The sequence below is a fragment of the Photinus pyralis genome, unplaced genomic scaffold (genome assembly GCF_008802855.1).
Source record: "Photinus pyralis isolate 1611_PpyrPB1 unplaced genomic scaffold, Ppyr1.3 Ppyr1.4_LG10, whole genome shotgun sequence".
In the NCBI taxonomy this organism is placed as follows: Eukaryota; Metazoa; Arthropoda; class Insecta; order Coleoptera; family Lampyridae; genus Photinus; species Photinus pyralis.
Window position 1 is genome coordinate 17,935,589 of NW_022170250.1, and position 141,200 is coordinate 18,076,788.

At 40.7% G+C, this 141,200-nt stretch overlaps 10 protein-coding genes across 15 annotated transcripts; 7 read left to right on the forward strand and 3 right to left on the reverse strand.

Annotated features, from left to right (window-relative positions):
• Nucleotides 1-4,525: 4,525 nt before the first annotated feature.
• LOC116160868 (GTPase-activating protein CdGAPr) lies at nt 4,526-36,862 on the forward strand. 4 transcript variants are annotated; one of them, XM_031474004.1, is made up of 13 exons: nt 4,526-4,615; nt 20,962-21,151; nt 21,204-21,391; nt 21,442-21,630; nt 26,361-26,545; nt 26,595-26,840; nt 26,891-27,022; nt 27,072-27,227; nt 27,271-27,844; nt 27,888-28,045; nt 28,092-28,266; nt 32,489-35,214; nt 36,001-36,862. In XM_031474004.1, exons 1-13 carry the CDS (start codon nt 4,541-4,543, stop codon nt 36,071-36,073), a joined length of 5,067 nt encoding a protein of 1,688 aa, XP_031329864.1. In that variant the 5' UTR covers nt 4,526-4,540; the 3' UTR covers nt 36,074-36,862. The 4 variants fall into 4 exon arrangements, with proteins under 4 accessions (XP_031329864.1, XP_031329865.1, XP_031329866.1 ...); XM_031474005.1 differs by having other exon boundaries at nt 27,891-28,045; XM_031474006.1 differs by lacking the exon at nt 4,526-4,615 and adding an exon at nt 13,019-13,557.
• A 7,975-nt stretch (nt 36,863-44,837) lies between these two features.
• Nucleotides 44,838-52,081, forward strand: LOC116161257 (probable D-xylulose reductase A). Its single transcript, XM_031474553.1, has 5 exons — nt 44,838-45,051; nt 50,841-50,968; nt 51,019-51,185; nt 51,236-51,620; nt 51,673-52,081. The coding sequence occupies exons 1-5, from the start codon at nt 44,902-44,904 to the stop codon at nt 51,890-51,892; spliced, it is 1,050 nt and encodes a 349-aa protein (XP_031330413.1). The 5' UTR covers nt 44,838-44,901; the 3' UTR covers nt 51,893-52,081.
• Nucleotides 52,082-59,057: 6,976 nt separating this feature from the next.
• Nucleotides 59,058-65,645, forward strand: LOC116162043 (vesicle-associated membrane protein 2). Of its 2 annotated transcripts, XM_031475565.1 has the most exons (6): nt 59,058-59,343; nt 59,675-59,874; nt 59,930-60,009; nt 60,063-60,114; nt 60,195-60,244; nt 64,897-65,031. In XM_031475565.1, coding segments are annotated over exons 1-5 (348 nt in total). In that variant the 5' UTR covers nt 59,058-59,341; the 3' UTR covers nt 60,209-60,244; nt 64,897-65,031. The 2 variants fall into 2 exon arrangements, with proteins under 2 accessions (XP_031331425.1, XP_031331424.1); XM_031475564.1 differs by lacking the exon at nt 60,195-60,244 and having other exon boundaries at nt 59,060-59,343; nt 64,897-65,645.
• A 2,662-nt stretch (nt 65,646-68,307) lies between these two features.
• Nucleotides 68,308-69,790, reverse strand: LOC116162431 (aminomethyltransferase, mitochondrial). Its single transcript, XM_031476049.1, has 4 exons — nt 69,425-69,790; nt 69,169-69,377; nt 68,791-69,119; nt 68,308-68,744 (listed from the first exon to the last, which is right to left on the reverse strand). The coding sequence occupies exons 1-4, from the start codon at nt 69,666-69,668 to the stop codon at nt 68,324-68,326; spliced, it is 1,203 nt and encodes a 400-aa protein (XP_031331909.1). The 5' UTR covers nt 69,669-69,790; the 3' UTR covers nt 68,308-68,323.
• A 4,540-nt stretch (nt 69,791-74,330) lies between these two features.
• Nucleotides 74,331-81,632, reverse strand: LOC116161555 (cullin-2). Its single transcript, XM_031474944.1, has 10 exons — nt 81,440-81,632; nt 81,228-81,387; nt 80,901-81,178; nt 77,181-77,569; nt 75,923-76,114; nt 75,455-75,864; nt 75,178-75,409; nt 74,864-75,130; nt 74,600-74,815; nt 74,331-74,554 (listed from the first exon to the last, which is right to left on the reverse strand). The coding sequence occupies exons 2-10, from the start codon at nt 81,344-81,346 to the stop codon at nt 74,423-74,425; spliced, it is 2,235 nt and encodes a 744-aa protein (XP_031330804.1). The 5' UTR covers nt 81,347-81,387; nt 81,440-81,632; the 3' UTR covers nt 74,331-74,422.
• Nucleotides 81,633-81,956: 324 nt separating this feature from the next.
• On the reverse strand, nt 81,957-83,154 carry LOC116161610 (cytochrome b reductase 1). Its single transcript, XM_031475011.1, has 4 exons — nt 83,019-83,154; nt 82,748-82,968; nt 82,337-82,700; nt 81,957-82,288 (listed from the first exon to the last, which is right to left on the reverse strand). The coding sequence occupies exons 1-4, from the start codon at nt 83,081-83,083 to the stop codon at nt 82,123-82,125; spliced, it is 816 nt and encodes a 271-aa protein (XP_031330871.1). The 5' UTR covers nt 83,084-83,154; the 3' UTR covers nt 81,957-82,122.
• A 113-nt stretch (nt 83,155-83,267) lies between these two features.
• Nucleotides 83,268-88,701, forward strand: LOC116161609 (serine/threonine-protein kinase 16). The gene is made up of 4 exons (XM_031475010.1): nt 83,268-83,410; nt 86,799-87,393; nt 88,271-88,405; nt 88,463-88,701. Exons 1-4 carry the CDS (start codon nt 83,301-83,303, stop codon nt 88,577-88,579), a joined length of 957 nt encoding a protein of 318 aa, XP_031330870.1. The 5' UTR covers nt 83,268-83,300; the 3' UTR covers nt 88,580-88,701.
• Nucleotides 88,702-97,866: 9,165 nt separating this feature from the next.
• On the forward strand, nt 97,867-100,074 carry LOC116162134 (facilitated trehalose transporter Tret1-2 homolog). 2 transcript variants are annotated; one of them, XM_031475673.1, is made up of 7 exons: nt 97,867-97,962; nt 98,150-98,267; nt 98,316-98,460; nt 98,505-98,690; nt 98,737-99,038; nt 99,083-99,304; nt 99,351-100,074. In XM_031475673.1, exons 2-7 carry the CDS (start codon nt 98,160-98,162, stop codon nt 99,951-99,953), a joined length of 1,566 nt encoding a protein of 521 aa, XP_031331533.1. In that variant the 5' UTR covers nt 97,867-97,962; nt 98,150-98,159; the 3' UTR covers nt 99,954-100,074. The 2 variants fall into 2 exon arrangements, with proteins under 2 accessions (XP_031331533.1, XP_031331532.1); XM_031475672.1 differs by lacking the exon at nt 97,867-97,962 and having other exon boundaries at nt 98,073-98,267.
• Nucleotides 100,075-106,498: 6,424 nt separating this feature from the next.
• LOC116161809 (facilitated trehalose transporter Tret1-like) lies at nt 106,499-108,651 on the forward strand. The gene is made up of 6 exons (XM_031475276.1): nt 106,499-106,875; nt 106,924-107,068; nt 107,113-107,298; nt 107,345-107,646; nt 107,691-107,912; nt 107,959-108,651. Exons 1-6 carry the CDS (start codon nt 106,789-106,791, stop codon nt 108,559-108,561), a joined length of 1,545 nt encoding a protein of 514 aa, XP_031331136.1. The 5' UTR covers nt 106,499-106,788; the 3' UTR covers nt 108,562-108,651.
• A 4,997-nt stretch (nt 108,652-113,648) lies between these two features.
• Nucleotides 113,649-115,704, forward strand: LOC116161792 (facilitated trehalose transporter Tret1-like). The gene is made up of 7 exons (XM_031475260.1): nt 113,649-113,815; nt 113,860-114,010; nt 114,059-114,244; nt 114,294-114,392; nt 114,440-114,642; nt 114,691-115,099; nt 115,145-115,704. The coding sequence occupies exons 1-7, from the start codon at nt 113,699-113,701 to the stop codon at nt 115,567-115,569; spliced, it is 1,590 nt and encodes a 529-aa protein (XP_031331120.1). The 5' UTR covers nt 113,649-113,698; the 3' UTR covers nt 115,570-115,704.
• Nucleotides 115,705-141,200: the final 25,496 nt, after the last annotated feature.

Below are 141,200 nucleotides of genomic sequence, written 5' to 3' on the forward strand. Positions count from 1 at the left end.
GCGGAATTAATGCGGTTGTTGGTGTCGCTACCAACGGGAAAACACATTGAGAGCTTTACCGAGCTGATGAGGACCAATCTTTCCATTTCGTTAGATGTTGAGTCCACGATGATGATTCAAATGTTATCGTTTGTCTCTGACGACGTACCAATGAAAGAGCTCAAACGGCCAATGCTTGGAAATTGTGATCCGTACAACCTAACAAAAAGCTGGTATGCCGATAAAAGTTTCGCATTCGGCATGCTTCTCAAGACATTGCAATCTGTTGAATTGAGACTGCAAGTACCCCCACCACCTTATTTTGTTGACACTAAACTAATACCGACTGTCATGAATGTATTTGCGAGTCACAGATGTTTTTACTTGATTGATAGTTTGGACGTGATTATTGATAGGCTGACTGAAAGTGGATTGTACGACAAGTTGGATCGAGATAGAAAGTTCTACGCAGAGATGAAGAAGAGCAAGTTCATGTCTGAAAAGGAGGTGGTGGCTCTTTCTTTTGAGCAGCTCAGTGGCGTCTTTGTGCTATTCATTTGTGGTTTGTTATTATCTACCACGGCGTTTTTTGGAGAGTTAATTGTGCACCGTTTTACGAAGTGATCAATTGTGCAATGCATTTAGATTGTGGTTTCTGTTCACTTAACACTAAATTTTACTTAGAAAGATGTATTTGCAGGTAAAGGTTACAAATTATTTAGTAACAATTATACAGAAAGTACAGCCCCCCTCCCCTTTCCCAACCCCACTATTACGCTCTTTCCAATACTTCTACTACATCTCTAGGGATTTTTCGTTTTCCTGGTATTGGCAGATATATTATGCGTTAGAAACAGAATAATTAATTAATAGTTTAATAGAGTGGAGGTGCGGACTGCTTAAATAAGTGGAGGGGGGCTGCTCGTGTGATTTTTGAAAGCGTGCGTAACTCATCTCACGTGAAAATTTTATACGCTGTTTGTGAGTACCCACTTTTTATTTTGTGAGATCTCTTGAATTCATTTATTCGTTTCGATATGTCCGCTCTGTGAACGGGCTGTGTACAAAAAAGGCTTGTCGCCTTTTTTTGGAAATGTGTTACTTGTGATTTGATAATAAATGTTTGTAATCTCAGGTTGTCATTGTCATTATGTCTCAATTTGAAGTGCAAATCCAAGTTCATTTCCATTCAAGTACTATGTCAGATGTTTCTTTTAAGACTGATCTGTTTCAAAATTGATGTAGAGTGTCCGTTTGAATTTAGGGAATTTAATTGCGGCATTTTATTTTAGTCTGAGTGTGTGAGGTTAACGTCTGGATTTCTCTTTGTGCCGCGACCCAGCGGTACCCTGAGTTTGGTTTTGAAATTGAGAATTATGGTAATTGTGAGCTACAGCTCTTTGTTTCATTCGCATTTTTTAGTTGCATTGATAATGGCTTTAATGGTGCATATCGAACTTGTGCATTAAGTGACGTGAAAGTCGACTATCTAATTAAAGTAATGGGCGTAGATGAAGTATAACATTACACTCACATGTTATGACTCGGTTCACTCGCTCGCGTCGCAAACGTCAACCTCGTGAATACGTCATAACATGCTCGTATAATTTACTGTTAATTGCTCTTAAGGAGTTCATAACTCTAAAACCCATTAAATTGACTATTGACCCATAAAGAAGACTCTCGGGGACTTTTTCAGGTTCTCTGGGAGCTCTCAATTGCTTGCTCTTAATGATTATGAATAATGTAATTACACATTTTTTAAACTTATAAAGAATCTTCCGACGAACTTTCCAAGCGAACTCGCTCCGGAACGGTGGTTTCGGTTCTACTTTGTCCGAAAAATGTCACATTACTGACGAGGAAATACTGAAGTGCGAGTTCACTTAGGGGCCGAGTACTTTAATTTCCGAGTTAAGTAATGTCCTTTTTCTGACGAGTTTTGTATTAAATTTTACCAGAAATCGTACTAGAATTTTTGATTAATGTCAATCTGTCAGTGATGACAGGTGTCATTATAGATGAAGGTTTCAGGACGATTTTAGGTAAAAAAATATATTTACGTGTAAAAGCACAAATTACTAATAAATGAAAATTTAAAGATTCCAAATTATTTAATAGCAGTTAAACAGAAGGACTGTTGACTGAAAAATCAATTACGTTTAGGAAATATCACCGTATTGCTGTGTATACAGAGTGGCCCAACGAGAAGTATACAGAGGGTATTTAATTTAGAAATTTCGAAAAATCCTCTAACACGTCAATTTTGTATTCGCGGCCTTTAAAGATTAAAATAACTCTTCTAACTCTTAAAAGAACCATGACTCTTTTAAATACAATAACACAGTCTGTACAGTTTGGCCAAAGAAGAATGCGAGTTACTGTATCTGGGAACCTGTCCATCGTAGAGGCTTGCGGTAAAAAAAGTTATTACTAAAACGGCCACGAGAAAAACCTGGAAAATATTTTTAAGTTTCTGAAATGGCCGCTAGGGGGCGTAACTGCAATCTGGAATCTAAAAAAGTGATTTTTCTGTGAATTCCGCCATATTAACCTAACAAAAAAATGTCCGGTCTTTGAAGACGACGATAATCTGAACCTTTTTTGTTTGACAATTTTTCCTGTATCTCTAAAAATGAAGTGGTGGAGGGTATTCAAAGGTTTCCGTAAAGAACACCCTGTATCTTTGAAACGACTAAGCCGATTTAAACAAACTGGGGTTCATCAGCTACAAATATAATATTTGAAGTTTTGTTAGTTTCACATATCGCCGCTTGAGGGTTTTTTTCGACATTCCGACAGAAATGGTTAATTTTCTCAAAAAAATTAAATTCGTTGGTTTGATTTTGTTTCATGAAAAAGTAGCTAAACGATGCCTAAACAAGCTCGCGAAAACCGCATCTCGATATCTTGTTCCTAACCTAAAATATATGCCAAGGAAAATTTTATACCCTCAAAATTTTATTTTTTTTAAGCTAATTTTTCCGGAATTATTTGTATTATATAATTTGTGGCCCTAAGGTGGATCGATTTAAAAAAGGAAGCTTTTAATGCCGACGTAAATGCTCGAAATGCTGGCCATCGCGATATATATATATATCAAGATATCGAGATTCTGTTTTCGCGAGCTTGTTTAGGCGTCATTTAGCTACTTTTTCATGAAAACAAAATCGAACCAATGCATTTAATTTTTTTAACCATTTCTGTCGGAATGTCGAGAAAAGCCCTCATGCGGTGATATGTGAAACTAACAAAACTTCAAATAGTATAATATTTTTGGCTGAAGAATAGCTCTTTTGAACTAACCCGAGTTTGTTTAAATCGGCTCAGCCGTTTCGAAGATACAGGGTGTTCTTTACGGAAACCTTTGAATACCCCCACCACTTCATTTTTAGAGATACAGGAAAAATTGTCAAACAAAAATTGTTCAGATTATCGTCTTCTTCAAAGACCGGACATTTTTTTGTTAGGTTAATATAGCGGAATTCACAGAAACATCACTTTTTTAAATTCCAAATTGCAGTTACGCCCCCTTGCGGCCATTGCAGAAACTTAAAAATATTTTCCAGGTTTTTCTCGTGGCCGTTTTAGTAATAAATTTTTTTACCGCAAGCCTCTACGATGGACAGGTTCCCAGATACAGTACCTCGCATTCTTAGTTGGCCACCCTGTACATTACAAAAAAAAACATTCTTATTAAAGAAAAACCTTTTTTCACAAAATAATACGACTGTATACAAACAATGTAGCTAGTTTTGACAGATGACACCACTAGAAAAAAAAAATTATATTGGAAAACTAAGTGGTGTTTAATTTGCCGCTTTTTTGCCGTTAAAAAAAGGTTTTAATTAGTTACAGAGGATAGTGGGATCATTCCTAGATTTTTTGGAGAGGCATTCGTTCCTGAGCTACGAGATCGTTTTAGTACGTGGTCCAAGAGAGTGGTTTTCTTTCGAGTAATTAATTCGGATCTAGGATACCAGATTAGCATTACGTAATGAAAAGTAAATGCGTTTTCAGAGAGTGGTTATTGTGCGTATTTTTATCGGAACGGAAATCTAAACGCGAATGCGTCTACTACTAACGTCGTGGAGAGAATTTATTATAACGTGACGATATCAATACACGCTAAAGAAAAGGAAACTTTATCGGCGGTTTATAGTATTTATATTCATACGCGGTCGAGGACAAATTGATTAAATGTGCGATTGTAATATTTTTACGCCGAAAGAGGTTTCGATGTTAAGCTACGTTTTCGCTGAACCAGCGAACAAGAACGTTCAAAACCTTTGAAAAATTGTTCTTACTCTGTTTGTGGTAGTAAAATCCATTAATAAAAGGGCCAATCGTTCAGAAGGCGTTTCCCGCCGGGAAAGTTTCAATCTGCAGCTCCAAAATGGTCAACGTACCACACTATTTGATGTACTAGATTTTAGAGTCCCATTAAAGAAAGTGTCCATTCAAGACTCTTTTTTTGCCCATTTGATGAGTTTAACGACTTTTTCGTTTCGTATCTGTCTTTTTGTATTTCTTACATTATTGTGCGTATGTTCTTTATATAATGATCATGTCTGCACAACAATATATTATTATCATTATTGTTTCAGGTCTACTGGGAGGACATTCTTTTTACGAGGTACTGTGGCAATCTTTTATTTATGTCGAATTAAGGGTTGATTATGTTTAAGACAAATCGTCATAAATTACAATTAATGCAAATCAAGTAAAGAGTGTATTAGGAGCACAGAAATGCAAAGGGTCGGGTGCTAATTTTCCTACGTATTCCTTTTAGTGGAAATGAATTGTATGCATTAGGAGCGCGGAAGTGTAAAATAGAACGCTGAAACACGATGTCCTCCGGGTACCACAAATGGCAAAAAAGAGGTTAGGAGCACAGAAATGCTAAATGTTGAGTGCTAATTTGCATACGTGTTCCTTTTACTGCAAATGAATTGCATGTGTGTCAGGAGCGCGGATTTAGAAAATAGAACGCTAACATATTATGCCCTCTCGGTCCCAAAAATTCGTTAAAAACAATCGTATGTGTTAGGAGTACAGAAATGTAAATGGTTCAGTGCTAATTTCCTTACCTATTTTAGGTAGATTTCTTCCACCCATTGTAATGGTCAAAGGAACACTCTCAGTTTCGTAATTATGCGCCGATTCCGACCAAACTTTAAGGGTTGGTGTAACTCATAAATATGACGTTCAAGTTCGCGAATGGGTCAAACAAAATGGCGGCCACTTCTATATGCTAAATGGCTTTAACTTTTCCTTTTTATAGCGTGTATTAGGAGCACATCAGGAACGCAAACAAAGGATTGAGTGCTAATTTGCCTACGTATTCCTTTTACTGCAAATTAAATGCTTGTATCAGGAGCGCCGAAGTGTAGAATAGAAGGATAACACATATTGCGGTCTTCTGATGGTACCAAATATTCATTAAAAACAATCACGTGTATTAGAGTCGAGCACAGAAATGCAGAGTTCAGTGCTAATGTGCGTACGTATTTTTTTTTACTGAAATTTATTTTATGTATCAGGATCACGTCCTTGGTAACAAAAATTCGTTAAAAAGTAACGCGCGGGGATTAGGAGCACATAAAATGCAAAAGGTCGAGTGCTAATTTGCCTACGTATTCCCTTTTCTGCAACTGAATGGCAAGTATCAGGAGCGCGCAGAAGTGTAAAATAGAAGGCTAACATATATTATGTTTTCCTGATACTAAATACTCATTAAAAAGAATCGCGTGTATTATCAGCACAGAAATACTAAGGGTTTGCATACGTACTACTTTTACTGCAAATGAATTTTATGTATTAGGAGCACGGAAATCTAGAAGGCTAACCCAGATTAATGTTCTCGTGGTAACAAAAATTCGTTAAAAAGAATCGCGGGTATTAGGAGAACATAAAATGCAAAGGGTCGAGTTCTAATTTGCTTACGTATTCCCTTTTCTGCAACTAAATTGCATGTATCAGGAGCGCGGAAGTGTAAAATAGAATGCTAACACATATTATGTTCTCTTGATACCAAATACAGGTTAAAATGAATCGCGTGTATTGGGAGCACAGAAATGCTAAGGGTTCGCATACGCATTCCTTTTACTGCAAATGAATTTTATGTATTAGGAGCACGGAAGTCTAGAAGGCTAACCGAAATTAATGTTCTCTTGATAACAAAAATTCGTTGAGAAGAATGTCGGGTATTAGGAGAACATAAAATGCAAAGGGTCGAGTGCTAATTTTCTTACGTATTCCCTTTTCTGCAACTAAATTGCATGTATCAGGAGCGCGGAAGTGTAAAATAGTAGTGTAACACATATTATGTTCTCCTGCTACCAAAAACTCTTTAAAAAGAATCGCGTGTATTAGAAGCGCAGAAATGCAAAGAGCTCGCATGTGCCTACGTACCCCTTTTACATGAAATGAATTGCACGTATCAGGAGCGCGCGGAAGTGTAAAATAGAAGGCTGAAACACGATGTCCTCCTGGTACCACAAAATGTTAAAAAAGAGATTAGGAGCACAGAAATGCTAAATATTGAGTGCTAATTTACCTATGTATAATTTTTACTGCCCCTGATGCATACCAGAGCGCGGAAGTGTAACACAAAGGGCTGTAACATTATGTCCACCTGGTATCAAAAATTCAGAAAATACAAGCGCGTGTATTAGGAGCATAGAAATGCAAAGGATTGAGTGATTTTCCTACGTATTCCTTATGCTGGAAATGAATTGTTGGTATCAGGAGCGCAGGTGGAAAACAGAATGGTGACACATTATATATGATGCAGATCAAAATTGAGAAAGATTGAGGGGATCTACAGGATTAAAAAGATTAAGATTCAAGAATAGCGTGAAGAAGATAAGGAGGATGATCAATGACCGAGAGGATCAACAAGATAATTGAAATGCCGATCAAGAGAAAGATCTAGAGGATTGAGGCATCGACGGGATCGAGGTCTCAGGAGAGCCAGAAGGGCTAAGACAATCTACGTCAAGAAGGCTAGGGGGATCGAAATGATCGAGAGTGCCAATAGGATCAACAGCTCGTAAGTCGTATCAGGAGATTAAAAAGGATCAGAGGTAATTAAAAGGGTTCAAACTATCAAGAGTATTAGCAGAACCAAGAGGAGTGTATCAAGAAAATTATGAAATGAAAAGAGGCAACATATAGAAAAATGTTCTAGAGACTTTTCAGATTTATGAGGTCTCAAGAATTCTAACATTTTTAGATTTCGAAGGATCTTTCTAGGAAGATATTTCTATTTTTTGAATTTTGATATCGAGAATACTCTGTTTGGTCTGGATATTTGAAGCTTCTCGCACCTCTGTGCTCCTGATCATGTCAGAATTTTCCACCTCCTGCTCTTCTGGTTGCTTTTGAGAGGAACTGTGTCGAGAGGCAGTGCAGGTATTTGGTAATTGATTAACCTACTGTCCTGCTGATTAAATTAGACTACGTGCAGGCTGATTTGTTCTTGGAATTCTTCGTCTCTGTGCTCCTGGTATTAGTAGTCGCGTGAGACGAGGGGTTACGATCGCTTTTTTGCGTCTCAAGGCGCAATTTGTTGATACTTTTTTTGCTCCTGGTCTTTATTTTCAGATAGACTTGTATTAGGGGAACATGAATCTAAGTCAGAATTTTCCACCTCCTGCTCTTCTGGTTGCTTTTGAGAGGAACTGCGTCAAGAGGCAGTGCAGGTATTTGGTAATTGATTAACCTACTGTCCTGCTGATTAAATTAGACTACGTGCAGGCAGATTCGTTCTTGGAATTGTTCGTCTCTGTGCTCCTGGTATTAGTAGTCGCGTGAGACGAGGGGTTACGATCGCTTTTTTTGCGCCTGGAGGCGCAATTTGTTGATACTTTTTTGCTCCTGATCTTTATTTTCAGACAGACTTGTATTAGGAGAACATGAATTTAAAAGGTTTTTTTTATTAGGATGGCATAAGACGAGTTCGACACCGTTTTTATAAAACAACTGATTCTTATATGAGGTACTACGCTTGTATTATCACGTTAAATCTTCAAAACGATTGTATTAGGAGAACAGAACATCGACAAATAAGAACAATTGTACCCTGGTTGGCAATTTTAGGCATAACGTTTGCCTTCTGCAAGCATAAAAGGAAACTCAATCGGCGATCGATTCTAAAACGGCAAGGACTTCGACTAATTAAGGTCGCCCTGATCCACAAATGGCGATGCCTAAAATAAAATTATCTCGCCGCTTCGCGATTGATGAATCGTGCTCAATGAGTGCAACTGGTTTGCGTCGAAACAATGAGCAATTGGCCGCCAACATTCATCATTTCGTTAAATTGTCCCGCCAACGCCGCCGCCGTCGACATCTGCTTTCGCTTTGCTCGTAGAAGGAAAAAAAAGGTCGAAGGAAGAGAAGAACATTTCCGGGATACGACTAAACCTGGAACTCATCCAAGTGCAACCGCTTTTTTATCCGTTACAGTTACAATTTGTAAAACGCATCGAGCAGCGCGGCATAAATTCAATTTTCCAGTTTATGGTTTGTGGCATTGCGTACGCCATTAAGTTTGCTCCTAATGGCTGGTATCTGCACTGTTTTTCAGTAAATTGATGTTGACGCATTTATGATCGTAATGCGTGCACTTTTTATTACCCGTTTCTGCGATTAATTAGTGACTACGCAAAGGAAATGGCGTCTTATTAAGAATGTATCGCGCGTCTATTAAAAACTCGTTGGGAATTTCTCTGTTCATTCAACTTCTTTCTAAATTAAGTGCCCTGTCAACATTGTCGAGGTCGAGGCCTTTTTCGACTGGGAATTGGTTTTTCACGCGAAGATTAAGTGGTAGAGCAGCTGCTTTGATTGATGTATTGGACTGTGGTTGACGGACGGATTGTATTTTGAGACAATTTGGGAAATCAATTACAAATTTTATCGCATTGTGGGCTCCCAGAACTCAGAAGGAGAGATTGGACAATTTTTAGCAAGGGTGCCGATTTTCCAAAAGCCGATAATTTCAAGCCAAGTCGCATGAAATTCAAATGATCGATTTGCCACTTTGCTCCCAAATTTTTGGGACATTTTGGGATCCATGATGCAGACTGATGTTTCTTTATAAATTGATTCATGAGCTCCTCGAACTGGCAAAAAGCGATTTGAAGGTTTAAGATACGGAAGGGGAATTCTTTAAAGTTAATTATTTCGTTCCAATTTGGCTATGCGGTTCTGGGGACACTTTGGGATCCATACCGCAAAATTTTAGATCTTTATCAATTGGATAATAAGCTCCCAGAACTGAAAAAAAATGATTAGAAGATTCATACCACGGAAACGAAATTATTAAAAGTTGATTATTCCGTGCCAACTCGCTGCGACATGTTTGGGACATTTTGGGATTCATATCGCAATCTTCTGGGTCTTCATCAATTGGATTATCAGTTCGCAGAACTGGGAAAAAGTGAGTTGAAGGTCCATGCCACGGAAACTGAATTATTAAAAGTCGATTATTACGTGTGAACTCCATACTAGATGTTTGGGATACGTTGGGATCCATGTTGTAGACTTGTGCGTCTTTAAAATGGGAACATGAACTCCCCCGAGCTGGGAAAAAGTGATTTGAAGATTTCTGTCGCGAAAGCGTAATTCTCAGAAGCCGATTATTACGTACCATGTTGCCCGAAATGTTTGGGAGACTTTGGGGTAGATATCATAAATTTGAGGTTTCTTAAAAATTCGATTGTGATCTCCCCGAACTGGGGAAAAGTGATTTGAGGGTTTCTCCTGAGGGAACGGATTTATTTCAAGTTAATTATTTCGTACCATTTCGCTATGTGATGCTCGAGACACTTTGGAATCCATATCGTAAACTTGTGGGTCCCTATAAATTTGATTATGGCCTTCTCGACCGGGGGAAAAGTGATTTGGAGGTCTCTGCCACGGAAACGAAAATCGTGAAAGTTATCTTCCCTGCTAACCCACTGCGAGATGTTTGGGACATTTTGGGATCCATATCACAAACTTGGAGTTCTTTATAAATTTGATTATGATCTCTCCGAACTAGGAAAAGGTGAATTGAAGATTTCTAGCTTGGAAGCGCAATTTTTGGGACATTTTGGGATCCATGTCATAAAGTTGGGGTTCTTTATAAATATCTCCCCGAAGGGATAAAAATAGATTTGAATATTTCTGCCACGTAAATCAAATTCTTAAAAGTTGATTATTCTGTGCCAACTCACTGCGAGATGTTTGGGACATTTTGGGATCCATATCGCAAATTTGTGGATCTTTATCAATTGGATTATGGGCCCCTCGAACTGAAAAAAGTGCAAGAAAAATTTGAAGATATTTGCCACGGAAACGAAACTCTTAAAAGTTGATTACTTATTGCAAAATCACTGCGAGATGTTTGGGATATTTTGGGATCCATATCGCAAACTTGTGGTTCCATATAAATTATGGGCTTCTCGACCTGGTAAAAAGTAATTTGAAGGTGTCTGCCACGGAAAGGAAATTCTTAAAAGTTTATTATTCTCTTCCAACTCACTGTGAGATGTTTGGGACATTTTGGGATCCATATCGCAAATTTGTGGATTTTTATCAATTGGATTATGGGCCCCTCGACCTGAGAAAAAGTGATTTGAAAGTCTCTGCCACGGAAACGAAATTTTTAAAAGTTGATTATTCGGTACCAACTCGCCGCGAGATGTTTGGGACATTTTGGGTCCAAATTGCAATATTATGGGTCTTTATAAATTCGATTATGAGCTCCCCGAACTAGGAAAAAGCGAATTGAAGATTTCTAACTTAGAAGCGCAATTTTAGAAAGCGACTATTTCGTGCCATTTCGCTATGAGATGCTTGGGACACTTTGGGATCCATATCACAAACTTGGGTTTCTTTAAAAATTCGATTGTGATCTCCCCAAACTGGGAAAAAGTGATTTGAAGAGACTCAGAAGCCGATTATTCCGTGCCAATTTGCGCCCAAATATTTGGGATCCATGATGCAGACTGATGTTTCTTAATAAATTGAATCATGAGCTCCCAGAACTTGGCTAAAAGTGATTTTACGAAAAGGCGCATTATTCCGTGCAAACGTCATGCGATGTGCTTGGACATTTTGGGATCCATGTTGCAGACGTGTGCTTCTTTATAAATGGAATCATGAGCTCCCAGGGCAGGGAAAAAATGAAGATTTCTGTCGCGAACGCGCAATTTTGAGAAGTCGATTATTTCGTCCCAATTTTCTGCGAGACGTTTGGGGCATTTTGGGATCCATATCGCAACCTTGGAGTTATTTATAAGTTGGATCATGAGCTGCTTTATCTGGAAAATTGAAGATTTCTGCGACGGAAGCGGAATTCTTTAAAGTAAATTATACCGTGCCATTTCGCTATATGATGCTTGGGGCACTTTGGGATCTACATCACAAAGTCAAAGCTTTTATATAGATCCCCGAACTAGGAAAAAGTGAGTTGCAGATTTCTAGCTTGGAAGCGCAATTTTTAGAAGACTATTTCGGGATGCTTGGGACATTTTGGGATCCATGTCACAAAGTTCGGGTTCTTTATAAATTCCCCGAAGTGGTAAAAATTGGTTTGAAGGCTCTTGAAGATTCTGAAGTTGATTATTGCATGCAAACCCCGTGCGACATGCTCGCGACATTTTGGGATCCATGTGAGAGACTTGCGCTTTTTCCTCGGCTTCTTCATAAATGGCATCATGAGTTCCCCGAGCTGGGAGAAAGTGGTTGAAACCACTTCCTGCCGCGAAAGCGTAATTCTTAGAAGCCGATTATACTGTGTCAATTTGTTTGGAAATGTTTGGGACATTTTGGGACCCAACCCGCAAATTTGTGTGTCTTTATAATTTGCATTAAAGACCTCTCGATTTGAATGGGTCTGCCACGGAAACGGAATCCTTAAAAGATGGTCATTCTGCGCCAACTCGTTGCGAGATATTTGGACCACTTTGGGATCCATAGTGTAAATCTTTATAAATGGGATTATGAGCTCCCAGAACTAGAAAAGAGTATCACGTCACGGAAACGAAAAAGTGAGAAGAATGTCTCTGCATCGAAAACGAAATTCTTAAAAGTTAGTTATGGCGTTCCAACACTGCGAGATGTTTGGGACATTTTGGGACCCATACTGCAAACTTGTGGTTAAATTGGATTATGAGCTCCCAGAAATGGGAAAAAATGAAGTGAAGGTCTGTGTCACGGAAACGAAATTCTTAAAAGCCGATTATTCCGTGCCAACTCACTGCGAGATGTTTGGGATATTTTGGGATCCATATGGCCAACTTGCGAGTCTTTATAAATTGACGTCGGAACTAAGAAAAACTAATTTGAAAATTTCGACCACGGATGCGGAATTCTTTAGAGTCAATGACTTCGTGCCATTTCTGTGTGTAATTTTTGGGATACTTTGGGATCCATTTCACAAACTTGGGAGTTCTTTATTAATTCGATTATGAGCGCCCTGATGTGGGAGAAAGTGACTTGAAGATTTCTGCCACGGAAGTTGAATTATTTACAGTTAATTATTTCGACCCATTTTGCTATTTGACGCTTGGGATACTTTGGGATCCATATCACAAACTTGGGAGTTCTTTATAAATTCGATTATGAGCGCCCCGGTGTGGGAGAAAGTGACTTGAAGATTTCTGCCACAGAAGTTGAATTCTTTACAGTTAATGATTTCGACCCATTTTGCTATTTGACGCTTGGGATACTTTGGGATCCAGTTGTGCTAATTTTTAAATGAGATTTTGACCTGCACGGGTTTGCCGATGGGAGATGTATTCCAAGAAGGTGTCGCTCGACCATTCGGCTGTGGCAAAAAATGTAACGATTGGCTAATGTTGCGCCACTTTTCGATTATTTGCGCTGTAGGTGTATTTCAATAGCACCGTATCCCGCCGATTTCCAAAATCGTCGATTGTAATTCGACTAAATTGAGCGGAAAATTGAGTGTATTTTTCCATTGAAAATATCCGCACACGCGCAAAATTTTGGCAACGGTCACTCGCGACGACATAAATTGCGATGCCTCGCACTTGTCTCGTCTTGTCTAGCGAAGACAGACGGACACCGTTAGTTTAATTGCGATTTTACGTCGCCAGTGGGTGTAATGACCGTGCGAATGAAAAAGAAAAAAAAACTATCCGACTCGAAGGACCGATTTGATTAATCAAGCGCGAAAATCGTGTCGCGTGACGGAAGATCGCCCGTCCTTGACGGGCGTCTTTTCGCGATGCAATTTGGATTGTTTCGTCGAATCGATATGGAAAATGGGGATGTGGACGGAATATCCTCTTTAAAGCTTGATTCTGCCCAGTTTTCGCCTTTTCCTTCCGTCTGCGCCAGCACATAACCTACATTTTTTGGGGTGTGTTCCTTCGCTTTATTGCCGCTTTTTTAATTTCGACAATGCATACGTGATTTTGTCGCGAAGGCTTGAATACATTTTTCAATTGAGGGGATGGTCACATGATGCTGTGCACCCGCAATAAAGGGCGCTTTTAGATGTGCGTGCCGGCGATGAGGAGGGTTTTGAGCGGCTTTGCTGGATCGCTTGTTTGCACTGTAAGTTTTATGTGTCGCTTTTGTCCCGACTAATTTGCATGCGGGTTAACGTCCTTAGAGGTTTCGATTCAAAATAGAAAATAATTGGCAGTGCTAGCGTTTCTATTAAACACGGAAACCATACCATACTCCACAGGTACCAAATTATGCGGGGTGCTCGCAACCTAACCTTACATTTGCATGTACAGGGGATATGCGCCGTTCTACTGAAAATATTGATCAGCGTGACGAGTAATCGAGCCACCTGTTGACTTTTTAACTTGACAACGTGACCAATATTGTATAAATGACCTGTTTCCCATAACTGCGCAAAAAAAGCGCCTAATTGTAGCTCAAGACAATAGTTCTGTGCTAATTGCTTTGTTTTTTATGTCAATTTTTTGCTAAACCATATCAGCGCAAAAAAGCAGTTTCACTTAAGGCGCATAATTGTCTCACGGCACAAGTGCTAGACTTCGGTGCAAACCTGATCCCTATAACGGCTCAAGAAGCAGTTTTACTGGTAGCGCATAATGCACCCTAAGACTTCTATGTTAATTTTTTGTAAAACCTGATCCTAATGGAAGCGTACAATAGTCGCACAAGACAGAATTTGTGAAATCTGATCTCTACAACGGCGCAAAACATTTTTTACTGGAAGCGCATAATAGTAGCACACGACAATAGTTTGGTGCTAAGCCGAGTGCTAAGCAGTTCGTCTTAGTTGCGAATCTTTTGTCAAACATAATCCTTATAACGGCGCAAAATGAGGTTTTACTAGAAGCGCATAATGGGCGCACATCAAACCTGATCCCAATAACGGTAACAAAACCACTTTCATTGGGCAAGAGTTTGAGTTCATTTTTAATGTAAATTTTTGGTCAAACCTGAGCCGTATAACGGCGCAAAATCAAGTTTTACTAGAAGCGCATAATAGTCTTGCGCAAAAAATAATGTCAACGGCGCCTAATTGCTACTGAAGTGGAAATATGCGCACAAGTTCACACACGGGAAGTTTTTTGCGCCTTGGAATTTTTTTGTTCCTTCGTGTTGGAGGCGCACAAGATCTTTGGCTCCGCAGCGCATAATTGGCGCACAAGGAAAGAGAATGGCGACGAATTCGTTGTTTTGTCTTACGCAAAAAAAGTGTCAACGGCGCCTAAATGCTACTGAAGTGGAAATATGCGCACAAGTTCACGCACGGGAAGTTTCTTGCGCCTTGGAAATTTTGTTGTCCCTTCGGGTTGGAGGCGCACAAGATGTGTGGCTCCGCAGCGCATAATTGGCGCACAAGGAAAGAGAATGGCGACGAGTTCGTTGTTTTGTCAACGGCGCCTAATTGCTACCGAAGTTTAAATATGCGCACAAGTTTACGCACGGGAAGTTTCTTGCGCCTTGGAAATTTTGTTGTCCCTTCGGGTTGGAGGCGCACAAGATCTTTGGCTCCGCAGCGCATAATTGGCGCACAAGGAAAGAGAATGGCGACGAATTCGTTGTTTTGTCTTACGCAAAAAATAATGTCAACGGCGCCTAATTGCTACTGAAGTGGAAATATGCGCACAAGTTCACGCACGTGAAGTTTCTTGCGCCTTGGAAATTTTTTTGTCCCTTCGGGTTAGAGGCGCACAAGATCTTTGACGCCGCAGCGCATAATTGGCGCACAAGGAAAGAGAATGGCGACGAATTCGTTGTTTTGTCTTACGCAAAAAAAAGTGTCAACGGCGCCTAAATGCTACCGAAGTAGAAATATGCGCACAAGTTTACACACGTGAAGTTTCTTGCGCCTTGGAAATTTTTTTGTCCCTTCGGGTTAGAGGCGCACAAGATTTTTGGCTCCGCAGCGCATAATTGGCGCACAAGGAAACAGAATGGCGACGAGTTCGCTGTTTTGTCTTACGCAAAAAATGTCAACGGCGCCTAAATGCTATTGAAGTAGAAATATGCGCACAAGTTCACGCACGGGAAGTTTCTTGCGCCTTGGAAATTTTTTTGTCCCTTCGGCTTGGAGGCGCACAAGATTTTTGGCTCCGCAGCGCATAATTGGCGCACAAGGAAACAGAATGGCGACGAGTTCGGCGACGAATTCGTTGTTTTGTCTTACGCAAAAAAAAGTGTCAACGGCGCCTAAATGCTACTGAAGTGGAAATATGCGCACAAGTTCACGCACGGGAAGTTTCTTGCGCCTTGGAAATTTTGTTGTTCCTTCGGGTTGGAGGCGCACAAGATGTGTGGCTCCGCAGCGCATAATTGGCGCACAAGGAAACAGAATGGCGACGAGTTCGCTGTTTTGTCTTACGCAAAAAATGTCAACGGCGCCTAAATGCTATTGAAGTAGAAATATGCGCACAAGTTCACGCACGGGAAGTTTCTTGCGCCTTGGAAATTTTTTTGTCCCTTCGGCTTGGAGGCGCACAAGATTTTTGGCTCCGCAGCGCATAATTGGCGCACAAGGAAACAGAATGGCGACGAGTTCGCTGTTTTGTCTTACGCAAAAAATGTCAACGGCGCCTAAATGCTATTGAAGTAGAAATATGCGCACAAGTTCACGCACGGGAAGTTTCTTGCGCCTTGGAAATTTTTTTGTCCCTTCGGCTTGGAGGCGCACAAGATTTTTGGCTCCGCAGCGCAGTTCGTTGTTTTGTCTTACGCAAAAAATAATGTCAAAGGCGCCTAATTGCTACTGAAGTGGAAATATGCGCGCAAGTTCACGCACGGGAAGTTTCTTGCGCCTGGGAAATTTTTTAGTCGCTGCGAGTTGGAGGCGCACAAGATGTTTGGCTTCGCAGCGCATAATTGGCGCACAAGGAAAGAGAATGGCGACGAGTTCGTTGTTTTGTCTTACGCAAAAAATAATGTCAAAGGCGCCTAATTGCTACTGAAGTGGAAATATGCGCGCAAGTTCACGCACGGGAAGTTTCTTGCGCCTGGGAAATTTTTTAGTCGCTGCGAGTTGGAGGCGCACAAGATGTTTGGCTTCGCAGCGCATAATTGGCGCACAAGGAAAGAGAATGGCGAAGAGTTCGTTGTTTTGTCTTACGCAAAAAATAATGGCAACGGCGCCTAATTCCTACTGAAGCAGAAATATGCGCACAAGTTCACGCACGGGAAGTTTCTTGCGCCTTGGAAATTTTGTTGTTCCTTCGGCTTGGAAGCGCACAAGATGTTTGGCTTCGCAGCGCATAATTGGCGCACAAGGAAACAGAATGGCGACGAGTTCGTTGTTTTGTCTTACGCAAAAAATGTCAGCGGCGCCTAATTGCTACCGAAGCAGAAATATGCGCACAAGTTCACGCACGGGAAGTTTCTTGCGCCTTGGAAATTTTGTTGTTCCTTCGGCTTGGAAGCGCACAAGATGTTTGGCTTCGCAGCGCATAATTGGCGCACAAGGAAACAGAATGGCGACGAGTTCGTTGTTTTGTCTTACGCAAAAAATGTCAGCGGCGCCTAATTGCTACCGAAGCAGAAATATGCGCACAAGTTCACGCACGGGAAGTTTCTTGCGCCTTGGAAATTTTGTTGTCCCTTCGGCTTGGAGGCGCACAAGATGTTTGGCTCCGCTGCGCATAATTGGCGCACAAGGAAACAAAATGGCGACGAGTTCGTTGTTTTGTCTTACGCAAAAAATATTATCAACGGCGCTTAATTGTTACTGAAGTGGAAATATGCGCACAAGTTCATTCACGGGAAGTTTCTTGCGTCTTGGAAATTTTGTTGTCCCTTCGGGTTGGAGGCGCACAAGATGTTTGGCTCCGCAGCGCATAATTGGCGCACAAGGAAAGAGAATGGCGACGAGTTCGTTGTTTTGTCTTACGCAAAAAATAATGTCAAAGGCGCCTAATTGCTACTGAAGTGGAAATATGCGCACAAGTTCACGCACGGGAAGTTTCTTGCGTCTTGGAAATTTTGTTGTCCCTTCGGGTTGGAGGCGCACAAGATGTTTGGCTTCGCAGCGCATAATTGGCGCACAAGGAAAGAGAATGGCGAAGAGTTCGTTGTTTTGTCTTACGCAAAAAATAATGGCAACGGCGCCTAATTCCTACTGAAGTGGAAATATGCGCACAAGTTCACGCACGGGAAGTTTCTTGCGCCTTGGAAATTTGTTTGTCGCTGCTGGTTGGAGGCGCACAAGATGTTTGGCTCCGCAGCGCATAATCGGCGCATAAGGAAAGAGAATGGCGAAGAGTTCGTTGTTTTGTCTTATGCAAAAAATAATGGCAACGGCGCCTAATTGCTACCGAAGCAGAAATATGCGCACAAGTTCACGCACGGGAAGTTTCTTGCGCCTTGGAAATTTGTTTGTCGCTGCTGGTTGGAGGCGCACAAGATGTTTGGCTCCGCAGCGCATAATCGGCGCATAAGGAAAGAGAATGGCGAAGAGTTCGTTGTTTTGTCTTATGCAAAAAATAATGGCAACGGCGCCTAATTGCTACCGAAGCAGAAATATGCGCACAAGTTCACACACGGGAAGTTTCTTGCGCTTTGGAAATTTTTTTGTCCCTTCGGCTTGGAGGCGCACAAGATGTTTGGCTCCGCAGCGCATAATTGGCGCACAAGGAAAGAGAATGGCGACGAGTTCGTTGTTGTGTCTTACGCAAAAAATATTATCAACGGCGCTTAATTGTTACTGAAGTGGAAATATGCGCACAAGTTCATTCACGGGAAGTTTCTTGCGTCTTGGAAATTTTGTTGTCCCTTCGGGTTGGAGGCGCACAAGATGTTTGGCTCCGCAGCGCATAATTGGCGCACAAGGAAAGAGAATGGCGACGAGTTCGTTGTTTTGTCTTACGCAAAAAATAATGTCAACGGCGCCTAATTGCTACTGAAGTGGAAATATGCGCGCAAGTTCACGCACGGGAAGTTTCTTGCGCCTTGGAAATTTTTTAGTCGCTGCGAGTTGGAGGCGCACAAGATGTTTGGACACGCAGCGCATAATTGGCGCACAAGGAAAGAGAATGGCGACGAGTTCGTTGTTTTGTCTTACGCAAAAAATAATGGCAACGGCGCCTAATTGCTACCGAAGTAGAAATATGCGCACAAGTTCACGCACGGGAAGTTTCTTGCGCCTTGGAAATTTTTTAGTCGCTGCGAGTTGGAGGCGCACACGATGTTTGACTCCGCAGCGCATAATTGGCGCACAAGGAAAGAGAATGGCGACGAGTTCGTTGTTTTGTCTTACGCAAAAAATAATGTCAACGGCGCCTAATTGCTACCGAAGTGGAAATATGCGCACCAGATCACGCACAGGAAGTTTCTTGCGCCTTGGAAATTTGTTTGTCGCTGCGGGTTGGAGGCGCACAAGATGTTTTGCTCCGCAGCGCATAATTGGCGCACAAGGAAAGAGAATTGCGATGTGTGTTTGATCAAATGTTACAGCTGATTATTGCGCAAAAGAATTTCAATGGCGCAATAATTGATACCAAAATAAAAACATGCGCACTGGAAGTGAAAATTTTTTTGTGGCTGCGGGTTGGAGGCGCAAAAGAGGTTCGGCGCCGCAGCGCATAATTGGCGCTCAAGGAAAGAGGATGACTATGAGTTTGTTGTCGATGTGAGTGTTTGAACCAAATTTTATCACCGATTATTGCGCTAAGAATAATCTCAATAGCGCCTAATTCCTACGGAAGGAGAAATGTGCGCACAATTTTGAGCGTGAGGAGCACGCGATTTCTAGTTCAGTGGCGCATAATTGGCGCACAAGAAAAAAGTTTGAGAATCAAGACTCCGCCGTCAATAGGAACATTTGGCGAAAGTTGATCACCGATTTTGGAACGAAAAAATAATCTCAACTGCGTAATTGCTACCTAAGGAATAATTTGCGCATAAGTTCACGCACGGAGGGTGTCCTGCGCTTTTACGCTCGATGTTTAGGTCAGCGGCGCACCACACAAAAGTTGGGGCATCAAGGCTGTCAATGTGAATGTGCGGCCACAATTGATCCCCCATTAGGGCGCAAAAAAATGTCAACTACGCTTAATTACTACGACACGAGAAATTTGCGCACAAGTTCATGCATCGTTGGATTTCGTTGTGTCTCTTGAGACAGGAGGTGGAGAAGATCTTTGGTTCAGCGGCGCATAATAAGCGCACAATACAAAAAATAGGAATTTATGTTAATCTACGTACGTATAATGAGTGGAATTTCGATCAGCACGCGGGCATGGCAAGTCTCAAATTGCGCATGCGTAGGGTAAATTTTAAGGGTTTCGATTTATCAAGTGTTTCTGATTAAAATGCACCAAACGTTCAGCTGTGCGCATGTTGCTATTTTCTAAAAATATTGACAGTAATTCTTCACTGAACTGCGGATGAAAGTAATTAGAATGCGCATGACAGTAAATACGATCGCGCATGCGCAGAGCACTTTCTTTTGTTTCCGCCTTCTAGAAATATTTTCCACAAAAATTGAACAAATAGATTAATCATGCCATCTAATGGACTGCGCATGACAGTATAAACACGATCGCGCATGCGCATAGGAGTTTTATTTATTTCTGAAACTATTTTCTAGAAATATTGACAGTAGATCTCAACAAAAATGTAGCAATAGAATGATCATGTCATCGGCGAATATAAGTAATTCGAATGCGCATGACAGTAAAGAGGATCGCGCATGCGCAGAGTTTTTTTTTTGTTTCTCAGCATATTTTCTACAAATGTTGTCAGCAAGCCTTATAGAACGTTCATTAGAATATGAACCGAACGTGCATCGGAAAAACTCGCACATGCGTAGAGAAAAGTTGAGTTGCGCATGCGCAGAGCTACTTTGTCGATACTGTTACACATTCCAAACATGTGGGTGCTCCAAAAACGGCAATACGCGCATAACAGTATTGAAATTCTCCATAAGAAAAGTCGATTGGCGCATGCGCAGTACAACTTTTTTATGCTTCTGCGACCATTAGAGGTCTAAAAGTTGAGATTTGTTAAAGAAAAGAAACTTATGGCGAAGATATCGAATTTAATGCTCAACAATGGGGCGACATACTGAAAGTACGTCTCTTAATAAAAGATTCTTTGTCATTACCATCTCTGCAGGCATACCAGATGTCTATAATAATTTCATTTTTTTTCCTTCTTAATTATCATCGTCTTGCTAAGAATCTGGTGGCATTAATCTCGAAGTGCCAGTGGACTTTCTAAGTGGCTAATTGAAAGTAAGTGAAATTATCGCGCTCAGTTTTTCGTTCGCGATCCCAGAGAGCCGTGCAATTAGCGCAAAATTATGACGAATATTAATAATAATTGCATTTGCATTGCGATTTGGTTTGCGTCTCGGAACTGGTTATGAAACATCTGCCGTTCGACGCGTGATTTTTTGTGATCGTCGTCGCTTGAATTGTATTTACATCACGTGTTAGTTTCATAATAAACATGTGCGTGATGTGTCCGCTGGAGGGGTTCTAACGTTTTTCGATTTTTTTGCAGGCACTATGCACTGAGGTGTACGACATGCAGATTTCGGAGGCTGCGGGCGGCGTCCCGGTGACAGGAGTCGAGCCGTGTCGATTTCCGAAGCTGGAGGAGTGCGCGCACTTTCACTATGAAAGGGTGCAATTGTCCCAGGTCGCCGTCACCCTACAGACGAATATGGACCAATCGTTGCACTCGCAGCACAGTAAGTTCGTAAGGGGTGGTGCAACTTGCGTTATTGACATCCGTTTTTTTAGCGAACGACGACGAGGGCGTCGATTGGCACATGGTGCAGGTGACCTCGGCGGACGAGTGCTGGCTGGTGCAGAGGAGTTACGAAAATTTCAAAATGCTCGACGCCCAACTTCACCAATGCATTTACGATAGGAAGTTTTCGCAACTGCCCGACCTTTCTAGTCATCCCTCGTACGGCGAGGACGTCGAGGTATAGACTTTCGGCGCGGTTCCCCCACGTTGTCATCTCTCGCATTTCAGACCCTCCTCACGGAGTACCTGGTGCGATTTTCGGAGATCGCCGACAACTCGATTAATTGCGGACCGGTGCTGAACTGGTTCCAAATGGACAATAAGGGCAATCGGCTGTTGGTGCCCAGCGAGGAGAGCCGTTCGATAAACACGCCGGCCGTCGCCGCCGCCTATAGCGTTCGTAGATATGTTTCACAGGTAGTTATTGGCCGGTTTACTTTTTCCTAGAAAGCGATGGAGGTTGAGCCTCCCATCGGCGCTTGCGCATAATCGAAAATTATGCGCCCTAATACAGCAGGTCACTTATGCGCCAGAATTTTGCACCAATAGATGTGCCTTGATAGTCGGCTGGCGCATAGTCAGTGAAATTATTACTTTTTTTTACCAGAAGTTGTTACGCAATTTATCCATAGAAGAAAATAGCGGCGCATAATCGGTTTTTTGTCGCCATAGAATGAAAGTTTTTTGCCAGAAAGCGCTGCAACATTATGCTCAAGATTTATTCGTTGCTGGAATCAAATTTTGCGCTTAAACCCCAAAACCTTCTCACGGCGCATAATCCGTTTTGGAGTGGAATCATGAATTTTGACCAGAATGTCACAGCGGCGGGTAATTGGCGCATTATGCTTTGATGGTATACACATTTGCGCTTGAATTGCAAAACGTTCTAACGGCGCATAATCGTGTTTGGAATCCAATTATAAATTTTTGCCGGAATGTATTTACAACCGCACGTTATTGGCGCATCGTTTATGAGTTGATGGAATAAAAATTTGCGCTGAAATCGCGTAACATTTTTACGGCGCAAAATGAATTTTGTGTAGACTGAGGGAAGCTGACATAATTATAATCTTTTTGCCAGAATGCATTTACAGTGGCGCAACAATTATGCGTTTATGAAATACAAATGTGCGCTTAAATTGGAGCATAATCGGCTGTGTCGCCGCCACCATTAGCCCAGATTTGTTCCATTGGTTAGTTTTAGCGGCGCTTGCGCATAATCGTGAATTTTGCGCCCCATATCACTTATGCGCAAGAATTTTGAGCCTTGATAGCGTTGCGCGATATTCGACTGGACTGGCGCATAATCACTGAAATTATTACTTTTTTCCCAGAAGTTACTAAGTGCGCAATTTATCGATAAAACAAAGTAGCTGCGCATAATCGGTTTTGTAATTTGTGTCGCCTTAGACATGCTAATGGAAGTATTTTTTTGGGATGCATAACTTATGCCCAAGAATCATTTGTTGATCGAATTTTGCACTTAAACCGCCAAACATTCTAACAGCGCATAATCGATGTTGGAATGGAATTACAAATTTTCACCAAAATGTAACGGAGTTGATGGAATAAAATCTTGAGCTTAAATCGTAAAGCATTCTAACGGCGCATAATTGATTTTGCAGGCCGATGGAATTATAACTTTTTTGGCGCAATGTAGTTACAGCGACGCATCATTTATGCGTCGGCGAATTAAAAATGTGCGTTTAAATCGTAAAGCATCGAACAGCGCATAATTGGTTTTGTGCAGACACATGGGATTATGACTTTTGCCCTTGTAGTTATAGCGGGGCATCATTATGCGCTTAAATGGCGCACTATCGATTTTGTGCCAACTGAGGGAGGCCGATGGAATTATAACTTTTTTGGCGCAATGTAGTTACAGCAAAGCATCATTTATGCGCAAAAATTAGGCGTTGATGGAACAAAAACATTTGCGCTTAAATCGCAAAACATGCCAACGGCGTGTAACCGGTTTTGTGCCCAATGGAATTTTTTACCAAAAAGTAATTTCAGAAGAGCGTAACAAAAATTATGCGTTGGTCCAATAACATTTTTCTCTTATATTTGCACAGCATTCTAACGGCGCATAATCAGTTTTGGTCCACTTAGGCAGACCGCTGGAATTATAACATTTCTTTGTCAGAATGTATATAACGGTGCGTAATTGGCGCGTCACACAGGAATTGTGCGTTAATGGAATAAAATTTTGCGCCTAAATCGCAAATGGCGCATAATAGGTTTTATATGTCGACATAGGCAGGCTAATGGAATTATGAATTTTTTACTAGAATGTAGTGACGCATCATTTAGGCGTAAGAATTATCCGTTGGCGAATATGGCGCTTAATTCGCAAAACATCTATCGGCGCATAATTGATTTTGTGTTGACTTATACAAACAGATGGAATTATAACTTTTGCCGTTGTAGTTATAGCGGCGCAACATTACTCGTTGATGGAATAAAAATTTACGCCTAAAAATTATGCGCTGATGGAATACAAATTTGATCGCAAAATGTTCCAATGGCGCATAATCGATGTTGTGTGAAGGTAACTTATGGAATTATACATTTTTTGCCAGAATGTTGTTACAGCGGTTCCCATTTATGCGCATTGATGGAATACAAATTTGCGCTTCATCCAACGCCGGATAATCGATTTTGGAATGGAATTTATAAATGTAAAATATGGTACAGCGGCGTGTAATTGGCGCATCACTGATGCCCAAAGATGAAATAAAATTTTGCGCTTAAATAGCAAACCATTGTAGTAGCGCATAATCGGTTTTGTGTTCACTTAGGCAGATCGATGGAATTATAACCTTTTTTGCCAGAATATGCTTAGTTACATTGGCGCATCACTGTCCAAAGTCGGAATAAAATTTTGCGCCTAAATAGCAAAACATTTTAATGGCGCATAATCGGTTTTTTGTCCACTTAGGCAAACCCATGGATTTATAACTTGTCACCATGTCTAAAGATATGATCCATGTCACTGATGCCTAAAGATGGAATAACATTTTGGGCTTAAATAGCAAAACATTTTAACGGCGCATAATCGGTTTTTTAACGGAGGTTTTTTGCGGAACGTAATTGGCGCATCACTTATGCACAAAAATGTTGTGTCTGTTCTGTTTTACTGCATATTTGGTACCACAGTTTTATGCGCAGGAATTATGCGTCACAATATGATGACAAATAATTTTTTTATGTGCCTATAGAATGAAAACTTTTTTGCATGAAATTTGGTGCTCTCTTCGAATGCAAGTGTTTCGCTCACTTTATTTATTACATCAGATTCGGTCATAGTGTGCGCTGTTAGAATAAAGTTGTTCGCCCCAATGGGATTGTGTTGTGCGCTTGATGCGATATCAACGAAGCTAAGTTCTTCCGATTAAAACCTTGCAATTCCTTAATATAACATAAATAGTTAAAAATTACCGCAATATGCGCCTGTTTCTTGCGCCGGAAATCAATTGTGTATCATGCGCGGTTTGACAAAAAAACTTGCGCCGTCACTTGAACAGTTAGAGCAGCAGTTTCATGGACATTTGTTTCTTAGGCAATTTGCGTGAAATTTTGCGCTTCAATGGCAATTATGCGCTTCAATGGCAATTATGCGCTCTTTTGCGCCAAACGTTAATGACGCACGCATGAACAAAACAATTTACGCCGTGAATTGGACAGCTAAGGCTGCTACTTCTTCTTATGCGCACATCAAAAAAATAAAAGTTATGCGCCTATTTTGCTCCGTTACAATAACATTTTGCACTAGACGATAGTGTCATATGATGTTTTTGCTACTGCGACTCGAAATATGTAAGAGGCGCACATTTAGTATCTAACGATGAAGCGCAAAAATGTTTTCTGTCGGCGCATAATTGGCGTGCGATGGTTTGTGTATTCGTTTGCTGTTCCAAATGGCGTAACTGCGTAATGCGATGTTTTTAAGTTGTACAGGGTCCTGGAAAATTTGGTGACAAGATATTTTTTATATGTAGAGGGTGGCCAAATAAGAATGCGAGGTACTGTATCTGGGAACCTGCCCATCGTAGAGACTTGAGGTAAAAAAATTTACTACTAAAACGGCCACGAGAAAAACCTGGAAAATATTTTTAAGTTCCTGCAATGGCCGCTAGGGGGCGTAACTGCAATCTGGAATCTAAAGAAGTGATTTTTCTGTGAATTCCGCTATATTAACCTAACAAAAAAATGTCCGGTCTTTGAAGTTGACGATAATCTGAACCTTTTTTGTTTGACAATTTTTCCCGTATCTCTAAAAATGAAGTGGTGGGGGGTATTCAAAGGTTTCCGTAAAGAACACCCTGTATCTTAGAAACGACTGAGCCGATTTTAACAAACTCAGGTTAATTGAAAAGATTTATTCTTCGGCTACAAATATTATAATATTTGAAGTTTTGTTAGTTTCGCATATCGCCGCTTGAGGGCTTTTTTCGACATTCCGACAGAAATGGTTAATTTTCTCAAAAAAATTAAATGCGTTGGTTTGATTTTTTTTCCATGAAAAAGTAGCTAAATGATGCCTAAACAAGCTCGCGAAAACCGCGAGTTTGTTTAAATCGGCTCATTCGTTTCGAAGATACAGGGTGTTATTTACGGAAACCTTTGAATACCCCCCACCACTTCATTTTTAGAGATACTGGAAAAATTGTCAAACAAAAAAGGTTCAGATTAGACTTCAAATACCGGAAATTTTTTTGTTAGGTTATTATAGCGGAATTCACAGAAAAATCACTTTTTTAGATCCAGATTGCAGTTACGCCCCCTAGCGGAAATTCCAGAAACTTGAAAATATTTTCCAGGTTTTTCTCGTGGCCGTTTTAGTAATAAAATTTTTTACCGCAAGCCTCTACGATGGACAGGTTACCAGATACAGTACCTCGCATTCTTATTTGGCCACCCTGTACATGTAATAGTAAAAATACCAAATTGTGTTTTTGATTGTTTAGTAAATAGATCAAAGTTACCATTGAAACTTGGCACTTGCTATCGCGCGACAACCTTGGCATTCCGTACGATAATGTAAATACAGGCGGAAGTTGACACCAGGAATTTATGTAGGCGCTTATTAATCAACGCTCCGATTTGTTAATTGGTAGTAATTAAGCTCCCTTTTTTGGTGACAGGCCCGAGATGAGCTGAGCCTGGAGGTCGGCGATATGATCTCGGTAATCGACATGGCCAGTCCGGCCGAATCGATCTGGTGGAAGGGCAAGCGGGGATTTCAGGTCGGATTCTTCCCCCAACACTGCGTGCACATAATCGGCGATAAGGTGCCGCGAAACATGCCGCTTCCGCCGCCCGTCGTCGGGTAAATATCTCGTCGAGACGCGCCCTTATCACTCTCCCGCCGATTACAGGTCGCTGGCGATCACCCCCGTGAAGCCCGTACTGAGAAAGCACGGCAAGCTGATCGCGTTTTTTCGTAGCTTTATTTTGAATAGGCCGTCTAGACGTCGCCTGAAACAGTCCGGGATTCTCAAGGAGCGGGTTTTTGGCTGCGATTTGGGCGAGCACTTGCTTAATTCGGGACATACGATTCCTACAGTGTTGAAGTGCTGTACGGAGTTCATTGAGAAGCACGGAATTGTGGATGGTATCTATAGGTAGGTGTAGACCAATTTAAAAAAAATTTCAAAAATTCAAAAATCCGTAGATTGTCGGGCGTTACGTCAAACATACAGAAGTTGCGGAATGCCTTTGACGAAGACCGTATCCCCGACCTGTATACAGAAGATATTTTGCAAGATATTCATTCTGTCGCATCGTTATTGAAAATGTATTTTCGGTGCGTATGTCGCGATACGGTGGCGGTTTTTTGAATTCCCTTTTTGCAGCGAACTGCCGAATCCACTTTGCACCTACCAACTTTATCAAAGTTTCGTGTCTGCAGTTCAGGGTTGCAACAGCATAAACCGCAATTCGTTTACCGATCACGATCGGTTGCTAAAGATGCGCGAGGCCGTTCAGAAACTACCGCCCCCTCACTATCGGTAAGCGAATTTTTCCTCGACCAATATTCAAGGGGTCTTTTAGAACGCTGGAGTATCTGATGAAGCATCTGTCTCGAGTCGCCCAGCACGGATCCAGCACTGGCATGACGACCCGTAACATCGCGATCGTTTGGGCGCCCAACCTCCTCCGCTGCGCAGAGTTGGAGATTGGCGGCGTCGCCGCGCTGCAAGGGGTCGGGGTTCAGGCCGTGGTGACCGAGTTTCTCATTTGCTACGCCGATCTGATATTTTGCGACCATCTGCCCAACCTGAACAGCACCTGCCTCGACATGGAGGACTCCCCGAAGAGAAGCCGACCGAAGAGCTTGGCGATTTCGACGCCTACGAAGCTGATAACGCTCGAGGAGGCGCGCACGAAGCACCTGCTCAACAAGGCGGACGATAACGGATACATCGAAGTCGGCGGCGGGCCTAACAATTTGCCGAAAAAGTACCACACCATCATCGAACTGCCCTCGGGCCATCGAAAGCGCGGCCTACCCAAGCGGTCGCCGTCCGGTTGGCGGTCGTTCTTCTCGAAATCGCGCGGCAACTCGCGCTCGCAGGGAAGCCTGACGAAGGGCCGAAAGGCGTCGACGCCGGGCAACGTCGTTGTGGTAAGTTCGCGGTTTCCCGCTGTTGTATAGCTTGCGTCTTCAGGAGAAGTCGGTGACAGAAACGGATCTGACGGAGATGAAGCGAAAATTGCGACCAGTTAAGTCGGCCGAAAGTCTAACTTCCGGTCACTCCGAGCCGGCTAGCACGGAGGACGTTTTGGGACCGTTGCACTGTCTTAACAAGCCTCCAGGTCACAACAGGTAAACCGTTTTGTCACATCGACGCCCTTTTACTTGAATTCTTTAGATCCGTGTCACACGACTCTTACTTTGACACTTTGCAAAGCTCGCAGCACAACTCGGAGGGTTCCCTTTACGATCTGAGCGAGATACAGATCAATTTCGAGTTGGAGGAGTCGGAAATGCGGATCTTCTCCGAGGATGAAAGTCTCGTCAGTTCGCCTCGTCTCCAAAAAGATATTGTGAGTAGCTTCTCTTGCGTCTGTGGTATGCCAAAAGCTAGTAATTTTTGTGATCAATCAATACACTTTGCAAGAGTCTCTGTAGGCGATTTTCTAACTCCGATTATCAAGAATGCAGGTGACAAAAGGTAGCGGATATGCATCTGTTCCTGGAACGGGCACTTTTCTAATACGTAGTAGAAGTGTTTTACAAAGTGCCAACTGTAAATATGTTTTAGCTGGTTAAGGGCTTAAAAAAAGGATTTTGGGTATCTGCAAAGTTTATCCTGTACTTCTGTGACAAAAGGAAATGAATATGCGTCCTTTCAGAACATTTCTTTTGCAGTTGTGGGTAACCAAATCCTGGATTCCTGAAGTGTTGACAGCCATTAAAATACTTGAGGTGCTTGCTTGAAGTATATCGAACTTGACTAATGCTTGTCTAACATACCATTGACAAATGGAGAAGGATAGGCGTCATTTTTAATGGTCAGTTCCGGACAATATTCTTATTCTTTTAGAAATAAAGAGTGTAACCAACCACAATATTTTTTTCTACAAACTTATATTTGCAAAAAGGATACAAGACTGAAGCTTAATTTTTATTGACAGTTTTTTTTTACATTAACTCGATAATTTACAATTCTGACTTGTTTTTCTTGTAAAAAATTCCACGAGTCCTCTTTTATAGCACAAGCCTGTGCTCAATTCTGGAAAACTATCCAGGAATTTTTAAAAAATTCCCACAAGCAGCATTTTTTGAATTTTCAGAAATCCGTTCGTCTGTGCCGTAAGTACTACCACAGATCCACACGTTAATAATAATAATAATAATAATTTATTACCCAACAGCTAATGCCAATTACAGAGTAATGTTACATAAGATATATTTTCTAGGTTAAATAGTATAGTTACATTATTTATATTATACATTACACATTATGCATTTTTTGGGAAACAAATTTAGGTATACTTAAAAGCGCCCTCTATTGCGGAGCAGTACAAACATGTACCGTTTAAAACTGTAATATGACGCTTATGGATTGATCCATTAGATGTCGCTGCAAAAAATGTAAAGCGGTAGAGTGTGCATAATTCGAATTCGTTATTCGTTATTTTTGGCATTTGATGTTTGTAATCGGTGAATTTATTTTGTGATTTGTTTACAGACGAATTCAAGAGATCATATATGTATACCTACATACGTATTCCAAATCTTATTGGCGTGGTAAAGAGTGTAACGTTAATTATGGCAGAGATATACATAGTTTTTAAGTATACCTTTGCGATTAGCAATCTGTCAAGACCTTTAAAGTTGCAAATAATTTCCGCCAACTTAAAAAAACCTTCACGATTCTTTAAGAACCTGCCCTATGTTCATGTGTATCTGTGACCACAGGTACCCGCTTTTAATATCTCCGTTATGACGAATGAGTAGCTCCAGTGTTAAATTAAACAATTATGGCTCAGCGTACCTCCTATCGTATTATGTCACTGTAATAATACTATGATGTACCCAGGCCAGTCCCGAGAGACTGCGCAACTCAAGATTTAAAATTCAAAACTTTCCCTCCCAAACTAAGTGAACCCCATGGCACGTGATCGTCTAGATAAAGCTACCTAACCTGAATAACTGAATAACAGGACCACTTACTACGTTGTGTTTTTAAGAGTCGCTACAAGATATGTGTTGCTTGTCGGAGTGAGGATCAAGTAAGGAATACAAATAAAACAAGTACATGCTTTAAAAACGGAGATTTAATCCAAATAATTCTCATTGCAAGATTAAATTTAGAAAATGGTAGTTCACCGAGTACAAATATAAAAATAGGCTGGGAAAAAAAGAACTGACCAAGAAAAAACCCAGCCAACAAATTAATATTGAATTTTATAGTAAAATTAGTTATCTGTAATGGCATGAATGCATATTATGATGGTTGTCAAGTAAATCAATACGATGTTGAATCACAGGCTCCGCTGGAATGCCTAAAGAATCAATATTTCACACACATAACATAAAAACAATCATTAAAACAGTACAATAAATTCACATAATAAGTTTGGATATTGGGTGATCGGTCCAAATCCCACACCGAGTAGTCTTTAGTTGCTCTGGTCATGACATGTCAACATTGTATGAAATCGCCAGGAGTTGGCCTCTCATAAGAGCATTTCACACAGGAAGGATACCCCAATGGATACAAAAAAAAAACAAAGGGCACAACGGGAACACGCCGTACGCTTTTAGCAGATCCCTGCGCAAGTGAGGCCGAGACTTGCCTGCCCCCTCATGTACGACTAAGCGGGACCCCAACTCTTTCATTCACACATCTCTAGGGCCAGTCCAACCCACTAGTCTTAAAATGAGTACTGACAATAACCGATCAAAAGACAAAGCATGACATAACATAAATAACAGAGCAGCCATCGGCAAACTCGCACGCATACATAATTATAAACAAAATATACACAATTTATGTAGGCGTTGACAGTTGACATATTGGCACTGGCATAACAAAAACTGACACAAAACCAATATTCGGTCCCTACATGTCAGGGATCGACTAATCGGATTGATTAGCAATATCGGCAAGAAGGCTCTTTTCAAAGACACAACAAAAAAAACAGTACATAAAAGATATCTATCTCTGCGTATGTCAGTTCTGAACTTTAGCCAGCCTCTGCTACGTCAAATCGAGATATAATACCGGTATCAAATATAGCACAGTAAATATTCCAAACAAGTCACCCCGCCAAATATTAATAATCATAATCACCCGGTTCAAATAAATAGTAGAAGCATAACTTTTAGTACTGTCACATTACAACAATACAAAGGAACATGTCGTGGCAAACATTGGTATCAAGTAATTAATTCACAATGCCAAGTGCAATATGTAACAATCAACCACCTAACGTACGTCACTCGCCCCCAGATGAGGCACCCTGTAAATAAACAGTAACATATTCATGCAAACAATAGCGAGATGCGCTGCAATAAATTCAATTATAAATTAAAATGTAGTTCTGCAAACTTGTATAGAATATAGCCCCTAAGGGAACATACAGTATCTAAATATAAATAAAAACACGTAAATCGGTCAGTAATTCACAGTAGAACCAGTATAATTAAAAGTACAATTTGTATCTAGAATGTGTTATAAATGGCGATAATCATGCGTTACGAAAATAACATTAAATTGGCAAATAATCGAACACGATCATATCGTTATTAGAGGGATGCAATAGACGTAGAGATAAAAGAAAACGAGTACATCACCTTTGTAATTGTCGCAGCTGCACGCACTATTCGCAACGTAAAGATTTACCTCTGGTCTCAACAAAAGCACAAATACTTCTACCGCATTCTCCCCCCTTTTTTTTAAACAAATCCTAGACGAAAATTGAACGTGCTCCGAGACGAGTCGATACGGATCATTAAGTTTCCTCGCGTAGCTCGCATAGCGTAATATTTGACACTTTTATTGTAAATTATGGCCCATTTCAATGTAGAGCAGAGAAGAAAAAAAAACACGTGTTCCACGAAAACGAAACAAAGCGCAATCTTGACCTTTTTCGTCGCGCCAGGCTCGGATTCGGGAATATTTAAATCGAATTTGAGCGGGCTAATTCGGTTCCATCACAATACGAATATTAAGGAATTGGAATTGTGCAAACTTTAGCGCTTTAATTAAAGTCACTAAATATAGAAAGTACCGCAATCCATTGGGCTCGTGTGTTAGAGAGAGAACGCATGATTTTTGCCCAAAAATGGCGGAAGTTACCAGATTCTAGTAACTTTAATGTTAGGGATTGTTCCACCTGTTTGGAGATATCTGTACATATTTTTATAAAACATGACAGTACTATGAAGTTAGGTTATAACAAAATACAGCTATTCAGATTTTATTTGTCAATTTTTTTAAGTTGGCAGCAAATTTGCCCAAAAATGGCGGATGATTGCGGTACTTTCTATATCTAGTGACTTTAGCTTTAATTTTGTTTTAGCGACATCTAACGCATAAATCCATAAGCGTCATATTACAGTTTTAAACGGTACATGTTTGTACTGCTCCGCAATAGAGGGCGCTTTTAAGTATACCTAAATTTGTTTCCCAAAAAATGCATAAGGTTAGCAATCTGTGTATATGTAGATCTGTGGTACTACTCATCTTTGGCATACCACAAATATCTGTACTGTAATAGATGACCTTGATAATGCATTGTGTTATTCTAAATTTAGATTCATCGGCGAATATTAACGCGTGCGCGCCCCGAAGATTTCAACAGTACGAACAACTCGAATAATCCGTCACCCAAGAAGCAGGCGCGGGTGGTGGCGTCCCCCGATTCGTCATCGCGCAAGCGCACCCGTCTCGAAGATCAGCTCTCCGACATCCAGTACATCGACTGCAACACGCCCGATAACGTTTGCGTGATTTCGACGACGGCCGTCGTGCATCCTCAACCGGAAACGACGTTCGTCGAGTCCTACCAACCGAAGAACAAATCGCCGCGAAGCTCCGACGTCGACAGCAAGCGCCAGTCGCTCAACTTGGAAAAGCCGAGGAGTCCGAGCGCCATTCCGAAGTCGCTCACCGAGATCAACATCCATAAGAAGCTCGCGATCCCCTCGAATCAGTCGAGCTCGTTTACGTCGCCGCAATCGCCGAACTACAAGCAGCTGGAGGACTCGAGCACGAATACGACCCCCGATTACAGTCCGTCGGCCGACGTGTCCTACCATAACCTCAACCCCCACTCCAGCGATGAGAACGAGGTCCGGGCCTACGAGAACGTGCTTAGTCCTGTTAGTAAAAAGTCTAGTCCTACCTACGAGAACGTATTAACGACTATTAGTATTACCTATCGATCTCCGAGTAAAAGTCCGAAGTCTTCCACCACGATTATAAACACGCCCGTAGAGGACGACGCCGTCTACGAAGACGTGCACATCTTAAACCCCGAGCAGGCCGTCGTGCCGACGTCTACGGCCTCCTTGCCTCTTCAGCAGGCGAGCCAGCCCAGCTTCCAAGAGGTTATCCACAAAGACAACAGCTTGACGTCACTGCCGGGGAAGTTGACCGTGCCCGACAAGAAAATCGGCGATCAACGGCCTAAAAGTCTAAGCGCCCTCGAGGACATGAAGGAAAACGGCGACGGTTTCATTTCGAAGAACCCCAGCGCCGCGACGGCCGACCATCTCAGTTTGACCGACCTAACCTTAAGCGAAGTAGTTCACAATTCGACCGAAAGTCAATCTTCCATCAGCTTCCCGCTAAGTCCCAGCAAGAATTCGCTAAGCCCGAACGTTAGCCCGATGCTGTTCTGCGACGGCCAGAAGACGCTCTCGCAGGATATACTGACGTCGCTAAGTCCGAGCGTCGCGAGCCTCCTGGAGTCGAAGACGCGCAGCGACAGCAGCCTGGCGGAGAACAGCGAGGAGACGCACCTGGTTTCGCTGCGCAGCGACGTCAGGCAGGGCAATCCGGAGTACCTGAAGCTCACCGATAACAATATCAGCTCGAACGAGGAGGACGTCAGCCCCGTGAGGTGTCTCAAGCCGAACGATCTCTACATAACCTCAATTAATATCGAAGAAAACCCGCCTCTTTCGGAGAGTGACGCGCGCCCCGTTAGTGTCAACCTAATCGAGTTCAGCCCGTGTGATCCTCCGCCCGACTTAACCAAGTTGAGCAATGATAAGCGAAAGTCGAGCGAAACCGAGTCGCTCGACGACGAAAACAGTATTTATCAACAGGTCAAGTACTTCCGTAGGTCGATTCACGAAATTAACGCCCTTTTGGACCTGAACGCGAAGGGCGAAAGCACGACATGCGAAGAGGAGGTCTCGGAGACCGAAAATTACGACTCGCTAGAGATCGACAACGTGCACGTTTACGAGAACGTCGAGGTTAAAACCGAGGCGGAGGTAGCCGAGCCGGTGGACAAACCGAACGTGCGCAGCCTGACGAGTCGGTTCGAGGTAATGGACCAGAAGCCTCCGGTTTCGAGGCGAAACGATTACGATAACGTGTCATTTCGTGGGCAAAAACCGCCGATTGTTTTCGCGGCCGCGAAGCACGAGGAGGTCGCGTGCCCGAAGGCGGAGGTACCGAAACTTGTCGCGTACGATCGGGGCAGTTTGCCGCCGTGCCTGCGCGCGCGTTACGTCAAGAACGCGATTAAAACGCGCTCGCTTGACGAAGAGGCGTTCGCCAAAGAGTTCGCGCAACCGCTCGAGCGGCGGAAGTCGGTCGACGAAAATTTCGGCTCGAAACTCCCGACGCTGCCCAAAGTTTTAAATCAACCGAAACCGATACCCGTCGACGGCGAAAAACCCGACCTACACCTCGCCCACAGCGTCGACAACGTCGCCGCCGTTCCCGAGCAGAAGCTAAACCGCGAGCGCATTGAAAAGTACAAGGAGGAAAGGCGCAAGTTCCTGCACGACAAATACCGATCTGAATCCTTCAAGGAAGACAAAGACGTGCTGTTGTCCCGCTTGAAGCAGAAGACCGTGAAAGCCCGAACCGGCGAGGGCGAGACGAAGTGCTGCAGCGACCCCGGACCGCCCTCCGAACTGTCCAAGTTGGGCGCGAGGCGCAAATCGGAGAACGACGACACGGAGTGCTCAAAGGACAGCCTTGAATGCGATAGTAGCGTTAACAAGCGCAACTACGTCAACGCGAAGGAAAACCGCGAAAGTATTAAGTACAAAACCGCCCTCTTCGAGAACCAAGCTAAGGTTAAAGACGCGAAAGTGAACTCGATCAGGAAAGGGGCGCCGGAGGAGGACCGCGTGCTGGACACCGCCCTTTTGGGTAACGATTTTCTGCGAAATCGGCGAAGAGAGGACGATGCGGGCAAGAACGAGAGGCGGAGACATACCTACGAGTCGAGGGAGCGAGAGAAAGAGCTCGACGGCGATGGGATTCGAAGAATTAGTTTGGAGAATCGTAGTCCGAGGTAATTGCTTTTTTTACAATTTCCTTTATGCAAAATCCTTTGCGAATTTCGAATCTGATTCCGACTCTGATTATGATTTATACATTTTTTGTCATTGTGATTCCGACTACGGTTCAACCTGATTCTGATCCTTCAAACTCTGATGCTTTTAATCCGATTCCAAGTATGATTTTGATTCAGACCGTTTTCGGCTGTCCCTGGGTGCGAGTCTGATTGTGAGGCCAACGCGCGTTAAATAAACTCTGTCATTTACTTTCAAACAATTGGTAATGCATCGCGCTCGGTTAAATGTCAAAAATGGATACCGGGGGCAGATGACATTAACGCGCCTGAAAAGGATAGCGAGCGTTAAATAAACAGTTTTGAATTACACGGCGGCACTCTCTGTCCTTTACTTTCAAACAATTGGTATCGCATCGTGCTCGGTTAAATTTCAAAAATTGATATCGGAGGCAGATGACAATAACACGCCTGAAAAGGATAGCGAACACTAAATAAACGGTTTTGAGTTACACGGCGGCACTCTCTGCCCTTTACCTCCAAAAATTTGGTAACGCTTCTTGCTCTTAACTTTCACTTTGTAGAATTTCGTATGTTGACGTTGTGCCAATGGGAGTCAAATTAATCTTAAGTGAGAAAAGTGGCAACACTGCATGGATAAAGGGGCGGAGTTATTCCTTTGGATGATAGTCTCAGGCCAGTGATGAAGTGTGCATGTTGGATACTCGTTTAACTTTGAATGAAAGTTGCTTAGTTTCCAAACTCATAGTTTTTACCTCTTTACAGGAAGGAAACCAAGTCGCCGTCGTACTGCATCAAAGACATGAAAGCAATTTTCGAATCTAAGTCGCAACAATAATCTTGTGGTATTTAAAAACATTTAGCTAGCAATTTGTAAAATAGTTATCGACCAAAATTGCGTGCACTTTTTGGGACCAAACGCGCGCGCGAAAATTTGAATGTCGCTTCGTTACCATATCATTACTCGTTTTCTTTCTCGTTTGTCTGTAAAAGCGTCGACAGAAAGTGCACCCCAATTGTTTCTATTGTAAAGAAGAAATTATTTTTGTAGGCCTTAGAGTTCTTTTTGCAATTCTGAATAAGACGATGAGCGTCGTTTCAAAAAACGGCCACGTTTGCAATTGACTTTTAGCTTTTAAAGCCCAATCGTAGACTTAAGAATACTTTTAAGAGAGTGACAGCTTTATATTACAATTTTGACAGCTTCCTGGTGTTGATTCGGTGACTATTAGTTTATTGTAGCGTTCACTCTTATTTTTTCGTTAATTGGCTTTAAGACTGATGTGGTTTATGTATTTGTTTTAAAGGCGAACGCAAGAACTGCGCTAGTTAAGTTTAATTTTTTTTTTGTATTTGAGATGAATGTCCGAGTGGGTGAGTTGAGCACTAATCCAACAGGTTAGACAATAATGATTCTTTTAATTCTGTATTTTTGAAATTCGGAAGAACACCCACGAGATTTATCTTTCTTGAAAGCCGATTTCGTAGTGTGTCTTTCGAGGGTATTAATTGAGAATGTTTTGCTGTATTTTGTTATTTATTTTCTAGACAGTGTTGTACATATTTTATGCTTTAAGATAGCAACATGTTTCAGACTTTGTTAATAAATTATACTATATTTAGGAAACATTGTTAGTAGGGATCGCCGAAGCATTCGATTTCTACTTCCAAGTACATCTACAGTCCAGAACATCGAATGGGCATGACTCTGCTCCAGCATCAGGTACTATTAGGTAATTTAACATGAAAATTGCGCAGGTGCGAATGCAAGTAAGTACCCAAGGTAAAGTTAATCTACCACTCAGACAAACCCACATAATAATCAAAAGATAAGTTAATTAGAGGGTCCCCTTCTTGTATTGCTTACGCCAGGGACAAGATCTGTGGTCAGCACGAGATCAGGAGCAGATAAGGCGAAGAATGAGGTGCTTTCTCCACTATATAAACGGTTAGTAGAATCATACAGGGCAATACACAACAGATAATCTCCTCTCGCATGAATACATAAATAAATACTTTATAAAATAATATAAAGGTGCGAAAAGTTAAAGCCATTTAACGTGTAGAAGTGGCCGCCATTTTGTTTGACCGATTCACGAACTCGAATCGAATTGGTTCATAATTACAAAACTTAGAACTCTTGGAAGTGATATATAAATATACTGGTACCATTACAACGGGTAGAAGAATTCTACCTAAAATAATAATAAAAGGAACACGTATGCAAATTAGCACTCAACATTTAGCATTTCTTTGCTCCTAATACACGCGATTATTTTTAACAATTTTGTGGTAAGTACAGGGAGGACATCATGTTTCAGCCTTCTATTTTACACTTCGGCGCTCCTAATGCATACAATGCATTTGCACCAACAAGAATACGTAGACAAATTAGCACTGAACCCTTTGCATTTCTGTGCTCTTAATACACGCAATTCTTTTTAATAAATTTTTGGCACTAGGACAACAAAATCTGTGCTAGTCTTCTATTTTACAGTTCCGCGCTCCCGATAGATGCAATTCATTTCCAGTAAAAGGAATATGTAAGTAAATTAGCACCCGACCCTTTGCATTTTTGTGCTCGTAATACACGAGATTCTTTTTAATGAGTATTTGGTATCAGGAGAACATAATATGTGTTAGCCTTCTATTTTACACTTCCGCGCTCCTGATACTTGCCATGCTGTTGCAGAAAAGGGAATCGTAGGCAAATTAGCACTCGACCCTTTGAATTTTATGTGCTCCTAATACATGCGTTCCCTTTTAACGCATTTTTGTTACCAGGGACGTGATCCTGATACATAAAATTAATTAGGCACATTAGCACTGAACTCTTTGCCTTTCTGTGCTCGCCTTTAATGCACGTGATTGTTTTTAATTAATATTTGGTACTATTAGAAGACCGCAATATGTGTTATCCTTCTATTCTATACTTCCGCGCTCCTGATACACGCATTTAATTTGCAGTAAAAGGAATACGTAGACAAATTAGCATTCAACCCTTTGCTTGCGTTCCTGATGTGCTCCTAATACACGCGATTTTGTTTAACAAGTTTTTGGAGTACCTCATTTGCTCCTAATACATACGATTTTGTTTAACTAATTTTTGGAGTACATTATGTGCCGGGCTTCTATTTCACATTCTTACGCGCTCGTGGCACATACAATTAATTTCCAGTACTACAAAAAATACGTAGGCACATTAGCACTCAACTCTGCATTTCTGTGACTCAATGAATTTTTGGTACCACGCGAACATTAACCTGGGTTAGCCTTCTACACTTCCGTGCTCCTAATACATTCATTTGCAGTAAAAGGAGTACGTATGCAAACCCTTAGCATTTCTGTGCTCCTAATACACGCGATCCTTTTTAATGAGTATTTAGTATCAGGAGAACATATTGGCCCGTTTGATTAAAAGTAAGCAAATGCTTATTCTTGCAAAATTCAAAGTAAATACTCGTAAGTGCCCAGTGCGAAGGAGCACTTACGAGTATTTACTTTGAATTTTGCAAGTATAAACATTTGCTTACTTTTATTCATACGGGCCAATATGTGTTAGCCTTCTATTTTACATTTCCGCACTCCTGATACATGCAATTTAGTTGCAGAAAAGGGAATATCCAGGGGAATATGTAGGCAAATTAGCCCTCGACTCTTTGCATTTTATGTTCTCCTAATACCCGCGATTCTTTTTAACGAATTTGTTTTACCACGGGAACATTAATCTGGGTTAGACTTCCGTGCTCCTAACACGTAAAATTCATTTGCCGTAAAAGGAATACGTATGCAAACCCTTAGCATTTCTGTGCTCCTAATATACGCGATTCTTTTTAATGAGTATTTGGCATCAAGAGAACATAAGATGTGTTAGCCTTCTATTTTACATTTCCGCGCTCCTGATACATGCAATTTAGTTGCATAAAAGGGGATACGTAGGCAAATTAGCACTCGACCCTTTGCATTTTATGTTCTCCTAATACCCGACATTCTTCTCAACGAATTTTTGTTATCACGAGAACAATAATTTCGATTAGGCCTCTAGACTTCCGTGCTCCTAATAAATAAAATTCATTTGCAGTAAAAGGAATATGTATGCAAACCCTTAGCATTTCTGTGCTCCTAATACATGCGATTCATTTTAATCTGTATTTGGTATCAAGAGAACATAATATGTGTTAGCCTTCTATTTTACACTTCCGCGCTTCTGATACATACAATTCATTTCCAGTGAAATGAATTCGTAGACAAATTAGCACTTGCATTTCTGTGCTCCTAATTTCTGAGACTAGGAGAATATGCTTGATTTTTTACACATATCACAGATAAAAAAGTGTTGCTTACACTTCTATGTTTCTGGTACATTCAATTTAGTGGCAGTAAAAGACAGAGACAAACTAGCACTCGACTTTTACGCTACACGGTTCTCTTTCTAATTCTAGAAATTTCTTTTTAGTGAATTTTTGATACCAGACAAACGTACTAGGTGTGAGTCTGCTGTTGTTCAACTCTGTGCTCCAGCCACGTGCGGCCCATTTGGGGAAAAATAAATACGTAGGTAACTTTTGCGTTCCTGCTCCAAGTAATGTGATTAATCCTTGTATTTGGTACAAGGAGAACATAATAGGTGTCACCCAACTATCTTGCACTTCTGGTGCATTTAATTGTGTACAGTAAAAGTAGTAGGTGGCAAATTAGTACGTGTCCCTTTGAATTCCTGTGCTCCTCATACATGCAAATTTTTAGCGAGTTTATGGTAACAGGTGAAGCGTGCTGCTTTGCAGTGCTCCTGATACATTCAATCCATTTACGCTTTCTTCTGCGCTTTGTAATCCAACCAATTCTTATTAGAAAGTTTTTGGTGGTAGGAAACCATAACAGGTACCTATCTCTATACTCACTTCTGTGCTCCTGGTACCTACATTGAATTTATGTGCAGTAAAAGGAGTAAGGTCGGGAAATCGGAGCCCACCCCTTTGCATTCCTGTGTTCCTGATACACGTAAGTTTGTTTAGTGAGTTTTTGATGCCAAGAGCACACAGTAGCCTGCAGTTTTGCATCTCTCTGCGCCTGGTCTATTCAATTCATTTGCAGTAAAAGGAATATGAGTTAGTGCAATCAATTTTTATTAGAGTATTAGGGGAAATGTAGCTATCTGTCAGTCTGCTATGACTGCTGCACTCCTGGGTAGATTCAAATTACTTAATTCGCAAGTAGAGAGGTAAATTAGTATACAGCCCTTTGCATTTCTATTTTGAAGCACGCAATTTTTTTGGTGATATCAGCAGAATATAGTAGTATTGCTCCTCTGTGCTCCTGATACACTGACATAGAAATTTTGCGTTTTGTGATGAAACCAACAACACCAATAGGAACTGTTTTTTGTGAGTTTTTGACACTAGGAGAACAAAGGTAGGTGTTAGCCTCTTTTCTTGTAGTTCTGTGCTCCTGGTACATCAGTGTCTTCATTTGCAGTAAAATGATTATTGAATTTCTGTGTTTTTTCATGACATTCAGTAGGTAGGTACAAATTGTAGGTAAATTCCAATGTCTACCTATTACATTACGCAAAATATTCCCGCACTAAAAATGTAAACACACAAACAACCTCATTACAGGAAATAACATCCATTTAGTCACTTAACTGATCACAAGGTGAGAGCATGCCAAATTTTATGACAATACTTCAATTAAGATGTTATTCAACGCTTCAGCTGTCAAGTGAATATGAGGGTCCCTGCCAAAAAGAGGTCGATGGAAAAATACCGGCGCCTTAATTGGATGAGATGGCACGACACTGTAAATTGATAGTAATAGAGCATAGGATGTGCAATAAAAATTGTTCTAACCGGTCATTGCGGATTGCAAGTAAGTCAACGGACTTAAAGCGCACTTGCAAATAATTTGCATAACTTGGTTTGTCCCACCTGAAAAGTGTCGTCCCGTGTGAAACAAAAAATTCCGTTCTGAAACTTTCGAGTTTTCTCATTTTCAGGTTCGTAAATTTTCGTAGAAACTCAAACAGGATTTGGTTTGGGGATCCTGCTTCTAATGCGTTGTCAGGAAGATCAGCAATAAAATCTCTAGCGGACGATTCTGCTGACTTAAAAATATGAAACGGGACAACACACTCAGAATTAATGAGGTTTTTTTTGCTTTTACTCTTTTGATCTGAAACCTTGAGAAGGGTAATCTGGCTACATACAGCAAATTCATGTCGCTGGGAAGAAATTCAGCAACATAGAAAGATTCACTTTTTGGCATGAATATGTGGCGACTTAAAATTTGGAGCAGAATTATATTAATATTGGAAGATGAGTTGTTGCTGGGAGATCAGCAACATTTCAAACATTCATATTTCTCTAACGCGGATGGTTTTGTGGGGGCAGGATTATCTGGATAGTTAGCAATACAAGCAAAATCACATTACTAGAAAGGAATTCAGCAACATAACTTGAACGATTCACTTTTTGGCATGAATATGTGGCAATACCGGCAGGATAGAGTTTTGGAGGATCCTGTTTCCACTATTTTGCTGAAGAGACAGCAGGAAGGTGCCGATTTAAAATTTGGAGCAGAATTATGGTAATATTAGAAGACGAGTTGTTGCTGGGAAATCAGCAACATTTCAAAAATTCGTTTTTCTCTAACGCGGATGGTATTGTTCAGGCAGGATTATCTGGATAGTTCGCAATATAAGTAAAATCACATTACTAGAAAGGAATTCAGCAACATAGCTTGAAAGATTCACTTTTTGGCATGAATATGTGGCAATACCGGCAGGATTGAGTTTTGGAGGATCCTGTTTCCACTATTTCGCCGAGAAGACAGCAGAAAGATGTTGTCGATTTAAAATTTGGAGCAGAATTATGGTAATATTAGAAGATGTCGCTGGGAAATCAGCAACATTTCAAAAAATCATTTTTCTCTAACGCGGATAGTTTTGTGGGGGCAGGATTATTTGGATAGTTAGCAATACAAGAAAAATCACATTACTAGAAAGGAATTCAGCAACATAACTTGAAAGATTCACTTTTTGGCATGAATATGTGGCAATACCAGCAGGATGGAGTTTTGGAGGATCCTGTTTCCACTATATTGCTGAGAAGATAGCAGGAAAAAAGGTGCCGACTTAAAATTTGGAGCAAAATTATGGTAAATATTAGAAGATATGTTGTTGCTGGGAAATCAGCAACATTTCAAAAATTCTTTCTCTCTAACGCGGACGGTTTTGTTGGGGCAGGATTATCTGGATAGTTAGCAATACAAGCAAAATCACATTACTAGAAAGGAATTCAGCAACATAACTTGAAAGATTCACTTTTTGGCGTGAATATGTGGCTAATACCGTCAGGTGGAGTTTTGGAGGACCCTGTTTCCACTATTTCGCCGAGAAGACAGCAGAAAGATGTTGTCGATTTAAAATTTGGAGCAGAATTATGGTAATATTAGAAGATGAGTTGTCGCTGGGAAATCAGCAACATTTCAAAAAATCATTTTTCTCTAACGCGGATAGTTTTGTGGGGGCAGGATTATTTGGATAGTTAGCAATACAAGCAAAATCACATTACTAGAAAGGAATTCAGCAACATAACTTGAAAGATTCACTTTTTGGCATGAATATGTTGCAATATCGTCAGGGTTTTGGAGGATCCTGTTTCCACTATTTTGCTGAGAAGATAGCAGGAAAAAAGGTGCCGACTTAAAATTTGGAGCAGAATTATGGTAATATTAGAAGATGAGTTGTTGGTGGGAAATCAGCAACATTTCAAACATTCATTTTTCTCTAACGCGGATGGTATTATTGGGGCAGGATTATCTGGACAGTTAGCAATACCAGCAAAATCACATTACTAGAAAGGAATTCAGCAACATAACTTGAAAGATTCACTTTTTGGCATGAACATGTGGCAATACCGTCAGAATGGAGTTTTGGAGGATCCCGTTTCCACTATTTTGCTGAGAAGATAGCAGAAAGATGTTGCCCACTTCAAATTTGGAGCAGAATTATGGTAATATTAGCAGATGAGTTGTTGGTGGGAAATCAGCAACATTTCAAAAATTCATTTTTCTATATCGCGGGCTGTATTGTTGGGGCAGGATTATCTGGATAGTTAGCAATACAAGCAAAATCGCATTACTAGAAAGGAATTCAGCAACATAACTTGAAAGATTCACTTTTTGGCATGAACATGTGGCAATACCGTCAGAATGGAGTTTTGGAGGATCCCGTTTCCACTATTTTGCTGAGAAGATAGCAGAAAGATGTTGCCCACTTCAAATTTGGAGCAGAATTATGGTAATATTAGCAGATGAGTTGTTGGTGGGAAATCAGCAACATTTCAAAAATTCATTTTTCTATATCGCGGGCTGTATTGTTGGGGCAGGATTATCTGGATAGTTAGCAATACAAGCAAAATCGCATTACTAGAAAGGAATTCAGCAACATAACTTGAAAGATTCACTTTTTGGCATGAACATGTGGCAATACCGGCAGGATGGAGTTTTGGAGGATCCTGTTTCCACTTATTTTGCTGAGAAGACAGCAGGAAGATGTTGCCGACTTAAAATTTGGAGCAGAATTATGGTAATATTAGATGAGTTGTTGCTGGAAAATCAGCAACATTTCAAAAATCATTTTTCTCCAACGCGGGTGGTATTGTTGGGGCAGGATTATCCGGATAGCTGGAAATACAAGCAAAATCATATTACTAGAAAGGAATTCAGCAACATAACTTGAACGATTCACTTTTTGGCGTGAATATGTGGCAATACCAGCAGGATAGAGGTTTGGAGGATCCTGTTCCCACTATTTTGCTGAGAAGACAGCAGGACGGTGTTGCCGACTTAAAATTTGGAGCAGAATTATGGCAATATCAGAAGATGAGTTGTTGCTGGGAAATCAGCAACATTTCAAAAATTCATCTCTCTCTAACGCGGATGGTTTTATTGTGGCAGGATTATCTGGATAGTTAGCAATACAAGCTAAATCACATTAGGTACTAGAAAGGAATTCAGCAACATAACTTGAAAGATTCACTTTTTGGCATGAATATGTGGCAATACCGGCAGGATGGAGTTTAGGAGGATCCTGTTTCCACTATCTTGCTGAGAAAATATTGCCAACTTAAAATTTGGAGCAGTAAGATGAGTTGTTGCTGAGAATTCAGCAACATTTCTCTAACTGTTGCTGATGTGAATTTTGGACGATAGCACTCGGAGGTTATGCTCGAGTGATCTCCTTGGTGCAAACATCGGGCTTGCGCTGAATAACCCCATTAACAGTGCCCTAGGCGAGTTCGACATATAAGCTACGATCCCTAATTGAGGATGGTTTCTTCTATCACCCTTTTACTTTTGCGGTGTACGAGGGGAAATTAAGTTTTACACAATCGCCAATTAGCCTTCCAGTAACTGCGCGTTCTTAGCAAACCGCCCCCGTACCAATACGAACCCGCAGGTCTTTTATTAACGAAGCGTGAGCTCTGCATGCGACCTATCGCAACTAGGAACGTGTTCACTACGTGATAGTGTTTTTCTTTCAATCCGGCGAAACTTTCCCCCTCGACGACGGCGACGACTCACCGCCGCGCGCGTTTCATATAAACAAAACAATCGAAATAACTGGACTGGAAGCAGTTACGTTCGAACTTTTACGCGGTCAAGATGGGTAAAATGGAAGCCGTCGAGTTTTCGCTCAAAGAAAAATCTCTGAACCTGGTGATCAGGCCGTTACCGAAGATCGAGGATCCGAATCAGGTTTTAATTAAAGTCGCCTACGCGGGCGTCTGCGGTACCGATCTGCACATTACTGAGGTAAGTTGATTTTTTTCGATTTCTCCCTCCGTTTTTTTGAATGTCAACAACAATTAAAAACTGCATTTACCGGTATTAATCCTTCCATTGTTTGTAAACAATTTTTTGTAATTAGCGGAGAATTTTTTTTTTAAATTGCGCGTCCTTAATCGCACATTCCAGCTTCAAGGATTGTTTACCGCTCGGTTTTTTTCCACTCGCACATTTCGGTTGCGCCTGCGAAGGTATCGCGCCGTGATTCAATATCGCGACGACGGAATTTTCCACTAGCTCTCCGCCTGCAAGGAAGGGGAAAATCGACCGTAAAGACTCGCGCGTTAAGGGAGAAATCGCGCGCCTACTCGATTTCAAATTAATGCGGAAACTGTAAATTGTTTTCTAATTTTAAATGGCAATCACCGGAAATTGGCCTATTTAGCTGAGGTACAGGGTCACCCGTTATTTTTTTGTGTCGGGCCGTGGGCGGCATTCCGCCAAAGTCGGGTGGAAAAAAACCGATTCGAAAATAGTTCGATAGGCGAAAGTAAACACATCATTCATCGCACTTATCAACATTTATTAAGTTGTTTACCGCAAGTGACCAACTATCACAACAACGTTAGTTATTGCTGTCTTGCGATACGGAATTCCAAATTAACGCCTAAGCGTTTTCTTAATTTGACCGCAAAATAACAAATTTTCATTAATGACTGACGTAACGTCGTCGGTCTGCACCAAACAGCGACGCCCTACTTTTACGTTTCCCTTAAATTTGCAATTACGCATTCTCTAGAACGCAATTTGAGGTGCACGTAGTCACGGTTAGGTCATTTAAAGGTGTGTAATTGCAATTACGCTTCTGGGAAATAAGAATTTTTCCTGCTTCGCGTAAACACAAAATCATAGGTCAGGGATTCGGATTCACGTAAATGAAGTGCGCTTGAGATAATAGGGTCACATCAATATGTCTCTTTTATTTGGCGATATTCGAAAAAATACTCAAATATAATTTTGTATATGCGACGTCACGATTGGCATATTGAAATGGTCGGTATTACTTCCGGATAAACCGGAAACCGATGCAACTTTTGTTTTTCAAATGCAATGCGTATGTTTTTAGCGCATTTTTTAAGAATTAAGAACAAGTAGAAATTGTGCACAACCCTTAATTGTGCAGGTGCGCATTCTTTTTAAACACCCCTACGAAATTTCTTCCATAAATAAGAAAGTTGGCAGTGCGCATGCGCAAAACAAAATTTTGAAAATGGCGCATGGTTATATTTCTTCCAAACGTCCCAATCGCCCTTTGTATTGTAGGTACTTTCCTTTGACAATTCACTCTTAAGATATAAGGAATTATAACCAATCACGACAAGGGATCGAGGAGGAAGACTATGGTTAGTATAAATTAATTCCTATCCTTGAGACCTTTCATTAGAGTACCATGGAGGATAAAACTGGTCCCCCCCCCCCTCCACTCCGTACTTTGATAAGAGGACAGAAAGAAGGGCAGTAGAAAACTGTTCCTTTCGTTAAAACCTTTAATTAGAATATAATGAAAGATCAAATTAATTTGTAACCCCCCCTCTGGCCCCGTCGCTCACTGATCTCGAAAAAAAGTCGCACGGGAACGTTATAGTTTGTACAAACCAATTTATTTTGATGAGACCTTTCATTAGAATACCATGAAGGGTAGAACATGTGTTAACCCCCCTCCCCCACTTCTACCGTTTCGAACTACTTCTAGGGGAATGGTCCTAATGTCCTAGAATTTTTTGCAGTAGGTAGCCTATACCTTTAAGGTGTGCCAGATGGCCATCTAATTTCGCTGTCTAAAAGGGGCCCCCCCCCCCACGAATTATTTCCTTAGATGCTGTGTTTGAAAGTAAAACTTTTACATACGACAACAAATTGGTCTCAGATTGTGCATACGCATGAGTGGTGGCAAGTTAAATTGGGGGGGGGGGGGGCACATGCTCCACCCTTCATGGTATTCTAACGAAAGGCCTCATCGAAATAAATGGGGGGGGGGTACAAATTAATTTTATCTCTCATTGTATTATAATTAAAGGGCTCAACGAAAGGAACCGTTTTCTACAAACTACTGCCCTTCTTTCTGTACTCTTATCAAAGTACGGGGAGAGGGGGGGGGGGGGAACTAGTTTTATCCTTCATGGTATTCTAATGAAAGGTTTCAACGAAAGGAATTAATTTCTACCAACCATAGCCCTCCTCCTCGACCTCTTATCGTGATCGGGTATATTTCCTTATACCTGAAGAACGGATTGTCGGAAGACGGTACTCACAAAGGGCGATTCAGACTCCTGCAAGGAATATATCCATTGGTGATGATTAAACAAAAGCTATTTCTGTTAAAAAAAATGCGGTTTATCTGCAGAAGAGTTGTGCACAATTTACACGTGTTTTAGGATCTTTGACGAGAGCAATCAGTATGCATATGATTGATTTACAAAAAAATGACTCCACAGTTAGAAAACTTATGAAATGCATACCGTGTGCTGTCAGGATGCGCAGTGTCTCCTGTTACACGGGGGGCGATCGTATCGAGGAAAAATAAGTCTTCAAAACGGAACATTGAACAAAATTGATGTAGGTCTACAGACACCCCGCATCACGACAGCACACGGCATGCTTTTCATAAGTTTTTTACTCGGTTTTTTAAGAATTAATCAAAATGTGCTATTGTTTGCGTTTTGGTCGCCCGTCCGTCCGTCCGGACCCACTTCTGTGCCAGACGGGCATCAAATTTCACTGTCTAAAAGGCCCCCCCCCCCCCACGAATTATTTCTTAAGATGCTGTTTTGTTTTTGAAAGTAAAACATGCATAACTTTCACATACGACCTCAGATTTTTCATACGCATGCCTTTAGTGGTGTGGAACTAGTTTTATCCTTCATGGTACTCTAATGAAAGGTCTCAACGAAAGGAATTAATTTCTACCAACCATAGCCCGCCTCCTCGACCTATTATCGTGATCGGGTGTATTCCCTTATACCTCAAGAACGGATTGTCGGAAGAGGGTACTCACAAAGGGCGATTGAGACGTCTGCAATAAATATATCCATTGGTGATATCAAAACAAAAGCTATTTCGGTTAAAAAAATGCGCTTTATCTGCACAAGAGTTGTGTACAATTTATACTTGTTTTATTTATTTCGGAATATTACAATTTCCAGATTTACGAAATTTTCACAAAGCACAAATTTCTAAACCGGGAAAGTTTAGAAATTTGTCATATTTTGTAATGGTTGATATTTTGGAACTTGTCGCTGGGATTTTGTAGCCTTTGACGAAAAGTAATCGAATCTTTGTCCTCAAAATTTTTGCACTTTTTTTATTTCGCTTATAACTCGAAAAGTACTTTTCCTACAGAAAATTTTACTCTCTTCTTTTCTAAAGAGCATTTAATTCTGCGTCGAATCATTGAAATAAGTTTAGCCGTTCGGCCGCAATCGCCCGTCAAAGATGGGCGATTTTTACAAACTTAGCTCAAAAGTTGACAACCCTCAAATTCTAACGCCTGAGTAGGTCGAAAAGGACTGCACCCATTGAAAAATATCATAGGACCAAACTTGTAGATACTGTAATTGTGAATCAGATGCTTTTTGAAATTTGCAATTCTCCCACTCCAGTGCTGAGATATGAATTTTAAACCGAAAGAGTCTTTAGCGCCAAATTTCCGCTAAGGGTTGTCAACTTTTGAGCTAAGTTTATAAAAATCGCCCATCTTTGATGGGTGATTGCGGCTGAACGGCTAAACTTATTTTAATGTTTCAAACGCCATTCGACTCATAATTTAATGCTCTTTAGAAAAGAAAAGAGTAGACTTTTCTGTAGGATGAGTACTTTTCGAGTTATAAGCGAAATGTTAAAAAAAGTGCAAAAATTTTGCGGGTTTTAGGCTCTCAAATTTGACCCACAACCTAGAAACCGTCTCAAACTCATATACCCGTTATTCAGGACCCCTTAAAGGGGTTAAAACGATTTCCAGGTCTCGAGCAATTTTAGGGCTAGACCTAACTAATTTTCCAGGCTAAAAGGAGGACTCAACCTTTTTTTATTACCTCTACCACTATCATGGTAGTCTTTGAGGAAAGGTAAGCGCATCTTTCTATGATGGGGGGGGGGGGGGTACTCCATACTACCCTACACCTCTGGCGCGACGTTCTCCCACAATACCAAGACTCTCGTGATAGTTTAAAAGGACAGATGAATCTTTCTTTCCTGTAAGCACTGGGGGTATCGAATACCCCCCCCCCCCCGTACCCTCAGCAAAGTAGGACTCAACCATTCTTTTTATATTACTCCTACCACTACCATATGGTAACTTTTAAGGGAACGTAATCGAATCTTTATTCATTTATTTATTTGCCTTTTATTTTTTAGTGGGCGGGGTCTCTCTTTCCTGTAAAGAATTCTGTACCCCATCCCCCCCCCCCCTCAACAGCACCCTCAACAAAGGAAGACTCAACCATTTTTTGTATTACCACTACCATGTCTTTGAGGAAAGGTAATCGAATATTTTTATGCTAGGGGGGGGGGGTTATGGTGCTGGGGGGTATCCATACCTCCCAGACCCCCCGGTGCGACATTCTCCCACAAAAGCGCCGAACCTTCAAGACTCTCGTTAGTTTTTGGAAAAAGCGCAGACGAATCTCTTTCCTGTGAAGGATTCTATACTCCTCACACCCCCCTCTCCTCACGAGCACCCTCAACAAAGGAAGACTCAACCATTTTTTGTATTGCCCCTACCACTACCATGTGTTTGAGGAAAGGTAATGGAATCTTTGTTTAGTCCCCAGACCCCCCCCCCCCCCCCGGTGCCACATTCTCCCACTAAAGCGCTGAAGCTTGAAGATTCTCTTGATAGTTTTTGGAAAGGGACAGATGAATATCTTTTCCCTGTAAAGGATCCTATACCCCACTACCAACTCCGATGCTCTTTTTTTGCAAACGAATGTATCAGTGGTAACCCTGGTGGTAACATTAAACGGTGGTGAGGAATAACAGTACATGGGGGTATAGAATACCCCCCAGCAATACCCTGAGTAAAGGAGAACTCACCAATTTGTTTTTGTATTACCTCTTGCCACTAACATGGTATCATTTGAGGAAACGTAATCGAGTGTTTGTATGCTGGGGGGGGGGGGGGGGGAGGTATTGGAATACCCTCCAGGCCTCCCGGTGCGACTTTCTCCCACAAAAATGCCAAGCCTTCAAGACTCTCGTGATAGTTTTTGAAAAAAGAGAAGACGAATCTCTTTCCTGGAAAGGATCCCCCCCCCCCCCCCCCCGTATCTTCAGTAAAGGAAGACTCAACCATTGTTTTGTATTTACCCCTACCATTACCATGAGAGCCTTTGACGAAAGCTGGGGGTATTCGATACCACAAAGGGAGGGGGGGCCAGTATACAAAGATTCGAGAGAAGGAATGTCTCCCCGCTGCGAAATTATTTTGCCTTGGGCGAGCCGGTCGTCTGTTTCTTCATCTACTTCGCCTTCTTCAGTTTGGGAGCCTTTGAGGCCTTTTTTGGCCTTCGAGGGAGACATCGGGCTTCGCCGAACCGCGCCGGAAGACGGGGAGGCTGCGTATGTCGCCAGCTCGAAGGATCCCGCCGCGCCTTTGCCTAGATTTGGAACCGTTCCCGTGCGGGTGTGCGGCGACTTTAAACTTTCGTGTTGTCTCAACGAAACGAGATCGAAGAAAAGCGCCGTGACTGTTCGGGGGGGGGGGGGGGTGTTTGGCATTATTTGATAGTAAATCTGTAATTGGTTTCTTTTAATTGCAGGCGACATTTCCGTGCGCCAAAGATGGACCGTTCATTTTGGGTCACGAACTTTCCGGCGTCGTCAGCGAGGTGGGCACCGCCGTGAGGTCAATTCGTCCAGGAGACCACGTAGTGGTGGACCCCAACGTGTAAGTAACTCGCAAACTTAACGTCACGTTGCGAACCACTTTAATTGCAGCGGATGCGGAGAGTGTAACTTTTGCCACTCGGGCGAGAAGCACTACTGCAACCGAGGCGGTATCACCAGCTACATCGGCATCTTCAAGGACGGCGCTTGGGCGCAGTACGTAGTCCTTGTAAAGGAGCAAGTCCACGTGCTCCCAGAAAACATCAGTCTGGAGCAAGGTACCAGTCTTTTTCTCCTCGCCTCGTCCTAACTCCTTTTTCCCGCGCAGGTGTTCTAGCCGAGCCGATTTCGTGTCTGGCGCATTCCTGGGACCGTATCTCCCCTATTACCGTTGGCCAAAAAATTTTGGTGCTCGGCGCGGGGATAATCGGCAACTTGTGGGCGTCCATATTGCATTTGCAAGGCCATAAAAGGGTAACGGTTTCGGAACCGATCGTGCAGCGCCTCAAGCTTCAGGAGAATTTGGAAACGGGCTTCGACGGAATCACACCTGACGAGCTGAGAGAGAGACATGAGAATAATGACGACTACTTATTCGACGTCATTATCGACTGCAGCGGACACGCGCCGGCAATCGAGCACGCCTTCTCCCTACTGAACAAAGGCGGAAAGTTGTGCCTCTTCGGCTGCGCCGCCCCTCATTCCATGATTAGGTGAGTCGCGCTTAGCGCCCACGCTTCCCCATTAATCCGCCTCGTTTTGCAGCATTTCACCTCTACAGTTGGCGATGAAAGAGATACAGATTATCGGCTTGTTTTTGAACATGTTCAGTTTTCCGAAGACCCTGGGATTAATGGAGTCGATGTGCGAGAGGTATCTGAGCTACGAAAAGTTGGGGGTGAAGACGTTCGCGTTGAAGGACTACGAGGACGCGCTCGAGGAACTCAGGAAGGGCAGTATTTCGAAGGCGGTGTTTAAATTTTAGGTTTCTAACTCTCAGATAAATTTAGCAATCGACTGTCTTTCACTACATTATGTATTAATTTCTAGCATCTATTTATACGTAGTTAGGCTTAGGGGTAGATTTTTTTAAAGACTTTGTAATAATTATCAGACCTAGTGAGATTGTACTAATGAATAGAATATGAATAAATTTTATTGAGATTCGACCTTATTTAATGGACGTGACTATTCTCACTAAACGCGCACTTGCCCTCTCCATTTCGTCTGGAACTTTAAATTATTAGTATTAGTGGTCACTCTGTAGATGAACACCCTGTACCAAGAAGCTTTTTAAGTTGGGCGTAAATTCATGTTCAATGTCATTCGTCTTCCGACGGATTGCGTAAATTGTGCAATCTTTTGAAAAAGAAGTACGAGATATTCCACTTATCGATTTTTGCTTATTAGACGACCTTTCAGAGGTACCCTAGTATTCGAGACGGGTTCTTAATAAAATTGGCTGTGGGTTATTGACTTCCGGGTGCCTCATGACCGATTAATTGTCTGTCGCCAGTCTGATGGTCGGCGGTAAGACAATGTCTTTCACCTGACCAAAACAGCTAAAGATTTAACCTATTAGCACCATTTTGTAGGCGTGCTAAAAAATTGAAAGAAGGGTAGGGTAGGATACAGACGTTTGCATCAAAAACATAATCTTGTTCTGTTCGTCTGTCTGGCATCCGGAAATTTAACCTTGTTTATTATGCAGCGAGTGAACTAGTCCTAATTCGCAACTATTTTAGAAACTTGCGCACTTGTTCGGGAAATTTGGTGCAGTAGATTTTTGGCTAAAAAGGAAGGTTATACACTGCCTTTTTTTGAGGCCCGAAAAAAAATTGTCTCAGATCGAGCCGAAAAAAAAATATTCTTATAGAATGTGGCCTGTAGAATCCATAATTTCAAACAGTTCCAAGATTGGCTACTAGTTCAAAAGTTACAGCCCTTTGAATTTTTTTTCGAAATTGGTTTCTAGTCTATAACTTTAGATTGAGAAGTCTGATCGAAAAAGTCCGAATTGTTTTGGATTCTACGCACCAAAATTAATAAGAAAAAGTGTTTTCCCGAGAAATTTTGGTGCAGTCGATTTTTGGCTAAAAGGAAGGTTATACACTGCCTTTTTTGGAGACAAGAAAAAAAAATTGTCTCAGATCGAGCCGAAAAAAAATATTCTTATAGAATGTGGCCTGTAGAATCCATAATTTCAAACAGTTCCAAGATTGGTCTACTAGTTCAAACGTTACAGCTCTTTGAATTTTCTTTCGAAATTGGTTTCTAGTCTATAACTTTTGATTGAGAAGTCTGATCGAAAAAGTACGAAATGTTTTGGATTCTACGCACCAAAATTAATAAGAAAAAGTGTTTTCCCGAGAAATTTTGGTGCAGTCGATTTTTGGTAAAAAAGAAAGGTTATACACTGCCTTTTTTTGAGCCCCGAAAAAAAAATTGTCTCAGATCGACCCGGAAAAAAAATTTTCTTATAGAATGTGGCCTGTAGAATCCATAATTTCAAACAGTTCCAAGATTGGGCTACTAGTTCAAAAGTTACAGCCCTTTGAATTTTCTTTCGAAATTGGTTTCTAGTCTATAACTTTTGATTGAGAAGTCTGATCGAAAAAGTACGAATTGTTTTGGATTCTACGCACCAAAATTAATAAGAAAAAGTGTTTTCCCGAGAAATTTTGGTGTAGTCGATTTTTGGTAAAAAAGGAAGGTTATACACTGCCTTTTTTTGAGCCCCGAAAAAAAAATTGTCTCAGATCGACCCGGAAAAAAAATTTTCTTATAGAATGTGGCCTGTAGAATCCATAATTTCAAACAGTTCCAAGATTGGGCTACTAGTTCAAAAGTTACAGCCCTTTGAATTTTTTTTCGAAATTGGTTTCTAGTCTATAACTTTTGATTGAGAAGTCTGATCGAAAAAGTACGAATTGTTTTGGATTCTACGCACCAAAATTAATAAGAAAAAGTGTTTTCCCGAGAAATTTTGGTACAGTCGATTTTTGGCTAAAAAGGAAGGTTATACACTGCCTTTTTTGGAGGCAAGAAAAAGACAATTGTCTCAGATCGATCCGGAAAAAAAATTTTCTCATAGAATGTGGCCTGTAGAATCCATAATGTTAAACAGTTCCAAGATTGGGCTACTAGTTCAAAAGTTACAGCCCTTTGAATTTTCTTTCGAAATTGGTGTTTAGTCCATAACTTTTGATTGAGAAGTCTGATCGAAAAAGTACGAATTGTTTTGGATTCTACGCACCAAAATTAGTAAAAAAGTGTTTTCCCGAGAAATTTTGGTGCAGTCGAGTTTTCGCTAAAAGGAAGGTTATACACTGCCTTTTTTGGAGGCCCGGAAAAAAAATTGTCTCAGATCGAGCCGGAAACAAATTTGCTTATAGAATGTGGCCTGTAGAAACCATAATTTCAAACAGTTCCAAGATTGGGCTACTAGTTCAAAAGTTACAGCCCTTTGAATTTTCTTTCGAAATTGGTTTCTAGTCTATAACTTTTGATTGAGAAGTCTGATCGAAAAAGTACGAATTGTTTTGGATTCTACGCACCAAAATTAATAAGAAAAAGTGTTTTCCCGAGAAATTTTGGTGCAGTCGATTTTTGGCTAAAAGGAAGGTTATACACTGCCTTTTATGGAGGCCCGAAAAAAAAATTGTCTCAGATCGAGCCGGAAACAAATTTGCTTATAGAATGTGGCCTGTAGAAACCATAATTTCAAACAGTTCCAAGATTGGTCTACTAGTTCAAAACTTACAGCTCTTTGAATTTTTTTTCGAAATTGGTTTCTAGTCTATAACTTTTGATTGAGAAGTCTGATCGAAAAAGTACGAATTGTTTTGGATTCTACGCACCAAAATTAATAAGAAAAAGTGTTTTCCCGAGAAATTTTGGTGCAGTCGATTTTTGGTAAAAAAGGAAGGTTATACACTGCCTTTTTTTGAGCCCCGAAAAAAAAATTGTCTCAGATCGACACGGAAAAAAATTTTCTTATAGAATGTGGCCTGTAGAATCCATAATTTCAAACAGTTCCAAGATTAGGCGACTAGTTCAAAAGTTACAGCCCTTTGAATTTTTTTTCGAAATTGGTTTCTAGTCTATAACCTCGGTTTTAACACAAGATTGAAAAACCTGTTGAATATGACGTAGGTTAAGGCAAGTAAATCTGTGATATAAATAGCATGTAAACCCTTACAATAAATGTTATCAGTTAACAATTTTCGAACTGTCGTTGGGCTACACAGCCGGAGGTCGGGCGTTCGAACCTGGGCTGCGGTAAGGATTTTTTTATCTGTGGCAGAGATGGGAATTTCCTTAGATCAGTTTCGAGCATTCTGTCGGCTACTCCGAATTAGGTTTTCCTGGGGCTCCTCTAAAAAGCACTCGATAATTGGGCGTATAATAATAAATAAATTAATAATTCCTGACCGAATTTTATCTGTCTAAGATTTGCTTGGACGATTTGCAACCCTAACGCTACATTATGTGGAATAGGAATTCACATTGTGCCGTAGACGAAGTTGAGTAAAACACCTGTAAATGTCCTATTGGTGAAAAGACAATTCGTGCTTAAGGTTTGGATTTAGAGAATATAGGCAACTGGTGATGCACATGTAATTCAATGGGGCGTGCATTGCCTCTGAACTTCATTCACCATTTCATAAGCAAGGGGTGTATCTGATCGGAAAAATATGTATTAGGTAGATAGATGTACAGAGCATAGTTTCCATACAATATAAACTGATATTTTGTCCATTAATATATGTTTATAAAATCTAGAAAATATGCGTCAAAAGAGTTCATACTTTAGGAATGAATTGCAAAAATTAGGGAGCATTTTAAGCAATACGAGTGTATGGGATCGGTAGCCTGAATACTTATCTATATTTTGGCTATTCATGTGAAGCTCAAAAGTTTTCATAATAAAAGTGGTGAATGAAGTTCTGAAAAATGGACATGTAAACTGGCGAAATGGAAATAAACTACGCAACTGTGACTAATATCGCGGTCAACAGTGTAGCTTCTTTCTCACAGAGGGTGCCACCAAGAGTTTTATGAAATCAATAAAAAAAAATACGATAAAGACATATGAAATAAGCGCTTTTATCTTGCGATGGACTCGTTCTTACTTTTTAACTAGGCTAGTACTGTGTAATGGGGATAATAAAAGACAAAAATTTACGAGCAAAAAAAACTAGCAGGCTATGTAAGTTGCCTATGTTAAATCATTTAGCGATTCTCCTTCAAGGTTGAACAGAGCGTGTAATAGTAGAATTTGCTGACAGCAAAAAAAAGATCGTTCACTGGTATATTTTTATTTTGTCAACTCCTTGCTTCGATATTTATTTGGTTTCCCTTTCCTATTCATTGCAAACGGTGTACCCTCTACCTATCGTTGTATATGAAATAAATAATAGAAATGGGGATAGGTAACATTCCTTTACAACAAATATCAAAATTTTTTTTTAGAACAAAGGGTTGTTGTATATTGTTGTTGATGTCTGGCAAGCGGCGACCTTCTGTGGGTGTTTATTTGTAATACGATTTGTTTGACCGTCTCCCTTATTCTTTATCTTTGCTTATTGCAGATTAAATACCGTAAATTTATAATCCATACCTTGTTGCAAATTAAATTTTTTGAACTGCAATAGTGTCATTGAATAAAGCTCTTTATTCAATGATAGTACCTATTATATATTAGTATTAGTTTAGTGTAATGTGTAATAATTGACCTATACAGGGTGATTCAAATTCGAGGGCCACCATGGGGATCTCGGGAACTGTAAGAGATAGGTAGGTAGGTAGTTTACATTTGACAAAGTTGCGTATTTTTGATGCTTAACAAAATCCAGTTTTGAAACTGAAAAAATTCCGACTACTTTCGGAGAAAAACGAAATTTTGCAAAATCGTTTTTATTTTTTACTGAAGTTATTAAAATAGTTATTTATATAACAAGAGCGCTAGCGTTATATACAATATTTTTTCTACAACTGAACCGATTATTAATTAAAATTGCTGTTTAAGTTCAACTTTGTCACGTGCGCGAAATACTTTTTTTCACTGTTGACGATTTCGCGCACGTTGTCAATAGCAACCTTACTTATTAATTAACCGTTTCAAAATCTAGTACTTCGCGTTTCGAAATCCGTCAGAAAATGACAGGTTTTTTGACAGTTGTAGAAAAAAGATATTTCAAAATAAATGACACATTATTATGACTACTTTTTTCCCTCTACAAGATGGTACTTTTAAATTTTAAGTTTGACGTTTCGTCTCCAGTCAACCATCAACCATCTTTGTTTTTTCTTATGGAAGCAATTTTGAATGTTTGTGTTATTTAATAAAGAATTTTTTTCTGATTTCAAAAATATAAAACATCATCTATTTTTAATACGATTAATTCGTAAAAACGCAAGAAACTACTACGTACGTTACTTAAGACAAAGTTTTGTAGGCAAATTTTACAAACATTAAAAAAACTGATGTGTACATTTTTGAAATCAGAAAAAAATTCTGTATCAAATGACACAAAAAGTAAACATTACTTCCATAAGAAAAAAACAAAGTGGATGATAGTTAACCGGAGACGACATGTCGGATTTGAAATTTTAAATTAGAATCTTGTAGAGGGAAAAAAGTGGCCATAATAATGTGTCATTTATTATTAAATATCTTTGTAAATAACTTCAATAAAAACAAACACGATTTTCAAAATTTTGTTTTTTTCCGGATATCTCCGAAAGTAGGCAGAATTTTCAGTTTCAAAACTGCATTTTGTTAAGCATCAAAATACACAACTGCCAAATTTAAACTACCCACCGTCTACGGATCCTATCTCTTACAGTTCCCGAGATACCCATGGTGGCCCTCGAATTTGAATCAGCCTGTATATTACTAATTTACAAAAGACCATCCCTCGAATGTAAGACATGGGGAACAAATGTATATTTAGGTATAAACGGCTAAAAAATTAAAAAAAAAATCGGTATACCGTATGTCCCCGGATTGACTTTACAAGAAGAAAAACTTTTACTATACTTTTTGACAAAAATGCATTCTCCATAAAAGCTTTTGCTTGTTCTAATTCGAAATTTCACTAGCGTTTCAGAAAAAAATACAAAAAAAAACGAAAATATGGTTGAACTTTTTCCAAGTCCTAAAAGTCAAAACGCGTCTCTACTGTAATAACATTTCGTTAGTTACAGTCTTGCGAGTTGGTCGTTCCCTGTTATTTGAATAGGTACTCGGATCGTCATAAGCATAAGTATAACAAACACACTTCGTAATGACATTGAATAAAAACCTCTTTATTCAATGGTAACAATGAAAAAGAATTGAATTTCCAAAGGTGTTTTCTTAGATGTCCGCTTTTTACCGTTAAGTGAAGGAATCGAGAGTTTTTACTAATATAAGGGCCCTTCCAAACAAAAAGCCCCTGTCGCCACTTGTGAACCAATTTTCCGACCTTAATTTTGAAAGTTCCCCATGCCAATAATTACGCGATTTTTACTTGAAAAGTTACGTTACAAGCGTTCATTATTCTCCTCAAGTTATGTGCGGTAGAGCTAATTATAATTTTGTTAACCTAGCAGTCTGTAAGGAGCCGTGAACGACCTTGCGTTTGTGTTTTGTATCTTCTTGCCGTGTGGTTATGCAATTCAAATTGCATTTTTGTTTAAAGCTCCCTCTGCGTTGTTTGGGGCCCACTTAAAGAGAATATAATGATTTAAATATTTGTATAGAAAACTGCTGTAGTTACGCTACTCATTATTAGGTACCAGCACAGTCTAACGAAAAAAACTTTGTCCTTTACTATGGGTACTTCTCTTTTCAGGCAATCCCAGCCTTAAAAGTGAGACAGGGTTAAGTTAACTACCTGTAAGTTAGTCTATTTGTGATACATGCGGTAGGAGCTTTAATGCAACTTTTCGCTTACAATTGCGCAATATTTAATGCAATTTAATTGGGCACGCGTTTAACAAATGTATATTGAAGCAAAATCTTTGGACGCGTAGGGGATCAGTTCATATCAAATAGTAAAGGAGATGTACTAAAAATTGCTAGTTTGTGCAACGCCATCTTCCAATCGGTTGCAACAATTGCGTCCTTTTCGCGCGAACACTCGACGTACTACCAACTGTTATTCAGCGACAAGAATTTCGTCCAGTCGCATTTTGGCCCACGTCTGAGTGCAACGGTCGCACGGTGCGTTTTTGCTACAATCGAACTAATTAACGCAGGTAAATTTCGATTGCACACGATTTATTAATGAAGCAAATCTTGACCTACATTAATAAATTCAAAGACGACCGTGCGCATGCGTTATTCGGCATTATTGCGTCACAAATATCAATACATGGGACTGGAGTAGCATACACTTTGGTTTAAAGTGTTCGCCCTATTTTTGGTTTTAATTCAAAGACAGACATGTGAGTACTAACTGTAATGTGTCGCTTAGAAGGTGCTTCTTTTAGGAATTGTTTCTTTGTAATTTCGCGTACGTTTACTAAATGGGAATGGAAATTGCACGCATTGTTCAGGGCGCGCTTACACAATTTAGAATTGCTTTTCCTCAGTCTATCCTCCCGTTTCCCAATTCCTTCGGTGAGCCCTTCCGCTTGATTCCGCATTTCGAAAGTAGGCAGACGATTTTTTTTTCCAAAATTGAATATCGTCCGACAACATAAAATCGATTTTTTTTCTTACGCATGCGCTCGTACTGACACCGCAAAAAAATCGCGCTAACTAATGTCTTCTAAGGTCGGCGGGAGATTCTCTGGGACCTTCTGGTGGCGACGATGGAATCGTTGGCGGTCCCAGGACGCCCCAGCAGGTCGCCGCACAGAAGCGCCTCCAACAAACACAGGCGCAGGTCGACGAGGTCGTCGACATCATGAAAACGAACGTAGAAAAGGTACTCGAACGGGACCAGAAATTATCGGAGCTAGACGATAGGGCAGGTAATGTTCGGCACATGTAAGTAGCCCTTTAGCTAACGAGTAAACTATCTATCAGACGCACTGCAACAGGGAGCGTCGCAATTCGAACAGCAGGCGGGAAAGTTGAAACGAAAATTTTGGCTACAAAATCTAAAGGTGAGCGCACAACGTGCGACGCCACTCTCTCTAACCGGCCCTTTTTGTTGTAGATGATGATAATAATGGGCGCGATCGGTCTCGTCATTCTAATTATCATTATCAGTAAGTAACCCCTTCTCACTTCTTTTTTTAGAAATTTTTTTGGCGAAAAGGGCCGCAGCATAAACTCTTTCTTTTCGTAGTGAACTTCATGTAACCATCTGCCATTTACTTAAACTACGAAATCACTTTGGTAATTAATATAAAATATTGGTGTTTTTGTGTAAAATTGGTGTCAAGTGGCTTCTGTCTGTCTTTCTGTATAGAGGTCCCAGATTTTTGAAATTTTTCATCATTTAGTTTAGTGCGTTAATACATCATCCTTATGGCGCCACTAGCCGTAGGATCCGTCCTACGGTTACCTGGCGCGTAGAGGCATGCCGAAAGTGACACGGTGCATGTTTTGCTGTACTGGGACTACATCAGATCGAGGAATGAGCATGAGGAGATGCATGCGCTTAGTGTTTTGCGGTAAGAATAGCTGCGCTCTCATATTGCTTTCAATCGGACAGCCTCCGATGTACATCGAACGTCCATGCAATGTACATCTGATTGACACAAGCCATTTACAAGCAACAGCAAAATACCAATAGCTGCACGTACACTGTACGTCCCTTAAACGTCCACTGAAATTCAGCGGCATTTCTTTTCTGAATCTAGTGGCACAAATTATGAGCCGTTTAGCTAAAGTAGAATTTACCAGCGCGGAACGTGCATTACAAATTAATTAAACAGTTTCTTAGTTATTTAGCAACGATTTAGAATTGGTACTCATTTCTATCTGTGTAATTAGAACAAATTATCTGATCCATAGAATCAGGAATTGCCTATTTCAAAGCATCAATTAAAACTAATTAGACTTTGCGACAATTTCAACTACGGTACGGAATTGAATACCTCATAAGCCCGCATACTTCTTTAAATCAATTTTTATATGACACAATTAGGCATTAATTAGCCACTTTGTCCAAATTAGGCGCTAATTTGTACGTTGTTGAGGCCATATTTTAATTAGGATGGGGAATTACATCATCACTGATTCCTGCATTTCGGTCGAAACTAATTTTTCTATACAAAATTAAGACACACTAATTGGGCGGTAATTACATGTTATTATGGACATATGCTGAGATGCAGAGTAGATATCGCACACGCTTGTTTAAGTTAATTTTCGTGGGCATTAATTTATCTTAATTAGGCGGCAATTTCAATTTCAACTGGGAACGGAATTGACGATTTTACTAATTACTTGCTACTAACGACTCAGGCGAAACCTCATGAGAGCGCATACGTGTTCGGGTGCAACAATTAGGCATTAATTAGGTTCTTTATCCTAATTAGCGGCGAATGGGATACTCAAAAACCTAATTGACGACTTCAATTACACAAACACGCATTAATTTACTATCTTAAGGATGGTAATTAGGCACATATTATGCACTGCCTATTAATTACGCGGTAGTTAAGTATGTGTAATTACTGCGATTGTGCCTACAATAACAGTTAACAGCTAATCGCTACTGAAGACATCATGTGGATGCATCCCTATTTAAAGTAACTTTATTGCGGAACACTGGGGCATTAATTAGACTCTCCATCCCAATTATTAAAGAATATTTCAACTGCTCCATACTAATTAATCCGTAATTGAAGCAATTTTTGCGTTGTGAAACTGCGCCTTACTTTACCGGCAAGCATACCTGGTTTAATTTAAATTTTGTGTTTAGAATTTAGACTCCTATCATTAATTAATTATGCGCTATTGAAGTCACTCTTTAATTATGATGCGTTCAGCGTTGTCTACTTCACGAAGAAACGTATCAAATTTTAATTAATTTTCTCATTTAATAATTAGGCTCTAATTTTGTAATTTTTCAATTTTCAATTATGACTAGGTAATAATTCTGCGTTATTAAACCAAATTTGAGATAAGATAATAGTCACTTTAAAAACTACAGGCACTAGCTTCGTACATTAATTTTCTTGTGAAAAAGTTAGGCCCCATTAGTTACTAATTTAGGCGGTAATTATACGAAGGCAATACTTCCAACTTTAATAGCAAGTTTGCTATTTAAAACCCTCGTGACACACTAAATTTCGATAAGTGCTCGTTTATAACTACGGAGTATTTAGATTGGGACATTAATTACGTGGTAATTATGTGCACTTAAGTCCATATTACTTTGAACCGTACACTAAATCATTTGGGTATCTCGGAATTGGTTATTTTAAAGCACGATTAATGCACACAATTCGTCGACATTAATTTTTCTAACCACTAATTAGACCTTGCACACTAATTGGGCGGTAATTACTTGTTATTAAGGAAATCTGTTGTCTACATATTAGGCGCGAATTAGATATATAAAAAATTGGCGATTTGAATTTTACAAGCACGCATACGAGTATATTTACATTAATTAACATTCTTGTATAGTAACATTGAATAAGTACTTATTCAATGATAATAATTAGACACCAATTATATACTGCAAATTAATTAAGCGGCAGATTTAATATACTTAATAATTACTTAAACGCTCCCGAAGCTATTTTTCAACTATGTTTCGAAATTGGGACATTATTTAGATTTCTTTTACTAATTAATTATGTGTTATTGAAGTCACTCTTTAATTACAATGCGTAATGACTGCCTAAAACGATGCCCTAATGCGCCTTATTTCAGGAACTGACTATTTTAAAAATTCGACAAACGCATCGAATTTAAATTAATTTTTCCATGTGACAATTAGGTTCTAAGTCTGTAAGTCTTGTACAAGAAATACTAATTAGGATTTGGTAGTAATTATGTGGTATTAAACCAAATTTGAGATAAGAATGGAGCCACTTTAAGAACTTCAAGCAGTTCTACCTTTTGGTATTAATTTTCTTGTGTAAGAATTAGGACCTAATTAAACTTCGCGTAACTAATTAGGCGGTAATTATGCGCTATCATAGAGTAAATAATATATTACTCTATGGCGCTATGAAAGCAATCCTTCAACTATAATGGCAAGTTTGCTATTTCAAACCCTCGGTACATTCATTAACAACTACGGAGTATTTAGATTGGGGCACTAATTAGGCGGTAATTATGTGCACTTCAGTCCATATTACATTGATCCGTAAACTAAATGATTTGGGTTTCCCAATAATGCGACGCTGGGACATATTTTTCGAGAATAAAATAAACGGTCAGCGGATGCACATTACATTAAACGATGATTCGAAATTAATACTCTAATTAAATAGTTAATCGGCATTTCCAAGATAGTAATATGACAATTTTTTATAATTGAATGTTTGTGAAGTAGTTTAGCAACGATTCGGAATTGGATATTGCAAATTCTATAATTACACATTGTGTAACTAGATCGAATTATGTGATAATTAAGGTCAATTACTTGCCATAGGATACGATATTAATTAGTTTAAAACATGATTGATACACATATTTCCGTCGAAACTAATTTTTGTGTTTAACAACTAAGCACTAATTAGACCTTGCATACTAATTGGGCGGTAATTAGGAAGTATGTTGATTACGGTACAGATTCGATCACTTTAATAACGCAGCCTACTTGTTTAAATTAATTTTGGTATGGACTAATTATGTTTTTTATCTTAATTAGGTGCGAATTACACATTTAAAAACCTAATTGGCGATTTGAATTTGACAAGCACGCATATATCTACATTAATTAAAATTCTTGTATGTAATTAGACACAAATTATATACTGCATACTAATTAAGCGGTAGATTCATATATTTAATTACTGGCTCACTAATTACTTTTGTGTTTAAAATTCGGACATTAATTACACTCCTTTTACTAATTAATTATGTGGTAATTATGTGCATTGAAGTAGGTATATATTTCCATTGACCCTTAAATTTGAGTTTCCAAGGTACTTTGTGGGATAATGCAGAAACACTTTTTTTCGCGATAATTATGCGTTTTTAGAATGATGATGATTTGTGCAATTTCTGCGCATTGTTTCATTCGCATTTCGTGCCACTAGAATTATGTGCTACTCATTGACGGGTTTTTGACTACTCGAAATAACTTCCAGGCCCTACGATATTGTTTCTCTTTTCGTGACCGTGGAATACCACTGACTCAGCAATTCACACGCTACTTAGCATGCTTGATAACGACGGATGAGCCCTTGCAAGATAATTACTTAATTCTAACTCATTCCGTCATCTCCCACGACTTCTCGGCGCCTCAAGCTTTCACACGCATTTCAACAGCCAGGACTGTATTCCACTGTATTTAAGTAAAAAAAATCAAATAAAATCATCAGCGGGCTCCCGTCTGGTTAATGCAATATATGAGAGAGCGGTTAAAAGCTATAAGGATAACGTATTTTGATATGATATGAATGGCTAACTAAAGCTTGGATGATTGACAAAATGGCTGAAACGCACCCATAGCTTAAAAGGCGTATGTAATTAGGTAATGAATGCATGGTTCGTAGCTACGCATGCGTCTACAACACATTTCTGATCATCATACATCTCATTACATAATATATTAACATACATCCGAAAGACAGACAGAACAATACTTCACAAACAAAAACAAACAGCTATAATAACCCATTAAAAGAAAATGGTTGCCTGTATTAAGAAACCTTTATGCATCTCTAACCGAAGTCAAATAAGAATAAAGCCAGGTTTAAGCAGCTCAAAAATGTTTTATTCTAATTTGAACTGTAGTTTCCCCATAAGCGCATACGGAAAGGCTATGATTGGACGGGTTCCGTACGTGCTTATGTATCAACCTCCCCCACGCGTAGGTACCGAAAGTGCGACGCACGTTGTGAGTAATTATTTTTTAGTGAAATTTATGCCCGAAAGTACACCTCAACCTCAAGTTCAACAATACAACCCAGCGCTGATCCAGCCAGGAGCCGGACCTGCCGCACCGCAGCCAGGTCAGGTTGCGAACACCCCAGCGCCGCCAGCGGCAAGCGGTTAACTTCAACCAACACTTTAAGTTTTAACAAATTCTTTTTTATAGGAATTCAACCCTTAAGGTCGTTTCGTTCAAGGGCCACTAACACAAGCTTTAAATTGGCGGTCTTGTACAGGTTCTTGTCACTCCAAAAGGTGAAGGACAATAACGATCGACACCAATAACTCTTAAATAAATAAAAGAGTGGCGCCAACGAAGCGACCTTAAAATTTCATTATTTCAAAACAAAATGACTTCTGGGCTATAATGTATGCGTAGATAAATGTTATCTGTAAATTTCCGCTTTGAATATCCGTAATACGCGTCGCATACACATAATACCTATTCTGACCTTATCTGTATGCGAGTATTGCACACAACTGTATATCTTATATAAATGTTAATAAAACAATTGCGTGAATGCGCAGCGTGGGTGATCGCATCAAGGCTTCGAACACCAAGATCACCCCCTGCGCGCAAACAATTACGGTATCGAAATGAGTAGGTTTCTAATTTCTTCTATTTGACGTAGAATAGCATTATAAGCAAAATGGAGGATTATGCACGATCAGTATGCGAAGACAGTGTGAGTATAGAAAAATCTTTGAATTTTTAGATGTTAACAAAAAAAAACAATTTACTGTACATGTAGCTAATTTAGCTAATGTGTGTATATGAAAACCATCATTATCAATTATTTAAACGATAATTTATCAACTTTGCTACTGTATAAAAGAAATTTTAGTGGTTGTATCATGTAAAATATGTACTTATCATTTATTTAATATTAATAAATAATCTGATTGCACTTTTTGTTCATATTGTGGTGCTCTATTTGTTGTTACTCTAATCGTTCTCCTTATTTAAAGGTTACGTTTAGTCGCCTGGTTCATTGCTATCCCTTTAGCCTTATTATATCCCTTTAGCCTTATTACTACCATTTAGCCTTATTATTACCCTTTAGCCTTATCATTACTCTTTAGCCTTATTATTACCCTTTAGCCTTATTATTACCCTTTAGCCTTATTATTACCCTTTAGCCTTATTATTACCCTTTAGCCTTATTATATCCCATTAGCCTTATAATTACCCTTTAGCCTTATTATATCCCTTTAGCCTTACTAATCACATTATTTTAAGGTTTAAGAATACGCAGGTGACACAATTTGTACATATAACAAGATTTCCATCAATCACGTTGCCGAACGCGGAATTAATTTGAACTAGTCTTCAAGTCGGTTAATGAAGTTACTTCTCTGCAAGGCATCGGCTTTTGCAGCTTGGTCGCTCTTTTCAATCCTTCAAACCATTGAGTCTGCAATTCTTCATTATCTTCAAAATCGTTCGACTCCCTCGATCGAGCAGAGAAAACTAGAGGTTGAAAAGGACTGAAGGATAGTAGTTGAGTAAGTGAGGGAAGCAGCAAACGAACATGGTATTAACAGAGTTGGGTACCCAATAAAGTGGTGATTAACAAAGCATAGAATGCGAGTAATGTCGTAGATAGGTAGCGTGAGAGGAAAAATGGAGTTTTGGAAGAATATAGTAAGGAAGAAACACAGAAAAACTGGGAGACTTTTAAAGGAACAAGGGCGAACAAAGATAGAGACGCGAAGGTTTTTTCAATAAATTTGCTGTTATCCTGAACGATTTTCCCAAAAAAATTGTATTGGGAGAACATAATTTCCTCCTTTGAGGTAGATTAAGATTTTGTTTTTTGGTAATATAGCAAAGGTTTGTAACTGAATGCAAGATTTTGCTTTTTTTTAGTTTACAAACCTCTGGATGCTAAATAAAATTTAATCCACACAAAAGAATGGTATCAATGAACTTAGAATTCCACTTAACAATTAAATCGCTTATCATTCATAAAAATATACAAATCTGTTCACGGAATAAACTTCTTCAGGAATGTTAAACTGACTGACCTTTGGAAAGGTATCATCAATTCGGAAAATTGGGTGGTAGCAACTTTTGTATCCCTCGGTAAATTTGACTACTCGTTGAATGTGAATTTATAAAGATTGTTAACGACTCGAATCCGGAACAAACATGGTCTTCAGGTTTTCCGAAATTTTGTTTACTCGCTGGAATAATGTACTATTGTTTCTAGTCTAGAACTTTTGATTGAGAAGTTTGATCGGAAAAGTACGAATTGTTTTGGATTCTACGCACCAAAATTAATAAGAAAAAGTGTTTTCCCGAGAAATTTTGGTGCAGTCGATTTTTGGTAAAAAAGGAAGGTTATAACACTGCCTTTTTTTTGGTCCGAAAAAAAAATTGTCTCAGATCGACCCGCAAAAAAATTTTCTTATAGAACGTGGCCTATAGAATCCATAATTTCAAACAGTTCCAAGATTGGGCTACTAGTTCAAAAGTTACAGCCCTTTGAATTTTTTTTCGAAATTGGTTTATAGTCTAGAACTTTTGATTGAGAAGTTTGATCGAAAAAGTACGAATTGTTTTGGATTCTACGCACCAAAATTAATAAAAAAAAGTGTTTTCCCGAGAAATTTTGGTGTAGTCGATTTTTGGTAGAAAAGGAAGGTATACACTGCCTTTTTTGAGCCCCGAAAAAAAATTGTCTCAGATCGACCCGGAAAACATTTTTTTTTAGAACGTGGCCTATAGAATCCATAATTTCAAACAGTTCCAAGATTGGGCTACTAGTTCAAAAGTTACAGCCCTTTGAATTTTTTTTCGAAATTGGTTTCTAGTCTATAACTTTTGATTGAGAAGTTTGATCGAAAAAGTACGAATTGTTTTGGATTCTACGCACCAAAATTAATAAGAAAAAGTGTTTTCCCGAGAAATTTTGGTGCAGTAGATTTTTGGTAAAAAAGGAAGGTTATACACTGCCTTTTTCTTGGCCCGAAAAAAAAATTGTCTCAGATCGACCCGGAAAAAAATTTTCTTATAGAACGTGGCCTGTAGAATCCATAATTTCAAACAGTTCCAAGATTGAGCTACTTGAATTAATACAGAAGTTAACCGCACAGAATTGCTTATTTTCCAATTTATTTAAAGTTTTGCGGGATCCCGCAAATACCGAGATCTCGCGGGATTAACATCTAACAATCCCGCAAATACCGGGATTGAGATTTTGCTGCAGGATTGCATTCCCTGAATGTTTCGCTATATGGAAATGTCAATTTTCCCCTTGTACACAGAGTTTGAACAGCCAGCAAAAACACTAATTAATCGTCTTTAAACTTTTTAGCCGTTTCCACCCATTGCGAATTGGATATGTTTCGTTCCAAGTACCACAATTCGGTGACGATAAGTGTTTCGGGAGTATGATTAATAAGCTACTACTTAGGTTTATTGTAATAATTCGATTTCACAAAAGGCATCTTCGTAACGATAGTATCGTACATCTTCTCGCGCACCTTCAGCTTCAGTTTCGTGCCAACTTTACTGAACTCCGTCGCGACGTATCCCATGGCGATGTTCTTCCCGAGCGACGGCGCTGGACATCCGGACGTCACGATGCCGATCTGCTTGTCGCCGTTGAAGATCAGCGCGTTGTGCCGGGCGGGCGGGCCCGATTCGAGCACGAACCCCACCCGCTTCTGCTTGCAGCCGCCCTTAATCTGACCCAGAATCTCCTTGGCTCCCGGGAAGTCCGCGCGTTCCCTTCGGCTTTTGGCGATCAGCCAGGTGAGGGTGGCCTCGATCGGCGTCGTGTGCTCGGTGATGTCGTTGCCGTAGAGGCACAGTCCGGCTTCCAGTCTGAAAACCAAGCGTTAGCTTAGTGGGAATTGAGCATTGGCGAAACCTAAGCGAGTCCCTGGCGCCTAGGCCGGCTAGTCGAACCGCGCTGTTTTGCATGATCGTCCTGACGACCTCCACGACTCTTTTAGACGGTATGGAAATCTCGAAACCGTCTTCGCCGGTGTAGCCACACCTGGTGATCCTGCAACCGTCGACGCCGCCAACGGTGGCCAAGGTAGAATTCATGAAAAACAACTCGGACAAATTTACGTCGGCAATCTCCTGAAGAGCTTGAGAAGCTTTTGGTCCCTGAAGCGCAACGAGGGAGCGCTCCGAGGGATCGTAGAATCGCACGTTGATGTCGCTATCGATGTCCAGCTTCTTAAAACTTTGCTAAAAGCAGCTCGTCTTAGCCGCGAAATTGGTTTGGTAGGCGACTTACAAATGCGTTCATTATGAGTTTCTGGTCCTGTTCTTTGCGGTTGGCGTTGGAGACGATGTAGAGGTGGTGGTCGTTGACTTTCGTCACGATTAAGTCGTCCAAAATTCCGCCACGTTCATTCGTGAAGACTGTCAACGTGGCCGCGCCCTCCTTCAGTCCGGCTATGTCGGCGGTACAGAGCTCCTCGAAGAAGTTCACGCACTGCTTACCTGAGGAGGTAATCGACAATTGCGGCAACAATAAACGGGGGACGTACCTGTGACTTCGGTCTGTAACATGTGAGAGACGTCGAAGAGAGAGGCATTTTCTCTGGTGTGTACGTGAGAGTTGGTGATGCTGAGATCGTTGTACTGAACCGGTAGGTAATAACCGGCGAAGTTTACCATTTTTCCACCCTGCTCCACGTGCAACTTGTACAAGGCGGTCGCGATGGCACTTTTGGTCTCGGTAGAGTATCTGGCGCACGAAGCCGTACACTTGATCAGCCTTCTTAACAGCATTTTTACAAACAATATGGCCAGTTTTCGTTGGTGATGTTTCCATGTTCGTTTTATAATCAACAGGTCGAAGGTCCCACGATAAGGAAGTCAATCTGTACTGCGTTATTAGCTAACTTTGTTTAATCTGTGACGACGCGATATTGCAACGAATTCAAATGATGAAATCCGAAACGAAACCCGCCTTATCGGCACGACAATGATGCAGTAGCGATAAAATGCGAGGGAAAGGGGAGAAAATTAAGTGCTTGATGTTGGCGAAGGAAATACCTACTGAAATACGAAGCAAAGATAAAGATGGAAAAATATCCAAGGGAAGCGAGAAAAAGACACCAAAGGGGTGGGGGGAAGACTTCAAATAGAAGAAGGATCGAAAGAAATTCAGAAAAAGCGCGAACTGCCGGAGAGGCACGAAGAAGTCGTGAAGTGAGCTCGAAGGAGCCAAGAAACAAGCTCGATGGAGAAGGCTCCAAAGAGTCATAAAGGACACCAGAATGAAGAAAAAGAAATCTAGAAGGAGAGGTATGAAGAATCTCAAACTTATAGTGAAGAAATATCGAAAAAGACGAGAAGAAACAGGCGTAAAGTAAGCTCGAAGGAGGCGAGTAGGATAAATGAAAAAGGGCCGAAAGCACTACGGAGAAATCTAAAAAACCACCCGTAAAAAAATCTCAAAGGAGTTGTGAAGCAGTCTTGAAAGAGGTGTGATGGCTCGAAGGAGGCGTAGAGAAAGCTTCAAGAAAAATTGAAGAATGCTAGGAAACGTGAAGAAAGTTCGAAGGAAGCGTGAGGAAGGCTTGAGAAGGAAAGGAAGTCGAAAAAAACCTCAAGAGGCGTGAAAAAAAGAAGGACATGTACAGAAATCTCCAAGGTGGTGTGATGAAAACCGGAAGAAGGGGAAGGAGAAGTGCAAAACGGTAAAAGGGAGGTACATACAAAACTCTAAGGTTCTAAGAAGACCTGAAATGCCGAAGGAAGCGTAAAGAGCTTTGAAGTGCGAAGAAGACGTGGAAAAATCTCGAAGGAGGCATGAAGAAATCTGAAAGGAGTAATAAAAAAATCTTGACAACTTGAGGGAGATGTGAATAAGGGCCGAAGAAAGCAGAGAAATCTGAAAAAAAAGGGGAAGGATGTGTCAAGGGACGTGAAGAACTTCTGAGGGAAGCGTAAAGATTTAAAGGAGTCATGTAGAAGGCTCAAAGTAGTCGTGAAGAAAGCTCGAAGGTATTGTAAACAAAATGCTGAAAGGGACATGATGACATCTTGAAGTAAGCGTGAAGAAGCCTCACTGGAGATGAGAAGGCTCGAAAGAAAAATCTCGTGTTAAGGATTTTGAAGGAAAAATAAAGAGGTACGAAGAAAGCCCAAAGGAAGTCTCCAGAAACACACGAAGAAACCCCGTAAGAGATGTGACAAGGTCGAAGGAAACATGAAGAAATCTAAAAAAATGTTACGCAAAGTGTCGCGAAAACTACTGGAGGCGTGAAGAAAAAGACTCTACAGAAGGCGCGAAAAAGGGTAGAAAGTCTAAAGAGGGCGCTGGAGGACAGCGTGTCAAAGTAGGCGTAAAATAATCTCAAAGGAGGAGTGAACAAATCTCCAAGGGGGTCCGAAGAAAACTCGAAGGGGGCTTGAAAAATAGTTGCAAACTAGAAAAAGACGTGAAGAACTCACAAAGAAATCTAAAATAAGGCGTGAAAAAATTTCGAAAGACTCCAGAGCCGTGAAGAAGACTTAAGCGAAGCGTGGGAAAATCTCAAAGGGGACGTGATAAGCAATGGTCGAAAGGCGTGAAGAAGTGTCGAAAAAGACATCAAGAAAAAAAAAGCCGAAAATTTATGATGTGATCGAAGATTGGGTGAATAAACTCGAAGGAAGCACGAGGAAAAGATCAAGAAAATTGGAAAAAGGAGTGAGCAACCTTTGGAGGAGAGATCAAGAAGACTCGTATAAAGCGTGAGAGAGGGATCGAATGATGTGTAAAGATGGAACGACGGAAGCATAAAGAAGAAGCGCAGAAGGCATTGGCGTAAAGAAGGTTCAAAAGAAGCGCGAGGAAGACTCGAAAGAATTGGAATGAAGCTTCGAACGAGAAGCGAAGAAGGTTAGAAGGAGGAATATCTAAAAACTTGAAGCAAGCGTGGACTCTCGAAGGAAGAATGAAGAAATTTAGAATTAAAAATTGTTAAATGAAGCCTGAAGGAATTTCCAACCTAAATAAAAAATCTCTAAGGAGATGAGAAGAGGGCGTCAAGGAATACCAAAGGGTGCGTGAAAAAGACTCGACGGATACGTGAAGAACGCCGTAGAAAGTGTAGAAAAAGTTCGATTGAGGAGGCAAAAGAAATATACTAGACGGCGCGAAAAAGGGGCGAAGAAAGGTTGAAACGATGAAAACTGAAAGTTGCTCATATTCACGGGGAACCCAGCGGGATTGATTCTGTTAAATGCCGTTTGGTCTGACGAATACGCCGGCACCAAATCAAGTTGTAAAGAAGCGCGAAGAAGGTGATCAAGAAGACAGAGATGGCAAAAAGTTTCAACGGAGATGTGGAGACACAAAAGAAGCGTGAAGAAAGGAAGACGTGAAAAAGGTTGCAGAAGTCTCGAAGGATGCGCGAAGTAGACTCGACGCGGAGGAATGAAGAAGTAGGGAAATCCTCAAGGCGCGTGAAGAATTATCCTGCGTGTCGGGTCGAAGGGATATCGTGCAGAACGCTCGAAGGAGGCCACATAGAATGTTCGAAGGAGACGGCAAGATTGCCCAAAGGGAACCTGGAAAATCACGAGTGAGGTGTAAATACGACTCCAAAGAGGCATGCAGAAGTGTCGAAGGCGGCCTGAAAAAGGGTAGAAGTTGCAGAGAAGGACGCTCGGAGGACACAAACAGTAAGTGTCAAAGGAGACGTGAAGAACAATAAACGGACGCGTAAAGAAATCAGGAAGGAGGGGTGACGAAAAGATCAAGAAAACTCGAGAGGGTGAGCAAGGCTTGAGGAGAGATTAAGAAAACTCGAATAAAGTGAAACGATGGCTCGAAGGAAGCTGGAAGAAGACACAAAGGAGCAGTGCAGACGACCACAAGGAGATTTAAATGATGTAGCCAGAAACTTCGAAGTAGGCGTGAAAAATGACGGTAGAAAGTATGAAGAAATCTAAAATAAAGGCAAAGGAAGCGTGGGAAAATCTCGAAGGGGGTGTGATTAAACCTCGAAGAGCGTAAAAGAAACTCGAAGGAGGCACAAAGACTCAAAAGGAGCGTAAAGAAACGAAGAAGCGAAAAAAAGGAAGGAAGAATAAAGGAGAAGTGCAGAAGGCTATAGAGGGTGACGTGAGGAAAATTCAAAAGAAGCGCGAGGAAGACTTGAAGAAGGCGCGGAAGTGACAAAAAGCTTGGAACGAGGAGTGAAGAAGGATCGAAGGAAAAAATTAAAAATTGTTAAATGAAGCAAGAAGTCTAAAGAGACGTGAAGGCGTCAAGACATACCCAAAAGTGGGTGAAAAATACTCGACGGATACGTGAAGAACGCCGAAGAATGATGAGGCACACAGAAATATCCGGAAAGTCGTGAAAAAGGAGAAATCTAGACGGCGCGAAGATGCGTAAAAAGACCAAAAAGACTGAAGGAGGCATGAAGAAGGGTTGAAGAAAACGCGAAACGGACGTGAACAGGATTCCAAAAAGGCGTGAAAGATTCGGTGCAGACGTGGGGTTGATGATCCCATAGGGTAAAATGGCGGTGCTATCATTGTAAGTTTGGCCTAAAAGGAGAATATGACGCCTATATTACAGTTTTGATGGAACTAGCAATTACGGGATACCCTAATTGTCGAAAATGGGACACCCTGTACTTGGAAGACGATGACGAAAAAGCCTGTACGAGATGAAAAATAGACAACTCGATTTTTGCGATGCGTATGAAACCCATTTATTTGCGAATTTTAAAATAGAGCAACAGCGAAACTCACCGTCGGACTCAAATTAATTTAATATTTCTACCAAATTTTCACGTAATTACTGTTTATATCGAGTGATGTGAAACAGATACAACACAAAGTTGCCCATATTCACGGGGAACCCAGCGAGATTGATTTGTGTGAAATGCCGTTTGGTCTGGCGAATGCGCCGGACCAAATCAGGTTCTAAAGAAGCGTGGCGGTGATCAAGAGGACTCGAAGGAGGTGGCAAAATGCTCGTGAAGAAATCTCAAAAGATACACGGACTCAAAAGCGTAAATAAAAGTAAGACGTTGAGGACGGGTAAAGGACACGTAGAGAAATCTCGAAGGCGCGTGAAGAAATTACACCTGTTACTTTTTTGCCGGACTGTGCAATTGCGGATACCTCGTGTCGAAAATGGGACACACTGTACATGGAAGACGAGACAAAAAGTGCCAGTTAAGACTGAATGAGGACACGAAAAACGAGTGAAAACTAGACAATTCGATTTCTGCGATCCACCAAACTGTTTTTTTTGAGAATTTAAAAATGGACAAGAGCGAAACTCACTGCGGGACTTCGTTCCATTTAATATTTCTAGCAGCTGTGGATATCAAGCGATGTGAACCAGATGTAACACAAAGTCGCTCTTATTTACAGAGAACCCAGCGAGATTGTGTGCAATGCCGTTTGGTCTGACGAACACGTCGGCACCAAAGCAAAATACTCGTGACGTAAACTTTTATTTTAATTTACAAAATAATGAGATTATAAATTATATAACAGAGATGTTACAAACTCTTAACCTTAATCGAGCTTTACGCGACGTAACTGTACTCCTCGCTCGAATGCGGCGTCCTTTCTATATATTGTTTATCTATTAAAGCCTCTATACATTTCTTTATCATCGGTATACTCGGCGCGAATGATACTTTCGATTGCGCGCACACCTGCAATACAAACGGAATTAAGCGGTAGAGTCTTGAGAGACTCACTTCCTGAATAAGGGCGTTGTGCTTTAAAACTTTCCTAGATTTCATTATTCTAACTATGGCGGCTTGAAGGTACAACTTGCGGTCCTCCTCGACGGAGTTCATTGTGTGCTCGACCTCTTGCGGGGTCTCCTTCTGGACGGCCGCCGTGATCCGAAACCTCGTACGCTTGTTTGAATATTCGGTATTCAATCGTAGCGAGGTGTTCGAGCTCAGCTCCTGCAAGGCTCGTTTAGTTTACAATCAAAGCGGCGACGGCGGAATTACCTCGGTGTCGGCAAGTAGAAATTTACATTCGACTAGACTATTTGCGTACCTCTGTATCTGTTCGTTATTTAACTGGAGGGTGTCGCGGATTTCGCCGCACGTCAACGAGTTCGTCGTCTCGAACATAAGCAGTATAGCCATTTGGAACGTCTGCATCGTTATCAAGTAGGGCTTCTTTAGGTAGCCTAGGCGCAGTTCCGCTTGGCACAGATGGTGCAGCCACGTCAGTTTACGCCCGTTGAAGCGTTTGTGATAGAAGGACTCGAACTGCAACAGTGTCGGTTTGAGAAAAGTGGCGGGACTGGTCGGTTTACCATCTGTACGCTTCGCTCGAGCTGTTGGGGAAGCGCAAATGAGGTGACGTTGGACTGGCCGAAAGGCCACGCGCCGGCCTGCAGCACGTGAATGTTAAACGTGATACCAAGATCGATGCTGTCATTCTTGAGGAAGGTGCTGAAGCGATTGTTTAGATCGCCGCTTAACGACATGTCGGTGAACATGCGATGGAGCTTGTTCGTGAACTCGTACCCGCACGCCTGCTTTAGCCTGCAATTAAACCACTGAGAGGCGCTGACGGCCCGATCTAGTTACCTATTGATCATCGCCTCCTCAGCGTCCATACTCTGCGTCTGCTGGTGTATCAGCCGTTTCGCCAGCATCCGCGAGTAGAACTTTTGAAAAATATCCTTATCGTCGATGTATTTGAAGATGATGATACTCTGAGACAGCTTCTCGTCGACTTCCGACTCAGAAATACCCTTAGTAGACTTCTTGAGCAACGTATCACAGTACTTGGCTAATAATTCGGGACTCCTCGACGGACTTCGCCCGTCGCTCGGCCGATAATTTATAACGGAACTACACGCCTTATCTAAAGCACCCATGAAATTTTGATCACCCTTATACACCTCCTGAATTAACTGCCTGTACTTCTTGTACACCTCCAGAAGATTCTCGACGAAGTGTATGTGCACGCTCTCCCCTTGCAAGTTATTTACAGCCTGCGTTAAACGGCGGTTAGAAAGAGAGGTTGCGACCAATCGTATCGTTTGCACTTACAACCAATCCCTGAGATTTTATGTGATCCAGGACCGTCTCGACGAGAACGCTCATCGCGTTGGGAACGCTTTTAAGTAGATTGTACATGTTGGAGAGGTCCTGCTTACGTTCGCCCTGCACCATGTTTTTACACTCGCTGTACAAAAATAGCAGGTGCTCGGCGACCATGTGGGTCTCGCACCGTTGCGTTATCTGCAAAAAAAAAGGTACGCGTGCGATACAACGAGCGCCATCGTAAGTGCGAAGTTAGCAATGGCGCGCTTCGTTGTGCAATAACAGAAAACAACGTGGAGGGGGAGGGGGCGGGGGGATTTCGTAGTTGAAAGACATATAGAAAAATGTTTATGACAACAGTTTCTTCTTATTCAAAATAAGTATACAGAATCAGACCTAACCTCATTGTTTAAATGGAACACCCTGTATATTTTAATCTAAAAAAGTACAATGTTCAATTCTCTTTTCAAAAGTATAGCACACATAGGATGACATTCAAAAAAGGTTAAAGTGATTAAAAAATAAAAAAAAATATTACAAGAGTTTTTAAAAATTAAAAAAAGGGCCACGATTCAAAAAATTTCAAAAACAATTTTCGAAATTTTTAAAAATCTTTTTGAATTAATATTGATTATTTCAGTATTGCAGTTGTTTTATTTTTAACAAATATTTAATTAAAAAATTTTTTTTAATCTGTGAATCGATCTTGGTTTTGAATTTTTATTTAAACATCTTTTTTGAATCTCTTTTGTTTAGTGTTACATTTTTGAAAAGAGAATTTAATATGTCATCTTTTTAGATTAAAATATACAGGATGTTCCATTTAAAGATATGAGATTAGGTCCAACAACTTTTTTACCTGGTCCCGCTATGTTATCTAACAATTACGGAGATTTGGTATAAAAGTGTCGAAAATAGGACACCCTGTGCGGATCGTTTGAAGAGGGCGTGAGGAAGGGTTGAATCCAGCAAAAGGGAAGCTTCAAAGGACAAGAAGAACCTTTATAGATAACGTGGAAAAAACGTAACGAAAATATGAAGTACCTATGTCACCAGATTTTGAAATAGAAGAACCGAAGTGGCCGAACTACAATTAGTCCCAAAAATTTTAAATATTTTTGAAGTTTTTGTCACAACCAGACCTCGTTAATTGGCACATCCTGTATAATTTGTCGAAAAACAAGATTGACCCAAATGAGAATCAATTTTTATCAAACCACATCCTCCACCATTGCTAATTTCGCACGGTCGGCGAAAAACAAACCTTTGGCAGCGAGCTCGGATGTAAAAACTTCCTAGCTCGGAACAGCTCCTCGTCGATTTTCGCGATCACCTTCTCCATATACAAACTGACATCCTTACTTTCCAAAAGGCGAGCGGCGTCGCGTTTGAAATGCTCCCCGCTCGAGTTCAGGAAGGGCTCCTCGAAGAGCTCCTGGTAAAGCTGCAGTTGACCTTTCTTCTTGTACGTTTGCACCTCGACAAAACTTAATATTGTGCCTTTAACGGCGTCGATCGGTAGAGTTGTGGTGTGATAGAGGCGATCTTCGTCGATCGCTTCCAGTAGCAACTTCACCAGCTTGTAGCCTAAGGGGGAGATCATGCCCGATCGCCAAATTTCCAACGCCAGCTCGCCGATCTCCATTTGTTCGCCTGAAACGTAATAAAAAAGACGTAGCAAAGAGATTCTCTCACTTAAACTTTTGAATCAGGAGAATATAATGAGCGAGGAAGCATCTCTGCTCCTAATACACAGATATGCGACAAAAAATTGGTAAATTTTCTTCGGGCACCAGGAGAACATAAGAAACCAGAACCTTGTCAGATTAAAAAAGAATGTTTCAATAATTTATTTTCACCGACACTTTTGTATCAGGAGAATATTAGGAGCGAGGAAGTATCTCTACTCCTAATACATAGAAATCTGCCAAAAAATTGGTAAATTTGCTCTGGTTATCAGGAAAACTTACTAAACGAGGCTTCACTACATTAAAAAAATGTTTAAACAATATATTTGCACTTAAACTTTTGCATTAGGAGAGTATAATGAGCGATGAAGTATCTCTGCTCCTAATACATACAAATCTGCCAAAAAATTGGTGAATTTGCTTTGGTTACCAGGAGAACATAAACGATGTTTCACTAAACCAAAAAATATGTTTAAACAATTTATTTTCACTTAAACTTTTGCATGAGGAGAATATAATGAGCGAAGAAATATCTCTGCTCTCGATACCCAGAAATCCGAGAGAAAATTGGTAAATTTGCTATTATTACCAGGAGAATATAATAAACAAGACCTTCTTTTGACTAAAAGAGAATATTACAACAATTTATTCTCACTGAAACTCTTTCATCAGGAGAAAATAATGAGCGAGGAAGTATCTCTGCTCCTAATACATACAAATCTGTCAAAAAAATTGACAAATTTACCTTCTCTAAGCTAAAAAAGAACGTTTCAACAATTTCTTTTCACTGAAGCTTGTGCATCAGTAGAATATAATGAGCAAGGTAGTATCTCTGCTCCTAATACATAGAAATCCGACAAAAAAAATTGGTAAATTTGCGCTGGTTACAAGGAGAATATAATAAACTAGACCTTCTCCAGACTAAAAAAGAATGTTCCAATAATTTATTTTCATAGACACGTTTGTATCAGGAGAATATACTGAGCGAGAAAGTATCTCAGCTCCTAATACATAGAAATCCGACAAAAAATTGGTAAATTTGCGCTGGTTACCAGGAGAACATAATAAAGAAGACCTTCTGTACACTAAAAGGGAATGTTTAAACAATTTATTTTCACTTAATCTTTCGAATCAGGAGAATATAATGAGCAGGAAAGTATCTCTGCTCCTAACACATAGAAATCCGTCAAAAGAATTGGTAAATTTGCTCTGGTTACCAGGAGAACATAATAAACCAGACCTTCTCTAGGTTAAAAAAGAATGTTTAAACAATTTATTTTCACTTAAACTTTGTATTAGTAGAATATAATGAGCGAGGGCGTATCTCTGCTCCTAATACATTATTATTATTAAATCCAACAAAAAATTGATAAATTTGCTCCGGTCACCAGGATAACATAATAAATCAGACCTTCGCTAGACTAAAAAATAATGTTTCAAGAATTTATTTTCACCGACACTTTTGTATCAGGAGAATATAATGAGTGAGGAAGTATCTCTGCTCCTAATACATAGAAATTCGACACAAAAATTAGTACATTTATTCTGGTTATCAGGTAAACATAACGAACCAGACCTCTAGACTAAAAAACAATGTTTCAAGAATTTATTTTCATTAACACTTTTGTATCAGGAGGATATAATGCGCGAGGAAGTATCTCTGCTATTTTTAGCAATTTATTCTCACTTGAACTTTGGGATCAGGAAAATTTAATGAGCGAGAAAGTTTCTCTGCTCCTAATATACAAAAATCCGTCAAAAAAGTTGGTAAATTTGCTTTGGCTACCAGGTGACCATAACATACCAGACCACTAGACTAAAAAACAATGTTTCAATAATTTATTTTCACTTAAACTTTTGGATCAGGAGGACATAATGAGAGAGGACCTATCTCTGCTCCTAATACATACAAATCTGTCAAAAAAATTGCCAAATTTACCTCCTCTAGGCTAAAAAAGAATGTTTCAACAATTTATTTTCACTGAAGCTTGTGCATCAGTAGAATATATGAGCGAGGAAGTATCTCTGCTCCTAATACACAGAAATCCAACAAAAAATTGATAAATTTGCTCCGGTTACCAGAACATAATAAACCACACCTTCCCTAGACTAAAAAAGAATGTTTCAAGAATTTATTTTCATTGACACTTTTGTATCAGGAGAATATAATGAGCGAGGAAGTGTCTCTGCTCCTAATACATAGAAATCCGACACAAAAATTGGTAAATTTGTTCTGGTTATCAGGTGAACATAACGAACCAGACCTCTAGACTAAAAAACAATGTTTCAACAATTTATTTTCACTTAAACTTTCGGATCAGAAGAACATAATGAGCGAGAAAGTATCTCTGCTCCTAATACATGCAAATCAGTCAAAAAAATTGGCAAATTTACCTTCTCTAGGGTAAAAAATAATGTTTCAACAATTTATTTTCACTGAAACTTTCAGACCAGGAGAACATACTGAGCGAGGAAGTATCTCTGCTCCTAATACATAGAAATTCGTCAAAGAAATTAGAAAGTTTGCCCAGGTTACCAGAAGAACATAGTAAACCAGACCTTTTCTAGACTAAAAATGAATGATTCAACATTTTATTTTCATTCACACTTTTGTATCAGGAGGATATAATGTGCGAGGAAGTATCTCTGCTGTTTTTAGCAATTTATTCTCACTTAAGCTTTCGGATCAGGAAAATTTAATGAGCGAGAAAGTTTCTCTGCTCCTAATATTCAAAAATCCGTCAAAAAAATCGGTAAATTTGCTTTGGCTACCAGGAGAACATAATAAACCAGATCTCTAGACTAAAAAAAAAATGTTACAATAATTTATTTTCACCGACACTTTTATCTCTGCTCCTAATACATAGAAATCCGTCCAAAAAATTGGTAAATTTGCTCTGTTTAATAAACCAGACTTTCTCTAGGCTAAAAATGAATGTTTAAACAATTTATTTTCACTTAAACTTTTGCATCAGGAGAATATAATGAGCGAGGAAGTATCTCTGCTCCTAACACACAGAAATCCAACAAAGATTGAAAAATTTGCTCTGGTTACCAGGAGAACATAATAAACTAGACCTTCTCTATACTAAAAAAGAGTGTTACAATAATTTATTTTCACTGATACTTTTGTATCGGGAGAATATAATGAGCGAGGAAATAGCCCCACTCCTAATACATAGGAATCTGTCAAAAAATTGGTAAATTTGCTCTGGTTAGCAGGAGAACATTTCCAAAAGGTGCATGGAAATTGCCTCACGATTCTACTTTTTACACTACAGCGATAGGTGTATTACCTGCGGTATCCGAGCCACCGTAAATGATTTCGGCATCTGACAGTTTTTGTGTTTTGATGTGCTGTTGGTTGAGGTAAAGGTAGAGGCTGTGCAGATACCTCGCCCCTATCGAATAGTCCGTCCAATACTTAAAATAATTCTTAACAAGGTGCGCGTCGCCGCCCTCTAAAACCTCATTCAGGAGCTTAGCCACGTGGTTCGTTAGGTACAATTTGGTCTCGGCGTATAGACGGTCGGCCATCGGTTCCGGGTGGGCGACGCACAGCGAGTACACGTCTCTGAAAGGTAAACACAACAATTGCACAAAAACTGCGAGTGTTTACTTACGAAAACCTGTCATTCCAGACCGGTCGGGGTACGTGCGCCAGAGTGATCACCCCGTGAATCGTCTCCTGCAGTAACGTCCATGTCGCGTTGAAATCGACAGTGCGCGGTTTGAGGGACATAATTCAAATAATGGAAAACGAAAAAAGATGATTAGCAAAATCTAAAAATAAACCCCTTAGTATTTGCACTAATTTTAAATACGCAAAGTTTACCTTTTGAGTACGTACTTTTGGCAACCAGCACCAATTTCGTCTTGTAAATCGATATAAAGGTTGTATAAGGAATATTTGCGTGCTTTTTCGCAAATCATAAATCAAGGCGATTTTTTCTTTTATTTACCCGTGAGAAATTCGTGCAGCGAGTTCGACATTTCTGTAAAATTCTCAAAAACCTCAATTCCAAATTTATGTCAAATGTGAACGTTTATTGGTACAACTTTTTCTCGTTGGACCTAATTCGTAGCGCGGCTTTTATTATACAGGATGTAACAAACAAGAGTATAAACAAAATTCATTGATACAGAGAAGGAAAAACATCATCATGAAGAAGAATTTGCGTTCATCGATAGTAGTCATCAAAGTACCGAGATCTCCAATGATCTTGCGAAAAAATTTGGACACAATATTGTTTTCTGTTCTGAACCCCATTTTATTTCGCACTCCGCGTCCCAGTTTTAATAAGAATGACATAAATTCAGTACGGGAAATTTGTAAAATAACACACTTCATGCTTAACACCAATTGCATATTTATTTTGCAAATAATAATAATAGAAAAATAATAGATATCACTAACAAAAAAGAAATCACATTGTAAGCACCCTCGTTAGAATTATTAAGTACCATCTGAAAATGAAACCGGTTCAGTTATTTTGTGCTCAAGTTGCCCTGCAGCAGTTAGTCAGAATCGCGTCCCACCAGAGTAATCTCATCTTCAGCCAAGGCGAGACGTTTGTAAGTCGGATTGTAGACGAGATACAACACCAGCAAACCGAACGCCAGCAGAATCACACCCATGAAGTTGACCAAAGTAGCCTCGCTGCCCAACTGGTTATAGTCGGGTCTGAAAATCTGAAGTGACTACTGGGTTAGCTAACGCGGTGGTACGTACATGGAAAAAATGGCTTTTTCTGCAAATCCCAGGAGGGCAGTCACAATTACCATTGTAAAGATGGCGGCACCGAAGAACGTATGAAACGGCAGGTAGCAGGTCCGTATGGTTTTCGACAGCCCCGGAAAGAGAAACGTGACAAATCCGCTCGCGAACTGGTAGGTGAAGAGGATCACAGTGACGAGTCCGATCCAAGAGTGCAGCGAGTAGAGATTTGGCATTGGCGGTTTGGCGTAGTTGTGCGAGTCAAAAACCGCCTTCAACGCTATCACGGATAGAATAAACGCCAGACAGTGTAAAGTCGCGTGGGTCAGCTTGAGCACCTTCTTCTTCGCGTACCGTGCGATGCGGAACGTTAAAATTGCTGTAAGTCCAGGATTAAACTTGCGTAGGGCTATGGTGGCGGTTTACATTGGGCATAAATGAATACCAGTCCGAGGATCATCAGCATGGGGTGCCAGTAGAATTCCTGGCTCGGGTCCTTCACACTAAACCCGTTACGGAAGTGAGTGATCCACACCAGCGTCAGCACGATTAGTAAGACCCCCAGGCCCGAGGTAACCCCGTAGAGTACACTAAATTGCTTCTGCAGACGGTGATCGGCTTCGGCCTCCATTCTGTCCACCAGATTCCTACAACAAAACAATTATGACCACTAGTTCAAAGTCCATATGCCGAAGACCTCAGAAAGTTCACTCTCTCTTCGTGCGGACCGCCGGCGAGTTCGTCCTCAGAATCTGAACTCATGAGCAACAGGTCAAAAATCAATGAAGCGGGTACACCCCCACCTGCGTTCACCAGACTCGATGTGGGGTATCGTCTAATCCTTGTTTTGTTCGTAGGAGAAAAGTCGGTCGTTTGCGGTTGGCATTTTATCTAATCTCGAAAGTGCCCGTAAGTGAACCGTAAACATAACCTCACTTTCACCAGCACCTGCGGTATGGAGTCGTAAAGTTCGCAGGCGATGAACGCGTTAGGTTTAAGTTTACTGGTTAAAATGGGGTGTTTTTGTAGTCGGGAGGTGCTCTACGTAAACAACACGCGATACGTAATCAGGGAGAAGCTGGGCGAAGGGTAAGTCAACCCCCGAACATATCTTTTAGTAACGCTTTGCTAGTTCACTATCTGTAGGTAGCAAGACGAGTAAACTTTGTCAGAACCACCCCAAATGTAACAAGCTTCTGCTGCGAGGAATGTTGGCTTTTAGACAGATCAGGGGTGAATCGGCAACCAGCACAGTCTACAATTAGGATGTGCACCAAATCCCGCATAAAGTGCAGATGTTTCTTTGCAATTTTAACGAATATATCGAAGTGTAGGTGCAAGCTGCAAGGATACCTTTTTATTTGTATCATAGAGGAGGGGAGGAGGCTGGGACAGGAACCGTAGATATTAAAAGTCCTGTTAGAATATTTCTTAGGCTGCAAGCAATATTACCCCCAAAAATCCCCTCCCCCGGCATAGCGATTTTCATGCGCTCAAGCACGATAGTGCAGATGTTATGGTATAATGTACAGAGGCTGATTCTCAGTAGTGTGCAGTGCTGGCAAGGTTTTCTTCATGAGCACAAGTAGATTTAGACGAAGCCTCCCCCCCCCCCCCCACATTAACAAGAGATGCGTAGAAGTGGCACGGTTGTAGTGCAACATGTAGAGAATGTTTGTCAGTGTGCTTCAAAGTTACATAACTGTTTACTTACTGTTGGGGGGATCGCCAACCACCCCCCTCCCCTTCAGTTACAATTTTAGTATGTATGGTAAAGCAATAGGTAGAAAAGTGGCAATATATTTTTTTGTTTTTCTTTTGTAGCATAGCGGAGGAAGATCACACTACCCCCCCACCCCCCCCCGCCACCCACTGCCGTAAAGAAATTACAACCTCCCCTCCCCCCAATTAAAAGGTGGTTCACAGAACTGCCGACCAGAACATGCAGAGGGTGTTTTTGTGTGCGACATAGAATGTCTTTTTCACTTTTTCTTGGAGGAAAGTGCGTAGGAAGCTAAATCCCCCCCTCCATATAGTTAGTAGATTAATGTGCACATAGATCCCCCGGTTAGGAATTTCGTGTAACTGCTAATTTTGTGGGTCAATGCTGCAAACAATGTTGCTTTGTGGTGAGAATATTATCACATTCCGCCCCCCCCCCCCTCATGTAGAAGGGCAAATGTCGGGCCGCAATTCCGCCCCCCCCCCCTCATGTAGAAGTGCAAATGTCGTGCCGCAATGCGCAGAGAGTAAGGTTCTGCCTCAAAACGTTCAGCTCTAAGGACTCGCCTTTCCTCGACTCTTTCCAAAATCATGGTGTTAATGATCACCAATACCAAATCGGCTGGGGGTGTGGGGGTCTGAGGAGGATATTACAATACCTCTAAAAAAAACTTTTCCTTGACTCTTTCCAAAAATCATGGTGCTAAGGATCAATAACACCAAACCGGGCTAAAAGAGAACACAATGTCCCCCCTACAACTCTCATACAATTTTCGTATCCTGGGGGGTATTCCCCCAGGAAAGGGGCATGGAATACCACTCAGGAAAGAGAATAAATTACTCTACATTAGTCATAAGACCCTCGTCACGCGACGGCCTGCGTGGGGCGGAGGCGGGGGGATATGCAAAGGGAGTGTTTATCTGGGTGGTGAAAGAATGTTTTTTTCTGTTTCTTGGTGGTGACACTAATTAGAATATCCCTCCATCCCCAGAACACATTTCCACACAACTGTCGTAAGAGCGTTGTATTCCAGACTCATATGAAACGAGGGGGGGGGAGGCGCATGGGAGTGCCCCCCGGAAAAAGAACAAATTTTCCTACAACTAATAAAAGTCTCTTGTATAGCGACGGAGGGGGTGGGGTGTCCCAGAGCCTGCGATTCTTTCCAAAAATCAAGGTGCTAAGGATGAAATGAATAATACCAAACGGGGGGGGGGGGCCATCGGGGGGTATGTAGGCGCCCAGGGCAATGCTTTGATCGCCCCCCCCCCTGGTAAAACTCGAAAACTTGTAGTTTTGTTCGTTCCAGTTTTGGTTTGGGGGGGGGGGGGGGGGGATGATACTCTAGCTCTTTAGAGCCACTTTATTATTCACCACCTATGGACCCGCCGCGGTGCTGTGTCATACATGTTTTTGTGGGTGGTGAAAGAGTGTTGTTTTGATTTTGGTTTCTTGGTGGTGAAACGAATTAGACCATTGCCCTCCCCCCTCTTCCCCATGGTTTTGCGACGTAACTAGTTAGACACCCCCCCCCCCCCCCCCATAAATTAAGCCGATGTGGTGCAACGTGCAGTGAGTATTTCGTAGTGTTACATTAAAGTGTTTTTGTTGTGTTTTTACTGTTGGGAACAGGGGTTTGAAATCCACCCCTCCACCATAGAGTTAGTATATTCGCGCGTGCTGAAAATTGTCAATATTGAGCACTGAGAGTATTACCAATAAAGGTCTCTTTGCTGATTTTTTGTGTGTTGGGTACACACTTATCCCCTCCCTCTCCTCTCCACACGTACAATTAAGAAATTCGTGTAATTTCCAAGGTTGCGATGCAATGCACATATACAGTTACTTACAATGTTGCCTTTTTCACTCTATTCACAGAAGAAGGGAACGCGGTGTTTAATCGCCTCCCCCTTGTGTTTTTTATTGTCGCGAACAAAAAGGTTGAAATCTACCCCTCCACCCTCTACCATAGAGTTAGAATACACCCTCCTTGCTCCCATACGTTTAAGAGATTCATAGAGAGCATTTTCAGCGTGCAGTCAATGTTTTCTTTTTAAGTTCTTCTTACGGTTGGGACCATGTTGCATGTTGTCAATCCCCCCCCCCCCCCCCCCCGCGCATTGAAAAGAGTAGAATTGCGTTTTTCATTTTTCTTTGTTTTGTGTTGGCTCTTTTCTGACGGAGAGTGAGGCTGAATCGTCCACCACCCCCCTTTATAATGGTCCCTCGCGGAGGATATGCTACATAGCACGTTATTTTATTAACTTTTTCCAAAGGGGAAAATTCTCCCCCCCTCCCCCTCCTCTGCCCCCCGTTCTGCCTCAAAGTGTTCAGGTGTAAGGACTCTTTACAAAACGGATGGTGGTAAGGATCAACAATACCAAACCGGGGGGTTTGGGGAGGGGGGGTATTCTTTTTCCTACAACTGTCATAAGACCTTCGTATACTGGGGGGCATGCCCCCGGTTATACGTTGTCTCAAAAAAGAGATAGTCAGACACCTCCACACGCGCGCCCCTTGGACATATGAACTCCCCCCCCCCCCCGCGCTTAGGTGTGCATGGAATTACATATTCGCTCTGATTTAATTAACTATTAACTTCCTCTGAAGTTTCTAAGTCGTTCTCAAGTTCTCCTTAAATTACCATTTGCTCCCCTGAGATTGTACTATCCCCTGGGCTATCGTATATTGCTTCTTATGAATAATCTGCCACTGTTGAAGTTTCAGTTACACTAACCGCTCGCATGCTTTCAGGGGTTTCAGCACGATCGATCTCGTCGAGAACGTCGCGACGAAGAGGTGCTACGCGGTGAAACGCATAATCTGCCACAGCGTCGACGACCAGAAGACCGCCCTGCTCGAGATCGAGTACTGCAAGAAGCTGAGGCACCCGAACATAATCGAACTGATCGACTCGACCTTCAAAGGTTCGGCCGATATTGTGGTGAACGCGACGTCCGAAGTGTACATGGTGCTGCCGTTTTATCGGCGCGGCACGCTCCACGACTACCTGGACGTCCGGAGTGCGACCAAGGACTATTTGAGTGTTTCGGAAATTTTACGGATATTTAGCGACGTGTGCGGAGCGGTGAGGTATATGCACGAGTTCAAGCCGGAGGCGTTGGCGCATCGCGATCTGAAGACGGCAAACGTCTGCCTTACGGACGGCTTGAGTCCGGTGCTGATGGATTTGGGGTCGGTCGCGCCCGCGAAGGTGCAGGTGTGCGGTTCTCAGGACGCCCAGAGGTTGCAGGATTTGGCGGCCGAGCGCTGCTCGATGCCCTATCGAGCACCGGAGCTGTTCAATGTGAAGAGTTTTTGTGTTATTGACGAACGAACTGATATTTGGGTATAGTAATCAATTTTTTGTCTTCCACTCCCTTCTGTTAGTTTTTAGTGGTCAGGATCACAAAACCCCGAGTAGGTGACATGCCCTTACGAAAGATGTGCTCCTGTTACAAATTTATTTCTTACAGGACACATCGGAATCAGAAAACGTTCAAAAACGTCTGTGAATCACAGCCGCACAATCTAGAACTAATGCCTCCTAAATTATGAGCTCCTGACCTCCTGTTACAAATTCCTCCCTTAGAGAACGCACCAGAATCACAAAAGAGCGAGAATATCCAAATTACACCTTCTTACGTTTCATGTTCTACTAACTACAAGCGTTTCCAAAAAGTGGGAGAAGGCTGCCACTTTCTTACGTATTATCAGGATCACAGAATCTCGGCAAGGTGCAAAATAGATAGACTGACACTTTCTTATGGACGAAATTCTCCAGTTTCTGTGCTCCTGGCCCGTTTTTAAAATTCGCCTTGTACTTAATTGCCTTAAAATATATCAGGGGCACAGAAACGCGAGTCGGAACAAATTACCCATATTAAATTTAACTGACGCCTATTTATAAGTTTATGTTCTCTTGATACGAGTTTCTCTTAAAAAAATGTATCATTAATCCATCTTCGTAAGTACCTATTAAGTTATCCCCATCGTTGAAGTTTCCTCCAATTTTACAAGACGATCTCCTTAGAGTCTTTTCATGATTTTCTTATATTTTCCCTCTTCTCCTCACCTTTCTTGTACATTTCCCAGCTGTCTCTTACAGGGGAAGGGAGGTAAATTTTCAGGAGGTATTGTGTGAGCAATTTTGGGGGATGAGCAAATTACTCGCCCCTCAGGACGTTAGGGACTGCTTCATAAATGACCATGATGTTTTGTTGCAGAGTCTCGGCTGTGTTCTGTACGCGATGTGTTATTTTAAATCGCCGTTCGACGCGGTGTACGAACGCGGCGATTCCGTGGCCTTAGCTGTGATGTCGGGAAAGATCCATTTTCCCGAGGACACGCCTTTTACTCAGGTTCGTGCCCAGGCGGCCACTACCGTAGGTACTTAATTCGGCGCGTGTTTGTTACAGGAAATGCATGACTTGGTTTCGTTCATGCTTAACGAAAATCCCGCCGAGAGACCATTTATTACCGATGTAATCGAGAAAGTTGACGATTATGTGAGAATTTTAGATAACCAAGTGTAATATACGTGCTCACGTTTTGCAATTTGTACCTAACTTATTTTTGTGTAGATAATTGTGCATTTGTATCATATTTTATACAAAGATATATGAAATAAAAATAGGTAAATATAAACCATCCTGTATATACCTACTCCTAAATCTCAAGAACAGCAGTAAGTGTGGCTAGTTACTCAGTGGAGTTACAATGATTCCTTCACCTTTCTTGGCATTCGCTCCTCCATTTCGGCGCCCGTCGACATACTTCCCCCACTGCCGCGTTTCCTTGACGCTTTTTAAATACGTCGAGCTTTGTTCACGTCTCCGTCAAGAGGAGTTCGTTTGGCCTACGTTTCCCGTTATGCTGCCCCCCCCCCGCCATGCTCACCAGCTGCTTTCTTTAAACATGCACGTCATCTTTCCGGATTTTTAAGATCTCCAGGGTTTTTTCTTGTCATTCTTGAAGGAGTTTCTCCGCATATTTCAAACCATCATCATGCTTGCTCTGCATCCCCGCTCTCCTCTTCGCCCACCTCACCGATACTTCAAACGATTCCTGTACATCCGTAATATCCTCCCACCCCTCACGCTTCCATTATGCCTCATTGTATACCTCCATCGCGTTTTCTTGAGGGCGACTTCACATCTGCCTTCAAGTCTCTTCTTTACGTTTTCACCACTTTCCTTCTTCCCTGCTTCATATATCTCTCAGGTATCACATTTTCCCCTCGTGTGGTTAGGCACCCATCGGGCGCGTCCCCGGGTGGGGGATAGGGGAAAGCCCATACAGACACCTGAATGATCGTACGTGACTCGTGCTTCGGTGTGGGTAGTGACGATTATAAGTGGCTCGTCGGGGCTAAAACCCAGACTGGTAGCGACCTTCCAAGTCAAGGTGTTAGCGACCGTGCCGAGGACCGCGTGGCACTGGGGTGCAGTGTCGATAACGGTGCCCCTCGGATACCGGGCGACCTCCGAGTGGTGGCTCCTTTCCTTTGGGAAGGGGCTGGCAGCCAAGCCCTGGGCAAGCGGCTCTGCCCAGGTGAGACCGCATTTCCGCACTACTCGTGGGAATTGTATGGAACTTTCAGACAAAACCTATCTGGGCTCCTCGTAAGAGGGGACCAACAAGCCGGGCCCTCAAAAGGGGTCCGGTAACGGGGCAGGCCCCTCGAAAGAGGGGACGGCTCCAACGCAGGGCCTTACCCAAGGACCTGGTGGTGGGTCAGCTCCTATTCGCAAGAAGAATAGGACTGGCGCACAGAAGGCGATGGCCAGGAAGCGCCGGCTCGAGGGGGCAACCCGACGTCAGGGACTAAGCGTCTCAGATCGGAGGGAAGCACTCCAGGGTCTTGCTCAAGGCAGCCTGAGAAGAAGCCTAGAGGTTCTGATGCACCCAAGGGTGCACCACGAACTTATGGGCAAGTCGCTGCGGCAGGGCTTAAGATGGCCGTCGTTCCGGTTTCATACCCGGAGGTGGACATCTCTGAGGCTCAGTCGAGGTGCATTATGGCTGCATTGAATGCAGTCGTAGACCAGATGGAGGGAGGGCCCTTTCCTCGGCTGGCAGGGTTCCGCTGGAATCCGCAGGGTGCCATCGTGGCCGAATGCGAGGACCAGTGGACCTTGGACTGGTTGGAGAGGACCGTCCCTCTTATCCGGCCCTGGGATGGCGCGTCGCTGAAAGTTCAGAGGCACGTCCCGAGGGTAACCAAGGTGATGGCTGTGTTGTACGGGCTCCCGGATGACACGGACACCATTTTGAAGCGCCTCCAGAGGCAAAATCCTGGTTTCAGGACGAATCTATGGAGGATGTTCTTTCGCAGGGAGGAGCCTGGTAGGATTCTCCTCGCATTTTGTGTCGATGAGACGTCCTATCGGGCACTCCAGCGACAGAACTTTCAGGCGCACGCGGGGGTCTCGCGCGTCACTTTTGTGACGAAAGCGGGTGCTCCGGCTGCGCAAGGTAAGGGAGAGAGCTCCACCGAAGCAGCGGGACCTAGTTCCGTTGCGACGGAGGGGGCTCAACCTCGCAGTGTTGATCTCGAAGAGGCGGCGGGATTGCTCCCGGCGCCCGAAGAGATCGAGAAAGATGTCAGCGAGCTTTTGGCTCGTGTGGCGGTTCTTGGCTCCGACCAGGGGTCGGAACCGTCGGCATCGCTAACGGAGGAGGGAACCTAGTAGGTACATCAGTGATGGACAAAGTAACCTTCTTACAGAGCAATTTACAGCACAGTAAGGGGGCGACCTGTCTAATAGGTCGTCAACTTGCTGTAAAGCAGACAGGCGTATGCCTCATACAAGAACCTTGGGTTTACAAGGGACGAGTAAGAGGTCTGGGCCAGGTGGAGGACTCTCTTTATTATAAGAGGGACAGCCAACTAAACCCGAGGACTTGCATTTATGTCGATAGACGTATCGAGTCTTATCTAATGGCTGATTTTTGTTTCAGGGATCTCGTAGCTCTACGACTTCAGCTGAAAGATGACAGAGGACGGGGCAGGCACTTGGTGGTCTGCTCCGCCTATCTCCCGTACGACTCAGAAGGGGCTCCACCAACCAAGGAGCTGACTGAGTTGATAGAGTACTGTCGAAGTAGTGGGCTCCCTCTTGTGGTTGGCTGTGATGCAAACGCACATCATGTTGTGTGGGGCAGCACGGACACGAACTCGAGGGGCGACCACCTTCTGGAGTACTTGCAAACAACTGATTTGAATGTTTTAAATCAGGGAGCAGCCCCTACCTTCGTCACAGCGCGGAGGCAGGAGATCATTGATCTGACGCTGGGCTCCTTTTCAATAGCTCACATGATCACGAATTGGAGAGTGTCTGATGAGCCGTCGCTTTCGGACCACAGGCACATTCTTTTCCAACTGAACCTGGCATTGCACTGCGGGCCCTGTAGGTTTCGGAATCCCCGATCCACTGACTGGGACTGCTATGTGGCAAAACTGTCGGACCGGTTGGATAGACCACCTCTGCTCTGTCGGAAAGCAGGGCAGGTGGAAGAGGCGGCCGCATTAGTAAGCGACGCCATAACAGCGTCCTATGAGGACAGCTGTAAACTGAGTACCTTTCGAGGAAAGAAGAGAACACCTTGGTGGAACTCAGACCTTGAAAAGGCTCGTAAGGAGGTTCGCAGGCTCTTGAATAGGGCCATGCGAACTAAGTTACCTGCGGACTGGGGAGATCTTAAGATCTCCCAGCGCAGGTATAAGGACCATATTCGGAGGTCGAAACGAGGATCTTGGAGGACTTTCTGTGGTAACATGGAAGGTCTTCCTGAAGTTCAAAAACCTCGTAAAATCCTTTTGAAGGACCCGGGGCAAACGGTGGGGACACTGAGGCTTCCATGCGGTAGATATACGTCTACCGCTGGTGAGGCACTCACATGTCTCCTGGAAACACACTTTCCAGGCTCTGGGGACTACTTAACTTCGGGCCCACCAAAAGGAGCTACTCGGGTCGGTGTAAGGCCGATCAACTGGAAGGTAGCTTCCCGGGTGGTTACCGAGGGATCTCTGAGATGGGCGGTCAACACGTTCAGCCCATTTAAGAGTGCAGGACCGGATGGGATATTCCCGGCTCTTCTACAGAAGGGTCTGGAGCCGCTGCTCTTACACTTGTTGCATCTCTTCAGAGCCTCTCTGGCATTCCCCGAAAGCTGGAGGAAGGTAAGAGTTGTGTACCTACCTAAGCCGGGTCGTGCTAAATATGACGTGGCGAAGAACTATAGGCCCATCAGCCTATCATCGTTTCTTCTAAAAACGGTGGAGAAGCTGGTGGATGCATACATAAGGAATGGCGTACTGGTTAGTAGACCACTACATCCGTTCCAACATGCTTACAGGGCTGGTATGTCCACGGTGACGGCTCTACACAGCCTGGTGTACAGGCTGGAAAAGGGAATGTCTTCCGGGGGATAGCTCTGGGAGCGTTTTTAGATATCGAGGGTGCGTTTAACAACACCACGTTCGATTCGATTAGTGAGGCTGCTGAGAGCTTTGGTATTGATGGGTCGATCGTAAGATGGATCCGAGCCATGCTCGAAAGCAGAGTCAATATATCCTCAATTGGGATGACGGAGATGAGCTCATCGGTTACTAGAGGATGTTCGCAGGGTGGGGTGTTGTCTCCACTGCTGTGGTGCCTGGTACTAGACGGGCTCCTCCGCACCTTGAACGAGGGGGGAGCGTATACGCAGGGATACGCGGACGATCTCGCGATCGTCATAACTGGGAAGTTTCCAAACACCGTGAAAGAGCTCATGCAGGGGGCTCGCAAACAGGTGGATCTGTGGTGCAGTAGCCATGGCCTTTCCGTTAACCCGGAAAAGACCGAGGTTGTTTCATTCACGAATAGAAGGAGAGCGGATCTTACTGGACTCGCTCTTCGAGGACGTCAACTGGGTCTGACCAGGTCAGTGAAATACCTGGGAGTCATCATTGACTCTCGCCTGACCTGGAAAGGGCACATTGAGCGCGTAAGCAAAAAGGCCACTGCATGTCTATGGGCATGTAGAAGGGCTTTTGGTTGTACATGGGGCTTGAACCCTCGACTGGTATACTGGCTTTACACTGCAGTGAGAAGGCCAATAATACTGTATGGTGCACTTGTATGGTGGCCTGCCATGCGCAGGGTAACCTACAGGAAGCAGCTAGGAAAGGTCCAGCGACTCGCCTGTCTGGGAGTAACTGGAGCCCTAAAAACCACGCCAACCTTGGCCATGGAGGCACTTCTGGGACTAGAGCCTTTACACTTAGCTGTGGAGGCAGAGGCTCGGAAAGCTTCCATACGGCTAAACGATTGGGACGAATGGAAGGATCGAGGCAGCCTTGGGCACGGGCGGATCTGGGAGGAAACCCTCAGGACCGATCCCCTCCTCGCAAGGAGGGACGTGATCCGGGCTATCTTGCTAAGACCAAAGCGTTATAAAGTCATTCTCCCGGATAGGGAGCAGTGGCTGAACTCGGATTGCCCGTTCCTCAAACCTGAGGGGCTCGTGTGGTTTACAGACGGGTCCCAAACAGAAAGGGGAACGGGCATGGGCATATATGGTGATCGACCGAGAGCCAGCGTCAGCGTCTCCCTTGGTCAGCATAGCACCGTGTTTCAGGCAGAGATGTTAGCCATCATGACCTGTGCACAGGAAAACCTCCGTAGAGGTTACCGCAATAAGCATATATACATATGCAGCGATAGTCAGGCGGCGTTGAGGCCCTGCCGGTAGACAGGTTCCGATCAGCTATGGCGCTTGATTGCAGGCGAGATTAGGTGAGTCTAATAGGGTAAGCTTGATTTGGGTGCCAGCGCACTGCGGAATAGGGGGCAACGAAAGGGCGGACGAGTTGGCTCGCGAAGGCAGTGGTGGAGTCTTCGTCGGGCCCGAGCCTACCCTAGGGATTGCTCCCTCCGTTGTTAGGGCCAGGATTAAAGATTGGTTGACCAGTCAATTCCAGGCTCAGTGGCACCAGGTAACCGGACTCCGACAGTCCAAGGCCTTTCTAACAGGGCCCCTTGGCAAATCGGAGTCTTCTAAGCTTCTAAAACTGAATAGAAGCCAGATTAGGAAGATCACCGGTGTCCTTACGGGACACTGGATGGTCAACTATCACCTGCATAACATTGGGCTCGCGGAGGAGTCCACGTGCAGGTTCTGTGGCGAGGCAGATGAAACTACCGAGCATGTGGTCTGTCACTGTGACGCTTTGATCAGGGACAGATATCAACTCCTTGGAGACAGATATCTGGAACCGAGGAGGGTGAAGCAACTTAGGCTACACACGGTCCTATCCTTCATTGAGAGGAACGGGCTCTGAACTCAGTTGCGAAGAAAGGGGGTACGCACAATGGGCCTCTGGTGTGCCAAGTGCTGCCCGGTCGGGCTCCCCTGCGAATAGAATAGAATAGAATAGAATCACATTTTCCCTCTTTCGCGTATTCTTGTTCCTTCCTCCTTCACGCTTCCAGTACACCGTATTTGTCCCCCTTCAAGCTTTCATTGCATTTTTATCTCGTCCCATCCCCCGTGATATTTGCTATCCCCAAAATCTTTCCACTTCTGCTTCAAGTCATCTTCCACGCACCCCCGACCCCCATTTTCACGTGAGTCGTTACTTTCTTCGAGTCTCTGTCACGCTTCACCTTATCTCTTGCCTTCTCTTCTAATTTTTTTGGGGCCTTCTTTGCATCATTTGCCCACTCCCATCTACATGCTTTATACCTACGTATTCTTCGCCGGCCCTTTTAATACCCTTCTGATGCTTTCTTCAGACCTTTCCAATGAATCTTTTAATAATAATATTCGGACCTCTCGGTAACACTTCCTCCCACAAACCGTTCATGTATCCTTCAGGTATCGCATATGGTTATCCTTGGGAAAAAATCATCAGATCCTCTTCTCCTAAGAACCAATGCAGAGAACGTACACTCCTCCATGAAGAAAAGGAAGGTTCAAAGACCATTTTCGGAATATTATATTGGAAGCAGGGAAGGGCTCGATAACTCTTTCCCCATAACCCTCATCCCTTTTCCATGGCACCTCCAGCAGTTTTTTGGAAATGGCTATAGATCAGATCCTCTTCTCCTAAGAAGTACTGCACTGGGGTATGGCGAATATCACCCGGCAAGAAATGGAAGATTGAAAATAAAATTAAAAGCAGAGAAGGACATAATTCTTTCTCCCTCATATGCACCTCTCTCCCGCCCCCTTCCTGCATGCTTCCTTCCCCCCCCCCCCCATTTTCACAACACCCTCGCCTCGTCTTCATGCTTTTCTCACGCTTCTTTAACATCTGATTTTCGTTTTTGCGCATGCCTTTTCTTCGCGGCGATGCTTGCTTTGTATATGCTCCCACTTCACGTCTTTTTCACGCATTCTTGACGCTCCTTTCATGTCTTCCTTACTCGCTTGCACCTTCCCTTCTCCCGTTATCACTTGAGTCATTGTCTTCTTTGCGTATCTGTCTTGGCTTTTCCAGAATTTTCTGTCCATTCCTTTTTACATTGCATTCACTCTCCATCTCCTTCATCATCTCCTCTTTCGCAACGAATTTTTTGTTGTAAATGTGTTGCATAGGGACTCAAAATTGCCTACAGCTCCTCTATTGCGTATTGTAGTCCCCAGGATACAAATTTATTACTCTGCGAGAACCTCAACGACCCAAGGAAGCGCCAAATATAATAAGAGCACTCTGCTGACCTATTATGGTCTCCTGCTACAAATCCGTATTTTATAAACCACTTAGATCTGGAAGACAGAAATAAGTGTCTGATGTATCAGAATCACAGAGAAAATTTTTGCAGCAGGGCCACAGAAACCCTGAAGAGCTTAACGTGTACTGACACTTAACACGGTTATATCTCAAGTTAACAGAAATACATACACAGTCTCTCGACAAACTCTTTTTTTTAAACAATTACACCAAGAGCAAAAGTGCATTTGGTTTGATCGATTTCGGATTATGTTCTCCTGCTCCTAATGTTTAAAATCCCTAAACAAAAAGCCTTGTATCGGGAGAAAATGGAGGAAAAAGTCTACTGGGTTCTGCCTTTAAAATTGACCTTTGTTTTAAAATATAATGTATCAGGATCGCAGAAACGTAAGAAAATTTAAAATTACCTAAAATTCCTTTCTGGGGTATTATATTTGCCATGTAAAAATTTATCAGCAGAAACCCAAGGAAGTGCCAAATTGATTAACAACCTCCTGCTGACGTATCATGTTCTGTTGATACAAAATCTCCCAATGCTCATATGTATCAGGATCACAGAGACAATTATTGTAACAAAACCACAGGAACCCAGGAAGACGTAACACTTATTAACACTCAACATGGTTCTATCAGGATAACAGAAACGCGTACACATTCTCACGGATTATGTTCTCCCGACCAATTCTCCCTTTCAAAGCCATTACACAAAGAGCACAGGTGCATTTGATTTAACCGATTCTCCTGCTCCTCATGTTTGAAGTTTTTAAACCAAAAAAGTGTGTATCGGGAGAAAATGGCATGTAGAAAAGGCTACGGGTTTCGCGTGTTTCTCTGACACTGATGTGTATCGGGATCGCAGAACTTGGGAAAATTTAAAATTATCTTCAGCTTTTCTTTGGGGTTCCTCAGATACAAGTAAAAATAAAAAAAAACACGAAATATATCCGCAATCCCCTGCTAACCTATTATGTTCTCCCGATACAAATCCGTTTTTTACAAGCTACTGTATCAAGAGAACAAAAAAACGGGTGATGTATCAGGTTAACAGAAACTGGTAAGTAAGATTTACCAGCATACGCCTTCTCCCGTTTGTTGCTCTTCTGAAATACATTTTTCTTTTAAAAGTTGTACCAAAATCACAAAAACCCGGGAAGGTGTAAAACTTATTGACAATAGACATCGAGCTATGAGGACACCAGAATCACAGTCCTTTTCTACGCATGATGTTTTCCGCTCGCCTTTTTGATATAATTATACCAGGAGCACAGACGTATATGGACTTATTAATTGCGTATTATGTTTTCCTGATTCTTTGGTTTTAAGCTTTCACATAATAAATTTGTATCGGGCGAATACAGTATATAGGAAAGGGGAGGGAGAGGGGGGGGGTCACTCTTGTGTTTATGTGACACTGGTAATGAATTTCTTGTTAAAATTGGTGGACTCAAGATTACCTACAGCTTCTCTATAGCGTATTATATTTCTCCGATACGGGTTTCATTAGTCTGTTAGGATCGCAAAACGCCAGGGAAACACCATATTGATTGATGCTATCCTGGTTCTTTAGGTTTTCTTCACATGTTCTTCACGCCTCATTGAAGCCTCCCTCAAAGTTCCTGTATGGTTCCTCTCTCTTCTCCATCATAGATTTGTACCTTCGTGGTTTCCTTTTTCCTCAAACCTTCCTCAATTGTCTATCACATCCCCTGAAATCCTCCCTCTCTGCTCCCACCATGCCTATTATTTATACTTCTTCACGCTCCTTTCAGAATTGATTACTCTTTAGATCACCCCCCCCCCTCTCCCAACCTAATCGTTTCTCCTTGTCTCAATCGTTTCGTGTTCTTACCTATACTTCAGGATCACGTCTTCACTCCTTGCGGACTCGTCCTTCAGGTCTTCCAGCCTTCTCTTCCCCATTTACCGGCGTCACGTCTTTCTCACTCTTTCACGCCTGGGATCAAGCTACCATTTTACTGCCCAATTCGTGGTGCTTCACTGCATCTGGGTAACTTGCAACTGTATCTATCTATCTGGGTGCCTCGATGAGGAGCACTTGAGATCCGGCAGTGAAATAAAATCTCAGCCTCCGATCAGATTCATCTCAATCATCTGGAGGTACTAGCAGGAGCGAGACTTTTGCACTGGAGTCTTTCACGTGGTCAAGGCCAGAGGAGGTTCTGCATGCGATGTGTAAGTAAACTCATGGGTAAATTAATGCCAGCTAATGCGCCATGGTCAAGACGACGCAATTCAGTACAAGGCGGAGCCCTTATCTAGAAATTCAGGTCTCAAGTAGGTATCGAAATCGATCTACGTCTTGCCTTGAGTTCGAGATAACGGATGGGTACATAAAAGAGTAATCTGCGCCCAATTTTAGTAAAACCACGATGCCACCAGCGGAAGAGCCGAAATTTGCCTCGTTCCGCAGTTTGATTAACAGCGCGAGGTCGCTGAGCCACTATGACTCGAAGAAGTTTAAAACGCTGATACCGCAGGTTAGTCTCAACGATTTTTCGACGGGGAAGTGACCCGGGTTCTTGTAGATCATCAGCACGGCGATCGTGATGTGTTTGAATATCATGGTTGGGATAACCTACGGGTACTCTGCGATCTTTGTCCCACAAGCGGTCGCGGAGAAGGGCAGTCCAGGTGCTATAGAGCTATCGCAGGGGGAGATTGCGTGGATAGGTGAGCGAGGGGGGTAAATCTGAGTCTAAGAGGGTGGTTTTTAGTGAGCTGCGTGATGGCGATTACGCCGGTGGGGGCGATGAGTGGAGGTTTTATTATGGACGCGATTGGGCGGTTGAATCTGCTGAAGATTGTTGCGATTCCGAGCGTTGTGGGGTGGCTTCTTCTTGCCATGGCGAAGAATGTTACGATGCTGATCTGCGGGAGACTCATGACTGGAATTGCGCTAGGTCAGTTTCGTCATGCAACTCCGCGCTTGACCACGTTCCGTTTTAGTGTGGCTCATGAACCCTGGCAACGTCTACCTTACGGAAATCAGCCGGAAGGACGTCAGGGGATCCTTTACCAGCGTCTGCTCGTTGGGCGCCTCCATCGGTATGCTCGTGGTCTACATCAAAGGGTGGTACTTGACCTGGCGCATGATTGCTTGGATCAATATCGGGTATACCGTCGTTTTTACCCTTCTGCTCTTCTTCATTCCGGAAAGTCCCGCCTGGCTGATGTCGAAGGGCCGAGTAGAGCAGGCGAGGAAGTCGCTCGAGTGGTTCCATAAGTATCAACCCAAACCGGAAAACAAGGTACGCGCTTTCTCACTTCCGTTCTGTGTAACACCATCTTTCAGAACGTGACCTTCGCCGAAATGCAACTGACCGTGTTGCACAAGGAGAACGTGATTAAGATGAAGGAGCGTGAACAGCTCAGCAAAAACGGCGCGGTTCAGAAGCTGAAAATGTTCGGCCAACCTTCAGGGTACAAACCCATGCTGATCACTTCCGGCCTGTACTTCTTCCAGCAAGCCTCCGGTATTCACGTGATCATTTTTAATGGCGTCATCTTCTTCCAGGTTTGTTTAATGCCGTTCGCTTGGTGTCGTTAGTTTTCCTTTTTAGGACATCGGCAGCAGTATCGACCCCTACCTGGCAACCGTCTACATCGGGTGCATGCGTTTGATTATGACCATCATGAACACAGTCCTCATGAAAAGGTTTAACAGGCGCACCCTGATGATGACGAGTGGTATCTTTATGGCCATTTTCATGGGGATATCGGGATTGTACACGAAATGGATGAAGGAGGGCACCGCGACCCAGAGTTGGATACCGCTGGTGGCGTTGATGATCTACTTCATCGCCGCCGCGGTGGGTTTCATGACTATACCGTTCACCGTGCAGGCCGAAGTCTTCCCGTTGGCGATTCGCGGAATCGCCCACGCAATCATATCGAGCGTGGCCAACTTCCTAGTCTTCTGCGCGCTTCAGTGCTACTTCCCCATGAGACAGTGGCTGGGACCGTCCGAGCTGCAGTACTTCTACGGCGTCATGTCTTTAGCCGGACTGGTGTTCGTCTTCGTCTTCATGCCAGAGACTCACAATAAGAAACTGTCTGAAATCGAAAGCTACTTTTGGAAGCACACGACGTATCTTTCCGTTCCACAAACCGAAAACCAAGCGGAACAACAGGCCCCACTCAACACAGTTGAGTCAGTTAAATGAGTTAATGGGATTAGCTTTTAGTTTAAGAATCTCACAATACGGTGGAAGTTAAAAGGCCCGCTTTTCCAAGAAACTTTTTATTTGGTAAGATAAATTAGTACAATAAATAAAAGAAATACGTTGTTGGTGTTGGTCTTTAATGTTTAAGCTCACTTAGTCTTTTCATACTCGTAGCACTCGACTAACTTTCTTGTAAACTTCACAATTAAACAAGACTGACTGTCTCATCAAAAAGCCTCGATAACGACAAAACTGACTATTTTGCCAAAGAAATACGCTCCAATACGACTACGTTTCAACACTCACCACAACAAAATCACTCCATTCATGTCTCCATCAAAACAGAACCACCAACAGAAGACGGTTCGCTTATACCATTTCCATTTACATACATTCTCCTTGCTTAACAAAATAATGCGCGTCTTTGAAAAATCACACTGCACCAGTGGCCAATACAGCGATAAGCGATCAGAAAACTTCTTATCTACGATCGGAGAAAAACATGAGATAAAATGCTACTACAAATAATTTCCAGATGAGATTATTTAAAAAAAATTAACAACTAACAATTTAGATACAAACAAAATCGACTTCGAAATCAAATGACATTGCGTTCAATCCCAACCCATGACCACATTTAACGTTAATAAAAATTAGACATACAAGAGCGGCCCATCATTACTGCGGGAACCGAAGCCAAATAAAACGCCCGCAAGACGTCATATATTCGTTTTCACGAGATTGAAACGAAACGGACGTAGACGTATATAGAAATCCGAGAAGAACCGAGAGGAGTTTGGCTGATAATTGCAAAATCGAATATTATTATATTATGGCGGTTAAACAGTTGTTGTGAAATAGTTGGCGTCAAGAATTTCTTTCATTGTGGAGGATATAATTGAATTTGATGAATACGTAAGTACGCGAGTTCCAACCAATTTATTTCTAAACCCTTGCCGTATTAGTATTATTTTCCAAATAACCCTCTTATTAATCGGATTTAGTTTCGATTCGCTTTTAAAAGTGTTATGAATTTGGATATACTTTCTCCTTCAGAGTTTGCAATACCGTATTTAACGCAATCGGTCGCGGATCTGGATACAAGTATTTTCGCTTCTAAAGCACTTTAAACTACCGAGGGGCTTAGCTCGGGCTACCTTTCTTTGTTTTAGAGTGAACTTCTGGAGGCATCCGAGCAGAACTTTCTTCCTATGCATTGAAGGTAAGATTCTCGCAATAGGCTTTTCTGCAATAAATTGCATTAACTAAACTTGAATTTTTGCTGAAAATAAATTGAATGCTCCACGGCTTTTTCTACAATAAAACTCGCGGTAATAAAAAAAATAAAAATTTATGTACCGAATTTTCATAAAAATAATGATACTTTGACCTGAACGGTTTACGAACCCTAGCCCAAAACCGAATAAATTCAAAAACCTCTTTGGAATAATCCCTACCCAATATTTTTTTAAATTAATTAACCCCCTTTTTAAGATGGCGTCTATACTCTATTCATTTTAAGAAGGTAGCGGTAGAAAGCATAGGGACAGTTTGACCTTCATTGTGATTGGTTAAAACACGAGCCAGTATTACCCTGAAAAAGAAAACGTATAACTAATTCTGTCTGTTAAAAGTTTCAGTTACGAACTAAACTGTCGAACTGTCATTAGCTTTCAATTTCAAAGATCCAAGCGTGATATCGTTTGACTTATATTTATATTTTTCAAATCTTGTGCTGTTTTATATTTTTCCTGTGTGTGTCTATCTTCAAACACAGCGCCATCTACTACCTTCTTATAATGAATGCAGTATAGTATAATTAAGTGAACCAGTTTCTTTTAAAAGAGCAAATCAGAATACCTGCACCCCATCGAAATGCACAACTTAGGTGGTTCCACAAAAAACCTACGCACTTAAATTTTACTCAATTGCATTCTTACAAACGCAGGTGATGATCTTACAAGTCTCTCACTTTTCCCTTTCACAAAAAAACTATAAGCGACTTTGCCCTGTAAAATTTTTGTATCAGGGTTACATAAAGGCAAGAAAGTCAAGACCCGCATTATGCGCTTCCCAAAGAAACTTCATTTATAAAGAAGTTATAGAGAACATCTTTGTCAGAATCACAGCAAAATAAGAATGGGATAAATTCGTTCACAGATACATTTTCGAGCATTATGGTACCGGGGTACAAAGCTTCTCGTTTAAAATTACATGTGGGAAACCAATTGAAAGGGCCAATTCTCGCTCGTCAGAAGGTAGAAAATGGTGTTAGAATCACAGAAATTCGAGGAGTTATGCCTTTCCACATCCTGATACAATTTCTTCCTATAAAGAAATATTGTATCAGGATCAAACGCAATTAGACGATCTAGAATTCAGCTTTTCACGCAACTCTATACAAATGTATCATTTCTGTTTCAGAATTAAGGCACTGCAAGAATAATGTACCTACAATTTAAGTACTATAGATACACTGCCATCATTCTGTTCTCCTGATCTTTTTATCAAAATCATTGGTCCGTCAGGGTAAAATTTCAAGAAACAAATAGGTACATATTCATGCATTCTGTTCTCCTGATTTAAGGTTTTTGTCCTTTAAACCTGTCGTGTCAGTTCATGTGTTCCGGTCTTTAAGAACCCTAAAGTGCTTTAAAAACCTTAAAATGAATCTTTAAGAGTATACCCTTTAAAGGTCACATTCTCTCAGTGTAACAGCATCTCAAAATCACGAGATGTAATCCCTTCTTTCATGTTCTTCTGATACAAATTTCTCTTCGAAGAGATCTTCTCAGAAATGCGAGGAGGTGTAAATTTTATTGGAACCTTCGTCTAATACAAATTTGTGTCTAAAACAATGTCAGCACCACAGGATCCCGAGGAAATCCCCACTAAAAATTGTTGTATCAGGGTTACAGAAACCGAATATTTTCTTAAACAATTTGTATTAAAATTTAACAATAAATTGCAATAATATTATAGTATTACTTACGGCAGATGATGCTAATTGCAAGGAACACTAGGCTCAGCACAGTCATATACGCAAACCCGTAATAAACCTGGGGCTCGGTCAGACTTCAGCGTCGTTGAAGGATGCTCATCATACTTTGAGCCGCAACCGTCAGAGGAAAAAACGAGGCAAACACACGCAATGAGCCGAACAATGCCCGACAGACGCACCAGCGGCGTTGAGAGTCCTATGACGATGTGAACGGCCGCGATCTCGTCCTCCAAAATGATAGGGAGCGCGAAACCTGAAACCTCGAATAGCGACCGGTCGTCAGAAGATTATCTATTGTGATCCCCGACACACTAGAGCAAAACAATTTCCGAAACCCATTAAACGGTCAACACGCTACATACAATAAATACGCAGAGAGAACATATTATAATCGTCAAACTTTGATTGGAAACTCCGAATTTCCCTACAAATCTGCATTTACCAAATTTTTTTTCGTTTTTCTTGTAAAGGTAAAACGTCGTAATCGTAATATTCGAGCACAAAACAGCACTAACGATAAAATACGGATTTTTTAAAATACGAAGCATGGGTGGGGCCAACTTCACACAATATTTTAGGTTTCTTAGTTTTTCTGGAAAGACGAGATGCTGGAATCGCAATTTTCGAGCACAAAACAGCACTAAGGTAACCTAGAACGTAGCACCAATAATCACATGTGGTTTTATCCAATAGAAATGTATGGGCGGAGCCAACCTCTCACTTGACTTTTTTAGGAACAGCGAAAGAATTTGAGTGACTGTTTATCTGACATTTAACAGCACTGACGTCGCAGTAACACCGTATGTGTTCATTATTTCGATAAGTAAAATTTGAGTGTGAAGTTGACCCCGCCCCATAGCAGCACTAACGTAGCACTAATTGTAGACGCATTTTTGTCAAGTGATTTCATGTGGGCGGGTCAACTCCATAGGGGTAAAGATGAGCCGGTAGGCAGCCGCTTGAAGATAAGTCAGCTGGGTTCAAGTTTCCGGGAACATGGCAGAACATGTAATAATTAAAAAAAAAGAAGCATTTAATTCGGGAATAGGGCACTTAATTAGCACCTAATTATAGTTAGTTCATTTTTCATTTTCTTGGGTTTTAAAGGTAGTGTTCTGCTGAGTTCATATGAACCTGGCAGAACATGTCATAATTAAAAAAAAAAGGAGCATTTAATTCGGGAATAGGGCACTTAATTACCACCTAATTAGTACCTAATTATAGTTAGTTCACATTTTCTTGGGTTTTAAAGGTAGTGTTCTGCTGATTTCATATGAACCTGGCAGAACATGTCATAATTAAAAAAAAAAGGAGCATTTAATTCGGGAATAGGGCACTTAATTACCACCTAATTAGTACCTAATTATAGTTAGTTCACTTTTTTGGGTTTTAAAGGTAGTGTTCTGCTGAGTTCATATGAACCTGGCCGAACATGTCATAATTAAAAAAAAGGAGCATTTAATTCGGGAATAGGGCACTTAATTAGCACCTAATTAGTACCTAATTATAGTTAGTTCACTTTTCTGGGTTTTAAAGGTGGTCTTCTGCTGAGTTCATATGAACCTGGCAGAATATGTAATAATTTAAAAAAAGGAGCATTTAATTCGGGAATAGGGCACTTAATTAGCACCTAATTAGTACCTAATTATAGTTAGTTCACTTTTCTGGGTTTTAAAGGTGGTCTTCTGCTGAGTTCATATGAACCTGGCAGAATATGTAATAATTTAAAAAAAGGAGCATTTAATTCGAGGATAGGGCACTTAATTAGCACCTAATTAGCACCTAATTATGCAATATGTTTGAAAGTGTTCTGCTGACCTTGCTCTGCTAGGTTCATGGACATCTGTATTGACCCCACATGTTGTCGCTCCCTATCCAGACCAATGCAGTACTTAAATCAGACCAAAAAGTAGGGTGGTATATCCCCAGCTTTTAATCCTTTTTTCCAGAAACAGCCAACCTTGCACCAATTAAGCAGCCTAATAGTTCCAAGGTCCATTCCAGGCATCAGCTAACAATTGAGCTGACATGGTGAAACTTTGCTTTCTAGTAGCACACAATAAGGATGATTTCTTCAATGAAGTTCCAAAGTTACAACAATTCAGAATATTCTTCAAACTGTTTACTTTCTTCTAATCTTTTAGTAGCATGATTCAGACGTGACTTTGCTATCTATCCAAGGAGGGGATACAAATTTTCCATCTGCATTCCTTGTCAAAGAGTTGAACCTTTGCTTATCTTCCTGTTCTTGTTGTTCCACAGATACCTACCACATCCGTTTCATCTCGAATTCCAAGCAGGCCGAGATCATCTTGAATAGCCATAGACAGTATACACGTTGATAAGTTATTACCTTCATTTTCACCCATCCTCCCTCATAATGTCCAACCTAACTTAGTTTCTGTGACTTCATTCATTGGAAAGTGTTTTCTTTTTGCCCGTCAGAAGTCTTCCATAGACGTCAGCACCAAGTAAGATTTCAATTGGAGGAACTTTTCTTGTTCAACTCTTTAACCACAACACAGTCACTTGAAGCACGTGGGATAAAGTTGCAGATCTTTTCTTCGTCACGTACGCCAATGACTTTTCGACCAATCATGTCCAATGTCACTTGATGCACATTGTGAGTAATCCTTCCGTCTGAGTGCCTCCACAGAGTGAATGAGTAAATTTGCTTGTCCCCTTCACTTCCAGTCCTAGATCCTCAGCGGTTGACTTCAAAATGTAGGATCCTTGGGAGCCGTTGTCCAAGAATATTCTCACTGTCTTCTCCAATCTTTGCTTTCACGAGTCTTCTCACAAAATAAACAAGATTGATCTCCGTCATGACAAGAATCTAAGGTTGGGGTAGGCTGAGATAATTTGTTTTTAACTTGAACATTTTATTTCTTTGGTTTGACCTCCATTCCAAATCCTCTTCGAGCCAAACTAATCTTCTATTGGATCCCCACTTCCATATCCAGAAATGCTATAGGTGGGTCTCAGCGGTTCCTCGAAAGCGTATTATTACTTTCATCGTGGGCAGCTAAAGAACTACGCTGCCATGTCAAAAGGATCTCTTCTGGTAGACTTAACTCAATTAATGGATAAAGCCAAGTGGCAGGATCAGTTTTCTCAAGATTAAGTGTTTTCAGTGTGATTCATGGTTCCAGGTAAAAGTGACTGAAGTAAATACTGGAACTTATCAGTAAAGAACCATCCTTGTCAATTTTCTCAAATTGAACCTAATATCCGAGCCAATCCTTGAACGGTTCTTTCACTCGATCTTGGCCAGTCGAAATGTAATACTGGATGGGGACAATACGACTGGTACCAAAGATCCTATAATTTCCTCAGCTTTAGAACAAGTCGGTTACTTCTGTCTCATTTCTATAATAATAGCTTCATATTCTGCCGCTTGATCCGTTTCGCCAACTCCATCATCCACCATTTTAGAATGAAAGGGTTTAACAAACCCATTTTTCAGTTCGCCAGCAAACAATCAACACCTTCTGGGTGCCTCGTTGAGGAGCACGTAAATTTCATCCTCAGACCTATATTCATCTCAATCATCTGGAAGTACTCGAGCGAGACTATTGCACTAAAACCTACCCCAGGGTTAGACTCGCTTTGTGTAAATAAACTCTTGGTTAAATTACCGCCAAGGCCATCGAGTGCGCCATGGCCAAAACAACGCAATTCGGTGCAAGGTGGGACCGTTATCTCCAAATTCAGTAGAACCATGTCTAAATCTCAAGTACCGAAATCGATCCACGTGTATTTATTTCCTCGAGTTCGAGATAACGGGGGAAATACATAAAAGAATAATCTGCGCGCAATTTTAGTAAAACCGCGATGCCAGCCACGGAAGAGCAGAAATTCGCCTTCGTGAGGTCGCTGAGTCAGTATGACTCGAAGAAGTTTAAAACGTTGATACCGCAGGTTGGTCTCGTAGAGTTTTCGATTGAGGAATGACTCGGATTGTTGTAGATCATTAGCACGATGATCGTGATGTGTTTGAATATCATGGTTGGGATAACCTACGGGTACTCTGCGATCTTTGTCCCGCAGGCGCTCGCGGAGAAGGACAGCCCAGCTGCTATAGAGCTATCGCATGGGGAGATCGCGTGGATAGGTGAGTGAAAGAGGTGATTCTGGGTTTGAGCGGGTGGTTTTTAGTGAGCTGCGTGGTTGCGATCGCGCCGATTGGCGCGATGAGTGGAGGCTTTATAATGGACGCGATCGGGCGGTTGAATCTGTTGAAGATTGTTGCGATTCCGAGCGTTGTGGGGTGGCTTCTTCTTGCCATGGCGAAGAATGTTACGATGCTGATCTGTGGGAGACTCATGACTGGAATTGCGTTAGGTCAGTTTCGTTCTGCAACACCGCGACAAACCACGTCCAGTTTTAGTGTGGCTCATGAATCCTGGCAACGTCTACCTTACGGAAATCAGCCGGAAGGACGTCAGGGGATCCTTTACCAGCGTCTGCTCGTTGGGCGCCTCCATCGGTATGCTCGTGGTGTACATCGAAGGGTGGTACTTGACCTGGCGCATGATTGCATGGATCAATATCGGGTATACCGTCGTTTTTACCCTTCTGCTTTTCTTGATTCCCGAAAGTCCCGCCTGGCTAATGTCGAAGGGGCGCGTAGAGCAGGCGAGGAAGTCGCTTGAGTGGTTCCACAAGGATCAACCCCCACCAGAAAACAAGGTACGTGCTTTCCCAGTTCCGTTGCGTGTAACACCATCTTCCAGAACGTCACCTTTGCCCTACTGTCACTAACTACTCTGCACAAGGAACACTTGGCTAAGAAGCAGGAGCGCGAACAGCTCAGCAAAAACGGAGTGGTTCAGAAGCTGAAAATGTTCGGCCAACCTTCAGGGTACAAACCCATGCTGATCACTTCCGGCCTGTACTTCTTCCAGCAAGCCTCCGGTATTCACGTGATCATTTTTAATAGCGTCATCTTTTTTCAGGTTTGTTTAATGCCGTTCGCCTGGTGTCGTTAGTTTTCCTTTTTAGGACATCGGCACCAGTATCGACCCCTACCTGGCAACCGTCTACATCGGGTGCATGCTTTTGATTATGACCATCATAAACACAGTGCTCATGAAAAGGTTTAACAGACGCACCCTGATGATGACGAGTGCTACCTTTATGGCCATTTTTATGGGGATATCGGGATTGTACACGAAATGGATAAAGGAAGGCACGACGACTCAGAGTTGGATACCGCTGGTGGCGTTGATAATCTACTTCATCGCCGCCGCGATCGGTTTCATGACTATACCGTTCATGGTGCAGGCCGAAGTCTTCCCGTTGGCGATTCGCGGGGTCGCCCACGCGATCATATCGAGCGTGGCCAACCTCCTAGCCTTCGGCGCGATTCAGTACTACTTCCCCATGAGACAGTGGATGGGACCCTCCAACTTGCAGTACTTTTACGGCATCATGTCACTAGCCGGACTGGTGTTCGTCTTCGCCTTCATGCCAGAAACTCACAATAAGAAGCTGTCGGAGATCGAAAACTACTTTTGGAAGCACACGACGTATCTTTCCGTTTCACAAAGTGAAGACCAAGCGAAACAGCCAGACCCACTCGACATAGTTGAGTCAGTTAAATGAGTTGAGGGGACTAGTTGCTAGTTTGAGAATCTCACAAGACGGAAGAACTGAAAAAAAACATTTTAAACAATAAAAGATAAAAGAAATACATTGAGTTTGTCTTTGTTTCTACGGAACTTAACTAAAATTCTACGCAGTTGCTCAAAACAATCTTGTCCTCCCTGTCCTTTCCACCTACTGGCAATTCTATAAAGTGTGTCCGGTTCGAAGGACCGCAGCATTAGGGTTGTAAGGTCTATGTACACCACCCATCCGGCTCGAAGGATCAAAATGTAGCGTTTGGATCGGAAATCCTCACATACACCAAAGCAAAACTTTGGTGGATCTGGAACAGTTGTTTTAGTTTACATGATAATAATTAAAAAATGTCAATGAATCAAATATAAAAATGTTATTAGTGTTCTTCCTCTTTTATTCTTTCCTCCCTCCCCTACACCACCTTCTCAAATTTCATCATCGTCGACCTTTCTACATTTAGCTCCACTCTTTTCCTTTACCAATACATCTCCATTCTTCCCATTTTTTTATATTTGTTCTACCTCTGTTTTCTTGATCACTGCGTCGTCCGCGTGTGTCAGGGACCATATCTGGGTATACCTGTCTCAGGCGGTCTATTCTCCTATTCTTACCTCATTCGTTATTCTTTCTGTTTCTTCATTTTTTTTACTTTACATTTACATTTACTCCTTTTTTCTGTTCTCTCACCTCTTTCTCTTCTATTTCCCCTCGTTTTCTTCTCCGTCATTTCTCTATATCTGTTTGTCTCTTGTGTACGCTCTCTGTCTCACCACTCCGTTCTTTTTCTCTCCCTCCCCTTCAGTTATTTGTATCCACGTTATTGCTTTTTAAATAATCTCCTTTACATTATTCCGCTCCTCCTCTGTACTTCCTCCCATTAGTTTTCCTTCTCCCTCTATACATAGCCACCGTGACTCTTGTCCATAACTGTATCTTCTTTCCTCTTTGTTTCTTTTCATTTCTTGATTTTCTCATCTCCACTCAATTCCTTCCGATTCTATCCTTGTTCCTACCTTAAATCCATCCATTTCGTCCAGTATTTTTCATCTACTATTGTCCAATGAATTACCGACCTTCCTCTTTCTCCTGTGTATGTTAATTGACCGTCCCTATCTCCCCCCCTCCACCCCATATTTCCGTTTAAAATACTACAACCTCTCGGTTCTGATATAATTCCAGTAACTACACTTCTCCCTCTTGGTTGTTATCTCTTGATTTTCTATCTATTCTTGTCTTTCCATCTCTACCCATTTCCCACATGTAGCGTTAGGAGTGTACTATCCGTCTCGAAGGACCGCAGCATTAGGGTTGTAAGGTCTATGTACACCTACCATCCGGCTCGAAGGACCAAATGCAGCGTTAGGGTCGTAAATTCTAACGCACAGCCAAGTAAATTCACTTGCACATCTGAATGTCACCATTATTTTACTCCCTCCCATACATATTTTGGTAACCTCTCTCTGATTAGATCTTTGTAACTGCGACCTCCTCGCGCGCTCTCTATATTTACCCTATGTTGGTATATTTGGGCATCAGGTCCGTTTTTGTCAGCTCATTTTCCATCCTTTGTCCTATTCCTCTCCCCTTTACTATCTCAGACCGTCCGTATCCACTTCTTTCATAATATTTTCCTGTATGTTCCTCCCAGATTTCTTTTGCGTTCATCCTTGTTGTCAACATTTGCCTTTCTTTTTCTCGTCTTTTTTTGCATCATATGGTCCTGCGTCCCGATGATATCCTTATCTTTTCCATATTTGTTTCTTCATAGTTGGTGTTCTTTCGTTTAGTCCCAGTATCCATATATCCTTTGTATTCCTTTCAGTTCATCCCATTTCTTCCACCCCCATATATACGCTCTGTACATATGAACCCCTCCCACTACTGCACCGACCAGGTATTTTCTTGTTCTGAAATTGTTTTTAAACCCCTCCCCCCATTCCCCACACCAGTCTCATTGCAGCCACCACCTTTTTTCTTAGTTTTATTATTTCCTCCATTCCTCTTTTATTCTTTCCTGCCTCCATTTCCATTCTATTTCTTTTTTCCCTCCACCACCTTCCCACATCTCATCATCTTCCTTGATTCTGTCCTTTAACTTCTTGTCTATTTTCCCGTCTTCCATCATCTTACATAGTTATTCCCTTTCTACTCTGTCAAACGCTGCCAATTCCTTTTCCACCAAATACACAGTCGATCTCACCCCCCCCCCCAACCCTACATTTGTGTTTCCTCCAACATCCCCTTCTCCTTCATTTCTCTTGCTTATCACATCCGTCCTTATCGCCTCTTTTGGAAATCGGCACCATTACACCTTTCTTCCATTCTTCGGGCAAACCCCCCTCTTTCCATACATTGTTTACTAGATTCCTCATCCTTTACGAATAATAATAATAATTATGTTTCCTTGACCGTATCTGTGGCGAAAATCCTATCTCGTCATTCCCTGCCACTTTCCCTTTCTTTAGTCTTTTTGGTTGCCGCTCTTGTTATCTCATCCCCATCAACCTCCTCTCTTCTTACCTTCACCTTTAAGGAAAGCAGGAGAGAGAGAGAGGGCTCTTTCTCCTTCTTTCCATATAGTACTTTGATGAAATGTTGGTTCCATTCCTCAAATCCTCAAATTATATTCTCTCACACTTCTTCTACTTTTCCTTTTTCCTCTGTTTATCATATTCTAAAAATCTTTCTCTGTTTTTATTTCTCTTATTTACTCTTCGTATTCTTTTTGTTTCTCCATCCTTTTTTCTTTACGGTTCCATGTATTCCTTTTTTCTGTTCTCTCACCTCTTTCCCCTCGTCCTTTTTTTTCTATAATTTCTCTATACCTGTTTTTCTCCTCTGTGCTCTCTTTGTCCAACCACTTCTTCCCCCCCCCTTCTTCAGTTATCTGTTTCCACGTTATTGCCTTTTTAATACTTTCCTTTACATTATCCTACTCCTCCTCTGTACTTAGTTTTCCTTCTTCCTCTATCTCCCTCTATACAGCTCTACCGTGTCTCTTGTCCATAATTGCACCTCCCTTCGTCTTTGCGTTTTTGAATTTTTTGATTTCCTTACGCTCCCCTTTACGCCTACTGGCTACTTCCATCAGTTGGTCATCCGATTCTACCCTTGTTCCTATTCAAATTTCTTCTTACTCTGTTATTTACTATTTTGTAATCAATTACCGACCACCCTCGTCCTCCCAAGTATGTGAGTATATTCCTTTATAATTCAGTTTAAAATTCTCCAACCTCCCTTTTTTTATAATACTAGTGCTTTCCATTTTCTATCTATTCCACTTTCCATCTCTACCCATTTTCCTTTACTTGTTCTGGGATTAAAATGCCCCCCCCCCTCAATACTAGCCCCTACCCCTTACTTTCATTTACTATATTTTCTATTTTATTTTGTAAGTCCAGTCTTTCTCGGTTGTATATCGTTTTCAGGCTCATTTTCCTACTATTAGTTTCCTATATTCCCATCTGAACCTCTTTACTATCTCCTTGTACCCTTATTTCTGCATATGTCATCTATGTATGGTATATCTCGCCCTCCTTTGACTTTCCCTTTTCCCTTATACCCTCCATCACCTTCTTTCATGCTAGTTCCGTGACTACTACCTTATTTCCCCTTACTTCAAATGTTCTCGTTTCTTTTACATTCGCCTCTACTTGTGGATTCTTATCCATTCTCCCGTCCTCTCTCCCTCCCTTCTTTTTTCAATATCTATTCCCTTTCCGTTACGTTGTTTTATATTTCTTCTCTCTTTGAGTTTTGTTATGCATTCTATAAATTCTTATTTTTCCCTATCCTATAGCTCTTCCCACCTCTTCATTACCTCCTTCAATTGTCCTATTCCTTCATCATCTTCACTTTCATTTTATCTAATTGTCCCTTTGTCTCATTAGCCGCTCTTTTTATTTCTTCCTTTACTCAATTTCTGCAGTGCTTTTTCCTTTTCGCCTCAATTCGCTTCTTTCCCCTGTTTCTATACCACTCTCCCTGCTTTCTCTTCACTACCGCTTTCTTCTGTTCCGCTGATCTTGTAATTTTCTTCCTCCTCAACATTTCGAACCACCCTTCCTCTTTTTCTCCCTAGACTCATCTCCAACCGCATTAGGTACTTGCATTCGTCCCTTTAATGATTAGCACCATTTTATAGGAGATTAAAAAAATTATAATATAGTAGGGTTGCGTCCAGGAGAGATAGCGGTAGGTCATTCGGCTTCGGGCCACTAGAGCGCCAAGTGAAGCAGGTGAACAGTTGGCAAAAGGTGACGGTTCAATCCCCGATTAATTGCACAAAAAATCCATGAAAACTTCATCAGTATTCCTTCCAGAGATCAATATTTCATTCTATATTGTACAGTTTTAAAGCTACAATTAAGGTAACGTAATCCTTTTGATTTCTATTCAAAAATCGAGACACTGCCTCTCACTGCGTTAGGAAGCGCATCGGAGGTTCTTTAGAACTTATTCAGAGACTATTCTCTGAACTGTTTATCACAACTTGGAAAATACGAACTTTCAAAAATTAAAGAAGCGGAAAGATCAATAGAATCTGACGGATCTGAAACATTTCAGGAATTTGAAGAATCGGAAAAATAAGAAATTCGAAGGAAATCAAGGGTCTAAAAAACCTTGATAACCAGGAAAAAAAAATCCATAGAACAATCTCTTGGACCAAAACGATTGAGAGAAATTGAAGAATCATTAGAACGAGAAGAATTGGAAGAAGAATTTAAAGAAACTAAGGAAAGAGTATTTGGCAAAACTTTTTTGATTCCAGGAGAAACTTTGGCAAGGGCCTATGAAGAATTTTTGAATTAGTCCTTGAAGTACAACTGAAAAATCTATTTTTATTTTTGGGTTTTTAAAGCTGTTTCTTTCCAGGGTGCCTGTGTGAAGCTGGATTTGTGTGTTAATCGGTAAAAGCACAAAGTTTGTCTCATCCTGAAATAAAATCATGCTCAAAAATAAACCGATAATTCCAGCAATTTTATCGGCCACTTATCAGTTTTGTCACGACGAATGTACCGTATCGATAGACAAAGGTGATTAGATTACCTTTGGTCCAAGGATTTAACGGTATAAAAATGAGCACCAACAATGAGATTTCACTTTTTACAGAGCCGGAATGTTGACCACGACGATGCCCCCGAGTGAAGAAAGAAGATCTTTCAAAAACCTCGTGATAAGCTGTCGATCGTTGAGCCAGTACGAGGTGAAGAACTGCAAGGTGCTGATACCGCAGGTAAATCGAGTGCGCGTGATTGCTGGATACAATTTGCGTTTCAGCTGATCGCGGCGGTGGTGGCGATGTGCCCCAACATTCTGGTGGGCATTACCTACGCGTACTCGGCGATCATGGTGCCGCAAATGATGGAGGAGCAGAATAGTACCGATCCATCCGTCCTGCACGTTAGCCAAAATGAGATGTCCTGGATAAGTAAGTTGACCAAACTCTCGTTCGGCTAACCTCTTCGTTCTGCTGTAGCCAGCTGTCTGATGCTGTCGACCATGGTGGGGGCGTTAAGCGCCGGGGTTATAATGGACATAGTCGGTCGTTTAAATATGTTGAAGCTGATGGCGGTACCAAGCCTACTGGGATGGGCTATGCTAGCGCTTGGTCGCAACGTTCCAATGCTGATAGGAGGACGGATCCTGACCGGGATTGCCCTAAGTAAGTCGATGCCTTTATTCCACCAAGCGTCCACCAAGTGCGTTTTCAGTTTGGTCAGCCAATCCCACCGCCGTCTACATAACTGAGATCAGTAGGCCCGACGTTCGTGGTTCCTTTTCCGGCATGCGGCAACTCGGAGTCTCGCTCGGTAGTAGACGTTTCGGCTGTTCACCATGATCAACCTCCATCTTTCAGGTATGCTGTTCGTTTACTTCAAAGGGCTCTACCTCAACTGGAGAATAGTCGCGTGGATGAACTGCGGCTACACGGTCGTATTCGCCCTACTGACCCTAATAGTGCCCGAAAGCCCCGTCTGGTTAGTCTCCAAAAATCGCATGGACCAAGCCAAGAAGTCGCTGGAATGGTTCCACAAGTACCAGCCTCAGCCTCAGAATCAGGTTGCAACAATCCTCCACGTGGGAGAATCTAACTGGTTGATTTTCCAGGTGGCGAGCTTTGCCGAGCTGCAACTGGGTGTCTTGCAAAAGGAGAACGTGATCAAAATGAAGGAACGCGAGAAGTTGAGCTCTAACAGCGCGGTGCAGCTGCTCCAAATGTTCCTCCAACCCACCGGCTATAAGCCCTTCTTGGTCATGACTGGGCTATACTTCTTCCAACAGTACTGTGGAATCCACCTGATCGTCTTCAACGGGGTGGTCTTCTTCAAGCAAATTGGCACGGACATCGACCCCTACATCGCCGCGTCGTACGTTGGAGGAATTCGCCTCGCTGTCAACATTCTGAACATATACCTCACGAAGCGGTTCAACAGGAGGACCCTCATGATGTCCAGCGGTATCGGTATGGCGGTCTGTATGGGAACATCCGGTCTGTACACGACCTGGCTTCAAAAAGGTAAACAACCCCCGACCACTAACCAAACTGAACGGCCAGTTTCAGGCACCGTCACCTCCGGATGGATTCCCCTCGTCCTGCTCATGATCTACTTCGGTTTCGCCGCCATCGGTTTCCTAACGGTGCCATTTTCGATCCAGGCGGAAGTCTTCCCGCTAGCGATACGCAGCCTGGCGCACGCAATCATTTCGGTAATGGCGGGCCTAATCTCGTTCGCCGTCCTCCAGACGTATTTCTCAATGCACGACTTCTTCGGAGGCTCGTCCGGCCTCCAGTACTTCTTCGCCATCATGAGCATGGGCGGATTCGTCTTCGTGCTGGTGTTCATGCCGGAAACGCACAAGAAGAAGCTGTCGGAAATCGAAAAGTACTTTTGGAACCACACCACCTACCTGTCGGTGCCGCAGGATGACAAGGAGCCAACGAAGCAAAAGTCCGTGGAGCTTGTCGCAATCGTCGCGAAAAGTTAGGCCGGCCTTCGACGCGTAAATTACGGAATCTCGTGTGTGTTGCCTACGCGGTAGGCACTTGTCGTCGCCAAGTGGCTCGGAACTAAAGAAACTGTTACTATTTAAAATCTATGTTAAAATAAAAAATCTTCTTAACTTTTCTTTATTTACCACCGTTTCCTAACGATCCGAACCAACCATAGAAGCTGCGATGCCTTACACAGGGTGTGCCCATTGCCCATTAGAGGGTTACGGCGTTAGTCTGTCGGCCGCTTAGGATAGATCTTCTTAATGGGGTTCATGGGAAGCGATGAATCTAAACGAATCAAATGAGCTAATGATTAAAGATGGCCGCATTAACTAATTAGAGCCATTTTTTGGGTGTTCTTGTCAAGTAGAAACCGGTAGGGACGGGTCCAGAGAAGAGAGATTTAAGGCATTCGTTTTTGGGCCATGAGAACGTCAACTGCGATTAGCTCTCGAGTCGGAAAATATGTATTTATGACTCGCAACACGCGATATCAATCGAACATGTCGGAAAAAATAAGCTCATAGGGAAAATTTCGTGATTAGCCCCCGTACCTAATTCGACTCGCTGGAAAATATGCCCAATCCGTGCGAATTGTGGAAAGTTAACGAACCGAACGTGGTAAACGTGCATTCCGTAAGAGTTTGCCAACAGAAGAGACTATATTGCCATTTTCTCGACTTCAAATTACAGGGCCATCCAGTTTTTATCCAAGGTTGGACGACTCGACGGTTATTAAGACGTTTTATGAATTAGGTAATGTGTATGCTTATACTCAATATAGATCGTGTCTCTTTCAAGGATTTTTATTTTTATTTCGGAGAAGTTACTCCAGTTTTTCTGTCCATTTTTTTTAAGTTCAATGTTAAATAACGGAAGTCTTCTAGCTGAGTCACGTATGTATGTAATATATATACGCCCACTCAAAAATACAGGTAAATAAATAAATAAATAAAAAACAAAACCTTTCAAGTGACGTTTTGTGAAATGTCAAAGAAGTGTAGATCCAGTTCGTGTTTTAGCTATTTCGTTTGTCGCTTAAACTTTCAAGCCAATGACTGTAGTAGTGCCGTGGAGTGTCTGGATTGCACAGAAGAGACTATTGCCATTTCCTCGGCTTCAAATTACAGGGCAATCCAGTTTTTATCCAAGGTTGGACGACTCGAGGGTTATTTAGACGTTTTATGAATTAGGTAATGTGTATGCTTATACTCAATATAGATCGTGTCTCTTTCAAGGATTTTTATTTTTATTTCGGAGAAGTTACTCCAGTTTTTCTATGTCGATTTTTTTTAAGTTCAATATTAAATAACGGAAGTCTTCTAGCTGAGTCACGTATGTATGTAATATACATACGCCCACTCAAAAATACAGGTAAATAAATAAATAAATAAAAAACAAAACCTTTCAATTGACGTTTTGTGAAATGTCGAAGAAGTCAGACAGTGTAGTTCCAGTTCGTGTTTTCGCTATTTCGTTTATCGCTTAACTTCCAAGCCAATGACTGTAGTAGTGCGGTGGAGTGTCTTGATTGTACAGAAGATAGAGGAATTCCTTTTGGGCGAACGAAGAAAGGTAATTGACGTCATACATTTAAGCCATTTTTAAAATTGGGTGCGGAAAATAGTAATCGGAAATTTAAAAGCATTCAAAGGCCAGTTAAGAGACTATTTAATGTTTTCGTATATCTCTTTAAAGTCTTCAAGAGCCTTTAAAATGTGCAAAAAGTCTTACAACGACCTCAAAGATAGACCAAAAAATTTCCTCTAATCTGTCAAGCCCTTGCAATTCCTCTTCTCTTAGAGAACCTGGTTTTAACGGATTTTACCTTTCGTCTGCGTGATGTCCTTGAAATTCCCCTCCTTTAAAAGGCGAGCCTTTAACCCCTCTTTCCTTTTGTGAGTCCTCGAAAGCTTTTATGGGTTGTCAAGAGGAGTGGGCACTTAAAGACTTTTATTAGTGTTTGAGAGTCCTTACGGGCCTAAAATCTTAAAAGCGTTTATTTAAGAGCCTTTGTAAATCACCTAATGTTTTCTCTTCAATGATCTCCACCGCCATTTACTAGCTTTTGGGGCCCATGACAGGTCCTTAACTCCTTTTGTGGGTCCTTAAGAGCCTTTAATGAATTCTTAGAACTCCTGAAACATTTTCATGGACCTTCAAAGACCTTTAAGATCTTTCAAAAATCACAAAAGGTCTCCAAGGGCTGCGAAATGTCCTAGAAATTGGCCAAGAGTGAGTTTCAAAATCTTTGAAATGATCCAATTTTTTAACAAACTAACAAAACGCGAGCATTCGAAACAAATCGCACGCGAAAAGAACAATGCGCTGCGGTGAAAACAAAACGCTGTTTCTTTGGACAACCATTAGCAATTGGAATTTTTCTATTTATTTGGAGTTTCAGTTCTTAATTTTTTATTAGCACTCAGTGTGATTTATTTATTTGCGGTTCGCTGTCTTGTTTAACATAATCGCACTTATTTTAATACAACGCAGACCAAAGCTACTTCCCACGCACTGTAAATATTTCTTTTAATCACGTTCACCATCACTGTTCAAACACGTTGTTCAATAATTTCTCGCTGGGAACCGTCACTTAAGCAGTTCTACATACACAGTTACAATCAACAGGTGACACTACGAGAGCTCAGCGTTTTCCACCGGCCGACCGACTTAACTCACGCATCCCTCGCAATTCAATTCCGCTTATCATCTCCAAAACGTGCGTCTTTTAACTAAATATAATCTCATTATAAAAATAACGCTAAAAGCACATTTATAATGTTGTGTAAACAACGTCATGTAGACGTTATTTCCGTATAAAGAGTGGGCTCGTTTCATTTGAATTTGTATTTCAGTGTTGTTTTTCTTTTTAGAATTTGTGTAAATGCGTAATTGTTGTTTAAATTTTACCGCTTTTGTAATTTATTCAATTTAGATAATGTATTAGAAGTAAGACACATCTGGTCGTTTGCGATAAGAAGTTTCTATCAGGTGAAATTTAATTGACGCACGTGTTCTGTTAAGAGCTGTAGGTGTTTTACGAAGATTTGCTCGTTGTGTCGGCGTAAGTGAGGGCTCGTTCTTTCGCAGTGGGCATTATCAAATCTAATTGTTATTGACGAAATAGCAAGGTGCATCCTTCCATCTTTCTTACGTGTGGGATCGCTTGAGTGACGTTGAGGGGTCGGACGACTCTAGTCAGGGAGGTAGCACAAAGGGCCCGAATTTGAGGCCTAGGTGCGCGCGGACCCTGTCATAATCCAGAACCCCGAAATACAAGCGCTTAGAATGGAATCTCCCAAAGAAGTCACTAGAGTCCATTTTTAACTGTGCAGTTCTTCCCACACTTACATATGGCTTGAAAATTTGGTTTGACAGACTCAGGCATTCGCACGTGACAGGGGATTTGGCTGGTTTCAGTCCCCTTAAGACGTACACAGAACTATACCCAACGATTCCCTATGCGTTACTGGTAATACCGTAATAAACATATAAAATATAAATTATGTGCTCCTAATACATAAATTTCTGTCAGAACTTAATGTATGAGGATCACAGGGGTCGATAAATAATATACGTTTTACCTTCTGTATGTTTCTTGTGCTAATCTCTGTTATTTATGCTTACGATAGTACCTGGCGATCAAAAATGAGTTGCTTTCCCATAGAAAAAAAAATTCCAAAGGTGACTCGACAGCAACTCATTTTTGATCGCATAGTACATTATGATTTCCTGATACCTGTACAACAGTAAATCTATAAGTAGTATAGAGGGCGTCACCAAGTTGAAAGTAGTTGTGTTGTGAGCTAGCGCCAATTTGCATTTTATAGTCTCCTAATACAACCACTTGTCGCAGAAACGAATGTATCAAGAGGATAGGAGGATAGGCGAAACCCTAGGCAGCAATGGTTCGCTCTGAAAATAGCCAATATGGTTTCCTGATACCTTCATGCGCTATAGTAGAGACGCAAACTAACTCGGGCTACCACTTGCGTTTTACGTTCGTTTGATAAAAGAAATTAGTGGGACAGGAGTATAGGAGTTGATAAATGAAAAATTGACTGCCATACATATTTATGTTCTGTTTCCCTGGTCTTCATTCGTGATTATTACAGAATCTTAGAATCAGCTTGTTCTCGCATGTCAGACGATCATCAAGGAAACTCGTTTGAACAAGTTAAAAAAAATCCTTGGTTTGAGACAGACGAAGGCTTCACTAATCCTACTCATCCGTGAATGTGTCAGGTTCTCAGAATAGTAGATTATGATTTCCTAATACCACAATTCCCCACTAATTTATAGTATAGAACGCACAAGAGGAGGTAGAAATAGGTCACGCTATAAGATAACACATCTTGCATTTTATGTTCTCCTACTGCAAACATTTCTGTACCCTGCATGCCTGATCATCTTCATGTCCAAGAGTAATTCCCTATGAGCAGTGTAGAAGACGTACACTAAGTAGAAATAGGTTGTGTGCTTTATTGTATCCTAATACAAACAATTGATTCAGAAATTAGTGTATCAGGAGCATAGCAACAATTTTTTGAACCGTAGGAAAATACACAGTTGGCTGTGGGTAGGTATTTCGGCAGTTGGTCGTGGATGTTATGTTTCGGTAGTTATCCCGGTGGTTTGGCCCGGGGTGCGAGATCAAATTTTGGCAGTTGGTCTGTGATGCAAGGTCAATGATTGGTAGTTGGTTCAGGGTGCGAGACAATATTTAGGTAGTTGATCCGCCATCTTGGATGCCATTTTGGATCCGTCGTCATCGGTGATTGCTGAAGAACAATTTTTATATTGGCTTTGGGATTCGAAACCAGGATACCTGAAATGGAAGGCTAACGCGTAACTGTTTCTATGTCACCTCTCCCTGTGACCCGATCAACATCTAAGCGGCAATCGATCTCAGTCCCAGGAGGAGGACATGCAAATGCAGTGACAGTCAGGGAGTGCTAAGAGCATTGTCAGCGACAGGTAAGCTTGATATGGGTGCCAGCGCATTGCGGAATAGAGTGTAATGAAGGGATGGAAGGTATTGGTGGGGTCTGCCCTAAGAATTGCTCCCTTCGTGGTCAGGGCCAGGATTAAAGACTGGGCGATCAGTCAATTCCAGGCTCAGTGGCAACAAGTAACCGGACTTAGTCAGTCCAGGACTTTTTTAACAGGGCCCCTTGGCAACTCGGGGTCTTCTAAGCTTCTAAAACTGAATATAAGTCAGCTTTGTGGTTCAATGGTAGAGCGTTGGGCTATAAATCCGGAGGTCGGGTGTTCGAACCTGAGTTGAGGCAAATTTTTTGTCTGTGGCAGAGATGGGAATTACCTTAGACCAGTTTCGAGCATTCTGCCGGCTACTCCGAATTAGGTTTTCCTGCAGTTTTCCTAATTCGTAAGGTAAATACCAGAGTAGTATAGAACAACTTAAGACCTTCTGCGACTTGGGCGCAAGTCTGTTAAGGGTCCAGAACAAGAGGGGGGATAAATAAAATAAATAAATAAATAAATAATAAATAAATAAATAAATAAAAATAAATAAATAAATAAATAATATAATAAATAAATAAATAAATAAGTAAATAAATAAATAAATAAATAAATAAATAAATAAATAAATAAATAAATAAATAAATAAATAAATAAACGGATGGACAACTATCGCCTGCATAACATTGAGCTTACGGAGGAGACGTCAACTCCTTGGAGACAGCTATCTGGAACCGAGGAGATTGAAGCAACTTAGGCTAAACGTGGTCCAGTTTCGAAAAAAAGGGGGCAGGCACAATGGTACCTTTGGTGTGCTTAAGTGCTGCTTGGTCGTGCTCCCCTATTAGGTACCTTAGCACAATCTAGCACAATGGAGCACATTATCTTATCATATGCCGACACCAAATATTGTAACAAGATGCCTAATGGGCAATCTTTCATCTTACGTATATCCGGATTAGGCACTTCTTCTAAACACTCAAAAACCAATGATATCCAATCGAAACCATTTAAATTGCGCAAGATCTCCACCTCACGTCACTTTTCCAATAACCGCCAATGATCGCATCGATCATAAAACGTGTCGATTTTGCGCGCGAACTTTTGATTTTGAAAAAAAAGCGAAAATGGGGAATCGCGATGCGGTAGATGTCACCCGATGCCGACGACGAACTCGAAAATTTCCCCGACGTCACCACTATGATCGCTAGTACATTTTGAAATACAAAATAAAGCGTTACGTATAGCGTTTTGCGACAGCGACGACGGTCAGAAAATCAATAATAATCGCGCGCGCGATCAGAAGAAAAATTTAACTTGCAACATTCCATGACGAGTGATAACAACAATCTTTAATGTGCGATAAAATGACTACTTTTTTTTGTTGGTGTTGTCCCGCGATAGCCCGTATTTGTTTTAACAAGTTTTGATTGCACAGCGCGATTGTGGGATACACACCGTTAATTAACAGGTATTTATGATTATTATAACTTAAAGTGGTTTTGGGAATTTTTGGACCGTTTCCAGTGTCGTGAGACAATAATAAAAGGTTGCGTCTATTTCGATAACAACAACACACGGACGATGATTTTTGTGCAGGATTAATTTGTATTTTTAAATGCTCCGCGCGGCGCCCTTTTTTTCGCGTTTTATGGTCGCGTAATTTTTAATCGCGTTTTGTTTTTGTTGTTGCGCGTGTGCGTCGGTTTAGTTATTTATGCGAAGACACGATTTACGACCGCATCGCAACCTGTTTGCTAAAACAGAGGAACGAAACGGTAAGCTAATTATGCAAAAAACGGGAGTAAGAGACGCGGATCTGAGTAGTTGGTGCCGTAGAATGTTGTAGCATTTATGTATAATTAATTTTGCTAAATAGCTATTTAATAGCACGATAACATATGATCTTGTGCAGTTTTTTGTAGATATTTATACATTTTGTGACGGCGATTATTTCGTAAAAAATCTGGTAAAAAATTAATGGATGGTATGTGCCCATATTTTGCACGCGTCGTTTGTAGTGGCTAGGGCCTAGGCAGAGATACTGCCTTCCCTCCCTTGGATTTGTTTGAACAATTTCTGAGGTGCCCTAAAATAATGCAAATTTTCCAGAGAAGGTCCCAAGAACTGTAGACCCAACTTTACCCACGGCAACCTAAGAAAACAAATTGGCCCTTCTTTTTAATACTGAAAATTAGAATTTTGGCACTTTCCTTGGGGCTGATTGACTACTTTAAAGGAAATGAGTACTTTCAATAAAAAAATTTTAACCGGTTTCTATCAAAAGTTAAGTAACTTTTGAACTAGTAGCCCAATCTTGGAACTGTTTGAAATTATGGATTTTACAGGCCACATTCTATAAGAAAATTTTTTTTTCCGGGTCGATCTAAGACAATTTTTTCTTCGGGCCTCAAAAAAAGACAGTGTATAACCTTCCTTTTTTACCAAAAATCGACTGCACCAACATTTCTCGGGAAAACACTTTTTCTTATTAATTTTTGGTGCGTAGAAATCCAAAACAATCGTACTTTTTTCGATCAGACTTCTCAAAATCAAAAGTTATAGACTAGAAAACCAATTTCGAAAGAAAATTCCAAAGGGCTGTAACTTTTGAACTAGTAGCCCAATCTTGGAACTGTTTGAAATTATGGATTCTACAGGCCACATTCTATAAGAAAATTTTTTTCCGGGTCGATCTGAGACAATTTTTTTTTCGGGCCTCAAAAAAAGGCAGTGTATAACCTTCCTTTTTTACCAAAAATCGACTGCACCAAAATTTCTCAGGAAAACACTTTATCTTATTAATTTTGGTGCGTAGAATCCAAAACAATTCGTACTTTTTCAATCGGACTTCTCAATCAAAAGTTTATAGACTAGAAACCAATTTCGAAAGAAAATTCAAAGGGCTGTAACTTTTGAACTAGTAGCCCAATATTGGAACTGTTTGAAATTATGGATTCTACAGGCCACATTCTATAAGAACATTTTTTTTCCGGGTCGATCTGAGACAATTTTTTATTCGGGGCTCAAAAAAAGGCAGTGTATAACCTTCCTTTTTTACCAAAAATCGACTGCACCAAAATTTCTCGGGAAAACACTTTTTCTTATTAATTTTGGTGCGTAGAATCCAAAACAATTCGTACTTTTTCGATCAGACTTCTCAATCAAAAGTTATAGACTAGAAACCAATTTCGAAAGAAAATTCAAAGGGGCTGTAACTTTTGAACTAGTAGCCCAATCTTGGAACTGTTTGAAATTATGGATTCTACAGGCCACATTCTATAAGAAATTTTTTTTCCGGGTCGATCTAGACAATTTTTTTTGGGGCCCAAAAAAAGGCAGTGTATAACCTTCCTTTTTTACCAAAAATCGACTGCACCAAAATTTCTCGGGAAAACACTTTTTCTTATTAATTTTGGTGCGTAGAATCCAAAACAATTCGTACTTTTTCGATCAGACTTCTCAATCAAAAGTTATAGACTAGAAACCAATTTCGAAAGAAAATTCAAAGGGCTGTAACTTTTGAACTAGTAGCCCAATCTTGGAACTGTTTGAAATTATGGATTCTACAGGCCACATTCTATAAGAACATTTTTTTCCGGGTCGATCTGCAACAATTTTTTTTTCGGGCCTCAAAAAAAGGCAGTGTATAACCTTCCTTTTTTACCAAAAATCGACTGCACCAAAATTTCCGGGAAAACACTTTCTTATTAAAGGAAACCGATCGTTATTTATTATACAAATAAAAAAAAATACGTTACCTTAATTAACGATATCTGGCATCAATGGTTTTCCTATGGTGCAAAAGTGACTCTAGATAATCGAAAACGAAACCTGGACCTCCGTAAGGAATACTGTTGATGTTTTCGCCTAGGCGGAGGTACTGCCTTCATCGCCTGGGACAATTTTTTATTCGGGCCTCAAAAAAAGGCAGTGTATAACCTTCCTTTTTTACCAAAAATCGACTGCACCAAAATTTCTCGGGAAAACACTTTTTCTTATTAATTTTGGTGCGTAGAATCCAAAACAATTCGTACTTTTTCGATCAGACTTCTCAATCAAAAGTTATAGACTAGAAACCAATTTCGAAAGAAAATTCAGAGGGCTGTAACTTTTGAACTAGTAGCCCAATCTTGGAACTGTTTGAAATTATGGATTCTACAGGCCACATTCTATAAGAAAATTTTTTTTCCGGGTCGATCTGAGACAATTTTTTTTTCGGGGCTCAAAAAAAGGCAGTGTATAACCTTCCTTTTTTACCAAAAATCGACTACACCAAAATTTCTCGGGAAAACACTTTTTCTTATTAATTTTGGTGCGTAGAATCCAAAACAATTCGTACTTTTTCGATCAGACTTCTCAATCAAAAGTTATAGACTAGAAACCAATTTCGAAAGAAAATTCAAAGGGCTGTAACTTTTGAACTAGTAGCCCAATCTTGGAACTGTTTGAAATTATGGATTCTACAGGCCACATTCTATAAGAAAATTTTTTTTCCGGGTCGATCTGAGACAATTTTTTTTTCGGGCCTCAAAAAAAGGCAGTGTATAACCTTCCTTTTTTACCAAAAATCGACTGCACCAAAATTTCTCGGGAAAACACTTTATCTTATTAATTTTTGGTGCGTAGAATCCAAAACAATTCGTACTTTTTCAATCGGACTTCTCAATCAAAAGTTTATAGACTAGAAACCAATTTCGAAAGAAAATTCAAAGGGCTGTAACTTTTGAACTAGTAGCCCAATCTTGGAACTGTTTGAAATTATGGATTCTACAGGCCACATTCTATAAGAAATTGTTTTCCGGGTCGATCTGAAACAATTTTTTTTTCGGGCTTAAAAAAAAGCCTTCCCTTTTTACCAAAAATACTTCTCAATCAAGTTATAGATTTCGAAAGAAAATCAAAGGGCTGTAACTTTTGAACTAGTAGCCCAATCTTGGAACTGTTTGAAATTATGGATTCTACAGGCCACATTCTATAAGAAAATTTTTCCGGGTCGATCTGAGACAATTTTTTTTTCAGAGCTCAAAAAAAGGCAGTGTACAACCTTCCTTTTTTACCAAAAATCGACTGCACCAAAATTTCTCGGGAAAACTTTTTCTTATTAATTTTGGTGCGAGAATCCAAAACAATTCGTACTTTTTCGATCAGACTTCTCAATGAAAAGTTATAGATTTCGAAAGAAAATTCAAAAATCAGGATACACACATATTGGTTTCGAATAAAAATATATTCCAGCAATTTTTGATGATGACTGATGATGACTTTATTAGTCGAAATCGATTGCCTCAAGAAAACTTAACAAAAAATATAAGTTTTACCATTTTATTCCATTTTTTTCCTTCTAGATACATAGAAGTATGATAATTCTACGACTAGAAACAGCGAAAGTATTGACGTGAGTGTTTGTTTGTGTGTTTGTCTACCGGGAGACACTAGAAACGTGATGGTTTGTCAGAATCATCAGACCAAAATTGACATAACAGATTAGGGCAACTCCATTGATTTTATAGCTTATCGATCAAATTAGAAGCAGGGCCAGGATTAAGCTATCGACTAGGTCGTATAAAATCTCAGCAAGTTTTAATGCATGCCAATTGTTTATTTTTAGATCAGAAATGATTCGTGGGTAGTAATTTTGTACGATTATATACCTACCTACAATTTGAATTCGCAGTGGCATTTACCCACAGTAATTAAGTAGCTCTAAATTATACCTCGTACACCTGGAATGGGCATATTAGAGTAATTAGATCAGTTTTGTGTCAGCAAAAATAGATCATTTCAAACTAAATAAAATTTAAATTCAACTACAACTTTCAGTGGATTGTTTGATTATGGGTTTGATACACTTTCGGTGTAAGAACGAATTTGTAGTTCGGTCGCTACCATTTTGCTTGTTATTTTCGCAAACGAATAAGTCATCCCCTCTGATCAATTAATCATCTGTTGCACTCACCCATCCATCATTTTACCGAACATAGGTACTCATGAGCTTGTGGGTGTATATATGCGGGATGACTGGTCTTCGCATCCATTGGAAAACGTGGGTACAGGACGGAGAGAGGAAATTGAAAAAATGATCGTCGGTGGAAAATCAAATTTAGGAATTGTATAGGGTAAATAGTTTATATAAGGGCGCCATTATAAAGTGAGGGCGTCTCTAAGCAACGTCCAATCATATAAAGCGTCGGTTATGACGTCATTTATACGATATTCTACTTAGTTGTGTTATAATCAATACTTTATATAATAATAAAATGGTAAACTTTCCCTAAATATCTTCCTACATCGCTCATTCAAGGGACGCACAGTATATCCCTGCTGGCCTAGCATTTTTACTTTCGACCGTTCCGATTCATTATTATGCCTTTTTTAAAGTAGACATTAGATATTTTTCATATAATAGTTGGAGGTGGAAAATTAAACTTAGGCACAACAAATGTAGAATTTTTATGTGGGACACCGAGTAGGTACTGCGAAAATTGCAGCCATTATTAGATTTTCTGTCATTAAGTAAGACAGTTTTTGGGATTGCTTGAAGAGGAGTTCTTACACTCTGACATATACAGATATATACGTTTCATTTGAAAAAAGAATTCGATTATATCAAACTTTTTTCCCTTATGTTTTTTCGTATTTTAAAAACATCGTGTAGATATTTTTCTTATAGAATTAATTGTGCTCGGAAAAGCGCAACTCTTTTCCCATTTAACCAAAATTGTCGCTTTTATAACAAAATTCCGAATTCAGTAGTATGCACATTAAAAAAGATATATACATGTCCCTTTTAAAAAAGTACAACACTATACCTAACTCGAAAACCGTGCAATAGAAGAAAAAGATATCGTTATTTAATGTAAAATTCGAGTAGGTATAAATAATTTCTATCCTTTTTCTTATATTTTTTAAAGCTGTGAGATATTTTGTAAAAACAAGTTAAATTGCGCGGTTGCCACGTTACCATTTGAGATACGTCCTCAAGCGCAACTGTAAAGGGGGCGAAAATGTTAAATCCAATACAGGAAAAGTTTTTCTATCGGGACATCGTAACTGGAACACCCTGCATGGTGTGAATCATAAAAAACATAATATATTTATAATAAAATAGCGATCGATCCAAAATTTCAAAAAAACATTTTTTGATATCCACCCCATCGATTTTTGAAAGTAAAACATTTATAAAATCCCTACACTATCTACTACAACATTTGTCCTAAACAATTTTTTTCTATCTATCCTGCGAAGGGGGGAATTTTGGAAAGCGAAATTGAAAAAGAATGAAAATGTTTAGGACAAATGTTAGTGGAGCAAATCCTTTGTTTTCAAAAATCGATTTGGTGTTTATCAAAAGATTTTTTGAAATTTTTGATCAAGCGTTAGGTATTTTGTTATTTGAAAAAATAAAAAAATACTTAATTGCAAATACAGTTGTTTTTTGAAAGATAGTATTAAAATTTTTTGATTTTTCCATAGTCCTTAAAATAATGGAGTTATGACGATTTTTCTAAAAACAAAGGAACACCACTAACTTCTAACCGGGACACCAAATCAAAGATTGAAACTAAGAAAAGTTGTTTGTTTTAATGAGTTTTCGCCGTTTTCGTGTTAACGACTTAGTATTAATACCCTGTAAAGTGTAGATTTTGATTATTGTGCCTATATTGAATCTCGATGATTAAATAATCGATTTATCCCTATAGAGATAGTGGCGAATATTGCCATTAGATAAATTTAATAAATAGGGCATACGATAGGTAATTGCCAACAGCTATTAAGTAGCCCGCCACTTTATCTGCGATAACGTTAAAAAGTCTGGTTATCTGTCCACCCGGCCATTCCCACGATAATTCAAAACGCTTTGGCTCAAATTTGATGCACCCTTCATTAAATTTTGGGCTTCTTGGGTTAACTCCTTGAAACAGGAAGCACAAAAAGCGCTGTTCTGTAGACAAAAAGTCGAGAAGAGGAAAACACTGTCCACGCAAGAAGAACGTAGGCGCGAGTTTGAGGTCTGATGAAAATTAATAGTTCTTAATACAAATGAATCTAAACGACGTGACGTAGATTTCAACTTTTTGAATCACCCGCAGCTTGGCCGTTCACGTGTTAAGGCGAAAGTCAGAACAGGAAGATTCAATGCTTCGAAACCATGTGAAAGACGATCTGTCAATTGAATTTGAAATGGGCAACATTTTCTTCTTTGTTAATTATAACAGTGTCTACTTTGGTTAATGATTTCGGTAGTTTTATTATAATTAAAATGTTAATGTGTGCTTCATAAAGTCTTTAAAATGATGGTACTTAAACGACCATAAACGTCTCCAAAAGAGTAACAGTGCAATTAAAAATTTCTCACCTCAAATTGAGATAATTACTACTATTTATAATATCGCTTTGTAATTAAAAAGAGAAATCTTTTACGTAATTCCATTGAAGACTAACTACAGACAGTACCGGATTAAGAAGTTTCTTCCGGGGACTTGCAAGCTGCAACAAATTAATTAACTCGTATTTCCGGAGCTTCGATGGATTGTTAGCAGTTAATCTGTGTTAACTTGCTGCTTTGGGATTACGTTTATGCTTCGGGGGGTGAAATTCGAATTTGGTTGTTGTGGAGAGGTGAAATGTGTCTTGTCCAGGTCAGTTGTGGCCCTGATTTTGAATTCCTCTAGGGGGTAGTGTAGGCTAAGAATTGCTACGGGGTGGTTACACTTCCAGGTCAGTTTCTGGTGTGTAGTGGCTGTTTACCCTTATCAAATTTCTCGTTGAAGATGGCAAGAAATCAATGGATTTAAAAAGTTCCTTTAAATATGATATATTGATGTTTTCAATATTTGTATTTTTGGTAGAAAGGGAAATGGTTTCTTTCTTTTGGTATACATACCGACAAATATTTCGTTTTTTTGTGTGCAAAATTTGCTATTTTGATCAAAAGGAACGAAATAGAGAATTCTTTGGGTATAGGTTCAGTTTGTATTTTTTAACTTCACCGATAAGCCACGTCCATACCTATATTTTTTTAAAGGTGTGTTTACTGAAAAGGAACTTTGGCATTCGATTTCTCCAACAAGCGGTCTCTTGAAATCAGTTTTGATTGATTTTTCGTTGCTAGCCTTTTCTGGTTGTTGGAGTAGCCAACATGTTAATGAATCTTGAAATTCGTCACGTTGTAATTGGGGGAGGGTGAATAATAGATCAATTTGTCCCCCATTTTTGACTTAGTGTGTAGAGAAGTACTTTTATCGCATTACCAAAAGGAAAATGAACCCTATTGTCCGCACTTTGTCCGTCTGTACCACTATTAATCCTTCAGTTTAAGCTTTTTTGTTGTGATTTCTTTCTTAAACGGTGTAGTACAGCCCAGAGACCAGAACGATAAAAGTTTATTTGGATAGATCACTTTCTTTCCGTGTTATTACTGATTCACAAAAACTCGCCATTATGTAAACTCGTCCCAGATAAATTCTGTGCCACAAAGGAGAATTTCCACTTTCTAACCAACAAAGTATTTGGACAAATACAAATTTTTCTCGGTTGCCTTCAGCTCAAAGCATTCGGGAATTGTAAATTGAAAATTCTGAATCCAAAAATATAATCAAATAGGGAGATTATGGTACTATGTTCTTTATTTTTAAGCTTTAGGGACCAAAAGCCCTCATTCAATGTTATATAAAATCTTTAGTACGAAAAAGATTTGCATATTTATTCTCATAATTATATAGATTTACTCGTCCCGAGAACGTTTATTGCTAAGAATATTCCTCCTAGCAAAGTCGCTTCCAAGAAACTGGTTCCAAAAAAAATTAGCCCAAATACACCCCACCACGGAAGATTAAAATATTTCGCCTTTGTATAAACGCCGTGTACATAGATACATCTCCTATTAAATTAATATCCGGATGCTCGAAAACGTCAAATTTATATCGAGATGGACCCAAACTTCAGTTTTTGTTATCTCCTAATTAAAGATGTAAATGCCGCATTTGGAAGGTTACTCAATTTGCTAACCAGATCGATGTCATCTTTTAATATTATTCGTTTTGGTACAAAAACAAATGAATAAGAAACGTTTGACCAAAATTTTTTTTTACTACAATACTGGATTATACTTTATGATATCTAAAATAGGCAGTTTTTACCCTTTTTCTTTACATGAGAAGTAAGATCTCAGAAAGTCAAACTCAATCAAGGAATAAAAATAGTGTTTTTATTCAATGCAGAAAGCAATAAGGTGATGAGCTGACCAGTTGATATTACCATGGAATTAATTTAAGATAATAGATAAAAAACAAAGGCAAAAGGCAAAATAAATTTTTTTCCAAAAATTTGAGTCGCATATGAATTAAAAGTAATCGCCAAGCATCCTTAAGTTTCACGAAACTGACCAAAACATGCCTTTTTGGCTTTTTGACTGCCCATATCTCGAAAACGGTCCATACTGGTGCAGTTCTGTCTTTGGAATTCGATTCTTGTGAAAAATACTTACCATTCAGCCTGAAATCTCTTTTTTGTCAGTCAGATATCATTTTCAGACCATACCAGTGACTGAAAATAAACAGAGTTTTCTGTGTTGAAGACGCTCTTGCCTGATTTTGAAACGATTTTCACGAGAAATCCAAAGCCAAACCTAATGCAACTTGTGATAGTTCGGTGAAAATTAATGTACCGTCTGAAACATTTTTAATCCAAAACATACTGATTTTTTCTAGTCAGGTCGACATTTAAAACTTTCAAAAGCAAACACATCATCCATTTTGACCATATATGTTGAAAAGTTATATAACTTTAAAGTGGATTTCCTCAAAATACCAAAAATGACAAGTCCGTGAATTTATAGTGTTCACTTGAAAGGAGTTAAGTTCTAAGTATCTTATAATATTGTGCTAATTTGTGCTGCTAATTTTAAATGTGGTGCTCATCACGTTAATGAGTAATTCCATTTTTTCTGGTGACTCGCCAACTTCAAACTGTCTCAATTTGATATTTTCAAAAAATGATTTCACCATACTTTTGTGCACATTTCGAGATGCTAATTTTAAGGATTTTAGGGACTTGCTGGTGCATTTACGACTACAATTGCTTCAAAACTTGACAAATGCTTGTTACTGAATAGTGCTATAAGTTTTGCATTTAAGCATTTAAGTTTTTAATAATTTAAAAAAATCGGGTAAAATCAACCGGACCCCTGCGGTCGATATTTCCCCACGTTCCCCAAATGTTTAACGAATACACAATATGTCAAATTAAAAGCAATGATCAACACATGACCAAATTGTCGGCGATAAAGTGTTACATAATACCTAGTGTCATAAGCAAAAATTAAATTGCTAATTACATTATTGTATAAAAGAAAATTAGAGTAGGTAATAGAATATTCCGAGGAATATTCAATGTGAACACTAGAGTTCGCAAATGTCATTAAATAGATAAACTTCCAGACCACAAATTACCAAAAGTTTCAGTAAAAGATAATCTTCAAAATATCTATGTTGACACCAGACTGCGAAGTTCCGTAATACAAAAAATGTCAGTTACTCATTAGCACAACATTTTAAATTAGCAGCACAACCTAGCAATGAGTCCAAAATTATAGAAAATAAAAAAAAAGTACCTATCAATGTTGACACTACTGTAATAAGTAGGTACCTAACTACCTACTATAGGAGCGTCATCTGGAAATGTTGAATTTCTCATTAACGTGATAAACATAAAACTTTAAATTAGCATTATCAGTTTTGAAAATATCAATGTTGACACTACAGTGTAATGGAGTGTTTTGTGAAAAGTGTGTATACCTATTAGCTAAATATTTTAAATTATCAGCACAAATTAGCACAAAATGACCATAAAATAATGAGATACTTAGAACTTAGTTCCTTTCAAGCGAACACTACAACTTCACGGACTTATTTCCTCAAGAATGTGTGAATTTCTGATAACGTCGAATCAGCTTAGGTCCGCGAAGCCTAGTTTCTCATTTTATATTTCAAGGTAGAGCTTTTTGCATAAGGCGTTATTGAAGCAAAAAAGAATTTGAAATTTCTTGTGCAGGTATTAGACACCCTTCTATCGTTCATCGTCGAATCTTCCAGGGGTTCATGTACCGAGGGAAAATGTCTAGAGGGCGACTTTCCCTCTTTGGTACTTATAGGAGCGAGTTCTCCGGGGCGAATTTTTTTTTTGGAGACGCACGACAGTATTTTTTAACATTTTTAACAGAAAAATGAAAAGAAAGACGTTTGAATCCGCAAAGTAAAAGATGCGGCACTGTTGATTGAATGGAAACCCCTTCTCGTGACGTTGAAATGTTTTGGGGCGGAAAAAATCCATTCACGAATATGTTTTTGTCAACCTGTCGACGCGAAATCTTCATTGTTTTAAAATCTTCAGTGAGTGACTCGGCTAATGAAGGGGACAACAAAAATTAGCCCAGTTATACATACCTAAGCCAGACCATTCGCAGATGCTAATATTAAAGATTAAAATAATAAACATAATGTTAATATTATTATGTTGAATTTGATCATGTTTTTCGGTATAACATTGTCATAATATTTTTTTAATATCAACGTTATTACCAAATGACTTCGCATTCGGTATCTTCCAGAAGGGTAGAGCATAATTATATTATATACCTATGTACAGAATTTGCTTGATTTAGTTGTCTGATAGTCTATTTAAAAAAATGCACCTGCGATCTTTAAAAATCTGACTTAATTAGGGGTCAAATAATGCATGGCGAAATACCTGATTCCGAGAAGAGAGTAACTTTTTTGACGCAATGAATACTTGCTAAAACTTCTCACTGCATAATGGCGTCAATTTCGGACTGAGCATAGCTTCATTTGTTCGATTTTTTATTCACAAACGCATGGTAAATATTAAAATGGCGCCGTTTACATTATATATTCATATAAAACTGTAACGGAAATGCATCAATTGGTTTGGACTTTGGTTGTAATTCAGGTTTACGTGAATATCGTCAAAATTTCATTTAATTTTCCAATGTGGGGTAGGCGGAGAAGGTTTGCATAATCCGTACGTATCTACACACGATCAAAATCGAAAATGCGCCGTTTACTACCATTGAATAATAAGATTTATTATTGAATGTTACTACTGAAAGGGAAATGCAATCGATTTGAATCTGCCCCCAAACTGCGATATTCACCTGCGTTTATTAAAAAAAAATGACCACCACCAAAAGATTTCCTTTTAAGATAGCGTACTTAAATATATAATTAAAAATTAATCTGCCCCGTAAAGAGGTGTAAACAATTTATTACAGCACATAAAAACAAAGCAGTTAATTCGTGCGCGCGTGTAGCGAAATTGCACCGTATTTTTCAGGTAAAAATCGAGCAAAACTGACATCAATCATCGAAAGTGCGTTTAAAATTGCTCGATCACACATAAGGAACCTCAGGAATTTTATGAATGGCTTCAACTCTCACTCTATTAACGTAGTAAACTACATAAAGAGTGCAAACAACTTTGTTCTTTATGAATTATTCAAAAAAGGACGAATTAAATTTCATGCAGCCGAAATTTGATTGGCCCGTATGTTTTTTAAGGTCCCCTGGTTTCCAGTGCGTTAGTGCGGTGCAAGTAGTCTATGGGTTCGTGCAGTACGAGATGTAGTCTTTTTTTTTAAACAAACTAAACAGTTTATCGGTTGTTATTATGAACATTTTTTAATTGATTTTGTCTATTTTCGTGTGACGTTGCCGAAATTGCATTTGCGTTTAATGGAGAGGCGCGAATTGGACAATGGCAGAGGTAGGGATTTATTTTTCTATATGTAACCTTCGCTTTTATTTAACGCTAGCACGCAATTTGTTTTTGCAAATTTTTTTTTTATTTGTGCGTAGTTTATAAACATATGCAAGTGTGCAAAGAAGGCTAGTTGAGATTGGGATTATTGCAATTTTGAATATTAAGGCGCGCAAACGCGCTGCGCAGTGTTTTTGTCTATTTTTTCGAGTAATAAATTCAATGCGTATAGTTAAGTAATTATTAGTTTTAGGGTTGTTTCGTAAGGTTTTCTTTAGTTTGAATTTCCGGCAGGTGTTGATTCACTTCGATGATAATCGTTAAATCATGTTCTAAGAAGAAAGTGAACGTAACGCGCTCTTTCTGGGAAGTGCGTAATATTCGAAGAAATAGTAAACAGTTACAAGCGACGTTCCAAAAGCGACACCCTCTCGCTTTTAATTATCATTACTGTAACTGATATTTAAACCCCGAACTTCCGATTCGATAGGACGTTATCAAGTAGTAAGCGCAATTAAATTTAAAGAAAATGCGTGTATAAACGCATGAATTAAACATTACTCAACGGTCTTTGTCTATCAAAACTTAATTTATCTCTGAAGAAACTTAAAAATAGATTAGAAAGTGCATTGCACCCGATAGTTGCTTGTGGCTTGAGTCGCTTCTAAACTACCCCTAACTTCCCGGGACTCTTTCCCAGGCCATTCCACTCTAATCTATGACCCGCTTAGTATGTGATTCTATTTAAAACGAACGGCACATTAATTTTCTCACCGCGAGATTAAATTACTACCTCAAACTGCGTCTAGTAATGCAACGCATTCGGAAGTACCTACTCTGCGCTAGTCAAATCACCAAAAACTTGCGAAACTCTCTTTGGCGCCTTTAAAAATTGGCACATGTTCGTGACAAAAGCAGCTTGTAGGCACGCCACTGTTTTCTAGGTAACTATGCAGGTATTGTTGAAAACTACCCCTGTCTAGCAACCCTTATACTTGCCAGGTCACATCTTCAAACGGGCCATTGTAAACCGCGGGAAAATAGTAACGCCGAACCTTATCTTGCCTCTATAATGCGTAGAGGAGAATACGTTAGAATCATTCTCTGTGTATATTGTAGGTAGATTGCCATAAAAAATCGAGATTTGTTTGACGAAACTATTTCCTCGCACTGTATTTGATTAGATGATCTCCATTATCGGTGAATCGGGCAACTATAGAAAATTAGTGAATTATCGTTATACCTATTTACTTACCAGCGCGGAAGGCAGCTGGCATTCATCCAGTTTGGCGAAAAAAACAACATTCCTACCTTCGAATTGCATTTTACAGCGACAAAACGCAAAGTACAAACGATAGTACTCAAAAATAAACATTTCGTGTCCCCCTGTCATTGTAGAAACCAAATCCGTTTTGCTTTTTGCCGTTTTACTTGAGTACAAAGTTTTATACCTCAAAGCTCTTGAAACAGTAGCATTTATGTAGGTAGTAAAAATACATCCTCCGTGTCCATTGATGTACCTACGTTTGGAAACCTGCAAAAAGAGTAAAAAGCTAAAATGTTATAAGTAGACATGACAAGTTTAAGTAGTTTATCTCATTTTCAGTTTCGGTTTGCGAATGTACCTACTTTGCATTTCAATTCATACAATAAAATCCCTGGATTGAGCTGCAGAAATCGACCTTTAATTTATTAGTAGGTACAATGCAACCTCTGAAGCATTATGTAACTGAAGCACCTTCAAATGTCATTTTAATTAACATTACCCAAGTTTCAGAGAAGGATACCATAAAAAATTCCCATACAACTTTGACTGTTTCGATAATTTCAGCCTTGCTGTAGTATGACATTTTAATGGAGAACGAGCAATTGATATTCCGCTTGTTTCCTCTTTTTCTTTAAATTTACATATGAATGAGTGTGTAAAGAGGGTACAATCGAATTCCGCTGCTAGGGACATAGAAAACGCTGTGTGTTGCAGTTGCATTATGATTTTCTGCGGAAGAGATGAAAATACACGAAAGGAGTGGTTCTAGAATTGTAGACTGCCAACAACTTATGCCTGTTGCTGTGATTTATACCGCCAATTTACTTTTAACAAGGATTTCTGGTCGTTCTAGTGATAAAAGAATCGAAATTCTGTAAGTAATAGCCTTCCTTGTGCAAAAATTGTCGAAAACCGTCGATTTTTGTTAAAAAAGACCTTTACAGTAATGTATAAGGGCATGATTTAGATCGTTATGACACTTTTTCATTTTCCGAATATCTTTTTGAAGTAAAATTCGTGGCTTGAGAAATACTGGAGGCGTCAAAGGTGTAAAAAAACGGGGGTGGACAAACTTAAATAGAATGGCAATACCCAACCGTTAAAACATTAATAGCAGTCCAGCAGTAAGTCTGAGAAGTCTAACTGCACAAGGAGTTACAGCCGTTAAAGGCGATTTCTCTTTTGAATTGTATCATCGAGAACATATTCTAAACAGAAACCTCACTGAACCATCACTTTTAACTTTTGCACAGTCGGCCATTATTTTCATCATCTATCGTCGTATACAGATTATTTTTAGATGAAATTCTGTTTCTGGAGAGTAGAAACCTGATGACGATAGTCTTGTAAGCGGTACAGACTGATTTCCAGTCATACAAAGCAGAGTTAGGGGATATTTTTGAAGCACGCCATCCATAATTTAGGTTCGAAGAGGACCACCGCCTATTTTAAAGTGCAAAAGGGCCAAGAGGTCAGATAAAACATCATTCTTCCCTGAATATGAGGTTGTCTGTTTTATTTTCCAAACTATTCCTGATTGAAGTTGCAAACGTGTTCTTGTTTATGTAGTTGAAGACATATTGAGGTGACCATTTTGTACTAAACTGTTTCAAACCAGTATAGACAACGAGCGACAAACACACACGGTCGGACAGAAAGTCCAAATGACAAAAATTTAATCAGTTAATCTCTTGACTGAAAACTGAAAGCAGGATTCGAAAATTCGAAACCGTTCACGAGTTCATGTACACAAATGGACGGACGAGCCTAGTAACGATCTGTGTCACTCGTTAATACATAATCCAAAACATCGCATGGGCTTTTAAAACATATTGTTTCATAATCAGATGAAGCATACCTTAAATGGGAGAAAACTAGGAAAAGTCATGTGTTAATAGTTTAGCTTATGTTGGCAGATCGGGAGAAGCGAAGGCGGATTAGACAATTATATATAATTAAAGGTGCCAAAGCCCAGTTTGAATTTCATGCATTCGATTCATAACTAACGCAGATGTCGAAATAACCTTCCTTATTTTTTTTACCTACATGCCAATTCACGAACTCCGATCTACATTTTTCGATAAAGAATCCACTAGCAAAATTTCATCGTAGTCGGTTCATCTGTTCTCTTTTAAATCGATGGACATGAAGCCATCTAGCGATCAGACGATTGGGAGAAAGCATAAGCGACCATTTGCCATATCCTTGATGCTATCTAAAATTTTAGTTAATGACGTCTTGGGCAATAACCACTTGATCGTCTTCAAAATGTAATGTGTATAAGTACTCGTTTATTATCGGCACTCTTATTCCTTCACATTTCCGTTTCCAAAGTTTTAAGGTATGCTCTAGGTATATTTTAAAAAGAGCCGTTGATGTGGATCAACCTTGTAGTAGACCTTTAGTTGTTTCAAAATTTGTTTTTGTTTTCGTTCCTGATTTGATGGCTACTCGGTTGTTTCTCTACATGTTTTTCAGTGCCTCTATGAGTTTGCCTAAAAGCCATTTCGGCCATAACTTTCCAGACTTTGCTTCTCGGTACTCCATAAGTGGTAAGTGAATTGCCACATATATGGTCCATTATTGATCTCCCCACTGTGAAACTCGCTTGTTCTCCTCCTATTTTTCTTTCTATGTTTCCTCTATTTTATTTCTTGGTAACTTTCCATAGACTTTTCGCAGCGTTGCTATTACGTTTATTCCTCTCTAGTTTTCACATATTTTTCGTTTGCCTTTCTTGAATATTGATAAGTTTGTTTCCACTCGTCGAACATTTATTCACCGTTTATTACTTGCTGCAACGTGTTTCTGATCATGCGAAGTAATTATTCGTAAATTCCGGGGCGATATCTCAAGATCCTGGTGATTTATTGTTCTTAATTGATTTGATTACCCTAGTAACATCAGCTTGTGTAATTTCCGTTATATCTTCCTCATGAATTCCTACTTTCTTCTCATTGTTCTATAAATTCGTCCCTTTTTTCCGTTAAACGATCCTTGTCATATTTATCCTATTCCTTTTCCCTGATATGTGTGCTTTCGGTTTGTTATTTGTTCTTAGCGCTTTTATGACTTTCCAGAATTCCGTGATTCTTGTCCTTCCGATGTATTGGTCGAAGTATTGGCATTCTTTGCCCTTTTACTTCCCTATTCTTCTCTCTATACTTGCTAATCTTCATTCTTTTTCGTGCTTACCCATTTTCCGTATAGTTTTTTCAGGTTAATTGCATCCGTGATTGTTTCGTTAAATGCCCACTTATATTCTTTCCATGTTTTCTCTACTTCTAGTGCTTCAAGTGCGGTCTCCTTAATGGTATTCTTAATGTGTATGTACGTTTCTTCCATGGTATGGCATATAAACTCGTTTATCTTCTTGCATACAATTCCCTTACTGTTTCATCTTGCATCAGTTAAAGTTTTAGCGTTGCTTCTTTATGGACTTTTCCTCCCTTTGTCGGCGTATCATCGTTGCCTTTTATCGTTTTCCTATCCCGCCACCAGAACTCCATTTTTGCTACTAGCAGTTTGTGGTCGCTATCGCAATCGGACCCTCTTTTCAATCTTACATCTTTGATTGTTATTATAGCGCTCTTCTTTACTATTATCTGTGGTCGACGATTGATTTGAGTTTTCGTATCTCTTGCGTTCAAGTATATTCATGAATGTTCTTGTGTTTAAAAAATCCGTTTGCTATTTTGAGGTTATATATTTCACACAAATCAATTATTCGTTCTCCGTTGTCATTTAGACCCTTTTCCCCAAACTGCCCTACTGTTTCAACATTAATTTTCCTTCTTGTTTTTCCATTTAGATCGCCGGCAATCATTATTTCTTCTGTTACCCTTAATTTTTTTTTTCTTCCGTTAGAGTGTCAATAAATTTCATTTCGTCTGCCCCTGGGCTATCCTCTAGCATCGTGATGTCCCTTTTATGTAGACCTCGATGTAGACAAACTAAGTTTTATTATTCTTTCAGTGCGGATCAGAGGCTAGCTCCTAAATCTCATCATCTTCAATTTTTCGACATTTATAATTCCATTCCCTTTCGCAGTATCTCTCATTTTCCTTCATCTGTTTTACCTCTGTAAATTACTATTATTAGTGTGTCGTTCACGTATTGCGAGGACCATATCTTCCTTCTTCACACTCCATTGCTCTTATTATTTTCTACGTATCGATGTAAGAGTTAAATAAACTAAACAAATATAGAAAACGATCTCCTGGGTATGGCTATAGCATGTGCAAAACCAAATTTTAAACCTGATGTTAGTTTTGCTTTTATTTAAAGTGTATATGTATAAAATTTCATTTAATTGCTTCCAATAAATAAGAAAGTTGGCACTGCACATCCTACACAAAACCAAATTTGGAGAATGGCGCTACATTTGCTTTTATTCCAAGTGGTTATGTATCACATTTCATTTAAATACCTTCATAAATAAAAAAGTTTGCAATTCGGTTTATAAATGGTCGAGATGCGAAAAGGGCACTGTGAATGCTATACCTACGTATATTGAATTTCATGCAATTCGGTTCATAACTCACGGAGATGTCAAAAGAGCTTTCTTTATTATTTGGGCTACATTGCCAATTCACGAACTCCGATCTACAAATTTGATAAAAAATTCATCTACATTTTATCGTAATCGGTAATCGGTCTACTCGGTACTAACGTACGGACAGACGGACAGACACCGCAAAATTATAAACTCGCTAGGAGCTCGTTAATAAGGTGGAATCCTTGTCTCAGTTATTCACTTCAGACTACTTCCCTCTTGTCCTTACTTTTTGTCTTTCCATTGATTATATCCTTTAAATTTATATCTATTTTCCCATCCTTCAATCATTCTCCATACCTTTTCCCATTGTGGTCTGTCAATGCTGCCTCTAAATCATGAAAAAATGAAGCAAAAAGGAAATGTAGTGATAGTAAACCGGATAGCGTCACTTAGTCTTTAGTAAATTTAAGAACTTACCAAAAGGGAAACAAGTCATCCTTGTTCTAGTCTTGATACGGTCAAGAAATAAAATAATTGACAGGAATAGAACATAAACAAAAATTGTTGTCACAATCGATGGTTATTTAATAAATAATTTCCAACCTTTTGAAGACCATATCAAAAGAATCAGTTTTTCTAAAAAATATGAAACTTGCGTTGCACCTTCTTTGCTCAAGTTCGAAAAAGGCAATATAAGTAAGTCGAATGTTGCAATTCCGAGAATCAAGTAAAATTCAAAAATTACATGATGCGGAATTCGTAGATAACTTAATTAGCGGCATAACTAAAAGGCGTTACTTATCTTATGAAATTCTTTTACTAACGATACCAGTACATTGGTCCACTAAAGTCCTAAAGAGTGTGTCACATTTGTGAATGATTAAGAAATTACTAATTTTGAAAAGATGAATCACGAAATTCCAATTTGTTTACGCTAAATCTGAAGATTCGACTAAAGAAACTTTACGCCAAAAAGTACTTGAATTGAGAGAACATTTTGAAATGCAAATATAAACACGATTAAAATATGTGACTAACACAAATTCCTAAAATTGTCATTAGTATTTGATTCCGCAAATTATTGACTCATCAAATAC

What these genes read in the sequence shown, in the direction of transcription:
- LOC116160868 (XM_031474004.1), top strand. Translation starts at nt 4,541, where the DNA reads ATGATCATGTCTGCACAACAATATATTATTATCATTATTGTTTCAGGT. An exon ending in TTATTGAAAATGTATTTTCG is followed by an intron (nt 27,023 to 27,071) that starts GTGCGTATGTCG and finishes CCCTTTTTGCAG; the next exon opens with CGAACTGCCGAATCCACTTT. An exon ending in TTGGAGAATCGTAGTCCGAG is followed by an intron (nt 35,215 to 36,000) that starts GTAATTGCTTTT and finishes ACCTCTTTACAG; the next exon opens with GAAGGAAACCAAGTCGCCGT.
- LOC116161257 (XM_031474553.1), top strand. Translation starts at nt 44,902, where the DNA reads ATGGGTAAAATGGAAGCCGTCGAGTTTTCGCTCAAAGAAAAATCTCTG. An exon ending in CCGATCTGCACATTACTGAG is followed by an intron (nt 45,052 to 50,840) that starts GTAAGTTGATTT and finishes TTTTAATTGCAG; the next exon opens with GCGACATTTCCGTGCGCCAA. An exon ending in AAACATCAGTCTGGAGCAAG is followed by an intron (nt 51,186 to 51,235) that starts GTACCAGTCTTT and finishes TTTCCCGCGCAG; the next exon opens with GTGTTCTAGCCGAGCCGATT.
- LOC116162043 (XM_031475564.1), top strand. An exon ending in TTTGGCTACAAAATCTAAAG is followed by an intron (nt 60,010 to 60,062) that starts GTGAGCGCACAA and finishes TTTTTGTTGTAG; the next exon opens with ATGATGATAATAATGGGCGC. An exon ending in CATTCTAATTATCATTATCA is followed by an intron (nt 60,115 to 64,896) that starts GTAAGTAACCCC and finishes ATTATTTTTTAG; the next exon opens with TGAAATTTATGCCCGAAAGT.
- LOC116162431 (XM_031476049.1), bottom strand. Translation starts at nt 69,668, where the DNA reads ATGCTGTTAAGAAGGCTGATCAAGTGTACGGCTTCGTGCGCCAGATAC. An exon ending in GTTACAGACCGAAGTCACAG is followed by an intron (nt 69,378 to 69,424) that starts GTACGTCCCCCG and finishes TTACCTCCTCAG; the next exon opens with GTAAGCAGTGCGTGAACTTC. An exon ending in AACTCATAATGAACGCATTT is followed by an intron (nt 69,120 to 69,168) that starts GTAAGTCGCCTA and finishes AGCTGCTTTTAG; the next exon opens with CAAAGTTTTAAGAAGCTGGA.
- LOC116161555 (XM_031474944.1), bottom strand. Translation starts at nt 81,346, where the DNA reads ATGTCCCTCAAACCGCGCACTGTCGATTTCAACGCGACATGGACGTTA. An exon ending in CGGTGGCTCGGATACCGCAG is followed by an intron (nt 77,570 to 80,900) that starts GTAATACACCTA and finishes ATTACGTTTCAG; the next exon opens with GCGAACAAATGGAGATCGGC. An exon ending in ACAACGCCCTTATTCAGGAA is followed by an intron (nt 74,555 to 74,599) that starts GTGAGTCTCTCA and finishes TTTGTATTGCAG; the next exon opens with GTGTGCGCGCAATCGAAAGT.
- LOC116161610 (XM_031475011.1), bottom strand. Translation starts at nt 83,083, where the DNA reads ATGAGTTCAGATTCTGAGGACGAACTCGCCGGCGGTCCGCACGAAGAG. An exon ending in GGTATTCATTTATGCCCAAT is followed by an intron (nt 82,701 to 82,747) that starts GTAAACCGCCAC and finishes CTGGACTTACAG; the next exon opens with CAATTTTAACGTTCCGCATC. An exon ending in GAAAAAGCCATTTTTTCCAT is followed by an intron (nt 82,289 to 82,336) that starts GTACGTACCACC and finishes TCAGATTTTCAG; the next exon opens with ACCCGACTATAACCAGTTGG.
- LOC116161609 (XM_031475010.1), top strand. Translation starts at nt 83,301, where the DNA reads ATGAACGCGTTAGGTTTAAGTTTACTGGTTAAAATGGGGTGTTTTTGT. An exon ending in ACGAACGAACTGATATTTGG is followed by an intron (nt 87,394 to 88,270) that starts GTATAGTAATCA and finishes GTTTTGTTGCAG; the next exon opens with AGTCTCGGCTGTGTTCTGTA. An exon ending in AGGACACGCCTTTTACTCAG is followed by an intron (nt 88,406 to 88,462) that starts GTTCGTGCCCAG and finishes TGTTTGTTACAG; the next exon opens with GAAATGCATGACTTGGTTTC.
- LOC116162134 (XM_031475673.1), top strand. Translation starts at nt 98,160, where the DNA reads ATGCCACCAGCGGAAGAGCCGAAATTTGCCTCGTTCCGCAGTTTGATT. An exon ending in GGGGGAGATTGCGTGGATAG is followed by an intron (nt 98,461 to 98,504) that starts GTGAGCGAGGGG and finishes GGTGGTTTTTAG; the next exon opens with TGAGCTGCGTGATGGCGATT. An exon ending in ATGGCGTCATCTTCTTCCAG is followed by an intron (nt 99,305 to 99,350) that starts GTTTGTTTAATG and finishes TTTCCTTTTTAG; the next exon opens with GACATCGGCAGCAGTATCGA.
- LOC116161809 (XM_031475276.1), top strand. Translation starts at nt 106,789, where the DNA reads ATGCCAGCCACGGAAGAGCAGAAATTCGCCTTCGTGAGGTCGCTGAGT. An exon ending in TGGGGAGATCGCGTGGATAG is followed by an intron (nt 107,069 to 107,112) that starts GTGAGTGAAAGA and finishes GGTGGTTTTTAG; the next exon opens with TGAGCTGCGTGGTTGCGATC. An exon ending in CATGACTGGAATTGCGTTAG is followed by an intron (nt 107,299 to 107,344) that starts GTCAGTTTCGTT and finishes GTCCAGTTTTAG; the next exon opens with TGTGGCTCATGAATCCTGGC.
- LOC116161792 (XM_031475260.1), top strand. Translation starts at nt 113,699, where the DNA reads ATGTTGACCACGACGATGCCCCCGAGTGAAGAAAGAAGATCTTTCAAA. An exon ending in AGCCTCAGCCTCAGAATCAG is followed by an intron (nt 114,643 to 114,690) that starts GTTGCAACAATC and finishes TTGATTTTCCAG; the next exon opens with GTGGCGAGCTTTGCCGAGCT. An exon ending in CACGACCTGGCTTCAAAAAG is followed by an intron (nt 115,100 to 115,144) that starts GTAAACAACCCC and finishes GGCCAGTTTCAG; the next exon opens with GCACCGTCACCTCCGGATGG.